Source organism: Diadema setosum, chromosome 1 (genome assembly GCF_964275005.1).
Source record: "Diadema setosum chromosome 1, eeDiaSeto1, whole genome shotgun sequence".
In the NCBI taxonomy this organism is placed as follows: domain Eukaryota; kingdom Metazoa; phylum Echinodermata; class Echinoidea; order Diadematoida; family Diadematidae; genus Diadema; species Diadema setosum.
In genome coordinates this window covers 51,993,228-52,137,406 of record NC_092685.1, presented here as the reverse complement: position 1 = coordinate 52,137,406, position 144,179 = coordinate 51,993,228, and the positions used below count along the sequence as shown (strand labels likewise).

At 37.8% G+C, this 144,179-nt stretch overlaps 3 protein-coding genes across 3 annotated transcripts in view; 2 read left to right on the top strand and 1 right to left on the bottom strand.

The window, feature by feature from the left end:
• LOC140232144 (protein phosphatase 1 regulatory subunit 21-like) overlaps positions 1–32,093 on the top strand; it is a 121,779-nt gene extending 89,686 nt beyond the window's left edge. The window contains exons 18-19 of the mRNA XM_072312293.1: positions 31,107–31,235; positions 31,983–32,093. Of these exons, the coding sequence (XP_072168394.1) occupies positions 31,107–31,235; positions 31,983–32,009 (156 nt within the window). The 3' untranslated portion in view covers positions 32,010–32,093. The remainder of the gene's footprint in view (positions 1–31,106; positions 31,236–31,982) is intronic.
• An 11,028-nt stretch (positions 32,094–43,121) lies between these two features.
• Positions 43,122–119,443, top strand: LOC140236867 (cytoplasmic dynein 1 heavy chain 1-like). Its single transcript, XM_072316811.1, has 91 exons — positions 43,122–43,432; positions 52,447–52,555; positions 53,061–53,234; positions 53,527–53,782; positions 54,088–54,274; positions 55,532–55,752; positions 56,326–56,546; positions 56,979–57,144; positions 57,581–57,889; positions 58,536–58,622; positions 59,081–59,236; positions 59,733–59,870; positions 60,605–60,739; positions 61,252–61,323; positions 61,878–61,961; positions 62,587–62,766; positions 63,076–63,222; positions 63,733–63,879; positions 64,530–64,670; positions 65,164–65,267; positions 66,948–67,020; positions 67,565–67,675; positions 68,112–68,231; positions 68,551–68,691; positions 69,535–69,633; positions 69,951–70,074; positions 70,684–70,829; positions 71,255–71,365; positions 71,772–71,981; positions 72,633–72,779; positions 73,210–73,376; positions 74,038–74,211; positions 74,716–74,881; positions 75,314–75,499; positions 76,014–76,214; positions 78,239–78,521; positions 78,819–78,919; positions 79,360–79,519; positions 80,734–80,974; positions 81,448–81,631; positions 82,434–82,646; positions 82,849–83,087; positions 83,513–83,669; positions 83,848–84,072; positions 84,475–84,681; positions 85,252–85,419; positions 85,742–85,975; positions 86,410–86,584; positions 87,017–87,170; positions 87,565–87,730; positions 88,314–88,477; positions 89,016–89,202; positions 89,618–89,713; positions 90,085–90,180; positions 90,620–90,781; positions 91,341–91,555; positions 92,107–92,200; positions 92,528–92,719; positions 93,113–93,292; positions 93,802–93,955; positions 94,400–94,595; positions 95,158–95,272; positions 95,744–95,959; positions 96,459–96,698; positions 97,064–97,248; positions 97,745–97,814; positions 97,932–98,078; positions 98,570–98,659; positions 99,061–99,121; positions 99,767–99,854; positions 100,264–100,429; positions 101,322–101,456; positions 101,950–102,044; positions 102,550–102,724; positions 104,518–104,593; positions 105,091–105,251; positions 105,672–105,783; positions 106,226–106,286; positions 106,725–106,848; positions 108,068–108,181; positions 109,034–109,204; positions 111,254–111,355; positions 111,731–111,843; positions 112,389–112,492; positions 112,712–112,887; positions 113,685–113,753; positions 114,299–114,565; positions 115,988–116,098; positions 116,444–116,504; positions 118,515–118,648; positions 119,137–119,443. The coding sequence occupies exons 1-91, from the start codon at positions 43,207–43,209 to the stop codon at positions 119,275–119,277; spliced, it is 13,959 nt and encodes a 4,652-aa protein (XP_072172912.1). The 5' UTR covers positions 43,122–43,206; the 3' UTR covers positions 119,278–119,443.
• A 4,876-nt stretch (positions 119,444–124,319) lies between these two features.
• Positions 124,320–133,071, bottom strand: LOC140232132 (cytochrome P450 3A6-like). The gene is made up of 10 exons (XM_072312282.1): positions 132,980–133,071; positions 131,529–131,645; positions 130,805–130,893; positions 129,962–130,110; positions 129,242–129,372; positions 127,050–127,235; positions 126,553–126,773; positions 126,098–126,235; positions 125,071–125,233; positions 124,320–124,457 (listed from the first exon to the last, which is right to left on the bottom strand). Exons 1-10 carry the CDS (start codon positions 133,067–133,069, stop codon positions 124,383–124,385), a joined length of 1,359 nt encoding a protein of 452 aa, XP_072168383.1. The 5' UTR covers positions 133,070–133,071; the 3' UTR covers positions 124,320–124,382.
• Between the last annotated feature and the right edge of the window lie 11,108 nt (positions 133,072–144,179).

Here is a 144,179-nt window from a genome sequence, read left to right as displayed (position 1 = left end):
TCTTCACCTCGACCAGAACTGTACACACTCTTTAAACGTACAGTACTTATGTGCGGGATTTTCGAGTGCGACGTGCATAAATGTTTGGGACGAACATCTTCGGACATCTTGACTTTTGAGCGAGTGCTACATGTAGCTGACTGGTATTGACCCACAAAGGTACGTGAAAAATGCTGTTAGTTTTCGACCCATTTTATAAACAAATGATGCACAGGATTATTTCGTGGCGTTAGTGAAGGTGCGGCACACTTCACTAACGCACTCTATCCTGTGCATCATTTGTATACTATGTAGAGGACTGTGCTGTTATCCCCTTTGCTATATAGTATATTTGAATGGTACATCAACTACTGAAGAATGACAAGAGGAGGGCTAGTCACATAGTGGGCAAGGCTGAAATCTACATTCTTTGAAGATTATGCGTGGAGCGAGACTTGCTTGGGAATGTTTGATTGATTGATTGAGAGCATAGAACTCTCCTTTATTTTGTTCAACATTTCAACAATAAATGAATCATGAACATGACATGCATCAGGCCTGAGAGGACATCCTTGGGATCAAATAAGCCAGCTATCCTCTACTTTGTTTGCACATTTGTCGCTGTTTACAGTGAATTTGTCTCATGAATTCTTAGATTAACTAAATTGCATGAAATAAAGATATACTGTTCATCTAATCATCTTTGTGCCCTTATTCCCTCTGTCATTTCAAGTTTGAGTTGTCAGAAAATTCTTATTTCCCCCTTAAGTTTCTCACTTTGATTTTGTTTTTAAGGTTATAAAGAGATAAAGGGAACAAAAACTGAGTTTTGTTATTTCATTCATGTCTCTCATTATGCTAAACTGATCTTTTGTTATCATTGTTATCTTAAAGGGCATTTGCAAAGGAAAGACCAAATGTCAATTTTTGCAATTTTCAGTTTTGTGCCTTGGAGGACAAAAACGAATGTGTTCCCTCATGCGTAAAGTTTTGCTCTATTTTGACCTAGGTTGATAGCCAATTTAATTATATATAATCAAATATGGTATATAATACCATGTTTGAAAAAGTCTTTACCTTCTTTCTTTCTTTCTTTCTTTTTTTTTTTTTTTTTTTTTTTTTTTTTTTTTTTGCTAAGTGTATAATGCATGTATGTGTGTGTGAATGGTGGCGGGCAAAGTATGACACATTAAAGCTGGGGAATTAACCCCAAAGAGATTTTTACAGGTCTTGGAAATAATGATATTTCTTGAAATTTCTCAGGACATAAAATTCTTTAGTCATGGAGGATTTGAAGTATATAACCTGGCATCATAGATACCTTTTGAGAGTCTTACAAAGGACTTCTTCTGAGACAGTGTGACATTAGTGATGTTTCATGCAAAGAAAAAAAAAAATGAAGCTGAAAATCACATAAATGATATCAGAGCTGTATGACCATGATGGTTCTTCCAAGTTGTTCATTATAAGCCATACAAAAGGACTAAGAAAATCCTAAATATACTGTAACTTCCCAAGTACTGGTACCATACTTCCTCAAATTATTCTGCTTTGCTCTTTGTATGGTAGAATATGTAATGATTATGTCAATGACAGTGAAATCAGCATTATATGGAGGAGATTTGTCATTCCATTAATGAACATGAAGAAAAGTCCTGAATTTTATTGTGAATGGTTATTTTTTCAAGTAGCCTATACACTTACCCAGGTACATATATTGTACTGTGGTAACCAACAAAAACAACGAAACCAATCATTCCTGACACTGCTCACACTGAAAGTCAATTTATATACAGTATATTATAACTAGTTAATGTGCAACGAGTCTTATTACAAACAAATAGGGCCTATATCATCTGTTTGTCAAACTGAATTGGAGTTGGGTTAAAAATACCTAACCTGTCCAAATGTTATATACTGTCCTTGCTCCTAGACTTCAATACAATAGATAATCATATTACATTTTCTGATGGTTTCACAAAACTCTACTAGGGTTGTGATTACTGGTGTAGATGATTTCAAAAGGGAATTGATTGTCAGTCTCAGGTTATCAGTCTCAGGTTGTCACCATGACATGAATTTTTATCTACTGAACACTAATCCAGTAATGACACAATGTGTAGTCTTTGAAGACTGCTAAAGTCATTATTGACATAGTCCTTTAACAATGATGCCCCTTATTCAGTCTGAATCTGTTTCTATACCACTGAAGCCATTATCCCCACTTAAATCCAGCTTCTGTCCTTCCTTTCCTTCTTAGTCCCACCAACTTCTGCCCTTAGCAGCACTTTCCTCCTTCCAACAACCTCTGTGTCTACTCCCAGGATAAATCGTACTGACAACAGACTATGGCCATTAGACATTTAAGTGGGCATAAAGCCCTATGCCTTGGCTGAGTGTTATTTTAAAATCAAAGTGATTGTTATCCCAAGTTGGGTACTTCATCGATCTAAATAGCTTGGTGTCTCACAGGAAGAGAAGGATAAGAGAGATCCTGGATTGAGACACGTGGATGGCTACTCAAATCCAGGTTAATGTGCAACCAGCCACTCAAACCATGCCCTAGTTTCCACTCTTGATAGCTACCAACATTAATTTGCCCCTCCTCGAAGCAGGAAATCTGTTCCTACCCTATTCGGTACAGTAGAATAATCCGATTCTCCATGCAACATTGCATAAAAGCAAGGAGGAACTGGGATAGTCAATTGTAATGAAAGGGGTCATTGTGAAGAGGGCAGAACTGGGTCAACAGGCAACCCATTATCCCTATTATGTCAGTACTTGTCTTGACATTTACCAGCAATGAATGTTTGGATACCATTACAATTTAATTGCTTTAACAGCTTCCTGCAATGTTCAGACCACAGCTGCCATTAAAAGTAATGGAAGGCTCTTATTTCAAATAAGGGAAAAATTAGTGTCAGTGAACCTTCATTTTCAAACTCCCTGATTTAAAAATGGAATGTTCCTGTCTAGTCATTTTTATGATCCAAGAAGTGGTTTAGCACATGAATGACATGGCATTATTTCCTGTCCCTGTGAAATGGCTCTAACCCTAATCACTCAGAGCTACAAAATGACTGCAACATTGACACAAACAACTGCTCAGTAGGTCAACAAATTAGATTCGGTTCAACATTGAGTACCTTTTTTTTTCCTTCACTCAAAGCCACTTTATTTGTAGTTTTCTCTCTCCATGAAACTGGACTCCATTCCATGTTTATAAGTTGAATGTCATTATGGAAGTAATATTAATCACAATACAAAAGTTAATTTGTCATTTAGAATTAGGCACAAAATTTCATGGAAGTGGTTGAAATTATGTTTTGACTTCTTTTATTAAACAGCAATATCATTCACATCCCCAAATGATACTGGTATTGACATTGACTATGTTAGTGCCATGTAGAACTGACTGTCACATAGATTTCTGCATGAAACATTGTAATAATATTTTTCATCTGTAATCAAGTAATTACAACTCCAACATTTGTGAAATTGCAATTCTGTAGTCATTACAGTAATTTTATGCCAAGGGGAATATATCGTCGGTGGGGCGACAAGACCTCGTATCTACAAAATGTCAAATGTTCAGGAGAGCCAAAAACATGGTGGCTAAAGCACTATACCGAATGGGATAGCCTTTCCTTTGACATGCCGTGGTGGCTTCATTTTTTAAGTAAGACAGTTGGGATTTGGACAGGACATCACTTACCCAATTATTTGACCATTAATCCAAAAAAATCATTTTCACCAAAATTGCAGATACAAGGTCTTGTCACCCCAGCGACGATATCTTCCTGTTAAATTCACTGCGAATGAGGTTACTCCTCTGACAATCATTGTGCACGTCATTGAGGTGCTTCAAAGGCGACGACATCATCACTTCAATCTTGAATTATTGTATCCCCCGAACAGAGTTTGCTTGTTCCATCTTTATACATGAAAAGGTAAATTTAACAGGGTCTGCTTGTTTGTGCAACGCTGGCCTTGTTTCTTGACCGATTTTTTTTTTTCAAATTTGGTATGTACAGTTGTAAATGTATCATAGTCAAATCTATACACCTATACCTATTGATAATGTTGCCCTCACTGTTCCACCTTTTACAGGGTCAAAGGTCACCCTGATCATGTCAAAACTTGCAAAAGTGCTTATTTATACAATAACTTGATTGTTAGTCAATGGATTTTATTCAGACTTGCTAAGGAGGTGTATGGGTGGTCATTCTACATGAAGGACACAACAGTTTGTGGTGACGGCGCCCTCAGTGTTCCGACGTAGATGCCATGTCACATTTCTTGTGTGCGCTCTGTCAGCCACATTTCTTATCAGATTTTCTTCAAATTTGGCAAAAAGGTGCATTATAGTGAAATGAAGATGCCTATTGTTTTTGGTGGTGGCGCCCTTGCTTGTTCCATCTTTATACATCATGTATGAAACGGTAAATTTAAAGGACAAGTTCACCTTCATTGACATAAGGATTGAGAGAATGCAGCAATATTAGTAGAACACATCAGTGAAAGTTTGAGGAAAATTGGACAATCGATGCAAAAGTTATGAATTTTTAAAACTTTTGTGTTGGAACCACTGGATGAGGAGACTACTAAGGCTCATGATGTCATATGGGTACAATAGTATAAAGAAAATGTATAGAAAATTCAACATATTTTCACTTTTTTTCGCATATTAAAGAGCACTTGACTTGCCTCTTTCTAAAGGCAATGGGAATAATATTACCCATAACATATGTCAGTAATGAGTCAAGGGAATGTGTATTTTTTTCAAAAGATGAAATTTTGTGAAATTCTCTTTATATTTTCCTTATATTGTTGTATGTATGTGACATCATACACTGCAGTAGTCTTCTCATACAGCAGTGACTGCACAAAAACTTCAAAAATTCATAACTTTTGAACGGATTGTCCGATTTTCCTCAAACTTCCAATGATGTGTTCTACTAATATTGCTACATTCTCTCAATCCTTATGTTAATGAAGGTGAACTCATCCTTTAACAGGGTCTGCTTGTGTGTGCAATGCTGGCCTTGTTTCTTGACCGATTTTTTTTTTCAAATTTGGTATGTAAATGTTCATAGTCAAATTTATACACCTATACCTATTGATAATGCTGCCCTCACTGTTCCACCTTTTACAGGGTCAAAGGTCACCCTGATCATGTCAAAATTTTCAAAAATGCTTTTTATGCGGTAACTTGATTGTTACTCATTGGATTTTACTCAGACTTGCTATTATAAGGAGGTGTATGGGTGGTCATTCTTCATGAAGGACACAACAGTTTGTGTTGACAGCGCCCCGAGTGTTCCGACTTGGATGCCATGTCACATTTCTTGTATATGCTCTATAAGCCACATGATTTTATTGAAACTTGCTATGGAGGTTTGTGGGGGTTATTCTAGGTAACAAAAGTTTCCATTGACAGCGCCCTCATCGTTCCGACTTTTAAGGATGCCGTGTCATATTTTTTTTATGTGCTATACTACATGTAACCTCATTTATCATGGTATTTTATTCAGACTTGCTAAGGATCAGTGAACGGATGGTCATTCTACATAACCATGTGTAGGACACAACAGTTTGTGGTGGTGGTGCCCTCGGTGCTCCAGCTTGGATTCCAGTCACATTTCTTATGCATGCTCTATCAGCCACATTTCTTGTCAGATTTTATTCGAACTTGCTTTTGAGGTTCATGGGGAGTTATTGTAGGTAACAAAAGTTTTCATTGCCAGCGCTCTCATTGTTCAAACTTTTATAGGATGACATGTCATATTCCTTGTATGTGCTATATACCAGCCTCATTTCTCGTCGGATTTTATTGTATCCTGCGACAGTTGCCATATTATACAACATTCTGGCCTAAAAAGTAATCCAGATGGGGTATGGGAGATGGCTTCGGGGGATACATGTGCTCAAACGGGTCTCCTGTGCGAGTGCTCTAGTTTCTGATGTCTCTGTTCTTTAAAATCCATGACATTTCTGAAATCTGTACATTTCTTAATTTGTAAATAATTTTGTTTTATCAGTTTCTGTGATTTACCATGTTTAACTTAACTTGAATATGAAGTGGAGGTCCCTCTTAACTGAGCCTTCATCTTACAAGAAACACAGCATAAAGACATATTGTATACAACAGGCTGTGTCACACTCACACATACGCACTTACGTGTATCTTTTTCTTCGAGTCGAAAGGGAAGTTGCCCTGGCATTTAATAAAACAGTTTTGTTTGAATTGGATTTCTTTTATGAATTGATGTTAGGAGGAAAGGCAATGGATGATGCAATTAGAAACAAGAGGTCAAATGATAGCAAGTTTGTCATTTCATTGCCATGGTTACAAAGAATGCTAGATGCCATCACTATCATGTCATGCAGTTCTGACTTTTGAGTCATTTTGTCTCTTTTTTTGACGGATTGCTGCACAATTATGATAGATCAGGAATTCTTTCTTTAGGAATGATATGACTAAGTTTATACAGCACCCTTACAAATGTACCTGCTTTATATAACATGTGTCTCTTGCAGAATTATAGTTACAGGCAATATGAGCACTAATGCAATTGAAAATATTATATTACATTACATGAATAAGGATTACATTTTGACTCTTTTTGTTTTTGTTTTAGTTTTTGTGATGCTGCTATTATACCCTCACTGTAAGATGTAGTTTGATTAGATTTAGTCTAAAAGATACTTAGGATTCAGCAACATCACACAGATGTGTCTCATTTCTTGTGTGTGCTCTACTGGCCACATTTCTTCACAGATTTTGATCAAATTTTCTATGGAGGTGTATCACAAGAAAACCTAACCACCTATCATTTTGAATGATGCCAGTGCTGAAAATTCCCTCTGGTACACCATTTTAGAAATAGGAGCGCAAACATAATGTGCAGACTTTTTATGACTTTTTACATGATTTCAGTTGTTTCATTGGCATTAGTTTGATTCAGATTACTAAACTGGTAATGTAAGCAGAAACATGTTTTCTGTAAAACCATTTCCAAGCCAGGCTTGTAAATATTGTCATTTGTAGAAATGGAAATCAGAATGTGTTATTTTTCATACCTTCAAAACAAGAGTATATATGACATTAAAGTACAACCCTACAAATCTTCAAGTTGAATCCAGCAACGGATAAGTCAAAATTGAATTGAACTCAAGTTGAATTGAGTAGCAGCATTTTGAATGTCATAACTCAATCAACATGCTTGTAATAATAGCTGTCTAGGTCACATGAACATCAATGTACAAATGTTTATGACTTTGCCCTCAGAAGATATTAAAGGCATAGTTTACCTTTTACAGATAAAACAAAACCCAGCATTAGCACTGCAAAATAGTTCTAAAATGTGAGTTAGGGATAGAAACAACCAATGTAAAACTTTGAACCAGTATACAAAACTTGAACAATAGTTATATTAAAAAAAAAAAAATGCTTCCAGACTAAACCGTCTACAGTTATGGTTTGATGACAAAAATATAAATATCTCCTTATATTTTAGGCTTTACTTTAAAAAGCTATATGGTAAGATGTTTTGTGATACAACTAACATACACATATGCATAAAAAGTGATATCTTGAATATTTTTTCAATCACTGCTCCCAAAAGTAAACAGGACCTTTAAGTGTATCTGTTAAAAAGAATGTGTACTAATATAATAACAGTGGTATGTATCAGAAGTAGAACCATGGGGGGGGGGGGGGACACTTTCATGTTCAAACATTGCAGTTAATGACATTGCATCCACATAAACCAGGACTTTTTTCATGAAGGCATTAGTCATGTGACCAAGATCACGTTTTCTACGTAGCTACCAATAGCATGAGAGCTTCAATGGCTTCCTAAATCTTGATTGATTACAAGGAATGTATCTAGTTGTAGTACCAGTACTTTTGTGACTTTGAACTTATTGTCACTGATCTGCTGTCATTGTGTCACTATACATTCTCTGCTGGAAATTCTGACGAGCTGCAATTGTCATAGGTTTTTACATACAGTCAAACCTGTCTTCAAAGGCCAATCAAATGAAATATGACCATCATAAGCCACACTCTCATTCAGGAGTTATAGTTTTTTGCATCGCAATACGAAAATCAATCAATTCTGATTGCCATCGCTCACACACGACAAAAAAAAAAAAAACCCAAACAAACAAAGGTCACTCGTCTGCAAACGAAGCATTTTGATTCTTTCAACTGAGCATGCCTATATACAGTGAAACCCCATTATAACGAGGTCCGTGGGACCGGCGACATTACCTCGTTATAACCGGTACCTCGTTATACCCGTACGCATCAAAAACAAAGAAAAACATAAGCACGACGTCATATACCCACAGTTGTACATTATATGTTCTTGAGAAGTAGGCCTATATTATATTCGGATTCTTTCTACACCTATCTCTTCCTCTTGTGTTGAACCATTCTGAGAGAATGATACTTTTTTTTTTGTGAAATACAGATTAAAAATGACAATGAACAATTAAAATCAGATTGTATAAAATGTGTAGGTTTTTCTAAACACCAGCGAAAATAGAGTAACATACATGCGTTGTTTACCGCGTTTGCGAGGTATTTTTACGCCATTGGTGCCCAGCGGGAATGCGATGATTTCATGAATCATTTCGGCTATAATCTTATACAATGTATGATCGTTGTGCCCGAAGGGATTAAAAATGCGTTCTTTATTTTCTTTCGAAAATCTCTTCACGTTTTGAACGTCCATTCATGAAAAATATGCGACATGAGCAGGATTGAATTTGGAAGGTTGTGATCCTTTTTTACACAAATCTGTACCTCGTAGACCATTCTGAAAGAAAGACAAATCTTCATTGTGAAATGCAGTGTTAAAATTGTGATAATGAACAAACTCAGATCTATTCGAAATGTGAATTGCTTTTTCTTTTTTCTGAACACCAATTAAGTAGGGTAACATGCGTAATTCAACTGTTTTACGCTACTGTCACCCGGCGAGATCGTGATGATTTCATAATGACATACATGCATTGTTTACTGTAACTTGCGAGGCATTTTACGCTGTTGGTTTCTAGCGGGAATGCGATGATTTCATGAATCATTTCGGCTGTAATCCTATACAATGTATGATCGTTGCGACCGAAGGGATTAAAAATGCATTCTTTGTTTTCTTCTTAAAATCTCTTCGCGTTTTGTACATCTGTTCTTGAAAAATATGCGACAGGATTGAATATGAAAGGTAGTGATCCTTTTTACGCAAATCTGTACCTCGTATATAGACCATTTTGAAAGAAAGACAAATCTTCATTGTGAAATGCAGTATTAAAATTGTGATAATGAACAAAGTCAGATCTCTTAAACTGTTAAATGCTTATGTTTCTTTTTCTGAACACCGATTAGGTAGGTTAACATGCGTTATTCAACTATTTTTACGCTACTGTCACCCGGCGAGATCGTGATGATTTCATACATGTGTTGTTTACCGTAACTTGCGAGGTATTTTACACTGTTGGTGCCCAGCGGAAATGTGATGATTTCATGAATAATATTATTTCAGCTGTAATCTTTTACAATGTATGGTCGTTGCAACCGAAGGGATTAAAAATGCGTTCTTTATTTTCTTCCGAAAATCTTTTCGCGTTTTGTACATCTGTTCTTGAAAAATATGCGACAGGATTGAATTTGGAAGGTAGTGATCCTTTTTTGCGCATTCTGAAAGAAAGACAAATCTTCATTGTGAAATGCATCGTGAAAATTGTGATAATGAACAAACTCAGATCTATTCAAGCTGTTAAATGTGTTTCTTTTTCTGAACACCATTTAAGTAGGTTAACATGCGTTATTTAACTATTTTTACGCTACTGTCACCCGGCGAGATCGCGATGATTTCGTTAATTATTCCGGCTTTAATCATATACACTCATATTTACATAAGTATTTTGTTTAATGATATTGAACAAACCCAGAGCTATTCAAACTATTAAATGCGTTTGTTTCTTTTTTCTGAACACTGATGCAATTAAGTAGATTAACATGTGTTATTCAGCTATTTTTACGCTACTGTCACCCGGCGGGATCATGATGATTTAATTAATTATTTCGGCTTTAATCATACACACTCATAATTGCTAACCAGCAAAAGAATTGGAAGTCAGAACTGAAAATGGAAATTATATAATGATGAGTTGTACATGCATTCTCGCCACGAGTGTAGATACATGAAAAGTTTTTGAATGCGTTATAATTTTTTTTTCTTGTTGCGCTGTGGTCTGACCTATTATCACGCAAGCGTATCTCGCGAAAAAGAAAATCGAACGATTATGTTCAATAACTTAGTAGGAACATCAGTAGGTATTCCTGTGTCATCATTGCGTGGTTTAGAAGAAAACGTGGAAGGAACGGTTCTCTGCAGAATGGGAAAAAGACAAATAATGTGAATTTGGTTTTCAATGTTTCGTTTGTCGCGTGTTTGAAAGCGGCAAGTCAAGATATGAAACCTCGAATTGCTTATGTTTTTCTTTATCATGATGCACCGAAATTGTCCTCGTTATAACTGGAATCTTGTTATAACCGAACTTGTTGTAACCGATTCGTTCTGCCGTAGGTTTACACGCAAACGAAAACGGGACCGACGCGATCACCTCATTATAAACGGTTCCTCGTTATAACCGAACTCGTTATAACGGGGTTTCACTGTAATGACCATGCCTATATAATGACCACAGCATGACTCTGGGCACCCCAGTATATGGTGTGTTGCATTGTGAAAATAGAAGAATTGGTTATTTCTTTGAGTGCTTTTCACAGCTGTCACACAGGGCAAATTATCACGAGGGTTTAAAACAAATCAAGATGATAGATTTTTGCATCAAGATGTGCATCACAAACAGTTACAACATTTTTTTTTTTCTGTCCACATGTGAGAAATAATGGTTTTTGCATTGTGTAGCAAAAATCAATTTTCACAAACCATCAATGTAGGGGATGTGAACAAAACTGTAGGCATATGGCTTGGCTGGTTTTTACTTGACTTGGTTCTCCAGAAACAGTCCGCCTTCTAGAGCTGAGCTTTCTAAATATTGAGAGTTGTTGCACAACCTGTGTACAGCATTGACTGCTGGGTAGAGGTAGAGAGACGGACAGCGAGAGGGATCGATAGGAAGAACAGAATGAATGAGAGATGGAAAGGAAGTGGATGCATGTTTTCTGTTTTCGGAGAACAACTGACAGGCTCAATATAGTGTATGATGTTTTAAACATTTCAAATAAGTGAGTGACACAGCTTGGTACACAGAGTGAATAGAGAGCACAGTTTGAGGAGAAGGCAGATTCGGCTTGTTAATGCAAGCTGCCTGGCCTGGCTCACCCAGTTTAGGTGAACTTTGAGATACATTATTGAACCTCGCGGCATCGTTGTTTGTACATGAGCACCTCAGATGGCCCAGTTCCTGCAACCTATGTCGAAAGTTGGCCTGCTTTCTCTTCTCCCGCTGCCCCTTCATACCGTAGTAATAAAGTTGTCTGCCCGAGATCAATTTATTTGTCATCTAGATATATTCCACCCTGTGCTCTCCCACCCTGTCAGAGCTGTGACTTTCTGGCCCTTATAATGCCACCACGTATATATTATCAGTGCATGAAGGTAATAAGTGGAGAGATGATTTGATCGGTTCAGATGGATACATCAGGATGGATTGCTGGCTGCATTGCAGCTGGTTGTACATGATAGCTAGCTTACTCTAGGGATGCTCCTTGAGGCTTGAAGCTCTCAGGTTTTATGCCAACATCGTCTACTGATTAGACACCGTGTCTCATCTTCAGTTTGCAAGGGTACTCTTTGGCCAATATTTTGTCTGTTCCATGAATTTCATATAGATTATATGCATGGTTATTATTTTTGTGTTCCTGGCATGACTGCATGTTCTTGTCTATCTTGTTTCAAAGAGCTAGATGCCAATCATGACCCTGTCAACTGCTGTTTCAGATTTATGGGATGAAGTATCTCAAATATTTCTTATCTCTGATGAGGGTAATTGTTAAGCCATGCATTTTAAAGGGTGTGTACAGTTCTGGTCGAGGTGAGAATTTAGCTTTTAACGTTCTGCAAGATATTCAGAAACCACTCTATGAGATGTCAAAGAGCATGCAATTCTAAAGGGTATCAAAAGTTTACTTGATGAAAATCGGTTTTGAAATGGCTGAGATATCCAAAAACAAGGTGAAACAAAGAGATCCTAATAAAGTTGTGGCCTGTCGCCTTTTATTATTATCACTTTTTTGGATATCTCGGCCATTTCAAAACCAATTTTCATCAAATAAATGTTGAATCCTTCTTAAAATTACATGCTCTTTCAAATTTCATAAGAGGTTTCTCATTATCTCACTTAAAAACGTTCAAAACATGAATCCCTTACCTCAATCAGTACTGTACAGTCCCTTTAATCAAATTACGTTACTGCAGAATTACTAGAATTTTCATTAAAAATAATCCCTTAGGGTGAAGTCTGTCACTTGTGGTTTCAAAAGGTAACATCATTTAATCAGCATACCCCGATATTAAAGGGACTGTACAGTACTGGTTGAGGTGGGGATTCATGTTTTGAACATTCCTAAGTGAGATAATGAAAAGCCTCCTATGAAATATGAAAGAGCATGTGATTTTAAGAAGGATTCAATGTTTATTTGATGAAAATTGGTTTTCAAATGGCTGAGATATCCAAAAAAGTGATAATAATAAAAGGCGACAGGCCACGCCTTTTATTAGGATCTCTTTGTTTCACCTTGTTTTTGGATATCTCAGCCATTTCAAAACCGATTTTCATCAAATATACTTTGATACCCGTTAGAATTGCATGCTCTTTGACATTTCATAGAGTGGATTTTGAATATCTCGCAAAACGTTAAAAGCTAAATCCTCACCTCGACCAGAACTGTACACACCCTTTAAGCATATATGTGTTTATTGATTACCTAGGATCACATGAAATTTATCTTGTGTGGTGTATGTGATGTATTTCCAAGTGATTTTAGATTCATGTTTTATTTCATGTAGATTTTTTTTTCTCCCACTGTTTAATTGCTCACATCTTTTAAGAGTTATAATTCATGTTTGTCTCATGATGTAAAGTGACAAATAGTAGATTTCAAGAGGGAACATAGCTGTTGGATACAGACATGTTTAGAAATCAATATGAATTGTTTCAAACATTGCCTGAACCATGTATGTGAAAGTGTTTGATTGATGATGGTTGAGGAACCAATCGTTTGTAAACAAAGAGACTTGATTCCCTCACTCTGACAGGCTGTCACATGAAGCAACAACTCAGCCAATGTTCTTGTACATATCATCTCTCTATCATCTCTCCTACACCAACCAGCGTCTCACAGGAGAGATGTTCATCCATCCATCGTGCTAGAAGTGATTGTAAAGCGATTCTGACTGTGTGTAATATTCAACGGTGGGGACGAGAGGAGTGGCAGACCGTTTGACATACATTATGAAAATGAGCGACCTGTCACATATCCGCGGAAATCGGTGTAATTTGGTGAAAATCGTTTGCCGATAGGTTGGGTAGAGTGGAGAGAAGTAGGGCTGAGGTCAGAAGACTGGGAATGAGGTCAGATGGGGCTAGGGTGAGGCGATGTGCTGTCAACGCATCACGCACCAGCTACATGATGGGTTCAGTCACAGGTTACAATGGCCACATTGAATTGGGCTAGGGGTTCCACTCTGCCTCCGAAGTCAAGTAAGGGTCAGTCCGACCAGTTTTTCTTGCTTACTCTCTCACTTATCAAATCAGCCTCATCCTTTTTCGCTCCGTGTCGTGCAGAGGAAAATAAGAAAATTATATCTATGCTGCTTGTTGTGAAGTTCACGTTTTTCCTTCTTGTTCTCATTCTTCCATCACTACACAGTAGAGGTGCTGATTATTCGGGCAATATTCAGCAAGTACCCCCCAATGAATTACTGCCTCAAGTTTCATTGTGTGCTTCTATTCCCAACTGTACACCGTGTTTTCTATCAGGGCTCGCATACCCCTTAGAATAGCAAAGGGGTAGAATAGCAGAGAGGGGATAGGGCTAGAATAACAACCTGCATATAATGCTCAAGTGAGTATGACAGGTTTTTTGTGCAATTGTGAATGGTATTCTGAAGCAGTGTGTGCTGTGTTTAGCTCTATGGGATTGAACCTTTGGCCCAGCGAGGTGTTTTGTAGAGAGAAGAAAGGTGCTATCACACACACATTCGTGACCAGATTCTAAATTCAGACTAAGAGGGATATATCAGGTCACAAGTAGGGGCAATATTTTGTTTTACTCTTTTCACCTCCAGAGTGAAGGTAGCCCCTCCACTCTCTCAGCCTGGTACAGTGAAAGCTGATAATCAAGGTGCTGTGGGTTTCCATGAGGCAGTGTGGATCGATGACAGCAGTACTGTCAGCCAAGCTCTCTGTGAATACAACCTGTGTTTGTCCAGACCCTACATCTGTATTTGTCTCTTCAGACTCGTGAGGGTCCTGTGCTGTATTACTAAAGAGAACTCTCTCTCTCTTTTGAGGATGGAAAGTAGGCATCCAGGCTTGATTACATGCACCCTCCAAAAGGCTGCCTACCCCCTGGGTGTAATGAAGTGGTCCATCCACAATTGACTGATCAAGATACCTTGGGTACTTCCCCCTGGACGATGAGCCCAGGGGATAGTGTGTTGAAAAATAACATTCTCTGCACACTACCTCATAATGTCTGCAGGGAAGTAAACAGAAAAAGTAGGTCTGAGGTTCACAGGCCTCAGCATGTGTGAGGCAAATGTGCAGAGCTATGCCAAGTCCCACATTTTCCCTGTGTGCACACAGACACACAAACGCACACATATTACCACGTGCCCACGCACTTAATCCATGCACACTTAACACATTGATAGTGTGTCATAACTTTTGTAGATCTCTACAGGACATGTACATGTGTCAACTTAAAATTGTATGGCTGCAAGTTAACCCACAAAAATAGAAATCCAATAAAATGACAGATCCCCCTCCCCACAAACCCTGGTCACAAAGCCCCTCAGAGTAGTGTGACAACACACTTTCCCTGTTCTCACAATGGAATAGGAGAGATATATTGCAGCATCTGCACAGAGCCGATCATAGTCAGAATATTCCATTGAGAGGGTAAGGGGAGACATGTTACCAGTGATGACCATGAAGAGACAAACAGGCATCAATATGAGAAATCCACTCCAGCGACCTTGCCCTTTAGAATTAGTTTTTATCAACACTTTCCCTGTCTGTTGACATAATAAGCCCCAATAAAACTTGCCACAAATTTTTGTTTGTGAGTAAAAAAGAACAACAGACATTTCAAATTAGTTTTATCAACTGAACAGTGGACATCCAAAAATGTGTTTCATGATTGATAAATTGATACCCCCAAAATCCTATATAGAAATCTTACCTAGTCATTTAATTTCTGTCCCCTAAAAGAGTTTGATATCATAGTGATGATAATAATATTATAATTTTGTATTTTGCAATTCAACTAAAAAATAGCTTCTCAAAATGCTTTACATACACAAATGTCCATACAAAATAACAACTGAAATGAAAACCATATAACATAATGTCAAAGTTCTAGGATACTGATGAAAGCTTAATGAAATAAGTGAGATTTCATTTTTTGTTGTTGTAATAGTTCAGGATTTGCTTGCGATCTGAGTGACATGGGGAGGGAGTTCCAAAGGACTGGACATGCATAAGCAAAGTTCTTTCACCATATCTTTTGGTCCTTGGGTTAATGGAAGCAGGTACTGAGAGGCAAATCAGGCAGTAGTAGAAGAGGTCTTGAATAGATTTACGCTGTATTTGGCAGTGTACTGTAAAACATGATATATTCCTGACATGAAATTTTCACGAATCGGAGCCGACGACCTTTCTCGCCGCATGAAATTTTTGCGAATTGCCACTGGCATTCAATGCATATAGTGTAGACAAGAACTTTCGTGTGCATTTTAATTTATCAAATCTTGGCACTTGCGAAATTTGCGAAATTAGCGAAATTAAAATGCACGCAAATATTCCTTGTTTTACGATAACAGATTTATCACATTGCAAGTTATTGACCAGGAGTGATTTCTACATGGGTTGCCTATGGTTTCCAGCAAGACTACTAGATTCATGAAAGTCAATTTAATTAAAAGACAAAAGAATTTCAAGAACTAAGTGTGATATATATCAAATAACTGGCTTCTACATTCTTGGGAAAGAAGGAACATGCTCATACATTAATATTTGTTGTTTAATCATGACTTTATTCAAGTTTAAGGAAGTGTTGGAATGACATGTATACAACAACAACAAAAAAACCCAGGTCCACTGTTTCATTCAAAACGAATGGCAAGTTAAGATACGTACATTTGGTACAAAAAATAATATTGAAGTTTACATTACCGCAACACAAAATATACATATCAGTCACACACAAACTGTCAAATATCAGTCAATCAATCAAATATCAATACATATATTATTTCTGCGTTACAATAACAACCGTGGTGTAATTATCTTCCCCAATATTAATACAATAATCCTTATTAAAAAATGATGATGAAATAATACAAACATACTTGTAGAAGGGTTATTTGCAGCGTTCTTTCTACTTACCTATTGTCACATCAGCACAATTTACCATTGCACATATTACCACTACTGTAAAATATGAAATTTTCACAGTGTGAAAACTTTCGCACATTTGGGCAACCAGAAGTTAGCATGAAAGTAAAAGCATGCAAATATTTTTTCTTGTGATATGTAACACTGTCTGATGTTAGTCATTATGCAGAATTACAAATGTCAAATTCATTACACCCTGCTGTGCATGAAAAATTACACATGCAAAATTATCCACTTTTATAGTATCCTAGTCCTTTATACCTAGGATGCACACGTTATCCTAAATGATGTTAATTGTTTTTTTATGCCTCCGCCACAAAGTGGTGCCGGAGGCATTATGTTTTCGGGTTGTCCGTCCGTCCTTCCGTCCGTCCTTCCGCCCTTCCTTCCGTCCTTCCGTCCGTCCGTAATGAATTTTGTGGACAGCATAACTAAAAACCTTTTGAGGTATCCTAATAAAACTTGGCATGTATGTATATTAGGGGGTGAAGTTGTGCCTATCAACTTTTGGGTGCACATGCTCAAGGTCAAAGGTCAAGGTCAAAAACATAAAATTTCACTATTTCCACATTATCTATGCAATGCCTAAAGATATTTCCTTGAAACTTAGTGTATACATGCATTACCCAATTAAGATTCTCTGGTGAAAGTTTGGGGTCATGAGGTCAAAGGTCAAAAGGTCAAGTAAAAATATTAAAACTTCACTTTTTTCTCCGTACCTTGGAAATTGTTCAAGGTATCTTCATGGAACAAGGTATATATACATGTACTGACTGGCAGTGATTATCTAGACAATTTAGGGTTCATGGGGTCAAAGTTCAGGGGTCAAAGGTCAAGGGCAACACATCAAAATTTTACTTTTTCCCTCATGTTTATGCAATGCCAGCAGGATTATTTTTTTTTTTTTTTTACACTTGGTGTATTCATGTACATTGTATAACCTAATAGAGATTCTCTGGAAAGTTCTTTTTTTCTTTCTTTTTCTTTGCCTCAAAGGTCATATCTCGGAAGTGGCTCAAGTTATCTTCAAGTTGAAACTTACTACATATTTATGCATGTTCTGCCTGACAGTGATTATCTTATGAATTTTAGGGTCAAAGGCCAGATTAAAATGGTAACAATTTACTATTCTATACAGAAATTGCACTTTTTCTCCATACCTTGAAAATTACTCAATGCATAAACGTATGAATGGGTCAAAGTCAAGTTAAAGTCCTTAAAATCCCCAAATACATGCTCTCCTATTCATCCAATTAAACCTAGGTCAAGGAAGGTGAACATTCAACACATTTGTGACAAACTTGTCATTTTAATATTTTGCCAATTTTGTGAAAATGTAATCACACATTGTCCATATGTATTATCTAGACCTATTAGGAGAAGCATGCATTATGGCGGAGGCATACCAGTCGCCATAGCGACATTTCTAGTTGCTATTATTATTAGCATTATCATTATTATTATTATCATTATTATTATTATTGTTATTGTTATCATTATTATTATTATTATCATTATCATTATTATTATTATTATTATTATTATTGTTATTGTTATTATTATCATTATTTTCATTGTTATTATCATTATTATTATTATCATTATTATTATTATTATTGTTGTTAGTATCATTGTTGTTAGTATTGTCATCATCATCATCATCATCATCATCATCATAATTATCATAACAGTCATTCAAATGATTTGATTGGCAAGAAGAAAAATAAATGAGAATTTGCAAGTTTTCTTATATCTTTTGACATGACATCTTGTTCTTTTGAGAGTGTTAAAGGCGCATAGTCCCGGTAGCGTAAAGGGTGCTGTTGATGATACTACTGATCACCGTTAGCAGTGATACGAAGATTACCGAAGTTGAGCTGTCATCAAGAGTAAAGTGTGTAGGTGTTGCTAAGTAACGTTGCCTTTGTTGTCTTCTCTGCGCATCGCGCAGTCTGTAGTAATGCCAGGGTGCGTGCATATGTGCTTCTTATTATGACATCACAAAAGAAGTTTGCTAAAGCTGTCATCCTCCTCAGCCGAATCAGGAGCCGAACTGTGATCGGACCACTGACTACAGTGGATCGGACTTCTTCGGACTCGGGGAAGTGGGTCACAGCGTAAGCGCTGAAGAGGAGTCGATAGTGTAGGTCTCTATAGGAAACTTGCGCCGTGCGCCCACATACACATTCTACTAAACCACGGGGACCATGTGTCTTTAAATATATGTTGCTAAGGTACTGGTTTGAGTGTATAATATATAGCACTCACTTCTGACCTCTCACAAACTTTGCCATAGTTCATCAGGAGATATCATTTTTGTAGCAGAATGAGATATTTCAAATTTTAGTTCAAACAACCAAGACTTTGAGCAGTCAAAGTCAGTTTTCCGTGGCTTTCGTCTCTGTGCTAAAAGTATCTCACACTAATTTAAAAACAGAAATGATGAATACATTTTACAGCAATAACCTTCTACAGCATGACCATGAATGCAATATCTTGATGTGCAGACTTCATGCATCGTAGATCTAAGCTGCAGCAGGGAATCATTTTCCCTGATATTGCATCGCAATTCGATATTCATTCTATGTACCACTGCTACAAACACTTTCTTTCCTGTAGCAGTTTTCTTCCATACAGATGGACATGATATCATTTGAAATGTTATTCATCAGTTGAAATTACATTAATTAAATTACATTAATCAAATTTGAGTTGGAAAATTATTCCCTGTACAATCAATCAATGTCTGTCCCTTTTCCCACAATGGTTTACAAATGAAGGTAAAATCTTCAAAATAATCTCATTATTAGTGTGGTATGTTAGTCCTTCCATTGTAACATGTTCAGTTTTTGTAGATGTCAAATCGGTTATGAGAACATCGTTAATGAAAAAGTTCTTTATTGCTACTGTGTTATTGCATTGGTACACCACTACTGGCTGAACTGTCCATAGACACTTATGGCAATAAATAAAGTGAAGTAGAATGTGATATTAGAACCATTTAAGGCTTTCTGCCTCAGACTCCCTTATTAGAAGCCCTGGAGCCTTCCCCTCCCACTGCCCATATTCAGCAATAATCACTGACATGACTGGCTACGTGACTATCATGTTAACAGTCCATAGTTCACTTTGTCCCTCACTATGGTTACTGCACTCTGTGCACCCCCAACAAAAAGAATGAAATAATCCAATCTGCAGAGTGCATAGATAGAGTGCTTCTCGATAATCTGGGAAGTAGGGAGAAACTATTTATAAATGGGAATGGCTCACACAAACACTTGCTTTATTTCCCTCCGCCCATCTATATTTGACACGTAGTTCAAATATTATGGTTCAGTTATTTTGCCATGGGAGGATTTTGGCATTTGGAAGAACATGCTGGTAACTGGAGGCTAGAATTACCTGCTGTGAACAATATCAATGACTTGTAAACAAGCTAGATTGAAAGCATAGGTGTAATAATGACTCATAAACTATGACAAGAAAATGACTGATTGCCATTAGAACCCAAACGTCTACAAGTAAACAAGTTAGCTCACTACATCAATGTCACGATCATGTCTGTATCATTTTCTCTGCCTATTTCTTCTTCATTCTTCTCTCCCCATCTCTCTCTCTCTCTCTCTGTATTTTCTTCTTTTCTCTATTTTCCTTTGTTGTCCTTTTTTCACCACTTTTTCTTCATTTTTCTTTTCCTCTCCATAGCTCGTACTGAAACCACTGAAGGAGAGAGTGGAAATGAGATGGGGGGGTGGGGCTATTTGATCGTTTTTGTGGCTATTAATTGATGCCATTTTCAATCCTTGATCAAAATGAATCACTATGTCATCATCTACAAAGCAATATGTTTATCAGATTTAGATTTTTTAACTAGATCTTTAGATTTTACATTTTAAAAGTAGGTTTTTTAAATTACATCTGATCATGTGATGAACACAATGTATCTCGTACTGAGTAATGTTTGTCTGTTATGCAAGATACTGATTGTGATAGATTTTTTTTTTTGTCAGATTACTCTGATACTGAGTGTAAATATGTTGTTTGTTGAAAATCTATTCCATGTTTTCCCAAATGTCCCAGACTGTACGACCAACATGCAGTGTATTTGAGTCATGTTGAAAGAGCTCATAATGTGGTATTTAACTTGCAGTGAGTGAGTGAGCCCCACTATTAATTCCATCAGCCATATTTGGTTGTGTGTGTGCACCCTTTTGGGCATCTCTGTACATCCACTCATCACCATCATCACTCTGGCTGTACCTGCTGAGAGAACTCCTCTCCTTTCTCCCTCACTAAAGGACAAGTACTCCCCTAGCTATGACCTTCACCTTTCTGCCCTCTTTGTGCAAACTAGTCCCTCGCTACACTAGATGCTTCCCATCCCCTGTGACATAATGGTACAGTCCATGGTCTGTGCTGCATGTAATGTACAAACGACTTCAAATAAGACATAACCATTCTTTGACCGCGGGGGTAGCTGCACCCATCCAGCACTCTTGACGGGGTGTCTATTATCCAATTTTGCCATGCAGGGAGTGCTTTCACCCATGAGGCAAGGGGAGATTACATTTGCATAGTTCAATTGCCCTGAAATCACTAGTCTGCTGAATTTTCTTGGGTCTGCATCAATAGCGCAGCGTTCCAATCCTGCTCTCTGAAAGTATGAGGTATACCTGCTTCCGTGGCTGATCACAATGTCATTGTATTTTTACAATAATGCAGCTTGGGAGTATAGAGTGCATTTATTTCAGTTTTCTGTGAAAACTCTTAGAGTTTGGTATTTTAAACAAGAAATTTCCCTCTTCAAGTGCAAGCCTCTTGCTGTGAAAAGTTCAAGTTGTACATTAAATGTTCTTTCGGGGAAGGTCAAAGAACCTCCTTGAACATATAATGCTTGCCAAGATTTAGATTTTACCTTTTACCAAGCATTCGGTCTCTGGCTGGTGAATGAAATTATACAGGTGGGAATCAAAGTCTCATTTTGTTTTCAAATTAACGCCTGTTCTTTTCTTATCTTTTCAATATAGTCGTATAAAACAAGAAATTCATACCATAAATTTGAGTGGAGATATTTTTCCTATAGATTCTTTTCTCATGCATTGATGTAGTGAGCATAGTCATTCATCCCATCACTAATTTTCATTCATATCTTATTCATATCATTCATATACATGTATGAATACTGTATACGCCAATTTTTTCGCGTACAGATATTTTCGTGAATCACGGTATCAGTGGCATTTTCGCGTGTTGTTAAATTCGCGATTTTGTCATCAATTTGTCATCAATAAGGTATGACGGGGTAATATTTTCGCGTGTCTTTAATTTTGCGATCAGCCCAAAGCTCACGAAATTCGCGAAAATAAAACCCTTGCGAAAATAACAGCGTATACAGTATGACTATGTATAATGTTACTTTCCTGTACATGTACTTGTACTAGGCTCGTTCACACAAATCTCAAAATTAAAAGATTTTAAAAATCATCTTAGCATGCTTTCACTGTGGAATTCACATGAAGACTCAAATTCATGTTACACATTAATTATGATTCAAGTGAAGGAAATTAAATGTATTTTATATTTCTTTAGGTAGCATGTTCCCATTTAATCATATGATAGATTCTTGCTGAGGTTCCTAATATTTCAGGGAAAAAATCCACCAGTCAGTTTATTCCGTGAATCAGATAGAGAATCTGGCTGCTGATGTAGGATAGAATGAGAGGTTACTAGGGGAACACATTGCTTCCAGGAAATGGCTGACTTTGTGTAGGCTGTAGCCATGAACACATCACATACACGTCTACTCTGTCACACTAAAATGACCCTGGTGGACTCTTTCTTGAGCTCAGCCTGAACCCACGACCCACTTTTCATCTTTCCAACATCACTTTTGACCCAGCTCTTGGTAACCTCACAGACACAGCGGCAATCTACTCACGCCAACCCCACCCCCTGTCTCCAAATTCCCAGAGCAGCACAGGGAAACTAGAGACAGGGTCAAGTGCAAAGTCTCACCTCAGGTTTATTTTTGTCTTGGGTATTGGGCTGGGAATGTGGAAGTGGTCCAGCCAGCAGTGCCCCCAGGGTAGAGAGTGAGGGAGTGGGGATGACAAGACTGTAGCTGCTGCTGTGATGTCCAGATTTCATCACAGGAAACATTGCTATGCAGGCATCAAATCCTAATTCGACTAGAGTTGGTGATGGTTGTGGTTGTTGTTAGGTGATCCGAGTATCCTCTCGGATCACCTTCTGTATCTGTACTGATTCTTTATTCTTCTTCTTTGTTTGTTTCTTTATTTCTCCCCAAAAGTTGTGCAGAGGTTAGCTCAGAAAGTCCCCTGCCTATCAATTTCAAAATTATACCATGTATGCATCATGTCCTAAAGACAACAAATCTAATGCATCATTGTGATCAGTTGACCGTGACGTCACTATGACGTCATTATATGAAAACACATTCTCTATCATATCTCATTACTGGAATGCAATTTTTCAATGAAATTTACGTCACATATATTTCAAGTTATGTGCATTCTACTCATATTCTCAAAATCCATCTCTACCCTTAAAACGTGCGCGTACGCGCGCGTTGAAATATTTGTATACTCCAATCGAGCTCAAAACTTTTTTGCACACGTTTCAGACCATTTAGAGCATTTTTTGAAAAATTGAAAAAATTGGACGGACGCGTACGCGCGCGCACATATGTGCACGCACAGCTCATATGCAATAGAAATTTCCCGTTTTTTCACTTCGATCGGATACCTGAAAAGTCAAGGAATATTTCTACCAAGTTTCAAGTCAATCCGACTCAATATGACGTCATAAGGGCCCGTCAAAGTTGAAATTCCGCGCGCGCGTCAATGGCGATATACAGTGCAACTATGCCAAAAAACCGCCAATTTTGAATCCGATTTTACTCGTCAGGATGGACGGTGACCCCCTATTTTCTTTACATATTCTGAAAGCTGATGAGTTGTACATGTCATTTCATGGGTTGGCGATGCTGAAAAATGATTAAAAGATATCAAATATCTTAATAAAGTAAAAAAAGTAAATTTTCAAAATGACGTCATCAAAATTCAAGTTCACTCGAGCGTATTTCACTTATCCTTTGCCGATTTTCACACAAATTTCAGTATGTTGTAGCTTATTAAATGCTCTTTCATTAATATAATAACAGCATTTTGATTGGATGACGGCATCACCTCGTAAAAATGGATTGAAAGTAATCTTGTCAAATTTGACCAGTTTACGTGTTATCTCTATGGGAGTGCAGTTTTTCTGGAAATTGAAATTGACATGACTATCTTTCTCCAGCACTAGCTCACTTATGCTTCGGTAAATTTCTTCCAAATTTTAATATGTTGTAGCTGAGACTTTGGGCTATCGTAAGTGTGCCCTTCGTTTTTTCATACGACGTCGGCATCACGTCCAAAAACTTGGTTGAAATTCAAGCTTATCTTCGATGTATTGAAATATTTCTTTCTTTCTGCAACTTTCTTTGCAATAACTCAAGAAAGACAGCCCCTATCACCACCATATTTTGCACATGTTTAGTTCATGTTACGTACATTATTTCATGAAATAACAACTACTTGATCGGACACCATCTTGGGTATGTAAATTAGGGTCAAAGGTCATAAATATTTCATCCTGTATCTTAGTAAATACATGTCCTATCTTTCCCATATTTTGCACACGTAAAGACCATGTTACAAGAATCATTTCACAAAATAACGACTTTTTGCTCAGATGCCATCTTGTCTGTGCAAAGTGGGGTGAAAGGTCATATGTACTTCTTCCTGTATCTTCGTTATTACGTGTTATCTCTATGGGAGGGAATTTTTCTAGATATGAAAATTGACATGATTGTCTTTATCGACGACTAGCTCACTTACCCTTCGGTGAATTTCTCCCAGATTTTAATATGTTGTAGCTGAGACTTTGCGCTATCGTTATGTGCCCTTTGTGTTTTCATACAATGTTGGAATCACGTGAAAAATCTTGGTTAAAATTAAAGCTTATCTTCGATGTATTCAGATATTTCTTTCTTTCTGCAACTTTTCTGGCAATAACTCAAGAAAAACACACCCTATCACCCCCATATTTTGCACATGTTTAGTTTATGTCACGTACATTATTTCATGCAATAACAACTACTTGATTGGACAATATCTTGGGTATGTAAATAAGGGTCAAAGGTCACAAATGTTGCATTTTGTATCTTGGTGAATACCTGTCCTATCTTTGCCATATTTTGCACACGTATATAGACGATGTCGCAGGAATCATTTCACAAAATAACCACTTTTTCCTCAGATGCCATCTTGGGAGTGTAAAGATGGGTCAAGGGTCATATGTATTTGTTGCTGTATCTTCGTTATTCAGTGTATACAGAATTTGGTACCAAAGATGGCAGATATGACTCCCTTTTCTAAATGAGAATCCAAACATCACACGGCCAATGTCTCTAAACACAGACGAAACTTGTATGGTCATGCCTATTGCGATCAGGACTCGAATCATTGATTAAAAAAAAATCGGATCACCTTAATTTGTCAGTAATGACAAATTACAATCTCTAGTTGTTGTTTTTGTTCTTCTTCTTCTTCTTCTTCTTCTTCTTCTTCTTCCTCTTCTTTTTGTTGCTGTTGCTGCTGTTGTTGTTGTTGGGGGTGTCTATGCCTAAGAGTAAGAAAATTATACCAGGGTAATACTGTAATGGTGACAATTTCAAACAGGTTTCTGATTGATTTATCTTAAATAATCAGACCAGCTCAATAATTTGAAGTACATGCATCTGTATATGAGTTGTTCAATTCCAAACTTAGTGAAAGCAGAACACAAAGGGTGTATCATAATGCAATAGTCAGGGGGTCTGAATCATTGAGACTAATATTGTCTTGAGATCCATCCTATCTTGAGGCATCTTGAGGTTTCTTGAAGCATCTTGAGGTTGAGGTATTGAGAGGGGTAACAGATAAACCACTTGCCTCTCATCACTTGCTATTTTTGGTGGAAAAGTCATCACAGTTCAAGTTTGATCACTGCTGTGATTCATTTTGGTGTAAAGAGAAATGAAGAGAGCAATCTGCCATTTTACTGAGGAGCCAAACTGCCCAGATCAGAGACACTTACTACCAGTATTGGATGCACTCTCCTACCTCAGATATTGGCTCCGATAATGGTTGCCACCCACCCGGGTACAGTCAAAAGTCCACTTTGCCCTGTCAAATATTAAACCAAGAATATTGATAATGAAATCACCAGCTCTTCTTCAATTCTACATGATATTGCCTTTTCCAATATTTCAGACTGAAAGTAATAAACTAGTTCGTTGACACAGTATAGGCTCAACACCAGGCTTTCCTAAGGCTAAAAATGGGACACCTTCCCAGTCAAATTCAGTTCGTGACACACAAGAGTCACCTTTCTATTGGCATTCTATGTTATTGGAATCCTCACTCGGGGATATTTTCTTTAAATCACAGAGTTTACTCAAGCTATTTCAATCTAATCCAAATTTGAACCGGAGGGAGTGATCCTGACTCTATTTCCATGACCTGTACTTGTATTTGTAATACCTTTCAACCAAATTTCCTCCCCACCTTTTCACAGCAGGGGGTTCCTGAAGCAAACTGCTGTTTCGTATATTGGCTATGAAGTGTAAAGTGGTAACCTTCCACTCACCTATCAGACATTTAGACCACGTTCACATTGGTCCCTGCGACGCGGGGACAGCCACAAGAGATCTTATCTTTTGTACGACTGACCGTTCATACTGGTATCTCATCTGTCCCCGAGCTGTGGGGACATTTTGGGGCTTGGAACGAGCTCAGCCACTTGAAACCAGGCATAGCGCATGCGCACATTTGATGACCACAGCTGGACGCTATCAATTGCGCCCCAAAGTCACTCTCCCTTCCAAATCTTGTCCCCGTACCCGACTTGCTTCGCGGGGACGAGGGGACAAGTCCCATAGCGAGCGTTCACATTGTGGTTTTCAAGGAGAAAGTCCCACGGCACGGGACTTTCCCCGCGTTGCGGGGACCAATGTGAATGCGGGGAGTGATGCAGGGAGTTGTGATGAAGTGAAATTGTGTCATATCTGTAATACATTAACAATCTTGCCAAATAGGCTGCATTGATATCAAACAAATTTACAAGAGAGCTCAAAATGTGAATACATGTGTATGCATAGATGTATTCACATTGGAATATGTGGTATTAAATGCCACGGTAATTTGTCAGCATCATTCTCAGTGAAATAATACAGTGTTAGATACTGTAGTGATTCATTCAGTATCTTTCTAATTCATGAAGTACTGTGGTATTTCTGGTATTAAAGCATTATGTGCACATCTCTCATGCAAAAAGACACAAAGTGTGTCAATTCTTGAGAGAAATACACCACTGGATGATTGGTTGTATTTTGTGACATGATTCACACAAAGTTTAAATATCACAATTTCAACAATGCATTCAGCAGTGTATATGTATTCACATTATAAAATACTGTGGTATTTCACCATCAAAGTGAACACACCTCTTGTTACAATCAATTCTGTGCAGGGGTGTCACCAACATGGAAATGATTAATGTAAGTCGGTGTTCCTGATGTTTTCAAAAAATATTTAAAATCAAGAGATATAGTGAAAACACCATTAGGAATTTTTGCCTACAGCTGTTTGAACAGTAATCCCATTTGATTGACTCTGAGAGAAATTTATTCTTTTGCACTTCAAGCACATTTTGAATTCATGCAGCCCAACCTATGGAAGATCTGTGTTTATCATCCTGTAGTTAGTTATCATTATATCTCTTCAGCTCTCACATCTTCCCATGCTAAAATTCTATTGTAACCTTCGTGCCTTAAAGCCCTTAGCGACACTGTGATTCAAACTGTCCAGAGCCTTAAGGCTAATGTTTGGAAAACCAGATTCCTGTTTTGCTTATACAGAGTCCAATATACCGGCTAAAATAACAGGTCTTCATTGTTACTCAAAGTGAACTAAAATATGTACAACCTTTAATTCATACTTATCAACCAATGCCTGCTACAGTGATCTCTCAAGCAGTATACCTAGGTAATTGAATACTTGTGGTGAAAATCTCCAGTGAACAGCATGTGTAGTATTTACCACAGTATCCCTATCACCACTTCCTCTTCCCCCAGCCCCTTTCCATTTTCATGTCTGCTGCAAAAGGTGGCTTGGCTTAGGAAAGCAGGCACGACTCATCAGCCGGCGGGCGGTTTAATTGAAGTGTGAGCTGTAGGACTTTGTGGCTTAAGTTTCACCCCCAGTCACCCAGGGCTGCCCTTACATTGGCCTCTATTTGCCCTGTATGTACCCTCCCTCTTCACCTCCTTACACCTTGTGTCACCTCCTCCTTCACTCCCTGCCCTCTGCTTGCCCTGTCTGACTGCCAGAAGAGTTCATTTACAGTAACCTGAACTTTAGCAAACTTGCCTACATCACACCTAGTATGTCCATGGTCCACCTAGCTAAACTGACACTTGACCAACCATCTGTGTCTAGTCATTCTATCGTCCTCTACTTATTACATAGTCTTCCCAAGGAAACCTTTGCTGCTTTTCATCACACATGTAATTTCCTTATTGATCAATTTAGATGTGCCTTTGAATGTCAGAAAGGAGTGTTCCTTTTCCCAGCCTTTCCTAACCTCAGGACTTATAAGTGTATCCAAATAGCTCAACAATGATGTCTTTCTTTTTAATGTGTTAGTGTGTGAATGTGTGATATTCAACCAAAAAGAAAGCAATGGCTACATCATCCACAAGTATTTCAGCAATCACATATGAACAGCTGATCTCTAGCATTCCTTTACTGGTAGTTATTTGTATGTGCATTTCACACACTGTGTGTATACATGCAGAATGATTGAACTTTTCATTAACATCTATACAGTGTATCTGCAAAAATATTGAATTAGTACTTATGTCTTTGGTAGTGATGAATGTGGAGCAGTATTTTTAGTTTCTCCAGTGAGATAAAAAGTCTTAGTAGACAGACTAAGTGAACCTAGATAGATCTGTGTTTCCATGTCATTGTGAAGTTTGATATCATCCTGGTGCTGTGATATGGCTTCCTTTTTCCTCCAGCATAAAATTTGCCAGTTTTGATATCATGATAAACAGATGAAACACTGCCATCCTGCTGGCAGGAATGGATATCATTACAGGCTATTAAGACCTGGCTTGCTGGTTGTTTGCTCATATTTTATCAGATCCCTTCCAACTAAAAATAATATGACTGTTTTATGATACCAGCAGTCTGAAGGGCATGATAGCTGCTACCCAATGGCCCCAAGTCAGCAATATAAGGGTAGTAGTGCTCAGTCTAATGTCAGTTTTCTTCTGATATGACATGAAATGATGTGTTACTGTACAATTCAATCACTACCTTTTTGTCACAAGCTATGAAGCATTTAACTGTATAAGTTCCGAGTTTTTCCCATAATGAAGTGAATCCTGTATTTGTCCTGTAATATGTAGTCAGAGGAGAAAAACCTATTTAGTCTGGCTTTATAGATGTTCTCTTTCTCTCTGAAAACATCAGTTTTCATGAAAATAGGGCAAGCTAATGCTTGGACAGTGATTCATTTATCATGTGAATGTTTTCTCAAGGATACCTCCTTGATACAGTTTAAGTTTACATCTGATATGAGATTTATTCTTTGTTTGTAAAGGTTGCAGCATTGAAGAGCAGCTATTAGTGCTATGTTTAGAATGACCAGAGTAAATTAATTGCAAGGATATCTTACTGATGGTTACTTGAAGTGACACAACAAGATTGAAATATTTTGACATTTATATATTACAGTCTTACCCTGATTTCCTTTCAAATCATAATTTGCTAGAGTGTCCATACTGTATTTTCAAACATTGCAGGAGCTCTTACAATCATAATGCTGTCCATTTTAGTTTTATACTTGATGAAAATGCCATGGGTTTTAACATGTTTGCAAGCTTTGTATTATATTCATTTGAGTGCAGAGAATACATATCTTTGAATTCATCTGGAAGGTCCTGTTTACCTTTGGGAGCAGTGATTTAAAAAATGTTCAAGATATTACATTTGATGCATATGTGTAGGTCTGTTGTGTCACAAAACATCCTACCATGTAAAATTTTTGCAATAAAGCCTAAAATACAGTCAAACCTGTCTATAGCGGCCACACAAGGGATAAGGAAAAAGTGGCCGTTATAGACAGGTGGCCGCTATAGACAGGTGATCCAACTTTGTGTGCATTGCCTACATGTACATGTATGTGTGTACGTATGCACACGTGTGTATCATGCATAGAACAATGCTGGTGTTTATGAAATTGTCGCACAGTATAGTATACATGTAGCATGTGCACAGTCATGAAGAAAGCTTAACACTAGTGCATTATTGTGACTGAATAAGTGATGAATGCAGCGGTAGTGATCACTGAACGCTGCCCGGGAATGACTGGCACGGCTAAAAAGCAGAAAAACACGCTGAATTATCGGCTCGGCTACGGCTCCATCGGGTTTTTGGCCGCTATAGACAGGTTAAAATCTACCGCGGGAAACAAAATTTGTGGCCGCTGGTCGCGTTAGACAGGTGGCTGCTATACACAGGGTCTTTAACATGGCTTTTCTCTCGGGGGGATTTTTCAGTGGCCGCTGTAGACAGGTGGCCGCTATAGAGAGGTGGCCGCTAAGGCAGGTTTGACTGTATAAGGAGATATTAGTATTTTTCTCAATAAACCATAACTGTAGACGGTTTACTCTGAAAACATTTTTATCATAACTGTTGTTTACATTTTGTGTATTTAACAATACAATCATATGGATTCAAATTTTTACAGTGTTTGTTTCTCTCCCTAACTCACATTTTAGAACTAGTTTGAGGCACGAAAGCTGGGTTTTTGTTTCATCTGCAAATGGTAGATTATGCCTTTAAATGTGTTGGAGACTAGTCCCAAGTATACTCGGACAGGTGTCTATGGGAAATGTGTGCTAGAGCAAAATCAGCTTATTTTCAACAGGTTAATATGCTTGTTTTCTGGCTTTCAAAGACCACAAGGCAAAACAAGAATATCACGGCTACTGGAGCTCAAATATGCTGCTAGAGAGGAAATGATATTTTACAGGAATTCAAAAAGTAGATGTGCACTTTATGTGCAGGGACAGATATATTCAAAACTTCAAAATGTACATGACAATTGAGATTTTGTTGCAAATATTTGTGTATCATACTTGGAGATCAAATGACATTCAGGTTATAGAATCAAAGGATGGCACCCATCACTGTAAATTCCTGGGATGTATGCATGCTGTCTTGTCTTGTCATGTAGTACTCTATGAATTCAGTTTCTTGACAGTTCATGATTCTTGCTATTATTGTGTATATAGCTATCACCTGTAATTCAATTTTAAGGATTAGAACCATCTCTGTTGTTACCATTTGCAGGATGAACTGCAGACGACTACAAAGAACTATGAGAGTCAGCTGAGTATGATGAGTGATCACCTGTGTAGCATGAATGAAAAACTCACCTCACAGAAAGATGAGATCGATTCCCTCAAACTCTCCATGAAGGTAAGTTGACAAAATCTGAATTAAGGGTGAGAATTAATAGTATCTCTGACATGGTGATGATAATGATGATGACGGTGGTGATGACGGTGGTGATGACGGTGGTGATGACGGTGATAGTGATGATGATGATGATGATGGTGGTGATGGTGATGATGATAATGATGACGGTGATGATGATGATGATGGTGATAGTGATGATGGTAGTGCAGATGTTGATGGTGTCAGTGGTGACTATGATGGTGGTGATAGTGATGATAGTGGTGATGGTGGTAGTGGTGATGATTATAGTTATGGTGATAAAAGAGGAAGTGGAATAAGAGTGAGAAAGATGGAAATGATTGTAATAACTGTAATGATGATAAAATATTCTATCAATAATGATAAGCATAGCAGTGATGGTGGGGTGGTAGTAATGATGATTGCAATGAAAACTGGAATCTTATTTTTTTTTCTATTATGATAACCGTACTTGATATGACACGATGTAGGGTGTAATTGTTTTTGCTAGTTCGAGGTTATGTGATGGTATTTGAATGTAAGAAGACTGTGGGGAAATGGAAAGTGTTGCAGGGAGATTGATTTTGGTAATAAAGGGCATATTTGATGCCAGTGATCATTCAGTGACATGTAGATGGATTACCTAGGCTGATCGTTCTTCATTTCAAATATACAATTGTGACTTTGTAACCTTTTAATAGACATTTGATGCATGTTTTTGATTTTCCTTTTTCTTTTCTTTTGCTGCAGCAAACCAAGAAAGGGAGAGGAAAGTGAAACAAGCTTTAGTCTCATCCAGACTTCTTCATACATAAATATCCAGCACACTGAAGGACAGCCAGCTCAGTGAATGATGGGAAGAAAGAAATACATCTCATGCAGTCTTTGTTATCTTTCAGCCATCTTGATACCCAACCTTGGTATACAGCCCAAGGGGGAAAGCCATTTATGAAGCTATAATGAGGCTTACAAGTTGATCATGGAAAGCACAACAGTTACTCCTGTTTTTGCACAAGTATGAGATGAACAGAAAATGAGTAAACATATGTTTGTGAAGTCATAATTTTGCCACTTTGAAACCAGGGTAAATACAGGAAGGCAAGAGCTTGTGTGTTAAGATCCAATTGGCCGAAGTGTGTTATACATGGAGTTAGTAAGTATGAAGTTAAGGTATCATGTCAGAAATGTTGGCAATTTCAGGAACAGCCATCAGTTTTAAATGCCCATCTTTGCAAATGACAATGTCAATCAATGAAGGACAGGCAACTTGTTGAAGATACTGGTAGATGTAAACTTTGAAGTGATAAGCCTCAGTAACTTCTCTATAGGATGATTTGATGAGGAGCTGTAAAAAATGTAGTTGCCTATGAAGCATCATTTCATGCAAATAGACTTCACTAATATTCTCTTTACATGGTTTGTTTGCGGATGTGTGCTGCCCTTTCCTGTGCTATCAGGGATCAGAATTATATACAAAGAATGGTAACTGTGCCTATTGGATTTACATTGGCTGTTATGTCTGAATTGTGTATGTAACTGCAATGGTGTAGTGTGTTGAATCTTGACAAAGATGTGATTACTCCTATTAAAGCCATACTTATCTTTCAACTCCAGACTTGATTTGCTTATTTAATTCTTGACACCCATTACATTTAAAATTGCCACAGCACATATTCCCTTTCGCCAATTACTTTGAGTCAGATGTTTACATTCATGTGTTGAATATGAGCGTCCTGAAGTCTTAATCATGTCATCTTGTGGCCAGTGTTTACTGCAGCAGAATTTCAGTTGTTTTATGCCATCTGCCATTTTATTTTGTCTTCCATGTTTGCAGATATGTATTTCTATCCTTTGTGTCATTGGCTTAGCAAAGAACAAACAATTTGTCATCATATGCCAGTTCATTAGTGACCATGTTACTACACCAAAATGCAGAGTGAATTTGAGCCAGTGCAATTTTCCTCAAATGGTATTAGATACTGTATGATGGCTAGACAGATACACAAACAAATGGAGAAGTACTGTGCTTTCTTGTTTCTGGGACATGTGAAAATATACTTTTAAAAAATTATCATATATATATTAATATGTTGCTCCATATTTCTCTATATTTCTTTAAAAACAGCAACAACTGGTGCCCTTTTTACTATGATATAGGGGGCCTAATAGTCACTTACTCTGAGTGTGACTACTACATATCAAAAGCCTGTCAGAATGTAAGACATTGAATATTAACATTGTGGTTTGACATGTAGTACTGTACTATCACATAATCATCAAACTCTGTTTTGCAGTTTTGCTGATCAACGTGCAAAATTATAGGAGAACTGATTTTAGTGTTTGTTCATGTGATACATCTTTTGTCATGTGAATGATGTTTGCCAATAGTAAGACCCGTTGGAGTTTTACTGGTGTAAGTATGATAGTGGGATGTGAACCTTAATTGTATGCTGTTTTGCAAGACAATTTTTATAGCTGCATTTCTTACTCAAATCAATGTTTGCTGTGTCTGGGACTGTTTTGATTTGTCATCTTGGCATTTACTACAGGTTCAAGCAATGTAAGTTCATAATTTAATATAGTAAACAGAATATTACAGTTCAGTAGTTAGCTTGTGCTTCCTTTTTGACAGTGTTTTTCTGTCTTGTACAAACCTACCTAAGGTAAACCATAGCATGATGACTCATGGGAAGGATGTCTAGTCTGTACATTGATTGTGCATTGAATAAAAGATCTACTATGAAATACTGCAAGAGTGGAAATATTTGCGGTGTTGAAATTTTTTGCGGTACCAGAAATTAGAACAAAAATAAAAGCACACAAATATTTTTGCTTGCTGTATGTTTCTGTATGTTTCCCTAGTTAATGTCTTGATTCTGCAGAATTAAAAATAAGCAAAACATCTTACCCAGCAAAGTGTGAAAAATCACTTAAGCGAAAATATTCACTTTTACAGTAGTACATTTTGTAAAGAGTTCACTTTTAGAATAAATATTGGAGATCATTTCAAAACTTCAAATGACATAAAAAGCAAGGTTCCTTTCTTGTTAGTGTAACAGAAATAATACATTTCCCATTATCAATCTTCACTCAGCTTTCTTTTACATTTTGTACCTTTTAATGTCAATGTCATGCCTTACAGTAAATTTTAGATTTCTCAATGCAAGTAATAGTACCTTAAACAGGCAACTATGATGCCCAGAAATTGTCTCTGTTCTTTCAAAATTAGTGGAGTAAGCTTCTACAAGGGAAACATGCATCTGGTTTGGTCAGTGCTAGCCAAAGTAAGATTTATACATACAAATGTAAGTTAACAAGCTTATGAACTTGTGAAATAGACTGTCAAAGCAATTATGACTTGTGAAGTTCTTCATAGGAGCCAATGTAGAAAAAAAAAATCAGTGTCAGTGTTTGTGATATTCAACAAAAAGTATCACAAAAAAAAGCAATCCATATTGTCTATTGAAATGAAACTGTGCTTTGGATCAGAAATGAAATAAGTTACAATTAATTCACAATTAATTCTTGAGTATACTTTGACTTAGGCTGATGGAAAACAAGTGTTGAAAGGAAACAATATTTTTGTAGGTTTAGCTCATGTCAGAGATTTTATTCAGGTTCTGAGAGAGATTTTGATGCAACATTTGTGATGTAGTTCAATTATCGTAGATTATCATTCTCATCAGATCTGTGTAGTACAAGTAGTCATTGAAACTAACACATTTTCTCTATGTCTATTCTATTTCCTGCTTTATTTTGACTCTGCTAACCTTTCGGTGCATATGTGCATTGTAATTGTGGTTCTCCTCTACATGTGAGTCTATTTGTACAATTCTACGATAGTGTTCTGAACAGGTGTAATGCATCTGAAATGAATGTCTTGCCCAAGGTGGCTACAGGTACACCTCTATGTAGCAAAGCTGAATTATTACGGAATGTTTTAATGGCATTTCTACAAACTCATGAGCATGAATTCCATCCCTTTGTGAGATGTTTTGCTATTTTGCAAAACAATCCAACAATTCTTGCAAGATGTGCAAGTTCTCGAGTCACAGATTAAAAGTGATGTCTTTTCACTCTTTTCTCATGAATATGCGCAATCACTTTCCTTGCTTTTGGGTGGGTAACTTAGAACATGCCATTGCCAGCAAGTTTGATAAAGAGTAAGTTTAGCTGTATGCATAACTCCTTTCCATGGAAAGTTATGAATCAATTTATTTTATGATGTATTTATGTGCTATCTATACCTCATCTACCAAATCTACCAGTGGTACTTTTTAAGGTTGGTATTTCCCATGAACATGTTGTGATGAAATTTGGAAATGGGAGTTATTGTACATGGACAGATTCCAAGATTAGATATTTTGAAATTTGTCTATCACAAATCAAAAGTGCCAAATGACATGTGACACACTGTACTCATATTACACACTTCAAAATCACTTGAACATATGTGTCAACTTTGCTTGATTTAAACAACCTTTTATGTCAAAAAGACTACTTTCTTCTTTCAAAGTATTTCAGTAGCTCATATTCCTTGCAACTTTTTGTTTTTCTTGCTCCTTAGGTTTTAGGGGAACAGTTCTATAACAGTAGATATCTCTTGCATATGTAAAATACAGTCAACCTCGCATAAGTCGACATAATCGGGACTGAGCAAAACACGTCGACTTACGCGAAAGTCGACTTACACGTAAGTCGACATACACGTAAGTCGACATTTTGTCGACTTATAAATGAAAACTAATTTCCCCTGTACAGAGTAAGATTTGGATCACGATGCGGATCGCTTTCCAAATCTTACTCCTTTTGCCGCCAAAACATGCCTACTGACATTAGCAACAATAATGTTTTAGTTCATGCATAAATCTTGTGCGGATTAGGAAGGACAACGCACAATTCCCAAATCTCTAGAGAGATTTTGAGAGAGCGGGATCGGAAAGCTGGGCCAGTTTCTAGACACTATTACGTTTTTAACTTGATTTGAAAAATCAAACGCAAATTCCTAAAATTGCATGCAACTTTGCGGATTTAAATTCAAGTGCGTTGCTGCAGAGATATGCGTGTGAATTCATATGATTCTGTCGACATGATTTTTCAGTGCTGAGTTGAAATATGTATGATTTTCCTTCCCTAAGTCGCCATATTTGTTTTACTTTAATATCTAATGCCATAGAGGGTTGCGTGATGTGATTTGATGGACTTGCATTTGATTTTCAGAGTTGCGTTTAATTTTCAATTTTGCGCACGAAATAAAAAATAATGGAAGTCTTTTTTTTTTTAAACGCACTTCCGTAGATTTTTAGTGATGCATTAAAACGCAGTTTCTAATTTCGTACGTCTTGTCTGCAACACTCTTGCGTTTCGATACAGCGTTTCGTGTGATTTGATGGACTTACATTTGGTTTTTTAGAGTTGCGTTTTAACGCAGTTGAATTTTAGTTTCCTACAATTTTCTAGTTTTGTACGACTATCAAACGCAAGTCTTTTCAGCGTTCCTTGTGATTTGATGGACTTGCATTTGATTTTTAGAGTTGCGTTTTAACGCAATTGAGTTTCAGGTTTGTACAATTATTTTCTAGTTTCATATGATCATCAAACGCAAGTCTTCAGCAACGCAATTGCGTTTAAATGCAAAGTTGCGTGTGATTTGATACACCTGCATTTGATATGACGTTTGCACAGTAAGTTGCATCACGCTGACCTGCACCAAACGATGCATACAGACACAAACACTCGTACTACGTGTAGTACTCCAGTGTAAATGAGTGTATACCCTTTCTATTCAGGTGTACAAGACAATTATGGATGCATGGCGCGAACGCTACCGCACCGTACACTAGCGCATTATGTATAGCGAGAAGAAATGTTGCGAATTGGAGCGGGAAAACAATTCTTTTTCAGAGAACTGCGATAAGAATTTGAGCGAAAAATTATGTCGACTTAGACGAGGAAATTAACACGTAATTCAGCTCAGTTGGCACTGAAAATCATGTCGACTTACTCGAGTTGTCGACTTATGAATGTCGACTAATACGAGGAAATTTTCAAGGAATAACAAAGGCAAAAATCGGGACTTTTCTCTTGTGTCGACTTAAGCGAGTTGTCAACTTATGCGATGTCGACTTAAGCGAGGTTTACTGTAGTTACAAGTAATAACTGACATTGCAAGGTAAACTTCTCTAAACACCAAGGTACTCAGTAGTTATTTGTGATTTACTTCACCGAGGAATTAAGAAGCTCATGTTCGTCAATATTAGAAAACATGAACATAAGATTAATTCAGGGATGGCACTCTACAAATACTTCTATATATGTGTACATAAATTTGGGTAGTCATTTGTTCATGTTGGCATTATTTCAGCGTACTTGCTTACTTGTGACACAAAATATTACCTGCTGCATTACATAGCACATTAAGTTTTCCCATGTGTTCCCATATTATTTAGGATACATTTCATCTAGTTGATATATCCTCATTTGTATTTTCAGTATCTTGACTATTTTTGCATCCTGTGATAGTATCTTGTGACTTCTGTTCAGTTAACAACTGATATTTTATATTCTGCCCTTTACTATAGCTTCATCTATATATATGCACATGTTCTGTATGGGATTTTTCTTTCAATCTAGCCTGTAGATAAAGATATTTTTTTTCATTTTTTAGTAATTTGCTAATGTTGTATATATTACACCATGTATACATAATGATATGGATTATGACACCAATATCTGAAAACTGTGCAGTTATGAAGCTAATGTGTAATAAAAATGATTATATGATACCTTGTTCGATCTTGTTTGTCTTCAGTCAGTACAGTCTTATGTGTCATAAGTCATATTGAAATACAAAGAGTGAAAGGTCACTGTAAGAACTGTAAGGAAAAGAGGTTTCAAAGAGAGTAATATCTTGTTTTTCAGTGAAAACAAAGCAGCAGTTCTGGAAAAAAAAAATATGTATATATATAAAATCATACACATAATAATAATATGTATATGTATATATATATATATATATATATATATATATATATATATAAGTAACAAAACTGGAACAACACTTGAGAAAGGGCGGCGAGACGCTCGAAAATTTGTGTGCAGAAATAAACCGTTGGTGATACAGCATGAACTTTGTTCCAGTTTTGTTACTTATCTTTTTATCTTGCCAACACGTGGATTACCTAATCAACATATAAACTCATACACATAATTATATAATTGCAGTGCAAGAGGAGGAAGCCTTCAGTGATCCTTCTCGTGCTCTACATATTACACAATTTGAACTTGAACTTGAATATGTATATATATATGTATATATATATATATATATATATATATATAGAGAGAGAGAGAGAGAGAGAGAGAGAGAGAGAGAGAGAGAGAGATTGAGACTATATATATATATATATATACATATATATACACACATATATATACACACACACACATACGTACATACATACACCAAGGTATATATATATGTGACAACAGATGAACGCCATTTTCAAGACTTTTTAAGTCGGGTCGTCATGAAATAGATGAAAATTAAATCTTTTCGATTACACATTACATAACGAGAAATATTTTTGAAGATATCAAAATGAGCACATTTTAATCATTTTCTTTGTTCTTCAAAGTTTTCCAAATAAATGTACTCATACATGTCTGGAAACATTGTGTTCTGAAGGCTAGGTATTTAGTGTAATGCATTTCCACCTGCAAAGTTGTTCAGAATTTAATTTCTGCCATATGTTTCATTCGTGTACTAAATTTCGAAACATACAATGAAAATCTGGCTTTATATTACTCTTTTTGAAGTATATATATATATATATATATATATATATATATATATATATGATATTATATAATGTGTGTGTGCTTGTGTGTTAATATACTGTTATAACATAAAGAGAGATTGAGACTTTACAGATCAAGAGAGATGAGAGAATGACAACTCTTCTGCATTTCTCCAAGTCATATTTATATTTCTACATCACTTTTTTGTACTAGGCAGCTTTCTTTCACAATCCTGCAACTATTGACTAATACATCCATGTAATTTATCATCTGAATATCCATCTATACAATTTTTTAACATTTTGCCTTCTATGCTATTACCTTTTCTCCCTCCCCCAACCCCATCTTCTTCTCTCACATTCTCCCTCCTTGAATCTCTTTTGCCATTCACTTTATTCTTGGCTGCCTTCCCCTACATGTTTTTCATTCAATTTCCTCTGTCTCAACGTTGATGAGAGATATGTCAAAAGATGGCGCTATTCCTCAAAGTAACTCTGTTTGGAGTGAATCCTCATACGTCAAGCAGGGAGGTGAGTCTCACCACCCGACATCCTACAATTGGCTCACAATCCTGGTTTATCAATGGAATTCAATTTCTTCATGTTCATAACATTTTAAAGAGTGATAAAGAAGTGATTATGAAGAGAGAAAGACAGAGGGGAAGAAAGATTAACAGGAGAATACCATATGTATTGGCTAGAAACTCTTAGAAAATGTTTATGGTCCACTTCAATTCAGTTCTGAACTTTGGCATTCAGTGATCTGCAATTTCATGTTTGGAGTCAAACATCAGTACATATAGATATTTTTCTTTGTTTTACAAGAATAGTGAAGTGAAGTACATTGTACTTCTTCATGAAGAATACTATTTTAGTCATTCAATCATGCAAGTGACCAACAGCATATATGCCCGATAATAAGTAAGAGTATATTGTAATTATATACATGTTTAGTTGGGGAAATATCACCATTTTTAGCTTTGAAAAAATGTTAATCAAGATTAGATGTCAGGTCAATTATCTGTTGTTTTTGTTTCAAGTTCAGCTGTTCAAAATCTGTGCAATAAACAATAATTATTTTGTTTGCTGTTCTTATGCTTACAAGGTTTATTAGGGCACCTAGAAAACAAGTGAAGAGTTTGTTCGCAAAAACCGATAAGTCCATATTTGCCAAATGGAGATGTTTGCGATTAAAGGTCAAGAAAAATAAAGAGAATAATAAGAAATTTTTTGCTTCTTTTGACCATAACTTCAAAAATATACCTTTGTATGTAGTGACCAATATATCATTTAAAAGGTATTATTTTGTACTTTATGAAAGAGACCATACTTCAAAATTTTTAGAAATGGACATCGGTTTTTGCGAACAAACTCTTCAAGTCATGATGAGCCATGTCAGTAATCATATTCAAAAGATTTTCAGTAGATGAATTACTCCTAGAGTATTGTTCAATGCATTAGAAATCGAAAGACTGTGCAACCATACGAAAAATAAGACATGCCACACAGAAACAAATGTCAGGGAAGTCAGTTTGGAACACTGTCTGTTTTTCCCCCACATCTTTTTAGAGACTGGTATTATTACTTTCATCAAAACATAAGTTTGATCTTTTAGATAAGGAACCTCCTCAGTTTCTTTAGGATAAGTACAAATGAAGAGTTTGTTCGCAAAAACCGATCATATTTGCCAAAAAGAGATATTTGCGATTAAAGGTCAAGAAAAATAAAGAGAATAATAAGAAAATGTTTGCTTCTTTTGACCGTAATTTCAAAAATGAACCTTTATATGTAGTGACCAATATATCATTTAAAAAGTATTATTTTGTACTTTATGACAGAGACCGTACTTCAAAATCTTCAAAAATGGACTTATCGGTTTTTGCGAACAAACTCTTCAAATTCTGTCTCTAATAACTTTTTAGTACCCTTATTAATGAATTATCATACTTCTATTCAGCAAAAGAAATCAGGAATGATATAACAGTAAAATATTGATATAAGTGATGGAATACCATATTTTCTTCATTCCCCAGGAATGTCAGTAAGAATTCATCTCCAACATTGCCTTCAATAATAATATGTCTTTAAAAAATTATTGAATTTGATTTCTTAGTCGATCATTTATAACTATCATCATTGTACTTCCTTTTCCAATTAAGAGCATGATGTATTGATTTTGAAAGATTGTAGTTGAAGTGATAATGCAAATGTTTGGCAGCACACTGATTGCAAAAAAAAATGAATAAATAAATGCCCAGTAGATAAATGAATAAATAAACCTGCACACAAACTGTCGCAAAGGAATTGCCAAATAACTGTGAAACCCTGCATACCCATCAAGCATATTCTATTCATGATTGCTGCAAATATAAAAAGAAATCAATGATAAAGCTGACATTCTTTAAAAACACACACACTTTCTTTTAGGGTTCTAAAGTACATCCTTGTGTATCTCATGAGTTGAAATGGAGAAAATGTCAGATACAAGAATTATTGGTCTAGAATAACTGCAAAAGTAGGGCTACTGTTTTTACTGTGCTTTACTATTGACTCAGAGATACAAGGATTATCCCTCTAAAATATATTAAGCCTGAATATCAACATTATTGATCAGAAAAAAAAAAGTTTGAAGACCTACCATGATACCGATCCATACTGGAAGCAAGATAATATTTAATCTATGAAAGGACAATTTCTAATCATCTAATCATAAGGCTTTGCATGAGTACAGTCAAACTTGCCACCTACCATAATAATTTGGCCACTTAACATTTGCACATCCAACTCAGTCGATGGCGTGCCAACTTTGCATATTCTGCTCAAATGCACAAACCCACCCAAACCGATCGATAAATTGCCAAATGCCGCAATACAGTGAAAGTGTTTCTCGCACTTTCGTTAATCTCACTTATAGCTTGCATTTTATGTTGAGATTGACTAACAGGCAGCATTCCCTACAGAATTTGCATGTAAATTCTAAGTTTCTGTCACTGTTTTGCGTGCAAAGTCATGCCTTTACAGTAGTTTAGCTCCAAGTCAATTGAAAGAAAACCAATCATGGATTTGTCATACAATTTACATCAAAGCAAAGCTTGGCATTTTCTCTACAACTTTTCTCACTATTATGTCCACCTTAACAGAAATCTATAGAAGTGACATAGATTTGAAAAACAGAATGTTTTCTCTCTGCATGACAACGTTGATGGCTCATAATAATGTGGCACACAGGGGTTTCCATCATGGCACATAAAGAGTAAAAAAAAAAAAAAGAATCACCCAAGAAAGAAGCCATACTCAACTCTGTCAATAGGTCTGGCATAGTTGCCACCTGTCAGTAATGGCCATAGTTTTTTTTAATTGATTTATTGATTGATGGACTGATTGATTGATTGATTGATTGATTGATTGATTGATTGATTGACTGATTGATTGATTCATTCATTCATTTTTGTCTCTCTTGCATGGCTGCTATAGAGACGTTTGACTATATTTTGTTATTTGGGGGCCAAGAAAGTTTGTTCAACATTTTTTTTTTTTTTTGTACATCCAAGTCTAAACAAATCAATTTTCCATTTTATTATAATAAAAATATGATCCAAAGAATGATATCTCAGTGTTTATGATTGAATAGGATCTTGTTGTAATATTGTTTTCTTGATTTTGTTTTCATGTTTGCAGCACATACTTTAAGTAATTTCTCAATTTTTCTTTCTATTGATGATTAGTATCTTGCAGATCAATAGAAGCAAAGGCAGTGTAAAACTAATCATTTACAGGTAACAAGGGATCATTATAAATCAATTGGAATACATTTGTACTTGTCGGATTCAAATATTATAGGCCTACTGTGAGAGTATCAAATTTATCGATTGAAATACGATTGTAGAAATCGATATCAAGAGAGGGCGCTGTGACCGCTTTTTTTTTTTTCTTCTTCTTTTTTTTTTTTTCCACACATGCACACCCGGTGAGACCCGTGTATTGCGATGGAGTGCATGCAGAGTGTGTATGGAGTGTAAGTGACGTGTATACCGGTACGGTAGTGTGCACAAAAACAGCTTCAGTGTGCCTTTCGGCCTTTCCACAATATTGAGAGGCTCAGGAAGGGAAAACTGGGACAATTCTTAGTGAAAATCTGATGTTTTAGCATCAAATACAGGTGATGCTTCGGCATCATGGCTGACAACAGTGACACAGAAAGTCAGAGCACTCAGGCTGTCGCTGATGTGGCAGTTCTGATTGACTATTTGCGTAAAATCGTCCCTTTGCTGCTGGAAGATGGCGAGCCTTCCCCAGCATTGGACAACGCCCTAGCAGACAGAGTGCACAAGGAATACATGAAGAAGTTCTTGTCTGATGTTCAAACACAGAGTCTGCTCGTGGCAAGAAGTGTAACCAAAGGTAAGCCTGTGCCATCCAAACCGACGGTAAATCCACACTTCATGTTAATAATGAACTCTAAGGAGAATAAACCTGTATAAACAGAGCAGAGAGAAAGTCGCTTTGCCTTTGAATGGACTGGTTCGGTTGTGCAAAACCAACAATGAGGAATCAAACTGAAGTGAAATAATGAAGTGAATCCTTGTGTTTTCACTGGTTTTGTGAGATAGGGCCTAATGTTACTGAATGAATGATTGAAGAGAATTTCACTCTTACATTACAATTACAGTATATACCAAAAGAAACTTTGCGTTAAATTTACGTGTAACGCAAGCGCCGATCGGTACTGCGTTAATCTTTCTGCGTTACAAAATTAACGATCACGGTGCGTGAATGATCGTTACAGATCGTTACTGTGCGTTACAGATCGTTACTGTGCGTTAATTTTTAGATCTTGCGTTAGCGGACTTGTCATGTGGACTGGCAAGAAATCTCGGAAATTGCGAGACTCGGAGATGCCTCGGTTAAGTAACTGTCGTTCGTAATATTTACTACGGACAATTTCCTGCCGGCGGAAGGCATTTAAATAGCGATATCAAATACCGAAAAGATTTTGTAGTTGAGCAGAACTCCCCTGGCAATGTCGTATTTTCATGGTAGTCAAATTTGTACTCATGGGCGCAGTCAATGGAATCGGGCAAGCAAAAATTTCGAAGCCACATTTTTACCCACCTAGACAACATATTACATCGAACATTGAACCCATGTCAAATCACGCATACGCAAGCCCAAAACCAAGGAGCTATTGTGTAATAGCTCCTTGCTAAAACTAACGCCAACTGTCTAACGTTAGCGATGTCACGATTTCAACAACGGTCAGACACTTACTCAATTCTGGAAGGTGCAAAAGTCCATTTAAATTCCAATACACAACGTGTGTCTCGCCGAATAACTGGTGGTAGTGTGTGGTGACAAAGCCGAGTATTTCGGCAGTAAAAGTAGCTGCAGCAGAAGAAAATGTCTACCACTTTCTGCTCGCATTATTACACTGCCAGCAGGTGAGTCAAGTGGTCACATGAAAGTTTACCCAGAAACATGAAAAATCCCACGATGCCAAGGTGCCAGAGTGGGGAATGGGGAGGGGTGGAGAGTGAGGGAGACCAATCAACAGAAGAAACCGCGCGTACTGGCGCATTCTCGGAGGTCATGAACAGTCTGGGGGCTTGGAGATGAACAGAGAAGGAATGTTTAATTAAAGATAGCTCAAGTCGAAGACCCAGGATTACAAACGTTGATTCTTTTTTTGCCTTCACGTTTAGAAATGGTTGCACTCCTTAAAAAGAAGAAAAAAAATAAAAAACTCTCCTGCGATTTTTAAAACGTCAAACTTACCATGAAAGTGTTACTACGTGTAATACAATAGTTAATACTATACCTATTGCTTTAATCATACAATGTATCTGTATAACACAAATTTGACTACCAATGGCAATAAAAGATACTTGTATTTGTTTTGTGCGGAGATTTTTTTGTCTTTATAACGACTAGTTCCTATGAAATTTCTAATGTCTTTACGGCAGCATCAACAGCCTAAAATAAATTACTGAGAGATTTATAGATTATGAAATTTTTGGCAACCATCCATTTGAACGTCAGGCATGAAAAGCTCCTGATATTCAGCAAAAACAACTCAACAGATCAGAGACAAAGTTCCTTCAAATTTTTGAGAAGTAGCACGCAGATTTGCTGGGCGTGGTAGGGTCCATGCTTTGAGATCGTCACAGTCGTGTTGTCACCAGGGAGGTGGAGTGTCTCTCTTCCACCTCCCTGTTGTCACGGAGTATCGGGAAGATCTCACAAACTCCAGGATCACCCCTCCCTGCCAACTCCATGTTGCTCCCAGGGAGGCGGGAAGAGTCTCTTCCCACCTCCCTGTTGCTCCCCAACGTGCATTGTGAATGCGTGGCGTTTCTTGTCACCGTCAGTACCCGAGGCTGCTTTGTATTTGTCTTGGAATATTGATTCTTCTTGTCATGACATGAGTGTAGTAATCGTTTTGCATGGCTATGTAAAAAAATTGTGATACAACGTGTACTCAACTCGTCTTTGTGATTTTTTTTCTTCAGTCCAAAAGGAAGACAAAATAGTATCATGACGTTTGCAATTGTTCGAAAGGTCTGCTTTTGATAACTCACAGACTACTCAGTAATCACCCTTGTTTTCCCGCTCCCAGGCCCTCCAATTTTATTGAGCAATCCACACGCGCGCGCAAATTCCTTTGCCATGTGGTTTTGCCAGCCAGCTGTCGGAATGTGCTTCGAAGTTACATTTCAGCCTGGCCTGGCTGGCATGAATGGGTGTCGAGTTTCAATCAATACCTACTGTTGTCTTATTCTTGTATTTGAACATGTCGTTTCACCTGACAACACACGGAGATCGGGAAGGTGTAGGGCTAGGGAAGAGGTTTTTGTTGTGTGTTGCAACCTAATCCGGGCAATTAACCCCAGACGGCAATTACCCCCTCCCCGTTAAATACTGGTTAGGTTAGAGTAAAGATTAGGGTTAGGTTTAGGGTGAGGAGTTTGGGTTATGGTTAGGATTAGGGCCAGGGGAAGGGTCCGGGGTAATTGCCCAGGAAGAAAAGAGGGACGCGCTTTTGTTCTTGGTCAAATCGATTTTCCTAGGTGATGCTGTGGAGCTAGAAAGGAACAAAAAAAGCAATTATGATGTCTGGCGTACTTCCGGGACGTCTTATTTTTCTTGCACTCTGAAATTTCCTATTGTTTGGCGTTATCAATGTCGTTAATTGTTGTATAGTTACCCTCTTTCGCATTATATACCTAAAGTCCATAGAACATTCATACGCATTAAGATCACACTCGAAAAGCTATACTGGTGTATAGTTTGAACACAGCAAAATTAAATAACGAATATCCCGCAGATTTTCCAAAATTATGCGTCATGTGGGTACATTCATTTTCTTTTCTTTTCTTTTTTTTTTTTTTTTCATTTGTCTTCTTGTCGATGTGGGGGTAGATTCAGGATATACTTTTCCTTTTCCCCTTTTGGCCCGGTGCGATTACTTCTGGTGCTGACATTCTTTCTGCTCGTCTTCCGATTATACTGTTGTTGTAAATAAATGCGCATGGAGTCCCAGCTGTATCGAAAAAAAAAAAAAAAAAAAGCTATCTAAAGTTGACCTTCAAGTACAAGTAAAATCTAAATCAATTTAATGGTACGGGTTCGCGGTTTCAATCCCCTCGAAGCCCGATATTTGCCTTTCAGCAAGACACTTTATCCACAAAAGGCCAGGGCTCCACACTAACTTTTATTTTGGTGGCCCGATCGGGCCACCAAAATGATTGATTTTTATTTTGTGGTGGCTCGAAAAGAGAAACAAACAAGCAAAACTACCGGTCCTACTGAACAGAAAAATAAATATCAAGTATTACTGAAGTGATACAGGTACCCACGTCTAAAATAAATGAATAGAAAATTTAGTCATCTTAAACCGTTATTCTGAGTGCTACGATTTCGTAAATAGGCTTATAGATTATCATAAAAGTTGATGCCTATTAAAGTGGTCAAAATTTACGTTTGAAATGAGAAAGTGGGAGCATTTGCAGACATTGTAAACATCCGACATTTGTTTTAGCATCGTAAAGAGCCAAAAATTACCGTTATTTATTTCTGATGGAAATTCAAGCAATCATCCAACATTTACAAGTATTTTAACACCTTCCGGAGCCGAATGTTACCGTTAATCATTTTCAAATGTAAAAAAAAAAAGAAACCGACATTCATTCTAGCATCTTACGGACCTGAATATCATCCTTATTCATTTCCGAACGTGAAAGCAAACATCCGCTCTTTATTTTATCATCTATGAGCCGATTGATATCGTTAATCATTTCCAAACGTACAAGCAACAATCTGTTACTTATTTATTGTACGGATATATACGGTTATATCTGTTACTTATATATCGTACGGAGCAGAATATTACCGTTATTCATCTCCAAATTCAAAAGCAAACACCCGACATTTATTTTATGATCGAAAGAGCCGAATGTCACTGCTGTCCACTTTCGAAAGTGAAATGAATCATCTGACATATTTCAGCATCGTAACGGAGCCGAATGTAATACTGTTTTTCACATTCAAACGTCAAAGCAGACATCCGACATTTACTTTAACATCAAACGCAACTGAATGTTATTGTTATTCATTTCGAAATGTTAAAAAATAGCAAATATCTGATATTTATTTTAGCATCTTAATTATGGAGCAGAATGTTACTGCTTTTCACTTCCGAACGTTCAAGCAATCATCTGACATTTATTTTGGCATCTTCCGAACCCGAATGTTATTGAGCACTATTTACTTTGGAACGTAAAAGCGAACATTCGGCATTTCATCGTCGTACGGAGCTGAATATCATTGTTATTCATTTCCGAACGTCAAAGGGATCATTCGACATATATTTTAGTATCTTCCGGAGCTGAATGTTATTGCCATTTACTTTCGAACATAAAAGTAAACATCAGACATTTATTTATCATCGGACAGAGTTGAATACTATTGTTATTCATTTCCGAACGTCAAAGCAAACATTAACTTCACCATGAAACGCAGTTAAATGTTACTGTCATTAATTTCGAAATTTAAAAGCAAACATCCGACAGTTATTTAGCATCGTATGGAGCAAAATATTACTGTTATTCACTTCCGAACGTAAAAACAATTATCTGACATTTATTTCAGCATCTTCTGGAGCCGAATGTTGTTGCTATTCACTTTCGAAAGTAAAAGCAAATATCCAACATTTATATCATCGTTGTACGAAGTTGATTATTATTGTTATTCATTTCCGAACGCCAAAGGGATAATTCGACATTTACTTTAGCATCTTCCGGAGCTGAATATTATTGTTATTTACTTTCGAACGTAAAAGTAAATTTCCGGTATTTATTTCATCATCGTGCGGAGTTGAATATCATTATCATTTATATTCGACCGTCAAAGCAAACATTCGATATTTATTTCAGCATCTTCCGGAGCCGTATTTTATCCTTATTCATTTCCGAACGCAAAATCAAATTTCTAACATTAATTTCAGCACCGTACGGAGCAGAATCTTACCATTATTCATTTCCAAAAGTATAAGCAAACATCCGACATTTATTTTTGTATAATACGGAGTCGAATATTACCGTTATTCATTTCCAAAATTAAGAGCAAACATCTGACATTAATATATATTCTAGCAGCTTACGGAGCCGATAGTTACCGCTGTTCATTTTCAAAACTAAAGGCAAACATCCGGCTTTTTTGGTGGCCCGGCGTGCGTTTTTGGTGACGCCGGTCGCAAATTAACAATTCGCGAAATCGTGATTCGATTCGCGAAAAGACTCCGCTATAAAATCGCTACACTCGGCGGGGGCTACATCATCCTTTCACCAGGTCTCGTTACAAAACCAAAATCTCGCGTGAGTTCTTGCGTTACCTATCGTTAATTCTAACGAAACATCGTTAATTTGCGTGAGTGATCGTTACTCATCGTTACTACAAACGTTAATTTTCCCGATCGTTACTTTGCGTTACTAACGATTCAGGTGAAAGCGCTTGCGTTAATGAAACGTTAATGTTGATTAACGCAAAGTTTATTTTGGTATATACTGTACATAGCTTGATTAGATACTGTTCCCTCACAGACCGCTATCAACGTTGAGTGATGTTCCAGATGGAGCTTTTCAACCGTGATACCGTGAAACCGTGAAATTTATTGAGTAGTATTTCTAGACCTAGGCCTATTAGATATGAAAATGAAGTTTTAAAATCATTTTATTGTCTAAATATATGGCATCAGTTTAGAATGCATGAAGTTTTACATACACTGTACATGTTATGTGGTATTCAGAGTGTGTTTAATAATGTTATCGCCTGGTTACTGTACGAGCTGAAATTTTCGCGGTGGTTTTATTTTCGCGAATTTCGCGAATCGCCTTTGAACCGCGAAAATAACAACACGCGAAAATAATAACGCGCAAATAGTTACGTTCAGTTAGACCATCGCAACCGCGAAATTAACAACACGCGCAAATGTCCTCCAAGTAGCAATTCGCGAAAATATCTGTACGCGAAAATTTCAGCTCGTACAGTATTCTGTTTTTGTGATATTTGTGCGACATTCCCTTGCTACATTGTAGGTACACTGTACGTCACCCAAGCACTAGATGGCGCTCTCGCGCATGAGCACCAAATATGCACTACGTCTTTGGGGTAACATCCCCAGTATTCGGTCACTTAAGCTTTTTTGCAATATTTTTCAAACTAAAATAATACATACATAGAATTCTACATCATATCTACAGCAATGTATGTGAAATATATCAAGTTTCTTTAATCTCAATTATCATTTTGTTAAATATCACACAGAATTTCACAAAATCCCAAAATATATCACCTTGAAAATTCCCCAGTATAAGGTCACCGAGACCAGTATTCGGTCACGCGATATGCGCGTTCAAAGTCAATGCGTGTTCAAGGCAGCTGAAAAATGGGCGCGTGCGCTACCTTGTTGGCGCAAAATTGCATCGGGGACGTTGCGGCGCCCGTTGGTGACCGAATACTGGGGAATCGCCACTTGCATTCAACCCTTGTACATTGAGACACTGTATCGGCACGTACGGATATTTTGTTTTTCTGTTGTTTTTGACGATACCATCACACCTTGCGATACATCAAATTTGTCTTGAAAAAGTCCAGAAAATGATCTGAAAGTACCAATTTTGGTGAAAATTTCGGTCAAAACTCGTTTAGAAATGTATTTTTCCATATATGAAGACATGGGGAGATGCACATACAATGTATGAGCATGTTTTTCGGGAAGTCTAGTGTTCTAGGAAGCTTACTATTTGAAAATTATAGCGGCCGTTTGCAGCCAAAATTTTTTTACACACAGGCTGAAGACCACCTTACAAGCTTTCATTCATGAAATAGGCCCAAAATCAACGATCGATCGTGCTTGCGAGATTTTTCCACGCGTGCTCCCCATTACATTGTAACTAACGCACTAACCTTGCTAATCAGAGCACGCCATAACTTCAGCGCAAGTGGTAAATTCCTTCTGTGTGCGGTAAAGGGAATGCAAAAACATATTCTTTAAATCTGACTTTACACCAAAATTTCTGCAAAATTATAGCTTTTTTCGTGATTTTGAGAGTAAATATGGTTGATCATTTGATGTACAGTACTCGACTGATATTATTTTTTTAGCGACATTTGTCAAGTACAGTGTAAGTCTTGTACTTTTTATGGTGCTTCATAATTTCAACCACATCAAATTTAGGTTCACCCCTTTTCAGTACATTGAAAGCACAAACCTGCTGAACCACAGACTTGTTGGGATCAATATAATGTGATGTAATGGATAGGTCTGCCAAGTCATGGATCACATGACCGGCTGTAATCTTGGTGCTGAGACTAAACCTGTAAGGGAGACCCAATTACTGACTTCCTGAATACTGTGTAGAAATCCTTGGTGTGTGTGTTCTGAGTCATTGCTAGACCTTTTCATCCAGGTTAGGATTGTACCAAGCTGTACAGTGTATGTTGTCAGATTCATACATGTTGCATATGGCGGGGTTTACATTTCAGCTGATTTAAAATATCTGTGGTTATTGTGTATTTGACTGATACTTTCTTTGTACGCTTACTATCATGCACCACTACACCTTTGACTCTCTGTGGAATCTAGTGTTATTTTTGCACTTCGATTTGAATGAAAAGAAATACAAATTCTATTTTTTTTTTTAAACTCAGATATAAAAAACAGTTGGATTTAATTTGTGGTGTGATTATCTAGCATACATGTGTAACCTGTTTCACAACACCTCTACAGCAGTATACATATACTGGTACATGTAGTTCATGAAATCATGAGACATAGGTCATGCTGAATATTTTCAGGTGTTTTTCTGATGCTCCCATTTTGTTTAATTGTTAAAGAGGAAATCCACTCCAGAATTTTATCAATTTCATAAGAAAAAGAAACAAAATTGCAGAGCAGTGCGAAATTGATCAAAATCGAATAAGAAATATGGAAGTGATTGTGAAATTTTGATTTTTTTTTTCCCTGAAAACAATTCTAGACCAGTCATTATGAATATTTAAAACAGCAAGTTGATGATGTCATGCTCTCACAATTTCTTATTCATTTCATGTACAGAAATGACATTAATCTTGTATTTAAGCTTTGCATGAAACTTGCCTCAAAATCACCCAAATTTGAAAAAATAACTCTGATATATTTTGGTACAGGAATATGCTTTGACCTGTCAAAGCTAAAAATGAAATTCTTTCCAAAAATCATTGTGAGGACATGACAACATCATCTCACAACATCATCTCACAACATCATCTCACATCATTTGAACATCTGTAAGGCCTGATCAAAAATGTTTTCTGAATAAATGTGAAATTTCAAAATGTCATATCCTTATTTCTTATCCAAGTTTTGTAATTTTGGGAACATTATGTAAGGATTTTTGTTTTCTTTCCTTTAGAGTTTATATATTTTTGACTTGAATAAAATCTGCAAGACAATGTACAATTGTACATCTGTATGTAAGCTGCCTGTAGTAACAAAATAAAAAGTAGTTTGAGAAACAATCTTCAGTGATCTAAGTTGTCTACTTCTTTGATTACAACATAATCAACAATGTATTTTGTTATTAAATGAGCAAATAAAAAGAAAGACAATGTGAAAGAAATGTTTTTGTCACATTACAAAATATACTGTATGTTAGCAAGTACTAGCATGGATCTGATTATGAGATTATTTGTAATTAGTTTGCATTGAGAAAGCATTCATACATCAACAATTTTGTCAGAAGTTTTTCTGGAAGCAGTTTTCCTGTATAAAAGTTTTAATGCAACAGATGTCTTTGTTCACAAACACAAAACAACCTATTTAGAAAGACGATATAAATGCCAAAAACATTTGTGCTATGTTCTATGTTGTAATATGACAGATGAAGAAGAGGAAGAGAACCCTGACTCTCCTGATGCCTCGGGTGAGGAACAAGAGGTCACCTACACCATCAGCATTGAGGTCCAGTTCTTCAACAGTAGGATGGCCAGGTAAGGTGTCCTGACTCTTTAGCACTCTTCACATCTCACTGTCTGTGGCTCTCCAGATTGATGAGTGACGCCAGGGCAGTGTGGGATTTTACACTGACGGGATTTGTTGTATGTGTATTGAGAAGGAATGTCAAGTTCATGAAAAGCATGAGATGTGTATTGTAAATGTTCCATTGACATTTGTGCGTCCAAGGTAGTTTCTGCTGACAAGATAGTTTATAATATAATAGAGTTAAGGGGTAAATGAGTTCACTTGTACATATGAAATTTGTAGCCGGGTTGGAATGCTGCCAAGGGAGTGGCGTAGGTGCTTAGGCAGACTTGAGGCCAGTGATCAAATGAACATATTTGCTGGAATTTGAACACTAGATTGTGATGCTTTAGAAGAAACATGTACTGCAATAATGATGATAACGATAATGATCATAATCATGATTTCAGTCATCATTGTCATATTACTGAGAGTGGTATTTTAAAGACTCACTTTCATCCTTTCCCCTTCCAGTCTGGTGTTCCTGAAGCGAGGTCTCATTGTTGATGGTGACAAGTCTATTTCCAGCCAGCTGAGAGTCATCAATCTGAGTGAGGGTTCACCCTTTGAGACTCTCCATGCCTATGTCAGCAGTGCTGTGGCTCCCTACTTCAAGTCCTATGTCAGGGCGTCGGGCAAAGTGGACAGGTATATGGAGAAACACAAAATGACAACATTGTGGAATATGGCAAATGTGTACCTGCTAGTCACTCCTTTATTGAAAGATTTTTCCCAGTGTGTTCTGGATTAGAGCAATAATTACACTTAAAGTGCACACATAATTGCATGTTTCCACTCTTCACCATTTGGTTGTTCCATTATCATCATAGTATAAATGCAAAGTTCTTGCAAGTAGCCAAATTATCTTTACACTTTGTATTGAAGTATGCTATACGGACCTCTTCATTTAAGTTCTTCTAACATTGTATATTTTTAAAAGGGATGGTGACAAGATGGCACCCTCTGTAGAGAAGAAGATTGCAGAGCTAGAGATGGGATTGCTCCACCTCCAGCAGAACATTGACATCCCAGATGTGACACTCCCCATCAACCAGGTCGTCTCCACCATGATCCGCAAGTGTGGAGAGGAGGGGCGCAAACCCAAGGTCATTGACTTTGCAGACAAAGCAGAGGATTCCACCTTCCTCAATACACTGCAACATGGCGTCAACCGCTGGATTAGGGAGATCCAGAAGGTGAGAAATTGATATGGAAGGTTTCCTCCCCCCACTCTGTTGTTGGTCATTCATTACTGCTGTTCTTAAATGTTTGTATGAATACATTATATGTATATTCAATGGTTATCTTATTCTAACCAAATACAGCTTATGATTATAGTGAAATAGAAATAAAAGAGAAAGAGAGGCAGACAGACAGATTAATGAATACACACACACACACACACACACACACACACACACTGGGCAGGAGTTGTGCTGTATTTGAAAACTCAGTTGATGTCTAATAGTTGCTTACTTTTTTTTTCTCCACCCCTGTAAAGGTCACCAAGCTAGACCGTGACCCTGCCTCAGGCACAGCCCTACAGGAAATCAGCTTTTGGCTGAACCTGGAGAGGGCACTGCACAAGATTCAAGAGAAGCGAGAGAGCCCTGAGGTGGCCTTGACCCTTGACATCTTGAAGCATGGCAAGCGTTTCCATGCCACCGTCAGCTTTGACACTGATACAGGTGAGGGAAAGTGATGGGTTGCATCTCTAGTTTATTGATTCAATATTTGAAGTGTTTACATTTTTATGTGGGAGAAAGCAAGCATGACTCAACACCATGAAATACATTAAAGTATGCCTCCAAAGCAAAAATCTTGTTATCAATATATGTTTTTGATGTTCCCTTATCTGATGTAGAAAATAGATAGAAAAAAAATCACTTTTAACAACGGTAATTTTGATTTGTCTAGTTGTCCCCGCCGAACGAGTTTGAGCAGGGGACTATGAAACAGGCTCCGTACGTGTGTGTGTCTGTGTGTCCGTCCGTCCGTCCGTCCGTGTGTCCGTCCGTCCGTGTGTCCGTGTGTGCGTCCGTGTGTGATCAAAATGTTCAAAATGCTACTCCTTCGCCATTTCTAACCCGATTTTGATTCTGTTTGCTTTATATGATAGCACTACATGGGAGCTTTGAAACTTCTATACAGAATTTCAGTTGTGACCTTTGACCTTGACCTTTGACCTATATTGTACATTTTGCTTCAAAATGCTACTCCTTCGCCATTTCTAACCCGATTTTGATTCCGTTTGCCTTATATGATGGCACTAGGTGAGGGCTTCAAAACTTCTACACAGAATTTTGACCTTTGACTTCTTTGACCTTTGACCTTGATTTTTGACCTATATTGTACATTGCCTACAAAATGCTACTCCCTCGCCATTTCTAACCCGATTTCGATTCCGTTTGCTTTATGTGATGGCACTAGGTGAGGGCTTCAAAACTTCTACACAGAATTTTGACCTTTGACTTCTTTGACCTTTGACCTTGATTTTTTTACCTATATTGTACATTGGCTACAAAATGCTACTCCTTCGCCATTTCTAACCCGATTTCGATTCCGTTTGCTTTATGTGATGGCACTAGGTGAGGGCTTCAAAACTTCTTCATAGAATTTTGACCTTTGACCTCTTTGACCTTTGACCTTCATCTTTTTACCTTTATTGTACATTTTGCTACTGAATGCTACTTCCGGCGGGGACATATATTACGCACCGCGTAATTTCTACTTTTCCTTGTTTTCTTTTTAAGTAATAGTGTTTCTGTTTAATGTAGTCAATTTGAATGATCTCTGTAAAGGCATGCAAATTTTAGTTATTACATAGAGGAGAAAGATATTACCACACATTGTTGTGAGAAACTTTTGGATGTTTTCAATTATGATGACTGGTATTAGGATCCAATGAAACATGAGAAGTAACATGCTACTTGTTGTCTTTCCAGGTTTGAAACAAGCACTAGGTACAGTAGCCAACTACAGCCCCTTGATGAAAGACTTCCCCCTCAACGACCTCCTCTCTGCAACTGAGCTGGACCGCATCCGACAAGCACTGGTAGCCATCTTCTTACATCTCCGTAAGATCAGGAACACCAAGTATCCAATCCAGAGGGCCCTCAGACTGGTTGAGGCTATCTCTCGGGATCTCAGCTCTCAGCTACTCAAGGTTTGTCCTTTAAACTTATGTTTCTTGTGCTTACATAATGCAGGGTAAAATATTCTTGATTTTTTTTTTTTTTTTTGTAAAGTCACTGTAAAAGCAGAATTGTTTGCACAAGTATTTTTTTGTACTCGACCAGGTAAAATGAAATTTGAGTGTTTCTAATTTCACAGAATGAGAGATATCAATTAAAATACAATAAGCACTAGATTTGCATGCCTTTTCTTTTTGCTTTAGCCTCGAGTTGTGTTAAATGTGTGAAAAAATGTCCACTCTTATAGTTGTGTTTTAGTGTCTAGTGCGTACTTTTAAGAGGTAGATGATATGGTATTAATAATGAATATGCTCTTTCAGTTTTCAGTGTGTGTAAAGGATGAAAGGTAAATTTTCTGTTACATTTAGCTATGATTTGAAGGCTTATATTTGGAAGATTATCTTATCAGAGCTTTTGACCTGTCATATAGTTATGAAAATGTTTTGTGGGTTTATACAGATAATGGAGAAATAGGATTGACAGCAGCTGTGAAAGGCAAATTGATTTCATCTGTGGTATCCTCTACCCTTTTTATTTGCGTACAGGTTCTTGGAACACGCCGGCTGATGCACATCAGCCATGAGGAATTTGAGAAGGTGATGGCTGCCTGCTTTGATGTCTTCGGCACATGGGACGATGAGTATGAGAAGCTGCAGAGTCTCCTGAGGGACATCGTCAAGAAGAAGAGAGAGGAGAGTTTGAAGATGGTGTGGAGAGTCAACCCTGCTCACAAGAAACTTCAGAACAGACTGGAACAGATGAGAAAGTGAGTTGATCTGAGGAGAGATAGATAGATAGATAGATGTAAGAGATTGATAGAGAGAGGAGACCATGAAGTTGATTTGAAGCAAGCTCTAACCTCAAGAAGTTACAGCATAGACCTGAACAGAGAGATAGACTGTGTGCGATTTAAAACACATCATGGCCAGTGGGCGTTGAAGGGAGAAAATATTTAAAAATTTTGTGACCGATGACTGCCACTGTTGCACCAACTAGCATGGATATGCAAGTCATATATAATGAATTTAAGCTGTGGTGAATATTCGTCCTAATTCTAGTCATCATTTTCCACTTGCCCTAGCTTAAGCAAACAGTATCAGTTACAATGCAGCAGTATGAGGTCTGCATGTGTAGGTGTGTAAGGTACATCTTGTCAACTTCGAAGCATGTCTGAATTCCTCTTTTTGATTTCCACCAGATTCCGTCGTCAGCATGAGCAGCTGAGGGCAGTGATTGTGCGAGTGCTCCGTCCTGCCGTCACCACACAAGTGCCCAGCAGTCCTGGGGCCACACCCAGTGAGGAACCCTCTCAAGCAAAGCTCAATGAGCTCATGATGGATGCTGCTGATGCCAATGCTATTGAGGTGAGTTGTCTTTGCTTGCCTGTCTCTTTGTCCAGCTAAGGTATGTGTGAAATGTTTGTTATATGAGTGAGAAAAAATCTCATTCAATCTAAAATTTATTTATTGTTTAAAGCACATGACCTGTTTGCTCATGAATGTAACAAACTTGTTTTTATCCATGTCTCTAGAAATGATAAGTATTTGCATGTATAGAATGTAATAACGATCTTGAAGTACATGTATGATGACAAATTGATGTAATTGATCTAATAGAAATCTGGCATATTCAAACGCATGCTGGAATAGCAATCTGATTATCATGAAAAAAATATATTTAATTGTTTTAATGTTAGAGGTTTGTCAATATGTAATGAGAATAATGTTAGAATTCAAGTGAAACTGGTTTGGCTAAGTCCACGAGTGTGGCAACTGGATTGTTTATGTATCCTGTGTGTAGGAAGTCAACCTTGCCTATGAGAATGTGAAGGAAGTGGATGGGATGGATGTTAGCAAGGAAGGAGGCGAAGCTTGGGAAGCGGCCATGAAGCGCTACGACGAACGCATCGACCGCGTGGAGACCAGGATCACGGCACGCCTTCGTGACCAGCTGGGAACAGCCAAGAACGCCAATGAGATGTTCCGAATCTTCTCTCGCTTCAATGCCCTCTTTGTTCGTCCCCACATCAGAGGAGCCATCAGGGAGTATCAGACACAGCTCATTCAGCGAGTCAAGGATGACATCGAATCTCTGCATGACAAGTTCAAGGTATTTACTGGACTCGTTATCTTTCTTTTATTCCATAACACACAATCTTGTAGGGTCGTAAATCTGAGTTGTGGAAGATTGTGAATGACCTGCTGTTGATTGAACCATAAACGAGTGTGTAATACCCCCATACCATGTACAAGTTATGGCTAGCCAGTGACGTCTTGTTTAAAGTGACGTAAGTACTCTTCACTGTTGTCATCTTGCCATTACCAGTTGCTCATTAGATATTTGCCTTGTCGTTTAATACAGAATAAGTTCAATACATTAATGATAAATAGTCATTCTGTAAATGCAGTTTACACTTTTCCTCATATTTGATGTCCCTTATTATTATTATTATTATTATTATTATTATTATTATTATTATTATTATTATTATTATTATTATTGTTATTGTTATTATTATTATAATTATAATTATTATTATTATTATTACCATTATTATTATTATTATTATTATTATTATTATTATTATTATTATTATTATTATTATTATTATTATTATTATTATTATTATTATTATCATTATTATCATCATCATCATCATCATCATCATCATCGTTATTAGAAGTAGTGTTATTACTATTAGTATTTGTATTGAGGATTGATATCCATTTTGTCATTTTACTCTCTCGCTCTATAGGTGCAGTATCCACAGAGTAAAGCCTGCAAGATGAGCAAAGTACGTGATCTGCCACCAGTCTCTGGATCCATCATCTGGGCAAGACAGGTGAGCAGTCAGACCTTGTGTACAAACTTGTGCAGCTGTGTTATGTATGTTGACTTTGGCCAGTTGTATCTCAAGGGTTTGGCAACAAAAAACTTAACACATGCAATAAAACAGATCTACTCTTGTTTGTTTGTTCTTATTGGCTATGAAATTGCAGTTGAATGAATCAGTAAATTTAAAAAGATAAATATTATGTTCACTTTTGATACTCTAGTGTAGAGATCAAGTGATACTGAATGGAATCAATGTAATTTCAGGGTTGTTCATTTTGACTTATGAAATGTGGCAGCTTAAATGTGGTCTCTTACCACCATCTAGTGATTCACTTAGTATATTTAGATGACAAGATCAGTGAATGTCTGGCCATCTTAAAGTGAAGTTGTGATATCAAGGATATTATGGAAATGAGAAAATGAGCATATGATGATCATATTATGAATGATGTAATTCCCATGTAGATTGACCGCCAGCTGTCAGCCTACATGCACCGAGTGGAGGATGTGTTGGGTAAGAGCTGGGAGAACCATGTCGAGGGTCAGAAGCTGAAGGCTGATGGAGACAGCTTTAGAGCCAAACTAGACACCCAGGAGCTCTTTGATGACTGGTCTAGGAAGGTTTGTAAGAAGCCAACTCTTTTGTTGTGTGATGTACATGTACTCTGTGACAACTCGTTCACTCTGATGTTGTAGCCATCAATACAAGTCCATTCAAAAGTTTCTATGTCCAACTGCCAGATCAGAGATCATCAGTGGCTATAACAACTTGTGCAAGGAGTTTTGGCACAATATTAGCTGCATCTTTTTAAACCATAATATAGTTGATATGTACAGGGAACACCCCAAAAGAATTTGAATGATAGTTTATGATACAATTCAGACAGTAAGGTTCTGTGACATGTAACAAATATTCTTTGTTATGATTTACTGCAGAGGAACGTCCTGTTGATACATTTTAAATGAAACTTTGTCCACTTGAGGTATGGGGAAGAACTAGTAATGGACAATGTAGACTCTCTAGTCACGCCACTATTCAGTAGGAGTTTCTCTGAAATTTATTAAGATATCACACACAGTTTATGTGTTATTGTAAATGATGTGTTTTCTCCCTCAGGTCCAGATGCGCCAGCTTGGTGTGTCCGGTCGAATCTTCACCATTGAAAGCACCCGAGCTAGGACCACTGCCAAGACTGGCAGCTCTCTCAAACTGAAGGTCAACTTCCTACCAGACATCATCACTCTCTCCAAGGAGGTAAGCCACCACTTAGGGTAGCTGACTTAACTTTTCTTACACCAGGGGTGATGGATAAAAGTCTGCATGGACACATTATTCATTAACCTGAAAAAAAAAATGAAAAAAAAAAACACCCTACCCCCCCCCCCAAAAAAAAAAAAGAAAAAAAGAAAAAAAGGTGTGGTCTTTAGCAAATGAGATTTTTAGCACATGTAATCAATAGACTGCAGTGCACATAATCATTAAAATCCACACTTTGACTTTGACTATTTGACTTTTAGTGGCATACTGTGGTATATGTCATTTTGTTTTGTTGTTTATTAATAATAATATAAAAAAAATGTAACTGACTTCATTTGGACTAGTCCCTTATGTACGTAAGCATTGGATTATGAAAAATATGTGATGTAACCTATCAACTTGTTTTCAATGTGTTGAAACACTGGTTGAGTAAGAAATGTTATAAAGTTCTGAAAATGATTCAGCTATCTATTTCAAATGAAATGTAGTAAATCCATACATTTTATCCATTTGCAAATATCAGTGGTTAGTAATTTGCTTGGATCCTCAATGTAAAATTACACAAATGATTAGGAACTGATTCTTTACTCTAAAGTCATTTACCTGTTGAGGACTAATCCTAAGTATACTCAGGTAGGTGTCTACAGGAAACACAAGTTACAGCAAAATCAGCTAGTCTCAACAACTTTCTGTAGAGAATGAGATTGCCTGTATGTTTGCTGTGTTTGTAGGTGCGGAATCTGAAGTGGTTAGGATTCCGAGTCCCTCTGGCCATCATCAACAAGGCACACCAGGCCAACCAGCTCTACCCGTTTGCCATCTCACTCATCGAGAGTGTCCGCACCAACGAGCGTACCAATGAGAAGGTAAGATCCACTTCCCACTCTCAGCGTAGATTGAGACCCACTACCTGTTCTGAATTTGGAGTGTCTGGTTTGGAATTGATGGATAGAAAAGCTTCATGGGGTTGCCCCACAGTGCAGAATTCATCCATAATTCATGAACTCATTAAGTATGTTCTTTGAGCTTTCAAGTATTCGAATTTCAGTGTCCTATTTGTGTGAAATTCCCTTCAATAGTTTGAAAACTTACATCTCACAAACTTTGTCATAACTTTAGAAACCTTTGTTAAGAAGATCAACAGAAATAATGATTTGAGCAATGATAGCAGCATTTCTCCAATTGACATTTTATATTAGATACTATATTATCATTTCTCATGAAATTTAGTAGTATTTTTTCTTCATTTCCAGACTGTTGGAGTTTTCTAAAGAAAAGTTTTAAGTTTCCTTGTATGTTTTCCCTTGAAAACTTGCATTATCCACAAGGTTTTCATGTGTGGAAGTTACCTCTATGTCTATGTGTGTTTATTGTGAAGGTTGAGGAGAGATCTTCCATCACACTCCTGGTGGCTGGTCTCAAGAAAGATGTCCAGAGTCTCATCTCAGAGGTAAGAACAAACATTGAACTTTGGACTGGCTGTGAGCATGAGTGACAGAGAGATATAGTTATTTTATAGTGATAAGCTGCATTGGTAATTGATACAAGATGGTAAACCTAATAGTAGTCCACTTTGGCATTTACTTGTGATATTTTGGCTGTATTTAACCAGTGTATTCACAGCATTGCACTAAGAGAAGTGTGCAGGATACTCCCAGCTAGCAATGAAAACTTTAAACCGTCCTGTAATTTTGTTTTGAATATGTCTGTTTATTTTTTGAAGCATTATCCAAATGCATTGAGTTGAAAAAGTGATTTTTATATAGTAATGACATAGCAACATGAATCAATTTGTCCTCATTTGAATCAAAGTGAGCTGAGTGTTGGTCAAGCCACTCACAATTCATGACCAGTGAAAAGGGCTACCTCTTCTGTATCTTTTTATAATACCAATTTGTAATGTTCTGTTTGCAACAGATAATATACTAGGATTGATGTAAGCTGTCATGATAGAAACATTATTTAACTGATGATATTTTCTTTGTGTGCTGTGTGCTCTTCCAGGGAGCCCACTTGGCATGGGAGTCCTACAAACTGGACAACTATGTACAGAAGCTGGCAGAGGCTGTCTTCAACTACCAAGAGAAGGTGAGAATCTCTCGCAGGCTGTCTTTCTTCTTGGGATAAACTTGAAACATGCCTCTTGACTTACACAGGTTTAGCTTGCAAACATCACTACGGAGCACACAAACATTGAAAGCAGACTAAATGAATCATTATCTCCATGAATCTCATTGGTCACAACCACCACTGTCATGTGTCTGTATAGCAGTGGTATGCTGTGTCTGCTCAAGCCTCCATGTAGACCACAGTGTGAGGAACAGAAGTGAAATTATGTTTTCAGATTAGACTGTCTTAATCAGAATCTGAAGCATAAAGGTTGTGTGTTCCTTTTAGTTGGAAATAGCAGGTCTTGACTGCAGGTATTAGATGGACGATTTAAAGGTTGAGAAAGCGCTTTTTGTGACTTGATGCCCTCTGATCTTGAACTTGAATGGATATGTAGAGAAAAGTCTAGTTTAAATTTCTTCTTGTAATATCTATCAAGTCAAATTACCTTTTGATATTTTGTATTTGATCCCTCCTCACCCTATGTGATTACCAAGTTAATGATGCATTTTTACCCATGACGTTCATTGAGGCCATGCCTAAAAATGTTGTCTGTCCAGTGAAGGAGTAGTAATGGTTGCATCTCTTGTATGTTGGCTGACAGGTGGATGACCTGTTGGTGGTGGAGGAGAAGATTGATGGAGAGGTGCGTTCTCTGGACACCTGCCACTACTCCACACAGGTGTTAGCAGAGATCCTCAGCCGCATCCAGAAGGCTGTGGATGACCTCAGCCTTCACTCCTACTCCAACCTGCCTCAATGGGTGGCCAAGCTAGATCTTGAGGTGAGTCTGTAAAAGTTTAGAGAGAGAATGCCTTTATTCTTCAACAAAATCAATGTTAGTTGTAGCTCAAACATGGGCAAAGAGAGCATTAGACCATTAGACTTGTGTATGTCTTGATGAAATGTCGAAAAGTATTTCCGTTATCAGACCAGTTTGTCGAAAGTTGTCTTGAATTTGATGTAAATAAGACTGACATTATGAAAATGGGAAAGCACCAGATATTGTAATTGCCACAGTGAGGCTTATGGAATGATACCCAAGAAGCATAGTGTATTATTAATTCATAATTTTGTCTTGCCCATTCCAAAGGTTGAGAAACGACTGGCCAGACGTCTCCAAGCAGGAATCCAGGCTTGGACCAAGTGTCTGTTGGGAGAAGACCGCCAGACCATGGAGGACAGCATGGACACTGATGGTCCAGCAAAGGTCAAGCCTGGAGGAGAGCCCAAGATCACTGTAAGAAATCTTTCACAGTCTCACCAACATTTTGTCTTTTGTAGGAAGTGATACAGTGAATAACACAACAGTGTGTATTGTCCAGTTGTTCTTTGCCATTACCTGTATAATTTCTTGTCTGTGTATGTAGAAGTGTCCATTGAGAATTTGATATGTCACATAATGTGTGTCTCAGAAAGAATAAAATGTCTCTAACAAAAAAAAGGACAATGTTGCATTATAATGATATCACAATGTATTATGTAACATCTATGAAAGCAGAATATGAGGTTTTTCTTTGTGTGATAATCCTTCAAGCATTCTTTCTAGAAATGAGATGAAGAAAGAAAGAGAAGGGGTAAAAAGAACATGTAGCTTGTTTTCACTACAGATAAATGCCTTCTCTAAGCCTTGTTCCTAAATTTGATGTCACATGATGATATCATACTGTAAAGTTTCCATTGTAACTGTCATAGAGATGTGGTAATGCTAAAATCTGACTGGGTTTCTAATCTTTCCGTCTCTCATCAGGGTCTGATCCATGAGATCCGCATCACCAACCAAGTCATGTACCTGTCTCCCCCCGTGGAAGAGGCTCGCTACCAGCTGATGCAGCAGCTCTTTGCTTGGGAAGGCATCATCATCAACCAGCGCAGACTAGAGAGCTCACGTTACCAGGTACCGAGTATCCTTGACATTCTCATCTCGCATCCAAATAGCTGCATCTCTCTCTGTAACACTATAACTTATGCTTTTGGCTACCAGTTTTGTTTTTGTTTTTGTTTTCTTTTTAAGTTATTGTGTGAAGTCATGTGTACTTTCAGATTGGATCTCAAATTTATCATTTTCTTGAGACACCTCCCCCCATCCCACCCCCCTTGCCAAAAAAAAAAAGAAAAGAAAAGAAAAGAGAAGGAACAAAAATTTTACCTTATGCATTGTCCTAGAAAAAGACTATGAGGTTCGACAATGTTTTACTGACATTTTCTCCTGTAGCCATGCTGATCTTCATTGAAGACATTATATTACAAAACCATCTCATAATGCCCATGAAGGCCTCATGTTAGTAAATCATCTCAGCATTTTCATACTTCCATTTCAATATCAAGTTATGATTTGATATCAACATGACTCTCTGTGCTGACTAGTTATGTATCTTGTTGCATCGTAGCATTTGTTTCAGAATTACTTGCAATCCTGCTCTGTTTTGGTGTAAGGTCTTCAAATTTTGATTAAAGATCAGTTTCCACCATTGTTTTTCACTCATGAAAGATTTGCTGTAAAGCTGTTTGTCCTGACTAGTTTGTTGTGCTATCTTGCTTACCCAGGTGGGTGTGGAGCAGCACGAGTCCAACAAGGCCCAGATTTACCGAAACCTGCTGTGCAAACTGCCTGATGGACCCAAGATCCTGGAGGAAGCCTATGGTGCCATTGAGAAGATCTTGAAGCAGGTCCAGGACTATGTCAAGGTAGGAATCACATTCAGCATTGACACTAAACAATGGGTGATGGGGTTATCCTGCAATAGATTTGGCAGCCTTATCTGATCAGAATTTTGTAGTCAACCAAGCAAGCTGGAAGAAGCAAGCTCCAGTTATGAGAAAGAGAAACTTGAGTTCTATGCGTTTTAATAGAGTGAGATACTCAGCAAATGCATCCCAGTAATGCTTACGCTTATTCTTAGGAAATAACCATTATATGATGAAGCATGCAGTGATAATATCTTTAAAAAATGGTGCAATATGAATTGTTCTTATATTTACAGTCAGAGGAACCACAAGTAGTTGAAAATGATGGAATTAACATGGATTTAAAGAAGAAAGAACTTGTATTAACACAATTTTTGGAGTCACTAATTCAGCTTGGATATGTCATGTTGTATTTGAATCTGTTACTGAGTGTGTGATGAGATGCTATGTGTCAGATATTAAAGGCTGTTTCTATCATTCATTCACTGTATAGGAATGGCTCCAGTTCCAGTCCCTGTGGGACATGCAGCCACACAATGTCTATGATAGAGTGGGTGAGGACATGAACAAGTGGATGATGCTTCTGCAGCAGATCAGGTCAGTCCCTTTAACCTTGCACCTTTGACCCTCTTGTATGCTTTATTCTGAAACTAAACAGCAGGTTTGAGTTATTATATACATCATTCACATGGTGATCTGTGATCCTCTGCAACAAAAGTTGTGTGTTTTTTGTTTTTTTTTGACACTACATCTGATCCCATCTATGGAACCATATGTGCATGGACTATTCAGTGTTGTGGCTGTTTTTTTATGTCTCTGCCACGAAGTGGTGCCGGAGGCATTATGTTTTCAGGTTGTCCGTCCGTCCGTACGTCCGTCCGCATTCGTTTACGCGATAACTTGAGTAATATTGACTGGAATTTTACCAAACTTGGTCCGAGTATAAAGTATGATGGGGCAATTACTTGATTAGGTTTTGGGTGAAATCGGCGAAAGGTCAAAGGTCAAGGTCAAACCATGAAATTGTATCTGTTTACGCGATAACTCAAGACTGGATCAAGCAAATTTCACCAAACTTTGTCCAAGGATTATGTATGGTGGGACAATTACTTGTTTAATTTTTGAGTGAAATCGGATAGAGGTCAAAGGTCAAAGATCAAGGTCAAATCCTAAAATTTATCTTTTTATGTGATAACCCAAAACTGGATGAAGCAGCTTTCACCAAACTTGGTCCAAGGATGATGTATGATACGGCAATTAGTTGAGTAGAATTTAGAGACATTGGCAAAAGGTCAAAGGTCAAAAGGTCAAGGTCAAATGCTAAAAATGTTGCTATTTCCCCATATCCATGCAATGCCCAAAGGTATTTTCTTGAAACTTAGTGTAGACATGTACTACTGTGTAAAGATTATCCAGAGAGAGTTTCATGTCATAAGGTCAAAGGTCAAAAGGTCAAAGATTAGGTGAAAATGTTACAATTTCACTTTTCTCACAAATGGTTCAATGTATCTTCATGGAACTTGGTACATAAACATGTACTGACTGGCAGGGATTATCTAGGGAATTTAGGGGTCATGGGTCAATAGTCAGGGGGTCAAAGGTCAAGGTCAACTCGCCAAAATTTTACTATTTCCCTCATATACTAGTATATGCAATGCTTGCATTATTATTTTTTTAACTTAATATACATGTATTACCTAATGGAGATTCTCTTGGAAATTTCCTGCCAGAAGGTCATAGGTCAAAGGTTAAGGGTCAAGGACAGGTTTAAATGCAAAAAAAAAAATCTATTTTATACTGTAATTACACTCTTTCTCTATACATGTACCTTGAACATTACTCAATGCATAAACTTATAAAAGGGTCAGTCAAAAGTCAAGTAAAAATCCTCCATTCCCCAAATACATGTACCTGCACTCTTTAATACACAATTATAGCAAACATAGTTCAAGGAAAGTGAACATTCAAGGTATTTCTGACAAACCTGTCATTTCAATATTTTGCCAGTTATGTGAAACTGTTACCTCACATTGTGAAGACATTATACTATACACCTATTGGGAGAATCATGCATTATGGCGGAGGCATCAGTCGGCACAGCGACATTTCTAGTTGTTGTTTTTTTTTGGGGGGGGTGCATGTAATGCTTACTTTACATGTAGAGAAAAAAGAATGAACTGCAGCAACTTCTAGAATGTATTTTCATTTCTTGTTATAAATGAAGGTAAATTTATTACACCATGTATTGTATTTTGTTGATATCGCTGCATCAAACAGGCAATCAAGAACCACCTTTGACAATGCTGACACAAGGAAGGAGTTTGGACCCATTGTTGTGGAGTATGGCAAGGTAAGGAATAAATTATTTTCTTTTTCCCTTTTGACAAACCAAAAGTTTAAGGTGTAAGTGCATTGCAGACTATGAACCACTTCTCAGGAGAATAAGTAAAACTGATTTTGCTACATAGAGGCAAACAACACATACAGAAAATGGTTTGCCATGATTGTAATACTTCAGAAGTTGTAGAAAAATGAGTAAAGAAAATGGGATTCCATCATGCAACTTCAGAAGTTGTGCAACATTTTGATCTGAACAGATTTACAGAAGATTACACATGCAATAATTGCATTATTAAAGTTGCTTTATGCCCCTTTATGTTACCTTTCACAAAGACCATTCCACAGCTGATGGTTTATCTTTATGGATAAACGTGGAAGTCAAAAATTCTAAGGAGCATTTTGGTTCACCTTAGTTATCTTAAGTAGTAGACTGACAAAGAGTATAGTAGCATGTCAAACAACATCCAGCTCATGTTAGAAAGTAAATAAGATATCTAGCACTTGTAAAGGTGGTGTAGAAACATGATGCATTGCTGATTTATTTACCTCTCTAGGTCCAGTCCAAGGTGAACATGAAGTATGACTCTTGGCACAAGGAGATCCTCAGCAAGTTTGGCAACCTCCTCGGAGGAGAGATGACAGAGTTCCACAGTGCCCTCTCCAAGGTAACCATTCCTTATCTTCACCATCTTCCTTTTGCGTTAAAAAAAAAGTGCGCTCATCCCAACAATGGTTTATTAAAGATTATTCATCATGTGGAGAATGCTTGTTCATAAACAGTGTACACCTTGTACATATACAACTTGTAATACAATGAATGGAAAACATTTCCTTTGCTAGATTGTTGGCTGATCTACCTAGTATGATATAGTATTGGTGTGCAAAAATGCTACAAGGAAGACAATCATCAGTTCTTGAAGAGTAGGTCTCTCTCTTATGAGAAGCAGGATGATATATATCCCCCCCCCCCCCCTCCTCCGTTATCTTCTGAGTGAAGAAAAAAAAATGATTGATTGGAACAGAAGCCACTATTACTCCAGCAGATTTAGTCTGAGAAACTCTCCGGTATTTTTTTTTTTTTTTCATTTTATTTCTGAATAGTCTCGCACTGACCTGGAGCAGCATTCTGTGGACACAGCCAGCACATCGGATGCAGTCAGCTTCATCACGTACGTCCAGAACCTCAAGCGCAAGTACCGTGCTTGGGAGAAGCAGGTGGATGTAAGTATAATGTCAGACTTACTTCTCACACACTCTTTGAATGATCTTGCATATTTTGTCTCTAAAAATCATTTAAAAGAATTTGACATTATAAAAACAAGAAGATAATTATATTTCTTTTCATGGTGACCAGATACAGCTGAGCAATATCTTTTATGAAACAATCTTTAACACACACATTGTTTAGTAATGCACCATTTTTTTTCTTCTATTAATTGTGATCAAGTGAATGATATACTCCCTCTTGCATTAGTCTGTAACTTTTGTACATTAGAAGATTGACTGTTGACTCGTATGCTTGATGTCTGTCTGGACCTAGATGTACCGATCTGGGCAGAAACTGCTGGAGCGTCACCGCTACCAGTTTCCATCCAGCTGGCTGTATGTAGACAACATTGAGGGAGAATGGGGTGCCTACAACGAGATCATGAAGCGCAAGGAAGCTGCCATCCAGACTCAGGTACAATGAGACAATCTCTGGTGTCACTTTCGCTATCATTGCTGCTGTCACAAAACTTGATACAATTTGTGGGCTGTTGGAACTTTCATTGTGATAAAACAGAACTTCGGTATGGAAATTGGATTAAACTGTTTGCACTGGAGTACGAGTTAGAAATCATAATTGAGTAAGCTATGAAAGTGATGGTATCAAACATGTAATAAAGCACATACTCTTCACACTTGCCACGACATTGTTAACCTAACCAATAATTCATAACTTTTTACAATGATTGAAGAAAAGAGAATAGTATTACAGCTTTTGGAAATGAGTCTATGGAGTGGGTTTAAATGCTTGTAGTAGAACATTTAGTCAAATCTAAATGAGGACCAAAACTAACAAAACTGAAACAAATGAAAAATCTTTGAACTATGCCTGGTTCTCCATTTTACCAGCTGTGAAGTCAGTGATACAAACTGTGTGTAATATATTCTTAGTTTGCCTCTTTGGATGCAGTGCATGTATCAATATTCTGGCAGAGAGATGTATGTTGCTGTACTGGAATGGTTGAATAATTATGTTTTATTGTCCGTTTTATGTGAAAGTATACCCTCCACTAGCATTTTATATGAGGTACATGTACATTACCTGATGTGAAAGGCATTCATATGCAAAAAAAAAAGTAATAAAGCATTACAAATGAGAGTAATATTCATGGCAATATCAAAGACTTGACTGATAAGTTACATTAACAATATCATGCATAGAAGGATTACACACATTTCTCAAAAGTGGAGAGGGGCAGATTGAATGAATGTAACCAATTCACCTAGTCATGATTTGTGTTATTTCTGTCCTGCACAGATCGCTAGCCTCCAGATGAAGATTGTGTCTGAGGACCGGACAGTTGAGGCTAGGACCACTGAGCTCCTTGCTGAGTGGGACAAGGGAAAACCAATCCAGGTGAGCTATGATGAACAACATTTGTACATCAACTGCACATTTCACACTAAACAGATAGATTGTTGTACAAATTAATTGTGGAAATGCAGACCTGCTGAGCTTTGACATGGAGTTTGAAACCTGATAATTTTCACTGATGAATAAAAAGGCAAAATCTTGTGTATGTCCAATGTTTGATGTAAGCTCTCTTTAAAAGTTAGTATACTGAATTGCATACTGCTGCTTTTGAACCTTGTCATCTCATTTCAAATGTCATAGTATCTTTACAGTGTGAAGGGAGTTAATCTAGCATCATGGATGTCATTTGTCATTGACAGGGAGACTTGAGGCCAGACACTGCCACCAATGCTCTCTTCATCTTTGAAGGCAAGTTCACCCGTCTCAAGGAGGACAGGGACAATGTGGCCAAGGCTAAGGAGGCCCTGGAGCTGCAGGAGCTGGGTAAGTAGAGACAAGAGTGTCTCACAGGCTCCAATATGCTTCATTCTACCTCTTTAACCATTGAGTACACAGATGGTTAGTAATTTGATAACCACATGAAAGTTACAGTAAAAACTTTAAGTCAGACTTGCATGAAATGATAATGTTAAACATACCTACAATGAGCTGAATACTAACAAAGGAAGGACAATTGCTATCATATGATTAAAGGGAGTTAAAAAAATACATTACCAAGTAAAAGCTTAACACAAGTTAATGAAATTTTTAATGATGGTGGGATGGAGCTGAGGCAAATCTTGCCAACTGCAGCTTTATTCATATCCATCATCACAAGTCATATTAAACAAATTTATTGATGATTTCAGAACAGTAAGTAGATGGCAGAATGTTATGTTACTGTGAATTTCTGGTGTACTGAAAACGTTCTCTTTAATATCTCCAGAGACAGAATAAAATGTAAAAAATCACAACTTAAGTGAAACTTCTTTGATAGTGAGGTGTTCTATGATGTCATGCTATGCAGTGTTAGTTGATGAATTACCCTTTTCTACATCCTACTGTGGGTGTGGTTTAGTACCTAATGTCTGATGTCCATCTCACATATGACAGGGACGGTGAGTGCCAGTGAGGAGCGAGTCCAAGTAGCCCTGGAGGAGCTACAGGACCTGAAGGGGGTGTGGTCTGAGCTGCAGAAGATCTGGGAACAGATTGATGAGCTCAAGGAGAAACCATGGCTCTCCGTGGCACCCCGCAAGGTATCCATTATTTCTGGCCATCGTTTGAGTCTCTGCTTTTACACATCACTGAAATCCTTTACAGCATGCTTTTTAGAATTACTGTTAGATGACTGTGCTCATAGTTTTGTTACAAAGTACCACATTTCTTAAATTGATGAAATGTAAGCTGTTATGAGAAGCTATTATGTAAATGAAAACTTAATTCACTATTGCAGTTTCTCAACATGCTTTCTAGTAAACCAAAAAAAAAAAAAAAATTCTTGTGTTGAGTTTTCTATTGGAACTGATAACTGGCGACAACAAAAAAGCTGTGTTTTTAACATCATGGAAATGATTACTATGATCCTGTATGTTTTTTACCATATTAAATGCTATAAAATGGAAAAAAGTTATGTTTTTCATAGAGAAGTTATTTATTTGCACTGTTCTGATTAAAACTCCAGCTTCGTCAGAGCATTGACAGCCTGACCAACGGTCTGAAGAGTCTCCCTGCCAGACTCCGACAGTACTCTTCATATGAACACGTCCAGAAGGTTCTCAAGGGATATGCCAAGGTAAGTGGGACTCTGAAAGATAAAAAAAACCTGACATAGTATTAGAGTTAGGGTGTATTAGTGACATATGTCGGTGATTGTCATGAGAATATGTCTTGATTGCAGAAAAACTATTTTTAGCTGTCAAAAGTTTCATTGGAATTAATTGCTACTTTGATCAAAACCGTCAAACCGTAAGGCATTACTTATGATATTAAATGACATAAATTGCAGGGCTAGACAATAGTGACGGCAAATGAGTTTATTATATTTGTTTTTCAGGCAGCTGTGTGATTTACAAAGAGAACACTTCTCAAGCATGACAAGTTTCTAATATGTTGTTCTTCTTGTATGTATTAAATGTGTGTTTATTTGACTGAGGGTATGTGTTAATAGATGCACACTAAACCATCTCGTTGTATGACAGGTGAACATGCTGGTGACTGAGCTGAAGTCAGAGGCCCTGAAGGAGCGTCATTGGAAGCAACTGATGAGGAAGCTGAGAGTTAACTGGGTGCTGACAGAACTCACTCTAGGCCAGGTCTGGGATGTGGACCTCCAGCGCAATGAGTCCATAGTCAGAGATATCATCATGGTGGCCCAGGGAGAGATGGCTCTGGAGGAGTTCTTGAAGCAGGTCAGGGCAAGATGACTCTCAGGATTCAAAGAAAAAAAAAACATTCTGCAGTTATGAAAAGTGACTAATGTAGACATTCTGTGATGGGATATCCCAAGTATGCTAATTGAATCAGTTTTAACGCTGCTCAAAATAGTGCACCACGGATGAGTTGCTAACATACAGGATTATGGTCATGATTGATTGATACAGTATATGGAAGTGGATTCTAAAACTACACGTTTCAAACTTCTGTGTTTGTGTAATATTGTAACATACTTTGTATCTTTCTTTTTAATTGTAACCTTTCCATCATGATGTGTACTTTCTCCAGCTGTAGTTTAAATACCAGTGTGCTCTACAATTTGTATATGAAGCCTCAAGCACACAGTACAAGTTTTCTTTTTTAGTGGTACATGGTGGTCAATTGTATGGAGTTTGATGAGAAGTTTTTGTTGGCAGAATGCACTTCAATCACTTCTCATTTCTACAAGCTGTATATGCATCCAAGCATGTTGGATGTTGTGTAAGGGTTTCTTGTTGGCTGTGATAAAAGTTTTGGTAGAAATGGAATTGATTCCGCCCCATTGTCTTTTGGTAGCGTGTGAATAATTTTGTTTGAGACCTCCATGATTCTAAATGTAAATGATTTATGTCTGTGTTCTGTGTCAGGTGCGAGAGTCATGGCAGAGCTATGAGCTAGATCTCATCAACTTCCAGAACAAGTGTCGCATCATCCGTGGCTGGGATGACCTCTTTGACAAGGCAAAGGAGCATATCAACAGTGTGGCTGCCATGAAGCTCTCACCATACTACAAGGTACAGATACTATTATGCACCTGGCTTGTCATCTTGAGCAAAAAAAAAAATGTGATCTAATTTTTGGTATATCAAATGTCATGTTTATTATTCTTTGGTATAATGATACCATAAAAGAAAGTGAATATCATGGAATTACCATTTCTGCTTAAGTGACTCAAATTGATGTGATGATGTATGCAGAAAAACAGACAATACATTTTGATCTTTTCCCAATTTATATGATAGGGAGCCTGTGGGTCAAGGAAGTATTTCTGTGTAACCCATCTTGATGCTTGTTGTGCAAGCAATGGATATAAGAGTAGGCATTTAAGCCAATGTTGTGGTGGTAGCAGTTGAACTCATTTTGTTATCAGTGTAAAGTGATAAAGACTGTGGAATGATGTTACTAGAAAATGACTTGTGAAATCTTTGCTGCTGTGATGTGCAGGTGTTCGAGGAAGAAGCACTGACATGGGAGGAGAAGCTGAATCGCATCAATGCCCTCTTCGATGTCTGGATCGACGTCCAGCGCCGATGGGTCTACCTGGAGGGCATCTTCTCAGGATCTGCAGACATCAAGCATCTCCTACCGGTAGAGACCCAGAGGTTCTCCAGGTATAGAGACCCTTTTGTCTATCATTATATACTTATTAGATACATGTACATTCTTCCACAATCTGTGTACCGTTATACCTCGCATGTAACATAACTCTTCTAGTTTCAGCAGGTGCCCCTTGCAGATTATTTATCACCTGTTAGTCTTGTGAAGATATTTTATCTTTTCGTGAAAAATATTGGGATGAGAATAAAAAGAATGTTACTTCACTAACTCTCTACAAATTTAGAACTTATCTTTGTGAAGGAACCTGGAAGCATAAAATTTAAATGCAGAATAGCAGATTTATTTGTACTCCAGTAAATCTCGATGACACGCAGTATGGTTTCTGTGAAGGGTACTTTGAAATATGAAGAAGTAACTGTTTTGAAATTCAATGAGGTGTGGAACTTATAACCCATAGGAAAAAATTTGTAGATAAAAGAAGATATGTAAATGGTAAGCGGAGATTTAAATTTGTCATCACAATGATATAGAGGGAAAAACAATGCACCCTAGAAGTAAGGTCAGCAGTAATTTGATGTAATACACATGGTTTGTGCAAGGGTTATGTAAAGGCTGTATACATCATTCATTTTCTAAGGTGAGTGCATTCATGTGTAAGATCTGGTCTCTTGATGAGTAAGATCTGGTCTCTTGATTGTCTCTTCATTCACACAGCATCAGCACGGAGTTCTTGGCACTGATGAAGAAGGTTGCCAAGGCACCCTTGGTCCTTGATGTGGTCAACATCCCTGGTGTCCAGCGCTCCTTGGAGAGGCTGGCAGACCTCCTGGGCAAGATCCAGAAGGCTCTTGGAGAATACCTGGAGAGAGAGAGGGCCTCTTTCCCACGGTGAGTCACATTGGTGCATACCGACAATATGATAAACCTCACATGCTAATCAAAATCTGGCAAATTGCACCTTGCATATTTTTGTCTTCCGTGTTTGTTTTGTGTGGGGTTTTTAGTGAGACCAGGGGAGGGGAGATATTAAATGGAAAATGGCACAAAGAGACAGGGTGAAATCAGTGATGCTGCAGGTGGAAGCATACTTTAGGTTGTCTTCCTAAAAGAAAAAGTAAGAGTTTGTATGATTTTCTGTTGTGCTAGTTCTTGTAGAATTGTTTAAGTTTGCATTAATACTGTAGGGTAAACACTTGTTTGTTGTGTATTTATCAATGAAGAAAGATTAAATTTTTAAAATTTCTTGGATGTATCTCTTTTTTTGAAGTTTGTAATGCTATACCTGTCAATGAATTTGTTTAGATTTACAGACTGAGGTAAGTGGAGATTTCTCTTACAGTACATTAAAAAAAAATATTCAAACCTTGTATTTGTATGTGTGTGTGTTCCCAGATTCTACTTTGTTGGAGATGAGGATCTGCTGGAGATCATTGGCAACAGCAAGAATGTTGAGAAACTCCAGAAGCATTTCAAGAAGATGTTTGCTGGAGTGGCTACCCTCATCCTGAGTGAAGATGCTACTCTGGTCCTTGGGTTGGCTTCCAGGGAGGGAGAGGAGGTCAGTCTTATGTCATATAGACACCTGTTCATTGAAGAGAGAGGAGTGGTAGTAGTCGTACTGTATGATTGATAAGATCACACTTCTTTCATGATGATTCTATGTACATGGGTTACATACCAAGTATCTAACACCAAGTAGTCAAGAAGATGGACAGGTTTCCATCTCCTTGACCTAATCACATTGATAAAGTTGATAACCGTGCCTCAGCATGAGATATTAAATCTCTGGTATTGAACATGAGATGCCTTCGCTGAAAGTATTTTCGGTGATGATGTGAATGATATTAGTGACTCTGACCATGATGCTAGTAATAGAATTAATGAAAAGAACTCTACGAAGACCTAGGTACATGAACGTACAGGAAAGTGGGTAGAAAGTGTGTTGTACTTTACAACTGACAATCTTGAAACCATTCTTGTCTTCACACAGGTTGTGTTCAAGACCCCAGTGTCCATCAAAGAGCACCCAAAGATCAATGAGTGGCTAACCTTGGTTGAGAATGAGATGCGTGTTACCCTGGCCAAGAGCCTGGCTACAGCTGTGGCCAGTGTCAGCCAATTCAAGGAGGGGGACATTGAGCCAGAGAAGTACTTCAACTGGGTTGACCAGTACCAGGTAAAGCATTTTCACCCTGGTTGGATGTTAATGTTACAACATATTTTGACCTTCCATATCACTGTATCCTTGCTGAGTAAAACATGCAACCCTGCTCAAGGTCGAATATGTCAGCCAATCTCTCAGCAGCCAAGTATAAGGTTTTATGTATCAAAGACATTGATGTGTATGGGATTTTTTTTTTTTCAAAGTGTGGTAGGTTTTAATTCTTTTTGTCAAGTTTAGCCTTAAATTTTTTGTTGAAACCAACCCAGGGGAACTTTAATACATTAGTGATTTAGTTCATTGCATTGAGCATGTTACATTTGTAGGTCATTTGCTATAAAATGGCTATAAGATGCATTGAAGAAATCAATGTAAGTGACAACTGATAATTCATTCTGTAATGGCTACTGATACTCCATAGTAAATCTCTTGTTGCTTGAGGCAGGCATACTGTCTTTAGTCTTTAAGGTTATTTCCTGTTAGTCCTACCAGACTTTTATACACCATTTTGCACATGTCCTTCTGTTAGGCACAACTGCTAGTCCTGTCAGCCCAGATCTCGTGGTCTGAAAGCACAGACAAGGCCCTGAGTACTGTGGAGAAGAGTGGCGGAGGAGACATGAAGCCAGTGGAGGCAGTGTTGGAGAATGTGCTCAAGACTCTACAGGTGCTGGCTGACTCTGTCTTACAGGAACAACCCCCTGTCAGGAGGAAGAAGCTAGAACACATGGTAAGGACTGGGCCTTGAGGAGCATTGGAGATCATATTTAGATGCCTTTTGCCTTGTATCATTTTTACACACTGTACTAAAGCCCCTTTTACACTTTCACGGATTGCTTCACGGATGACCACGGATCGTCATCCGTGGTGTTCCGGCATGCAAAATATTGATTTTCCTATCAATGCCGGTGTGAATACGATCCCAACTGGGTGTCTACAAGGATAAGTATGGAGTCTACACGGCCAAGTACGGTGCCTACACGGACAGACAAGGAATGAACGCGGACCACAGCAGAAACGATACGGCGCTAACACGGATATCAAGGATTGAGCATGGATGCAATTGGGTGCCTTCGCGGTCTTCACACGGATATCCCCAAAATTTTGACAGATGACATTTCCTTTTGCTTTTGATACTTAATCATTCTTGGGTGACATGCTTCCAGAGCTAAGTACAGTAAAACAAGCACACCAGAAAATTTACAGCAGCCTACATACGCCTCTGCTTGCCAACATCATAAAGACAATTTTTTTTTTTTGGTCACGCTTGTTGCAAACTCTCATTTTACGGAAACATCATGACATAAACAAAGCGAAATAAAACAAAACAAATCAAATACACACACACACACACACACACACACACACTAACACACACAAAGACCAGCGTGGAGATGTGTGTGGGTCACTGAAGCTTCTCCTGCGACCACTTTATACATGAACAGGATGGGGGGTATGGCTGTACTGATTTTGGAAGATGTGAGCACATTTCATGGACTTTATGAACTTGTATTGGCAAAATTTTTCATCCCGGATGGAGCCGATGCTAAGGCCAAAAAAAAAAAATTGTTACATTGGCGTAACTCGCCCGACCCTAAAAATTCCGCCGACGCCATGTTTTTTTATTAGGTTTTTTTGCTATCGATATCAAATATCTTGTTGATTGCGATCGCGATCGCACAAACCCGGAAGTGGAAACGGCTCTGGGGATATCGGATGTACGAGGGAGAGATCTAGCGCCTCGCATAAGCCTTCCTTGATCAGTACGTCATCTGTTTCCAACACGGACACGTACTCTAACAAGATTTATTACTTCAGTGTATACGTAGCATTCAGACTGCGATGTATTGTGCACAGTTTTGCCATAGGTTTCTTGTGTGGAGAACTTACACGAATCTGTATATGTGGGACTGTAATAGAGATCGCCGCGTGCGATGAAAAGATCGTACATATGGGTCAATTTGCATCTATCTTATCTAAGTCAAAATAGTAAAATATGAAGTGAAAACATTCAGGATAGGGATTTCAACATCTTTAAATTCTGTGAAGGGGTATAATTCCAGTAATATCGGCCTCATAAATGATTTGTAGAATAGATGAACACAGCACATTCGGTGCAGCAGTTGTAACTGTTTACTGAGCTGAGCACGAGTTTTACACGTAAAATGCAGGTAGCAAAAAAAAAAAAAAAAATCCGCCCGACCGACCCTATTTGAAAATCTCATGTTACGCCAATGCAACAATTTTTTTTTTTTTGGCCTAATACGGATGTCTTGATGCCTTTACGGATTGTCCCGGAATGAGTATGGAGGCAACACAGAGTAACCGGTGCCTACAAGGAAGGAATACGGAGGCAACATGGAGTAGACGGTGCCAACAAGGAAGAGTTTGTATTGATTTTCTTCCGTGATGTCCGGGATGAAAAATTAAGCAAGCTTAATTTTTTTCCGCGGACATGCCGGATGATCAAGGATAATGCCGGATGACTTCACGGAGTCAACACGGTCCTGCCGGAAACAGTACGGATGATCCCGGATCGACGATCCATGGTCATCCATGATGCGATCCGTGAAAGTGTAAAAGGGGCTTTAGACGCACAAGAACAGTTCACAAGCAAAGGTTTTTGAGCATTGTAGGATGTATTTTCATGTGCTTCTCATTCAGTACGTCTAATTGCTACACATTGGTTTCAAGTTTTGTTTCTAGTTATTATCAGCATCAGAATTGAACATGACATGACTGTTGTTTCCCCAGATCACTGAGCTGGTCCACCAACGTGATGTGACCAGAGAGTTGGTCCGCTGTAAGGTGAAGTCTCCAAGTGACTTCAAGTGGCTCTCTCAGATGCGATTCTACTTTGACCCCAAACACTCCGATGTGCTCCAGATGCTTAGCATCCAGATGGCCAATGCCCGCTTCAACTATGGCTTTGAGTACCTCGGTGTGCAGGACAAGCTAGTCCAGACACCACTGACTGACCGCTGCTACCTGACCATGACTCAGGCTCTAGAGGGCAGGCTTGGAGGATCCCCATTTGGTATGCTGTCCTTTTGGGCCAGTTCATGCAATATATGTACACAACCTCTTTGTAATATCATTTATGATATTGATTTGGTTAACAGAGCTACAGCTTATAATGAATGTATCTGTATGAAGTCTGAATAGAACTACACATAACTGCACATGACTCTAACAAGTGATTATGTTGCTCTAAAATCTTCATATATTGGTTCACACGATTCAAACTACATTGTTTTTTCTTGTGGTTCAGGTGATTTTCCATTATGTTTATGACTAATATGATAGAATTGAATGTTCCCATTTCATCATCTAGGTCCTGCTGGTACAGGCAAGACAGAATCGGTCAAGGCTCTTGGACATCAGCTGGGTCGATTTGTCCTCGTCTTCAACTGTGATGAGCACTTTGACTTCCAGGCAAGAATCACACTGAAAATCAGTCATACAAAGTTTTGTTCTGTAATTCCAGACACCAGGCACAGTGACATCAAGTGCTTTGGTGTGATTTCTTTTTGACGTAAAAAGTGTTTTCATGAAATATGATGAAAGTGCATATTAAACTCTCTATCTGTAAACTTTATGGCTTGTAAAGTAGACTAAATTTTCTACAGTCTTTATTGCATAGTCGTACTAACAATAACCAAGAACAGAGTAATGCTGAAGATTGGCTTAAAGTACAGAACGTGCTGTCAAGTGTGTATGCATTCACAAAGCAGAGAGAACTAGAGTTTAGCAATGAAGAGCACCATGTAATGTCTTTGCAGGCTGTTTCTCTTCAGTGACTAGGAAGACTCACATTGAGGATTATTCTTTGAATTGCTGTATTAACTATCTGTCTGTTTGTTTGTTTTGATCAGGCCATGGGGCGTATCTTCGTGGGTCTGTGCCAGGTGGGAGCCTGGGGATGTTTTGATGAGTTCAACCGTCTGGAAGAGAGGATGTTGTCTGCTGTCTCACAACAGATCCAAACCATCCAAGAAGCTCTCAAGGAGCAGTTTACCAACGAGGCCAAGAAAGGTGTGCAAATCACTCAATTAGTTTCACAGTTTTTCTTCCTGTCTGTATGCTAGGTACCTGTATGCGCATGTGCGTGTTGTTGCTTGCGAGCATGGCTCATTCCAGAGATGTACATTGTACATACAGACTTCAGGCATCCAAGTGTCCTTGATTGCTGAGTGGATCCAATAGGCTGCATGTCAAGTTGAGAACAAAAACAAGTGAAATTTATTTCAAAGGAGTTTTTCTTTTCCAAATTCATGAAATTCTTTTCGTCGAGATGTTTTCATTGCAACTGATTGACAAATTGCCCTACATCGACGTCGATGTAGGGCAATTTGTCAATCAGTTGCAATGAAAACATCTCGACGAAAAGAATTTCATGAATTTGAATAACAAAGCAGTACCCGCTGCATGCTATAAGGATTAGAACCAACACTTGCTGTCGGGCGAAAGCTCGGTGGTCTAGTGGAGATGACGCCTGTCCGGTGATCAGGAGGTCGTAGGTTCGAATCCAGCTCGAGTATGTACGCCCATGATTTTTTATCATGGCTACTACTAAAACACTGATCAATTCAGTGCTTATTTACGTCGATGTAGGGCAATTTGTCAATCAGTTGCAGAGTTTTTCTTTGTTGGGGTATTGGTACTCCTTAGTATCAGTGCACAGGTTAGAATGTGAGTGAATTAGGTCAGTAGTCTCTTGTACAGGATGTTAAAGTCTTTGTCATGGCAGGTTTATATTTGAAGGGTTTCACAAAATGTGTGCAATGTCTATGTTCTTGGAATATCTAAATGATAGTGGTATGGTTTACTATCAAATGACAACCTATGTTACTGGACATGTGTCTCCTTGTATAACAGAGCAATGCAAACAAGAGACAGACTTATCAGATAAAGTGTCCCTCATCAGACATCATACGTACAGCTGTAAGTTGTAGATGACCAGAGATCTATGTGGTGTGATGGGGAGGTGAGGGCTATGATGAAGAGTCTGCCTGGTTTAATTGACAAAGTGTTCTGGATTGAAAACTTAAGTACAATTTGCACACTCGAATATATATAACATCACATTTTTAAATTTCATGTCAGTTGGAAAAATGGAGCTTCGGTGTTGGTAATTTCCACGATGTATCATTCACTTTACATATACATTCCAAATGACCTATTGAAATACCCATCGTTGCATGTTAACACTGGAACGTTTGTGAACATTCATGTCTGTTTGTGTCCAGGAGAACAAATTCTTGTTGAGCTGGTGGGTAAACAGGTGCGTGTCAACCCTGACATGGCCATTTTCATCACCATGAACCCGGGCTACGCTGGCCGCTCCAACCTCCCAGACAACCTGAAGAAGCTCTTCCGTAACCTGGCCATGACCAAGCCTGACCGTCAGATGATTGCTGAAGTCATGCTCTACTCCCAGGGATTCAGGACAGCTGAGAAACTCGCCTCCAAGGTGGTGCCTTTCTTCAAGTGAGTACTAATCCTGCTTCGATATCAGTAATCAATTTTATTTGGCATTCTTTAAAGCTGTGGGTATTAGGGTCTGTCTGTGATCAGATGATGTGAAGGCATGTTTGTGTTGCAAAGACAACAAAAAAATGTGCATATCATAAAAAACCATAAGCTTACGGAGTTCTTCTGGCAAGGATATTACATCGCAGTACCATTTATAGAATGAGAAACAAGTCTTTCATCTCTTGTGTGTATGAAGCACTTTACATTGTTTTTAGACATGTTCAAACAGAAATTTTAAATGGATGTATATTGTCTTAGGCATGAATGTTTATTGATTGCCAGTATTCAGTTTTGTTATGTATTGTCTTGAATTATTGTAAAAATGTTCATCTTATAGTTTTGCATGGAGCATTATGTGCTCTGACATCAAATTGATGCTCAAAGAAAGACCTAACCCTTGACCTCTCTCTTTGACTATGACACTGCAGACTGTGTGATGAACAGCTCTCCAACCAGTCTCACTACGGCTTTGGGCTCCGAGCTCTCAAGAGTGTGCTGGTTACCACGGGCAACGTGAAACGAGACCACATCCTTCGAGTCAAGGAGGAGAAGGCAGAGAAGGGAGAGACTGTTGATGAAGCCTCTATCGCTGAAAACCTGCCGGAGCAAGAGGTGTGAATGCAGGCTTTCTGCCATCTTGTAGATACCGGTTGTCCCCCCCAAAAAAATTACAACGGGATCCTCCGCAATGATAACTTTAAAAAAAGTGAATCAATCCAAATACAATTTCAGGGTATGAAACTATAACTTATTACCCACATCTTGCAGAAAGCCCCATCCAATTTGCTTCAGTGGTCAAAGAGAAATGAGGAGTTTTGTAGAGCATGTCAGGAATCCCTTCCCTCCAAGATCTGTCCATTGTGTTCACACATTATGCAGTTCCAAGAGCATCCAAGTTCTAAACTTGGAAGAATCAGATCCATGATATGCTTTACAATGATCCACATTTCTCTGTGATCACTTAGCCAAATTGAATGGGGTTTTCTGCACAACATGTTAAGATGTTATATTTTAAGACCCTGAAGTAGCATTTAGACAGATTAATCATATTTTAAGTTATCAATGCAAAAATCGATTGTTATTTTATTTATTTTTTTTATTATTATTTTTTTTTTTTTGGGGGGGGGGGGACATACTGTACATATAACAACAGGAAAGACTTAATGATAATCTCAACATTCTTATGCAGAACCCAAATGGCTCCAAGGCTTCCTTATGAGATAGTGAACTTTAGGAGGAAATTTATTCTTTGAAACAAACATCTCTAGACACAAGAAGAACGATAAGCACATCATGAACCAAATAGATAACACTTTTGTGAAATCTCTCATTATGGTGACCAAAAAAAAAAAAAAAAGTTGCACTGGCTGTGTCATATCCAATACTGATCATATGTTTGATATTGTTTCTGTAGATTCTGATCCAGAGTATCTGTGAGACCATGGTACCCAAGCTGGTAGCAGAGGACATCCCACTACTCTACAGCCTCCTGTCTGATGTCTTCCCTGGTATCCGCTACACCCAGGCACAGATGAAGCCACTTCGTCGGGAGCTGGCCAAGGTGTGTGAGGAGATGCACCTCACCTATGGAGAGGGAGACGAGATTGGTGCCTCCTGGGTGGACAAGGTAAGATTCTTCATGGATGTATCTCTCTTGCATTCACACAGAAAGGAACTGCACTCCTCTGGTATGCAAGTTTAAAAAAGATCAATGGAATTCTTTCGAATTCATTAGTCATTCTGTTCTTACTTTTTCAGAATCCTTTTCCGATAGTGATACAAAGTATTAGTATTTATTATTCACTAGTTTTGTTACATTTTAATCCCAGGTCCTTCAGCTGTACCAGATTTCCAACCTAAACCATGGTTTGATGATGGTTGGTCCCAGTGGAAGTGGGAAGAGCACAGCATGGCGATCACTTCTCAAAGCCTTGGAACGTCTGGAGGGTGTGGAAGGCGTGGCACATGTCATCGACCCCAAGGCCATGTCCAAAGAAGATCTCTATGGATTCCTAGACCCCAACACTAGGGAGTGGACTGATGGTCTCTTCACTCACATCCTCAGAAAGTAAGAAATATGTTTTTCTCTGCATCATCGACTTTCCCATCACATTTCCCTCTCCAAGACATTTAATACATATTTAAATCAAAAAGTGTGTTCATCAAAGAAAAAGTCTAATCATGGTCCAGATTATGCTTTTACCTAAAATTGTGTTAACTGTGAGATACTGCTGTAGTAACATCTTTTGATGGCAAATTAAATTGGTACCTGCTCAAAACAAACAACAAAACATGCTCTCTATTCACATGAATACTAATTACGCAATTTATTTTTCTCCTTTTGTACCTACCTGAAGAAGTGCATAAATTTTAAATTGTAGCTAATGTAGGATTTTATGTTTAAGTCAAATTATTCTCAAATATGTGCTCTGATTATAAAGTATTATGTCTCTCGATCAGAGCATTAAATCTGCTTTCATTCATCTCTCTCAGGATCATTGACAACGTGCGAGGAGAGATTAACAAGCGTCAGTGGATTATCTTTGATGGTGATGTGGACCCAGAGTGGGTGGAGAACCTCAACAGTGTGCTGGATGAAAACAAACTCCTCACCCTACCAAATGGAGAACGTCTTGGTATCCCACCTAATGTAAGCACTTCTTTGCATTCTTATGAACCATAACGTCATGAAATTTCAGATCTTAAGCCCAAGTGAAAATTTCGTGAGCTAGATTGCAGTGTTTTTGGTGCAGCATGATTTTGTTCACCAGAGTTCAGTCAAGAAGTAGAAAGTTTTCAGTTTTAATACTCCCGATCTTATTCAATAGGTGCGCATCATGTTTGAAGTGGAGGACCTTCGCTATGCTACCATGGCAACGGTCAGTCGATGCGGCATGGTGTGGTTCAGTGAGGATGTACTGAGCACTGAGCTGATCTTTGAGAACTTCTTGACTCGGCTGAGGAATGTGCCCCTGGAGGAAGGAGAAGATGCCATCATGAAGAAGTCCAAGGATGCAGGAGAGAAGGAGGATGTCCTCTCTCCAGTCATGCAGGTTTGTTCTCACTTCTCCTTTTTACCTCCACCAAGGAAGGAGGTTATTTTTTCATTGGCTTTGGTTTGTTTGTTTGTTTGCAAAAAAAAAAAAAATGTCAAAAAGCTGTGAATGGATTTGAATGAAACTTACAGAAAAAGTCGATAATAACACAAGGAACAGAGCAGGAATAGAAAAGGTTTGCTGTGTGTTCCCATTATGTTGTACCCTCTTGTATCTTGTAGATACTTGACCTTAGTTGCCTTTTCTTATAACATCTTACATTACCCTATGACTGTTCAGTATGGACAAGATTAAAGCTCATTGTTGTATCCATTAGTGATGAGTTCTTGGATGAGTGTACTTTTCACATGATTTGAGATGTATATGGTGTGAAGACTGAGTGTAAATCCTTCTTCGTAGGTCCAAGTGGATTCTGCTAACGTACTTGGGCCTCACTTTGCTTCTGATGGAATCGCTATGCGCTGTCTAGAGTATGCAGCCAAACAAGATCAGCACATCATGGACTTCACTCGTATCCGAGCACTCAACTCTCTTTTCTCCATGCTTCATCAGTGTGTGCGTAACATCATCCAGTACAACCATACACACAGTGACTTCCCCATGCAGGTAATGCTATGATTACAGTTCCATATGTGACTCTGATCCACCTGATACAACGTATATTGAGATCAATGATGTATAAAAGAACATTTAGTTTGCCATCCGTGGATTCTTTACACAGTTACACTTTGTCTAAAATTCAGCCTATTCCTGTTCAGAAAATGATTTGTCTCCTACCAATCTTTTATTCCCAGAAACTCTCAGTGCTGCTCCAAGTCAATAAAATATACTTAATGTTTTAAAAAAAAAGTTATTGTCCTTGTGTGATATACAGGGTGAACTTGAAATGAAACAATATGCTTACCACAAGGTGTGTTTATTTCATTTCTTTGAATCAAGGCTTTTGCCTTTGTATGTTTCTGAGTTTTGTTAAGAGTTTCTTGGAAGGTTTTGTTAACAGGTTAATTTTCCATAAATATTTGAATGTTTTCAGCAGTGCATTCATATACTAAATTCATACTAACACAAAGTATAGGATGAAGTTTTGATGAAATAAATTGAGTGAACCAGAGTTGAAAATTGAACTAGTTACAAATACGCTGTTATCACTTTGTGATTTGTGCCTCCCACTAACAGCAAGACCAGCTGGAGAAGTATGTAGCACGCTACCTGATCCACGCCTTGCTCTGGTCCTTCACTGGAGACAGTAAGATGAAAGCTCGTTGTGACTTTGGAGACTTTATCCGTGGTATCACCACTATCCCACTTCCAGCCCAGCAGACCATCCCTATCATTGACTTTGAGGCAAGTATTTTAGTCAGATGTCCCTACTCAGAGAAAACATTGGGATTTTCACATAGTGATTGGAATGAACATGAATACATTCAACAGACAACATGCATTGAAGCATACTACCAACTCTTGCATAATACTCCTACACTCTCATATGTATTTGTTGTGTGTCACAGGAATGAATATTGCTTTGTAATTGAGGTGGATGTATTACACTTCCCCAGTGACATTCTGTATATGTGTCCATAGTTATGCTTGTTCTCCCACCTTTGTCTTCTTATGTCCTCATATCCATCCATCCTAATGACTATTGATTGATGTTTATTTGTTACAGGTGTCCATCACAGGTGAGTGGGTACCCTGGCAGTCCAAGGTGCCCCAGATTGAGGTTGAGACTCACAAGGTAGCCGCCCCTGATGTGGTAGTACCAACCCTTGACACTGTACGCCATGAAGCCCTGCTCTACACATGGCTAGCAGAACACAGACCCATGGTGCTGTGTGGACCACCTGGCAGTGGAAAGACCATGACCCTGTTTAGCGCCCTCAGGGCCCTGCCGGACATGGAAGTAAGAACATGCTTTGTCTATAGTTTATTTCGAAGGTATAAAACAGTTAAAGATATGGAGTATTTCCAATCCAGTGTATTTGTATATTCGTGTGGGGGAGGAAGGCAGGAATATGAAAGCCAGTGTGGAGTGATGTAGGAGTGTTCATGATTAATTATAGGTTAAGTTTATGTACATGAATTTGACCCATTTCAGAGAAATGCTATATGGTGGATGCAAGCTGTATGCATTTGATATCTTTTACGTATTTCAAGTGATATGGGGGTATGTAAGTAAGCTCGAACATGAGTATGAGGATTATGATATGGCTAGTAGGATGTGTACAATAAATCCTGATACTGCTATTGATATAAATTAATGCATCAGGGCTGGTAGAATATCAAATCTACTTGCTTGATTTTCATTAATTTACCATTTATTTCCCTCTTTGTCAGGTTGTTGGCTTGAACTTCTCCAGTGCCACAACCCCTGAGCTGATGCTGAAAACCTTTGATCATTACTGTGAGTACCGACGCACCCCCAACGGCGTGGTCCTGGCCCCCATCCAGCTGGGCAAGTGGATTGTGGTATTCTGTGATGAAATCAACCTCCCTGACATGGACAAGTATGGTAAGTACTTAATCTACTAGTGTATTATCTGCTCTACCTATGTGTGACAAAGCATGTCTTTCACGTCTAGTTTGACCTCATTTGATTAAAACTTCTTGTATCTCTCTTCACTAATGATTATCAACTTCAGAGGTTTATTTAGTACCAGAGTATATAATAACCTTATGACCACTATTCAATTTTCAAGATCACGGTATTTGTTTTGTTAACAATGCAGATAATATCTGTCACCAAGAGCTACATTTTGGAGCATCCCTACTTTTCCTGTTTTCGATATTGTGTTTTCATACCTATTTAGATAGGAAATCAAGTCATCTGTACTGACAACATAACTTGATTATTTGATGGAATAGTTGAGAAGATGAACAGTTGAAAGATTGATAGATGTAAAAAACATAAAATGTTTGTTTGCGTTGTTGTTATGGCATCTAGGCACCCAGCGAGTGATCTCGTTCCTGCGTCAGATGTTAGAACACGGTGGATTCTACCGAACCTCTGACCAGGCCTGGGTCAAGTTTGAGCGTATCCAGTTTGTAGGAGCCTGCAACCCTCCCACAGACCCTGGCAGGAAACCCCTCTCTCACAGGTGGGTTCCACACTGTGTGGAAAGATTCAGCTCCCTGATCGCTACACTACCTCATTTGTCACATAGGACATGTAATCATTATCATATTGTCATAAATATGCTCAATTCTTCATGCGCATCCTGTAATATCTTAAATGATATTAGATGCTTAAAAAGACTTTGACCATGACTATACTCTAGATAAATCTATTCTTCAATTTGCATATTTAAGGTATACTAATTGTTCTGTTGTTCACTGAGGATTTGTCAGTTTGACATCCAAAACATCCTAAAACTAGTACAGTTGTAGCTTTAAGTTGATTAGACCACGTTAAGGATTGTTGATTTTGTATGTTCCTTTAAATTCTAAATGCATTACGTAATGGGATTTGAATGTTTCATCTATGTCTGCTAGGTTCCTCCGCCACGTTCCTGTGGTGTATGTGGACTACCCAGGTCCCGCCTCCCTCACCCAGATCTATGGAACCTTCAACCGTGCCCTGCTGCGCCTCATCCCCAGCCTGAGGACCTATGCCGAGCCACTCACCAACGCCATGGTGGAGTTCTACACTGTCTCACAGGTAGGATCATACCATTAGTATCGACTTATCCTTCATTGTAATGATGATTTCCAAAGAGGATAAAGATGATGGTGTTGATGATGCAATTTGAAATGATGACATAATGGGGATGAGATGCTGAAGATGATGATGTTGATGGTGATCATGATTGCACATTTGTGGTAATAGTGCTGAAGATGATAATGAGGAGATCTCACTTTGATGTTGTGAAGTTTTGATGGACAAATAAATTTTGTTCAAGCTTCCCACACTGGATAACATTCATTTGTACTTCGCAAAACAAAATGAGCATGATGTGAAAATTATGGCTATGGGTACAGACTCCTCATTATGATAGTCACTCATACATAGTTCATTGGAATATTTGACCTTGGATCATACGTTTATGCTTAAGTGATACATTTTTGTCAGGGGACATAGTGATGTCTTATTCTACTCTTGTTAGAGTGTATGAATTTTGCTCTAAAAATATACGAGTACAAGGATATGTTTTGAGTTTGTAAAAAGGATAGCTGTGTGAAAAGGATAGCCTTGTATGTTTCCTCTTTCTAATTTTGTGATGCATTTACCTTGCCAATCTCAGGAACGCTTCACCCAAGACATGCAGCCCCATTACATCTACAGTCCTCGTGAAATGACCCGCTGGGTGCGTGGCATCGTTGAAGCATTGCGCCCTCTAGAGTCTCTGTCTGTAGAAGGTCTTGTGCGTATCTGGGCTCACGAGGCTCTGCGACTCTTCCAAGACAGGTCAGTGTTAGGACTGAATAATGCAAATAGTAGTGTCTTTTCCAAAAATGATGGAATAATGCTAATAGTGGTGTCTACTCCAAGAAGTATGTCGTTTGTTGAATATATTGCCAACTGTGGATGACAGCAGTAGAAATATTCTTGAAAGTAGTACAATGTAACCACTTTGTGTCCCAAAGAAACAATTGCAGTGTTGAGGTACACTCTTTTGTATTGCATTTGGACCACTTTGCACTTGCTCTCTCTGAGCTTCTTTACATGTCTGGGATTTTCAGAGTGTACATTGTATAAATATGGGCAATTTAATTTTCTGCTGAAATAGTCCTCAACTTTTGAGTGTTTCTTACAGTGTTAGAATGGGTATGTCTCTTCCTAGATTCGGGTGAAAATATGAGCTATCTTACATGTTCCATAAGTATGTGACAAAGATGAAAGAATACATTTTTTCTGGGTTACCTGACCTTGACTTTTACTCAAATAGGTACAGACAGAATAGATCCGTATTTACATGTCGTGTAATGTCTGTTGCCATCTGTAGGCTTGTGGAGGATGAGGAAAGACTGTGGACTGGAGAGAAAGTGGATGCCGTCGCCATGAAACACTTCCCAAACATCAACAAGAAGGAGGCCCTCGGTAGACCAATCTTGTTCAGTAACTGGCTGTCCAAGGACTACATCCCTGTTGACCAAGAGGAGCTGAGAGACTACGTCAAGGCTCGCCTCAAGGTATCTCCATCTCAAGATAAAATTTATTCACTGAAGCACAGTTGCACTTATTGAATGTCAAATATTGAAAGTACCTTTAATCATCATAAATGTACCATCTTGATTTCAAGTTGATATGTGACCTATATGCAAGTTTGTCACAGAAAAATCACACCGGGACAACATTACTGGAGATGCCCTCTCTGAGAATGTCTGGCTCCAAGATATCAAAGTCGGCTTCTGATGTTACATTGTTCCAATTTTATCCTTGCCATATATGTGTATTGCAGTAACATTCAATAGAATGCAAACCCTGCTGAAAAAGAGATACCAGCTGATGCTTTAGTGTCTTCACCTTGTGATGCAAGAGGCATCATTCCAGAATAGAGGTAAAACTTATATTGACACTTCACCACCACCATCCCTCTGTGTACAGGTGTTCTACGAGGAGGAGTTGGACGTACCTCTGGTTCTCTTCAATGAAGTTCTGGATCATGTGCTGAGAATTGACAGAATCTTCAGACAGCCACAGGTATGCCAGCCATTAACTTGATTTCCTCGTTGCACTGATGATATCTCAACACTGAGGACCTTATGTCACCCATGAATGAATTGCAGTCAAGGGGATGATGGTATCAACATAACAAATAATTTTATCAAATTACAAAAGAATGAAACCAGCACTTATGGATCTTTTGCATTTTTCATAGTTGATTGAATGTACGTCAAGACTGTTGAGAATAAAGTGCATAATGTATGACTGGATATTTGCATTGCAATGGGCATCAAAATCAGTTAACTCTGACTTGAATCCTTTGGTGAGAGGTTGTCAATTTTTAATATGCTTTAGCAATGCCATGGTCTATGAAATAATTGCTGACATACATGTATTTTGGTTGGTAGGGTCACTTGCTGCTGATTGGAGTGAGTGGAGCAGGAAAGACGACTCTGTCTCGCTTTGTGGCCTGGATGAATGGTCTCAGCATCGTTCAAGTCAAGGTGAGTAATGATACCTTTTCTTGACACGTAATGATTTGTTACTATTTCTAAAAAACACAGAGACATAACCTAAATCAAAGCATACCCATGCTGTGTTATAGCTTATAACACCGGCAAAGTTATAACTGATATACAGTCTATGAACGCTGTGCCACTTTAATGTGAAATGTCAAGAAATATTTAGAATATAGTAATTTTTACAAGCTGCCACATTAGGGTGTTATCCGTATTGGTTTTTGTGCCATGAAATGTGGGAAATTGCTGCAAATTGTCATTTACGATCCTGTTTAATTGAAAGACACTCAAATATCTAAAGGTGTAGTGCATTTTTGATGGCTTTGTATCAGGTATACAGAGATTTGCAATTGGTGTCTTACAATGTATAACATGCCAGCAGTGATGAGCCATGGGTTTTTGCATGTGTACTCTTGTGTTATAGGTTCACAACAAGTACACCGCTGCTGACTTTGATGAAGATCTGCGCATTGTCCTTCGTCGATCGGGATGCAAGGATGAGAAGATCTGTTTCATCATGGATGAATCCAACGTCTTGGATTCCAGCTTCCTGGAGAGAATGAACACTCTGCTGGCCAATGGAGAGGTAAGTACATGTCTGGTTATCAGAGAGAGGTGGTCCAAGGAATCATGACAGCATTTGGCAAATACTGTGTGAAATATAGAAGCTGTATTATTGCACAGAGTGTCTATAACAGTAACAATCTACAACACAATACAATTCATATGTGATCCACTCTTCCCATAAGGCTCAGAGCGCTTACAAAAGTACAGAAATGAAAAATGTACAAACACACTTAATGATTATAAATAATAAATGAAATTTTTTTTTTTTTAGTAATCTTGTCAGTGAAAAACATTCATCATGAAGTAAAGCATGATACTGAGAGATTATTTCCTGGTAAATGTACTAGATAAAAACTCATACGAAAAGCAATGGTTCTAGCAATTCTCACTCAGATGGTTCATCTGACATGAAAATGCATGGTCACTAGTAAATACTTTATTAGAAAAGAAAACAACTACAGTTCTTCATTGAAAACAGTTAAAGCTATGAAGGGTCTGTGGAGTAAATAAAGCCCTGTGGAGAACAGTGTATCCCTAGAAGGAGAGGATGATGTTACCTGTCACTTCTTCATCTTCAGGTTCCTGGTCTGTTTGAGGGAGATGAATACACCACCCTGATGACCCAGTGTAAGGAGGGCGCCCAGCGGATGGGTCACATGTTAGACTCCAGCGAGGAGCTCTACAAGTGGTTCACTGGCCAAGTCATGCACAACCTTCATGTTGTCTTCACCATGAACCCTTCATCAGAGGGCCTCAAGGACAGGGCTGCCACCTCACCTGCCCTCTTCAACAGGTAAAGACCACACCCCGTGGCCTCTCCCAGACATTCACACTGACAGGCAGCTAACACAGTTTGCAATCATGGAATATTGCCCAGCATGGACAGATAATGTTCATGGTTCAGGAGGGAGAATTATGTGGAGTGCAGCTGCAGAAAGTTCATTGGTGAAAGTGTTGTTTAGTTTTATATTTGTTTATCAAGCTAAGCATTTATTTAATTTTCAATATGGAGCTAGCATTTCTTATCATTCTGCAGACTGAAGTTCTTCACATTGCATGGAATACTTCAATATTCAGGTGTTGACATTTTGTGCTTTTACCCCAAATGTGACAGGTATTCATGTTATCTCCACTGTGTGCTTTGGAGCGTGTGACAAGGCTAACACAATTGCACGATTTTGATAACTTGATCTTTTTTATGCATCTTTACTGGGACTGATGCATTTCAGTGACAGAGCGTACAGGAACAGTTTACGAACTTGTAAAGAAGCCCAAGACTTTTTTACATTTTTCCATTGAATGTGAGTCACACTGTATGTTTCCTTCATTTGTCTGCCTGCCAAGGTGTGTGCTGAACTGGTTTGGAGACTGGACCACCCACGCCCTCTTCCAAGTTGGCAAAGAGTTCACCAACAAGGTGGATCTGGACAAGTCAGACGTAAGTCTAGTCTGTCTGTATGAGGCCTAAAGCACAGCCATAGACACATGCACATGCTATGACACAATATCAGTTTTATGCCAAATATGGTTGTAGTTCTACATGACACATCAGTGTTGTTAGTCCCAAATAATTGATCTTTTTAGGAAAAGAAGTCTTTCTTTAGAAATCAGTCTTTTGGTAAAGTTTATTGTTTTTCATTAATTCTGTGGTATAAAAAGGCTTTGGTCTCTATCTCTTTGTTTTAATTGAAGACAACACTTATCCTTCGCATGAATGATTATGGTCCTCATCTTTCCCTGTCTATTATGTGTACCATCTCCCCAGTACGTGCCACCAGACTACATGCCAGAGGCCTACGAGGGGCTGGCTCAGAACCCCACCCACAGGGATGCCATCATCAACGCCTTTGTCTACGTCCACCTGACCTTGCACCAGGCCAACCAGAGGCTGCAGAAGAGAGGTGGACGTGTCATGGCCATCACACCTCGCCACTACTTGGACTTCATCAACCACTATGTAAGAAATCAGTGCCTCTCAGACTAGTTATGATTGTGTGCAAAGATTTCTGTTGTGTTCCATTAGTTTATAATAGATTTCAATGCAAAGTACTTGATTCATACAGAAGGGAGCTATTAAGCGTGGGTGATTATCAAATTGTCTTAAAAGTTTCTTGTCTGTGGTTTTTGTTTCAGTTACAGGTGGGTTTGTGTGAATTAAGTGAATAAAGAAATGCATTGTATACAATTACAAATTACATTTGAACCTGAATAAATGTGCAATTATCAATTTGGCCATCAGTAGTGATACACTACTAGTACAAGTAGGCACAGTTTTTTTTATGCCATCAGAGGATGTAGAGAGTGAGATTTGAGATACAAACTTTCCTCTTTCCTCCCTTGATGTCCGCAGGTCAAGCTGTACAATGAGAAACGATCTGATCTAGAGGAACAACAGCTCCATCTTAATGTTGGTCTCCAGAAGATCAAGGAGACAGTGGAGCAGGTTGAGGAGCTTCAGAAGAGTCTTGCCCTCAAGAGTCAGGAGCTGGAGGCTAAGAATGCTGCGGCCAATGCCAAGCTCAAACAGATGGTGAGAGCTCCTTATCTTCTCAATATTCTCTTGAGCTACAGGAGACTGTCAGAAGAAACAAAATACATCAACATTATCTAATCAAAATTACTAAGATATTGAACAAACTATATGAGTTAAGTGAAAATTAGTTATCAGAGCTTGTGAAATGATTGTTCAGTGTTTTTGAGGATTCGGATCATATAGACCAGGGATTTGAGTTGGTAGATATGATCACGAATGACATCAATACTTGTATGTCTCACTAGTCATATTTGAGGTACTACCACTTGAAAGTGCATCAAACCATCTTTTCCCACAGGCAGCCTCCTTACCAAATTAACTGAATGCTAAAGTGCACACTTTGATAAATCTGTCTGCATTGTTGAGGGACCATTTTGTCTAGCTCTATGGGCCTAAAGAGAAGTGGGCAAGGCATTCATTTCGTCAGTGATTGTCGTAGCAAAAGACGTCATGATGAGGTCAGTAGGGTCATTGGTCATGTGACTGTGTAACGTGCTGCTTTGTAGGTGAAAGACCAGCAGGAGGCTGAGCAGAAGAAAGTGACCAGTCAAGAGATCCAGGCCGCTCTGGCCACTCAGACCAAGGAGATCGCTGAGAAGAGGAAAGACGTCATGGCTGACCTCTCCAAGGTGGAACCTGCCGTCAAAGACGCCCAGCAAGGTCTGGTGATAATTGGAGATTTAGATGCCATTTTCTAATATTTTGTTTCATTGTAGTGGGTGCAGAGGGGAACTAATCTATCTTTCTGAATATCACATTGTTTTTATCAATGAAATGTTTTTATCATGTTTCGAACTTGTTTCCATGATTCCATTCAATGAATAGCAGTAGTTTATGGTACTTTCAACCCCTTTGTGAGTTTTGCCTGAGGAGACAAAACTAAAGAAAAGAGCTAATGACTGATACAAACCAAGAAAACAATTCATCTTGTTATTCATTAGTTTTCATCACTGTTTTCCTTTCTAAAATCATAACAGGTATATCTGTAATGGGTTTATCGAGCAAAGGAAATGAAATCTTATCTTATGTTGTGTCGCTAGTTCTGTATAGGTACACCAGTGATATGTGAGTCTATGTGTTCTGTATTTTCCCTGATGGCTACAGCTGTGAAAGGTATCAAGAAACAGAACCTGGTGGAGATCAGGTCCATGGCCAACCCACCACCACTGGTCAAGCTTGCCCTTGAGTCCATCTGTATGCTGCTGGGAGAGAATACTACAGACTGGAAGACCATCAGACAGATCATCATCAGAGATAACTTCATCAGCACCATCGTCAACTTTGTCACAGAGAACATCACGTGAGTGGATTTCTATTGCTAACGTACAGTGTGGTGGTTTTATTGGTAGAAGAAACAACCATGACAGTTACAAGATGATCACAAGTCTTTGAGAGTTTACAGGGACAAGGATCCACAATCTGAGATTCAGCAAAGATGATTGCCATTGAGTCAACTAAATGTTGAAAGGATTGATTAGAGAGTAAAATTAATGACAAACAGCAAAAAATTTCTCTTTATAAAGATGGAGTGAAGCGAGTGATTTGATCATCATTTTTTCAGTTAATCAGTTTAGGCTGTCTGTAGCTGGTATGAAATATTTCTCTCCTTCCTTCCTTTCCCCTCATCTTAAAAAAAAAATTGCTCTTTCAGACACATGGAAGCTAGGAATAAGAAAATTCCTCAAAGGATGTGTTGCAAGGACAATGATGTAATATTTTAAGAGGAAAAAAAAAATAACAGTAACTCATCACGACATTTATTTGATAACAAAACTGCTTCAATGAAACTTGGAAAATGAGCCAAGAGAATTGGCAGTGTGACTTGATTGCAATGTGTTTTCCATGCTTTGTTGACACTACAGTGATGACATTCGTAGCAAGATGCAGAAGTATCTGGGCAACCCTGACTACAACTTTGAGAAAATCAATCGTGCCAGTTTGGCCTGTGGTCCCCTGGTCAAATGGGCAATCGCTCAGGTGAGGAATCAAATGGTCTATCATTCTAACTGACATTAACTCACATTCACCTTAACACACACACACACACACACACACACACACACACACACACACACACACACACAAATGATGATATAGCAGACTCCCTACAGAAGAGCCAGTGTGTGCTGTCATGTGATATAGTTCATTTGTATAAAAACCTGTGATGTTTTTGACTGTATGTACATGATAAATGATTGCATTAACAATCTTTTGATGTAATAAGTGACATTTTGTATTCTTGATGTATGTAGCCTTCCTTTTAATCTGTGATGACTGATGTTTTCTAATCATTTTTGCTGGAGTCTGTTCCTCAGGGTCAATGCAATAAGAAATTAATGTAGAATGGTAGATAAGAGGTCCTACTATGTGTGCTAAACTTCTTGGCTCACTGCAGTTTAATCACTGCTGTATTTTATTTGTTGATTCATTCATCCATCCATTCATCAGATCCTGTACGCTGAGATGCTGAAGAGAGTGGAGCCACTGCGTAATGAACTGGGTCGCCTAGAGGATGAAGCTAATGGTAACAAACTGAAGCAGGAGGAGGTGAACAAACTGATTAACCAGCTGGAACGTAGCATCTCTCACTACAAGGAGGAGTATGCACAGCTCATCAGCCAGGCTCAGGCCATCAAGTCTGACCTGGAGTCTGTGCAGATCAAGGTAGGAGGGTGGAAGGGTATAATGGTGGTGGTGATGATGATGATGGTGGTGATGGTGATAACATAACAATGATGATAATGATAGCAATGCTCATGGTGGTAATCATTGTGATTATTTGTGATTTCTGTGGATTTTTCTGTATGTAGCCTTAATTTGGTAAAGTACATGTATACCACATGATTTGAAAGCTTACCATAAAGTTTAGGATTGCATTCATTAGAAATGGTTGACGGAGAAAAATTCATGGAGAAACCTTATTAGAGAAAGGCTTCAAAGTTTCTGAGGTAAATCCATTGAGGAACGAATCTTATAAATGAAAATGATACATGAGATTGAACTCATGTGATGATGATGATGATGAAGTCTTGTATAGCGCCGGTATCCACCAAGTCAGGCGCTCATGGCGTGTACTCTAGTTGTGCTTTGATGAAAAAAGATGTACAGAAAACATTTGTGTCACAGACGCTTATTTCTCATTGACTTCATGTTCTTTACCAAGGTTGACCGTAGCACAGCCCTGCTGCGTAGTCTGTCCATTGAGCGAGACCGTTGGGAGGCGGGCAGTGAGTCCTTCAAGATGCAGATGTCCACCATCCTAGGCGATGTCCTGCTTTCCTCTGCCTTCATGGCCTACGCTGGCTACTTTGACCAGATGATGAGACAGAACCTCTTCAACAGCTGGGCGGGGCACCTCCAGAAGGCTCGCATCAAGTTCAGACATGACATCGCTCGCACAGAGGTACATTTTACAATCATTGATTAATATCATATATCACCAAAATTTATCTGACATGAAATTGTTAAATTTTCATGCCCATCAATGTCATTCAGAATAGCTCTACCTGTTGAAACAGAAACAGTACAAACTGGTATTTTAGCTGAGTGTTTGACTAGGAAAAGGCAGTACCAACTTTTGAGAGAAACATTTGTTGGTTCCAATGTGATTCTTGTACATGCAGCCATAGCTTGATACAATAGTGGTATTCGTAAGCATACAATGTTTGTCTTAGGAGCCCACGTTGACAAAGTATTTTGATGTAAAATACAATAATATTGATATTGAGATACAACTCCACTTCTGATTCTTTCCTGCCTGACCTTCAGTACCTATCCAATGCCGATGAGCGTCTGCGCTGGCAGGCTAGTGCCCTGCCTTCCGATGACCTGTGTACAGAGAATGCCATCATGCTGAAGAGGTACAACAGGTATCCACTGATCATTGACCCCTCAGGCCAGGCCACAGAGTTCATCATGAATGAATACAGGGAGAAGAAGATCACCAAGACCAGGTGAGTTGGATTACAGCTTTCTCTTACATTCCTTATGGATACAATTACTGTAGTTCAGAGGTTTTATTGCATCAGGAGACTGGAGGATCGAATATTTGATGTACAATTAAACTTTACATTGTACTTCAATTCATGTATGCTCTACTTGAAAGCCAAATATAGTATGGTTACTGCACACTGATTTGAACAAGTAGTACTGAATTTAGAAAGAATGAGTTAAATTTGGTCACTGTTAATGGCACCTGATGATTTATGTCAAAAGCTTCATGAATTCAGGTTCAGTGTACCATGGTAGTGATGGTGTGGTAGACTAGTATCAGATGGAGCTGAAATTGTAAAATGGTCTGTATTGTGTTTATTGTTTAATGTGCTGTTGTCAAGAAAAAAACTAATGAATTTGACAATTCTTGATATTTATTTTGAACATATAAGATAGTAAGATGTAATGATTTCTCACAGTTGATGCAATATTTTTATGCTTGTCATCCTAACCCAGCTTCTTGGATGATGCATTCCGCAAGAACCTCGAGAGCTCCCTCCGCTTTGGAAACCCATTGCTTGTGCAGGTGAGTAGAGACAAAATACAAGTGTATGTATACGTAAGAACTGAAACCATCATGAAATGTATGCCTAGCATGATAATTGCAAGAATGTTAGTAACAATGATATACTTACCATTTCAGGATGTGGAGAACTACGATCCCATCTTGAACCCAGTGTTGAACCGTGAGGTGCGTCGTACTGGTGGTCGAGTTCTCATCAGTCTGGGTGACCAGGACATCGATCTCTCACCATCCTTCATGATCTTCCTCTCGACCAGGGACCCAACGGTAAGACAGTCTTACTATCATCACCTACCTTGGTCGGGGCAGGGCACAAATTATTTTGGATACCCAAACTAAATCAGCATACTACATTATGCTGCATCATAACTCTGCTCTTACATATTTACAGAGGTCGTGATAAATACAGATTTGTTTCTATATATATTGTTTACAATTCTATATGTTACTTTGTAATTGTAATAGCCCATATTTAATTTGATTAGGTAATTCTGAGTGACATTTCTCTGTTATGCTACATTCGGTAAATAAGATAACAATATGAAAAATTAATGTCACTTTTCTTGATAGCAACAAAGATGATATAAGCCGGGGCTTGTATTGTGATCATGTGAATATATATTTTTTACCCTGTTGACGGGCTGATTTCGCTACAACACACATTTTCCATAGACACTTGCCCGAGTATACTCGCGACTCATCTTCAATGGGTTAAATGACTTAATATTCTGTTTCCCCATCTTTGTCTGTGTGTACAGGTTGAGTTCCCACCAGACATCTGTTCTCGTGTGACGTTTGTGAACTTCACCGTCACCAGGAGTAGTCTTCAGAGCCAGTGTCTCAATGAGGTAAGTCCTATCCTTTGTACCTTGCACAGTCAAAGATCATAATCACAGAAATCTTGTGAGAGGATAAGGAGTGTAAGGAAAGCCATCACAATGTTTGAAGTGAGCACTCCAAAAGAGCAGAGATCCAGGTATTAAGTATCTTGTCTTGGAGGATGAATGTTATATAGCTCTGATGATGCTATATAGCTCACATTATTAACTCCATGTGTGCTTATTGCATGTTAATGGTCATGATCCCTCCAAGGATTCACCATCACATTTTTCTTCAGAAATCTAGTCATAAAGTCTTGCTCAACATACTCTGATTTAATCTAATTATTGACATGTGAGTGTTATGAAATGGGTATGTGGTCAGACATGACAGTGTCTTCACCAGACTGTTTGACCATCACTGACCATAGGTGCTGAAGGCTGAGCGTCCAGACGTCGATGAGAAGAGATCTGACCTCCTCAAGCTGCAAGGTCAGTAGCTTACTAACAGGATTACTGCCTGTTTGTATCATCTTAAGATTAAGTGAATTTATCTTTTGATTACTGTGAGAAACTGTATGGAACTCTTTCCTAAAAAGACACACTCTAGTGACTGGACAGTAAACATACTTAAATTATACATAGATATCATACAGTGTGTTTCGTGATTCATTTCCTTAAAAGTGTTTAAATGCTGAGAAACGTTGGTGTGTTACAAACAAATACTTGCCTCACTTGATTATAAACTTGTTGTTGAACTGATCTATTTAAGATTTAGCACCAGACACACAGTAATGCCTTGGAGATATATCCTTGTGTGGGTGGATGTTTTGATTGCAGTGCTTCTGTCAAGAAGAATTGGTTGAACAGGGGGTGTTTCATCAATTTAGTCAGCGCTGACAAGTTGTCGGTCGCTTGACAATTTCAGCAAAATCCTTGGTTTTGATTGGCTGAGATGCTCTGTTCACTGACTGTTAACTATGGTTATTGTCAGAGACTAACAGCTTGTCAGTGCTGACAACTTTCATGAAATGGTACCCAGGTATAATGATTCAGTCTCTGCAGGTGAGTTGGTGTTTGTTCTGCTTTCAATACCATCTAAAGATGTCATTGCCAAATGTTTGATTTGACCTGTAGGTGAGTTCCATCTTCGCCTCCGCCATCTGGAGAAGTCTCTCTTGCAGGCCTTGAATGATGCCAAGGGTAGGATCCTAGACTCAGACAGGTGAGGAGACCTCCTTTGTACTCACATTCTTTTGCCAAGTATGAATTTATTTGTGATGTTTAATACTTTGGAACAATTAAAACAGATCAAGAGCCAAAAGATTGATTTAACCTTTGTTTGTTTGTTATTAGCATTATTTTTTAGTTTTTGATGACAGTGTTTCTATATTTTCCAGAAATGAAAGAAAAAAGGAGAGCATCTTGAGCTTCAGATTTGATGTGTTCAGACACTCTTGAGCCACTTATGCAACTTTCTATTCCATTTCATTGTAAAGTTCTTTGAATACAAATGATCAGCATTTCCTGATTATCCCTGATTTCATGATTATTGTGATGTTAGCTATAAGATGATATTGTGAAGTGGTGTGCACAAGAGTAAACCTGTGTGGTGTGTGCTTCTCTTCCTACAGCATTATCACCACCCTAGAGACACTGAAGAAGGAGGCAGCGGAGGTGACAAGGAAAGTAGAGGAGACAGATGAAATCATGGCTGAGGTGGAGACAGTCTCTCAGCAGTACCTCTCCCTGGCCCAGTCCTGTAGCTCCATCTACTTCACCCTGGAGGCACTCAACCTGGTTAGATTTCATCAACTCTCACATTGCATTCTTTTTACTATAATTATTATTATTCATTCTGCATTTCAGACATGTGTGGGTAAACACAAAATACATTTGATTCAGCATAACAAAGATAAGATAGATTAGAACACAGAGACAATACACAAATCAGAGAGAGAGAGAGAGAGAAAAACAAAACAAAACAAAACTAGATTGTGACATAAAAATCAGGGCTGCCAGGGTCAGGAAAAGGTAAACTTTATTACCATGACCCGCAGGTCTTCTATCCCACACCCTATCAACTATGTCAAAATCTGTACATAAAATAACACATACATTGTATCGGTCACAGTGAATTAAACATGCAGTCATACAGGAAATCTCTTTGTCTCTGCCTTGTCCTTGTTCTTATTAGTATGCCCTTAACAAGTACCACTGTCACACACAATATTGTTGAACATGCTAGATTCATAGTGATAATAGGAAAGGCAAGAAGAGGGATTAAGCTTATGTAACAGAGGATCTTTAAATCGTGTTTTGTTGATAACTATAACCTATTTAATGTTACGCATTGTCATTCAATATTATTGAATCATTCATCACTCATAGACTATGACTTTAAAAAGAATGACTTAGACATGATGATTATACTAACAAAGTAGAGTTTATGCCTTTCTGCTTCTGAAATGATGAAAGAACCCTTTGATATCCACTCTTCATTATTTGCCTCCTTTCCTAAATGATGGTTTGAGATAGTTCATTGTATGTGTGCTCACTACTGTTGGCTTATTGCAATGTAATAAGATCAAATCAACTTGATATTGAAGAGATGATTGAGTTTACATCATGTTTCTACATGGGTAAAATAATTATACCTTTTTCTCCTTTTAACCTTTGACCCTGACCACAGGTTCACTTCCTGTACCAGTACTCTCTGCAATTCTTCCTGGAGATCTTCCAGACAGTGCTGTATGACAACCCTCGTCTCGTTGGGGTCACTGAGTACTCCGCTAGACTCTCCATCATCATCAAGGATCTCTTCCAGGTCAGACTGGACACCTGCCAGCCAGCAGTCAGAGATTTTAACTCATTGAGGATGAGCTGATATTGCTATAAAACACATTTTCCATAGACATCCTGCACTGAATATACACGGGGGCTAGTCTCCAATGGGTGCAGTTATCTTTCCATAACTACTCTCCACTTGTTCAAGTTTTAATGAACACTGCATGTAAAACTCACTGGGATCCTTTATAATGATTACATTGTCTCAAAGGTGAATGAATTTAAAGTTGACTTATATCTGGAAACTGAGGCTGCAAGGTAAGGAATAAGGTTAGGGAATAGATGTTGATGCTTCTGAAGGTCAGAAATAACCATGCTGCATAAAGTCATGGCATTTCTAATGATGGTGTATCTGATGCAGTTAGGTCAATAAGAATTTAAAAAGGAAAGATCTATGTGAAAAATTTACTCATTTTTGGTGACAGCTGACTATTAAAAATCTCATGTTATGTCACATTTTCTCTGTGACACAGATTTCCTACAATCGTGTAGCCAGGGGAATGCTTCACCAGGATCACATCATCTTTGCTGTGCTGCTGGCACGCATTCACATCCGCGGTATGCAGAGGTAGGTTCCCTTGTCATCAGTGTGATCAAATCCTATACCAGGACAAACCAGTGAGGACTTCAATGAGACATCATTTTCATTTTATATCCTTCAAAGATATTTCCATAGCACTTACTGTTATTGAAGGAGATAGTTTGAGAATTTAAATGAGTTACACATGTAAAATAACTGAAATTAACATCACTTGTGATATGCAAATTTATGTTGTTTGAGACCAACTGTGTTTCAGTCTGTCTGTAATACAACTCAGCAACATATAGTATGGAGTTACGCCTAGATAGATTGAAAAACAAAAAGAACACAAAAAGTACGTGTAAAAAATTCTTACCAGAGTTCAAGAGTTTCAAGATGTGAATCCATACTGCAATGATTACTGTGTGTAGAAGCTGGAATATATTGATGGCAAATGCCACTCAGATTGTGTATTTAATTAGTGTTAAGCATATAATGTATATACGTTGTTATGGTAAATATGCATAACTGTCGCCCTCTGTTGTTTTGCCAGTGAGAGGGACTTCAGCCAGGAGTTTGAGCACTTCCTACGAGGAGCTGATCAGACCATTCGTTCCAGCCCCCAGCCTAGGATTGCTGGTCTCAGCAATGAACAGTCTGATGCCATGTTGAGACTGGCTAAGCTGCAAGCCTTTGAGGGTCTACCAGATTTTGTCTCTTCCAGCAATGTGAGTGGTTTAGATTCAATCTTCAATATGGTTTTATATTCAATCAGCTTGTTAGGTTTATGTGTTTCTTGCATACCCTTGTCATCTAGTCTTTTTTTTAAATTTCTTTTTAAACCTGAAAACGGCAAAAAAAGGTGCTAACCCACTTGAAATTTGAAGAGAATAGACTTTTTCTGTGTGTATGTAGTGTCTTGAGTACCCCCTTATAGAACACTTATGGAAATTTATGACTTTTCTTGTTGATAGCACATGCAATTATAATCTTCTCTGAGAATGGTTGAAAAGAGGTGTACATGGCATGACAAAACACAAAATGCCTTTACATTCATTTTTACATTTGCACATATTTCTTCTGTTTATGACTGGTTTGTCTTTGATTTCATTCAGTTTTGATCTCTTTTACTTCTGATTGTCACTTGATGTGTTCCCCTTTCACTTTGATTTCACAACTCTTATCACTCACAGCCGTCAAACATGTTTGGTGAATGTAGTTATGCGGTCAGTTGTTACTACACTCTCTTATTTGTAATTCTGGTGCCATTTCTGCAGAGGAATTAGAGGGAATAGTGGTCTGTAGTATTTTGTAGTGTAACTAGCAAGGTACTTTTTAAAAACCTGAACAATGCAATTACCATCATAATCATTGTAATTATCATCATCGACTCCATCTTTATATGATATTCATCATTGCAGTCACTATGTAGTATCTAGTGCTTAATGCATGCATAGTTGAATGTGAATTTGTAGACAACGTTCAGAGGAAGTGAATTCTGCATTGTGAGAATTTAGATTAAGCTAGATTGCTATTGTTTAGGATATTAAGGCACTCTTTTATCTGGATAATGATATTGTGATAGATTGTATTGGTGCATGAGAGAGTATGTTAGAAGAGTGGAGGCATGAGTAGCTTAAAGCGCGGACTTAGTCCTGGTGGTAGCAGTGGTGCTCATTGTAGATGGTTGTTGAGAAACACTTTGCTCTATTGATTCATCATAGCTGTAAATCATATATGTCCAGAATGTGATAGGATAGAATTGAATTCACAAACTTTTTGTGAGACAGAGAGATTTAAGGTGGTCAGGAAAAGCTCCATATTTGTAGATTAGCTGCTGTAGTGGTAGATGTGGGTGGCAGAAAAGAAAGCTTCTCTCTGCGTATAGTAACGGGCTTGTCAATATTGCTCAGCCAAATATTGTGGATTGCCTGAGAATGTGTGTTGAGGTGATGAAATTTGAGTGTATTTGTTTGAGAAACATTAGCACAAAATTTCCTCTCTCATGTAATGTATGCTGCATTTTTCCTGTGATACTTTTGCTTTGATACGATTTTGCTTTCTCAAGAGTATACAGGTCATGTATTTATGGAGGGAGTTACTGTCAAGGAATCAGGTGCTGTGGAAGAGACACTGTCAGTTTTGTGTCTGGGAGCTTTGTTTTTTGTTTGTTATCTAAGCAAGATGGCATGCATTAGTCATGACTTTTTCAACAAGAATTGTATTTTGTTACTTCTTATTTGTAAGATTTGAACAAGAATCAGACACAATGAAGATAATAAATTCGGTTCATATATTGAGTATTTTAGTACAGCAGTTTGTAAAGTTTGAAAAAAAAAGAACATATTTTTTTCTTGCTGTTGTATCAGGAAAGTAGCTTTAGTGGCAGAGAGTCTTCTTTTAAAATGAATGATAAAATTGTTGGCCAGAAATCATTTTCAGCTTTCGTTTACTCTAAATAACTCTCAGGAATTTGCAGTCCTTTGTTCACAATTGGTAAATTTGTGTACCATGTTTACAGGACTTCTCCAAGTGGATGAACTCTCAGAACCCAGAGTACCATGTGCCACACTGCTGGAAGGAGCCATCTCCACTGAGTGAGTTATCACCATGGCAACCTCTCCATAAAGACCACTTCTCCATAAGGACCAACCTCCATAAAGATCACCCCTCAATAAAGGCCAAGCAATAAAACATGTTTAGCTACCCCTCCATCCAGCTCTGTAGGCATTGCAGTACAGTTTAGTCAAAATGATATGTGATTGATGACATTTGAATCGACAATTATTCTTCCAAATTAGTATTATTAGATTAGATTCATTCCAACACAGGTTATGTCAAGAGAAGGCTTCAGATTTGAATTTATTTCTTGAAATCACTCATGAATTATTGTGAGTTTAGAATAGTCTTCATTATTTGTAGTGCTGTAGTAATTTCAGTGCATGCTTGTGTTTGAACACCCGAACTTGAAATATGAACTAAGCAATTTGTTATTGATGTGGTCAGTACTTTGTGTTGCTTCAAATAATAAATTTGAATATCATTGCAAGGTATCATTTGACTGAAACAAGTCTCAATCTGGTCAATGTTGCAGCTGGTATTGGCAAAGCACTGCACCAAATGCTCCTAGTCCAAGCCTTCCGGCCAGACCGTCTGCTAGCCTCCACACAGCTCTTTGTTACTGCAGTCTTTGGGGAACAGTTCCTGCATGCAGCTGCTATGGAGCTAGACCTGGCCCATGTTGTAGAGTCTGAGGTAGGTGCACTTCTGCTTTCTAAAAACAGGATTGTGTTCACTAACAATAGGCTTTGTTACTTGTGTGACATACTGGGACAAATAATTTTGCTTACGTTTTGTTGATAAGAAGGTGATGTTTGGGTGACAGAGCAGGATTGTATCCATTCCATCTTGAATTCTGAAAAGGTTTTCTTTACAGAGGAAATATTAAGTCGTGGCAGAAGATGTATTATAGATAGTGTAGGATGTTGTGTTAGGAAAGAATAGTGAAGAGTTTTGTACTCAATTTAGTAACTCTTTTTGCATATTTTGTTTATGGCAGTATGTTTTCATTGCATGATATTTACGGGGGTTGTGTTTAGGGTAAGGTTGTACAGTGCACTCCTGTTAAAACAAACAAGGTTATAACAAAATTTTGGATATACTTCCATCCTGCAGCTAAAGAGTAACACACCAGTCCTGATGTGCTCTGTGACGGGATACGATGCCAGCTGGCGTGTGGATGACATGGCTGCTGAACTCAACAAGACCATCACATCCATTGCTATCGGTAAGACACGTTGTTGTCCTTAGCATTGCAGGAATTAGAGTCATGCCAGAACACTTTGTGAGTTTCACTAGAGGAGGGGGAAGTATAGAAAGCTTATGTTCATGAAAAGGTCTCTATCTTTTACTGCAGAGATAAGATACAACACCATTAAAGTTTTATAAATGGACTTATGTTGTCATTCATGAGTAGATATTTTGAAAATTGTTTTTGTTACTGTGCAACAAACAAATCACCCAAAAAAAGACAGTTTCCTAGATGTACAGCCCTGAAGTAAATGCAGCACATTAGTGGAAATCTAGGTAATATTAAATTACTGTCATCAGCTAGAAGTCTCTGTTGTGTGTCACATATTATGTGTTTCTGTAGTGTGATTGAATTAAAATTGTGTCTATCATGTCTACAAAGTGTAAGTCTGTGAATATTTCTGTGTATCATACTCCAGGATCTGCTGAAGGTTTCAGTCAGGCAGAGAAAGTCATCAATTCTTCAACCAAGACTGGGAAGTGAGTTCATATGATTTTTTATTTCAATACTGATTTCACTCTGAATTTGTTGTTGATTTATCATTATTCTTATTATGTTAATTTAGTTTAGTTAAATTTTTGTATTCATTTATTTGTTTATTTATTTTTTTTTTTTGGGGGGGGGGGGTGGGGGGAGGGCTTTACCTGATTGAATGAACTGCACCTCAATCATCCAGATTTGATGTCCATGATGATAGGAATGTTGCCAATGATGTAGATACTAATAATGAAAGAGTTGATCTGGATACTTTAATGATGATGACACAATGAAATGAGTACTAATGAGGCATTGATCAGCACAGTGTCCAGCGATGACTGATAATGCGGTGACTGTTAAATAGCGATGTCGTTTTCATTTTGAGTGACATTAACGTACTGTAATCCTCACATATATTCTCTTCCCATGACTTGTATCAGGTGGGTGATGTTGAAGAATGTCCACCTTGCTCCTCAGTGGTTGGTACAGCTAGAGAAGAAGCTTCACAGCTTGTCTCCTCATCCTAGCTTCCGTCTCTTCCTCACCATGGAGATCAATCCCAAGGTGAGACGCTCCTCTACTCACTCCTCCATCCAAACCTGCTTCATCTTACAGAGATGCCAGCTTTTTTTGAGAATTTTATGTTGTTTTTTGCTAAAGATACTGCAAGTTTTATGGGAAATACTATTTTCCCCAAATTATGTTACTACTGGGTACCAATTATGTTTGATCTAAGAAAGGTTTAAATTATTGTCTTGCCACCAAAAATGTGCCTTTTCAGCCGTGAAAGTACTGCACTGCTGTTTAGAGGGCTGCCATCCCTGATCTTATAGATTTCATTTGTAAACTCTGTTGATGTTGCAGGAGATGCCTGAATGTTATCAGTGCAGTTGTTGAAGTTATTTTTTCTCTTGTCATTATTATAATTTTTATGGTTACTGATATAATTAGAAAAGCACTCTGAGAGCGCAGACCTCCGCCAAGCATGCAGCCCATTTCCACCCGCACTGATCTTGTTCTTCCACAGAGATCAGTGATTTCCACCCATACGTACTGCATTGTGTGCTGAAAGCCGCCAGATTTCCCAATATAGAAGCCTTTGTTACGTCATAAACCCTCAGCTGCACAGCGCGCCTCGCCCTAGCAGAGACTAGAGCACGCGCTTTAGTGCGCGCATGCAAACCTCAAATACGCGCAGCCTGAACTCCCAAGTTCGTTGACCCTACCTGCCAAAATATCAAAAATCCTTAATAAATTCCCCCAAAATTCTCGGATCACTACCAAAAGTTAATCGTTTGTTACTTGTGTCATTTTCAACCTTTCCTGTAAGTTTCATTCCAATCCGTTAAATACTTTTTGAGTTATTTCGCACACGGACAAATGAACGAACTAACTAACAAGCAAACCAACGGTAACAAAAACATAACCTCCCCCCTTGGCGGAGGTAATTATGAGTGACTATATTGGCTCCATTTACGACTTAATATGATAAATCCCAGAGAAGAAAGGCTTCTCTAAAGTTGTGTGCTGATAACATGCTTCTACTTGCCATTTTGAAGCTTACTTATTGCAAACATCCTATACATGGTTTTGAATATCTGTCAAAATGTTCAGTATGAAACAAGTGATATGAAGTATAGGACAGTGATAGCATGCAGCTACTGGAATTCAGTCACCATGGTCATTTTTCATGCAGTGTACTTTCTGTTGAAAAATGTTCTGAGTCATGTTAATGGAAATTTCAAGATAATGACTGTTTGGTTTTATTGTTTGTACTCTCTAGGTGCCAGTGAATCTGCTACGTGCTGGACGTATCTTTGTCTTTGAGCCACCTCCTGGAGTGAAGGCTAACCTGCTGAGGACCTTCAGCACTGTACCTGTCTCCAGAATGAACAAGGTGAGTCCACCCAGTAAAAACTGTCCAGTGTACTGTGAGTACAGTCCCCTAGTTTACAAGGTTGATATGTGTCTGCCAAGGAAAAACTAGTACAATTCCAGTGTACACAGGCATACACTGTTCATAACTTTTACATGTGTTTGTCGTCAATATTGGTCTGCACAATAAAGACTGTCTAGCTCACAGTTTCTTTAGTCTTCTGTGCCCCTGAAAAAGTCAAGTTCACCTGATTAAGTGTCTTGTATACCACTGATATTGTCCACACATTGTGTCTAGTTAGAAACTCTTGTTAGAAGAGAATGGATCTTAACCCTGGATCAAGTTCTTAAGCTGAACAAGCTTCATTTGTGTAGAAAGAACTTACTTTAGTGTCATCATTGTGGAGTAAGCAGATATACACAAAGGTAATGAAGAAACTTACCTTGTTAGCAATTAATGTTTATCCATTTATATGTATGGTACCATCAATGTATATGATATATGTGTATGTATCTGCATGAGCAATGACATAATGCAGGAACCAATAAAATCAAATCAAATCAAATCAAATATTCATCTTCTGTATTAGTACCCTTTTCCATTATAAAAGAAAGACAACCAATGTGAGAATTATGTAAAAAGCAGCAGCTTTAATATGACAAGTAGACAGAGTACTCCCCCCCCCCCCCCCAGACTACTTCTCATCAAATCATTGCTTAGCTGAGAAATGTCAGTGAACGTCTAAATTAAGCTTACTATATGACTATTAACCACAATATCATACTCCAACTCAGGAAAAGTAATACATGGTAACATCTTGATGGTATGCCATTATTATAACCCGGTGATATGCAAACTTTGTTTAACCCCCAGGCTCCCAGTGAAAGAGCTCGTCTCTACTTCTTGCTGGCTTGGCTCCATGCCATCATCCAGGAACGTCTGGTCTACAGCCCTTTGGGCTGGGCCAAGAAGTATGAGTTCAGTGAGTCTGACCTACGCTGTGGGTGTGACACAGTAGACATCTGGATCGACACTGTGGCAAAGGTACGTGAAATAGAGTGCAGTTCACTTTCTTGGTTGGTAGTTGGATGGATGGATGGGTAGATGGATTAGATCACAGTAAAAAAAAAAAGAAATTAAAAGAATTAGTAAATGTGAAATGGGGGCACAATTCAGTATATCATATAGGAAGGAATGAATGTTGAATATCAAATGGTGTGTTTGCTTGAGTAGAATTTATATACGTGCGTGATACGTGACTAATGCTATTTACACACACAACCGACCGTATTCTACGTGTACTTCCTGTTTTCTCGACTTGAATTACAACTTTAATATGATTTGAAATTTCTCCATTCTTAAGAAATTGCTGTTAATACGACTATTGGTTGTTGCTGCGAAGCTGCCATGTGTTGTTCGCACGACAATAAATGAAAAAAATCTGCAGAAATAGGACCCTTACTGGCATGCGAGACGTGACGTGGCCGCGTGGGTGAAGTTTGCGGGTGACTCCACAGCGCAGTACGTGCACGCGCGACTTTCTAGTAGTGGTAGTAGCACTAGGTAGTAGGCCTAGTGCCTACGTACATTCTACATGTACGTACAATACTGTACTTATTTGGAAGAAGTTGCTTCGGAGACAGGATAAGTTCGAGATCACTGTTCGTTCCCGATTGTGTTCGCGACATTTCGACAGAGAACAAATAAAAAAAAAAGATGGGCATTCTATGACGATGTCCAGGTGGGTGAATATTTTCCAGCATATTTTCAGCGTATGCAGAGATGACTGATCTGTGATGTGCACATCGATCGCATGATCAAGCAGTACATGTACGCTGTACCAGTATGTGTCAGCTTATGCGCTGCGTGCAGTGCTAGTGGTGCATGCGAATGCAAGGCCGGCCGCCGGCAGGGACTCGACTACAGTGTACGAGTATGACAGGCCTGGCCACTCGCTGGCTCAGGCGGTACAGCCGCCTACTGAACTAGTATCCGTGGTCGGCGCGGCGCTATAGGTAAGGTTTACGTACGCGCACGCTAGCGTTGTGCAAATTATGCTCTGCGCCGGAAGTGCCCTTGCTACCAAGTGCACTAAATCTTGACGAAAAAGCTACATCTGGGTACTTTTTACGTCATTGGCGATAGCGAGAATTGCAATCAAACTTCGAGGGAAGAGGGGTCATACAAAGTTTCACATTTTACCATATGTGAAGGTCACCTCAAGGTCAAAGCTCACAGGCAGGGGTCAATGAACTTTAGGGCCCAATGTTAAGTTTTTATGGCGTGTTTTTATCATGGGTCATAACTTTTGATCCATAACTACATTTGCATCCAAACTTGGATGGTACATGTAGATATCCCTTAGGGAGTGGATGAGCCCAATGTTAAGTTTTTAATGGCGCGTTTCTATTATGGGTCATAACTTTTGATCCATAGGTCCGTTTGTGACTAAACTTGGATGGTAGATGTCCCTTGGGGAGTGGATGATTACCACAAGGTCAAAGGTCACAAGCAGGGGTCAACAAACTTTTAGAGCCCAATGTTACGTTTTTATGGCGCGTTTCTATTATGGGTCATAACTTTTGATCCATAACTCCATTTGTGACTAAACTTGGATGGTAGATGTCCCTTGGGGAGTGGATGGTCACCACAAAGTCAAAGGTCACAGGCAGGGGTCAACGAACTGTAAGGGCCCAATGTTTAGTTTTTATGGCACGTTTCTTTTTTGCCATGAATTTTTACCCTTGTATATCTCTTTTTTTATCTGTTAAATCTCTTTTTTTCATATGTTATATCCCATTCGCGTACAATTTCGTGTATGTGAATGGGCAAGACACATTATGGCACTTGCCTTGTGTGTTTATACAACTAATAGCAACCAATTGTTTACAATGCCAATAGTTCCTTTACAGTGTAGTCCAAAGAGGACAGATGATGATGATGAAACAACATTTATATAGTGCTATTTATCAGTAGAAACATTCAAAGGTGCCAGTGGACAGTGATTGCTAGTCACTAGTCATGAAGCATCATGGCAAATTCTCGAGATGAGACTCGTATGTTAAGTGTGTTATTTTGTTGCCATGTGTGTAGGGTCGCTCCAACCTGCCACCAGACAAGGTGCCATGGGATGCTATGAAGACTCTCCTCTCACAGTGCATCTATGGAGGACGCATCGACAATGACTTTGACCAGGTAACAATCAGAGACTTGTCCTCTTATTAGGATTTCTTGACAGATTTTTGTGAAGATATGACCTTTATTGACTTATTTGTGTTTCATTGATCAATTACAGATCTGACATTGTAGACCTGATGCACTTTTAGTAGAAAAATTTCATGTTAATTGTTTCCATGGTGATGTAATGACTAATTTGAGACCAAAGTGTGGAAATAAGCATGATCAACTGCAGCACAACTTGATTTGGCACGTCAGTGTAATTATTTGAAGTAATTGATACTTTGAAGGATCGTCACTCGTGGTAGGGGAAAGAAGTGGGCTGTAATGGCCTTGGAGATAATAATCAATGCTCTCACAATGCTTTCTTGTCTCCCTACCCAACCCTGTTAGCGCCTGCTGTCTGCCTTTGTTGAGAAGCTTTTCACTGTGAAGAGCTTTGACTCTGACTTCCCTCTCATCCATGACGCTGAAGGAAAGACCATCAACATGCCTGAAGGAATCCGGTAAGTATTCCTTCTTTAGGTATTGATGTCTTCGTAAATGTTGCTTAATTTGGAATGGAAATCTGAAGAAGCTAAAGTATTGTAGAAACCTGCATAATTTCTAAACATTACTGTGATTAGAAATACAGTTGTAATCTTGTGAAGAATATGAGGAAATATCTAAAAAGTTCTCTTTTGACTCATATTTTTGTTATAAGAAATCACATATCAGTCAGCAAGTTTTAGTCTGTCCTGCATTGCATGGTAATGATGTCTAAAGGGACAGTTTATTTCCAGCTTGGACTGCATTTATCAGGGTTCAGTATGTTTGATAGCAAGGAGAAATTACCAAATGCTGTATTTATCACATTCTGTGTAAACTCTTACTTGTTAGTGCTTTAATCTTAGGGTGGCATCATGTAAAGTAAAAGTTAAAAGGGAGCCTGTATGTTAGGAAGTATATTTGTGTTTATGAGTTCCTTTAGTTATCAAAGTGTAATGTGGTGGCAGCATGTATGATGAAATAAATATTGATATTTGCCTGTTTTTCATGTTGTGTCCCTCAGACGTGAGCAGTTTGTGCAATGGGTGGAGGCCTTGCCTGACAACCAGACCCCATCCTGGCTTGGACTCCCCAACAATGCTGAGAAAGTCCTCCTGACCACACAAGGTAGCACCATACCCATATGTGATGGTGATGATGATGATGATGATGATGATGATGATGATGATGATGATGGAACTGATTAGTAATTATGACACTGATTATGATTATGATGATGATGATGGTGATAGAGATGAAGTCATAACAATGGATATCATTATAATGATTAATGGCAATAAGATGAAATGATGGAGCCTGACAGAATGTTTATCTGACTTCTCCCAGGAACCAGTATGATCAGCAAGCTACTCAAGATGCAAACATTGGAAGATGAAGAAGACTTCATGCAGGGTAACACTCAGGAGGAGAAACGTAAACGTCACTCCTCCTCTGATGGTAGACCAGCCTGGATGCGCACCCTTCACTCCTCGGCTGCTAACTGGCTTGCTCTCATACCCAAGGTGAGTACCACTGCCATTTCACATAATTCATTGGGACCGTATGGGATCAGACCTACTATTGAAGACTGCCAAATTATCAACAGTTGCTTGAATACAACACACATATCTTTTTAAAAATTATAAATAAAAAAAAAAAATTGTTCTGGAGTATTGAATCATGCAGCTTTTCCATGTGACAAGGAATGTTTGAAATATGAATGATGAATGTTCCTGGTAAGCTATCGGTCGTACTATATTCAGGACTACCTGTCGGTTAGGAAGGATGAAAAATAGCAAAGTCCATTTGAGTGATATCAATCAAAGGAGCTGATATCAATTTCTTGCCATCATTAATAGTGATGACGTGCATTACAGACAAACAAAAAACTCACAACTTGTCACCATTTATGGCTCTCTGAGCATGATTAGTCGCTAAGTTTCCATTTTTGAGGATGGGAATTGAGATGAAATGGACGTGGGAAAAAGTTGATTTTAAGAAGTGAGAACTGTCACCCCACAAATATGATTATTTCGAGTTTTGTATGGAAGATGCATTATTGATCAAATATTGTACGTAGACCTAGAAGCAACTTTATGCATTTTACACATGGTACTTAATCCGTCAAAGACTAGTCCCAAGTACACTTGGATAGGTGTCTATGGGAAATAGTTATAACAAAATCAGCCTGTCCTCAACAGGTTAATAGACAGCACTTAATTGTTATTATTTTTGCACACCAATGTCATGATGGGAGCCTGTGAGCCGAATCCATGAAGTTTTTATTATACACCTGTGATTGTTGTTGTTTTTTTCCTAGAAACTGACGCTGCTGAAACGCACAGCTGACAACATCAAGGATCCTCTCTTCAGGTTCTTTGAGAGAGAGGTGAGTTTTTTTGTTTTTCTGTCAAGATATGATCACATTGATCAAATACTTATCAGCTGTGTGACTGTAGATGATGCTCTGATAAACTTGGTAGGCCCTTTGTTGATGAGTTGTGCAATATTGTTAGTTTATGCACCTGTGTGTTGTTCAATAAACAAATGAAAGCTCAAGTGTGTAGAGGAACAAAAAGAAGTCCCAACATTTGCCCATGTGGGTCAAGACAGTGTGCAGTTCCATTGAAAAATGAACATGTGATGAATTGCTTGACTGCTATGGAATCATGCATGAAATGTTTATATCTATCTAGTCACAAGAATAGTTTGAACTTGTATATTTTGGCGGCTGAGAATGATAAGGGTGTTATGTTGCCACTAAAGCCATAGTGTTGACGCACCTTAATGCCTGTACCATTCTCAGCCGACAATTTGCTCAAGTTGACAAACTTTACTTAGCAAAAAAAAAAAGAAAGAAGAGATAACATTGAGTTCTCATTGGGTTTGTAATGTAGTGAATTTGATATGTGATTTGTCATGTATGACTGACAGGTGAACCATGGCAACCAGTTGCTGAAAGACGTACGCAATGATCTCAATGACGTACTGGCCGTCTGTATAGGCAAGAAGAAACAGACCAACAATGACCGTGCCCTTCTCAGCACACTGGCCAAAGGCATGCTGCCCAAACGATGGAACCGCTACACTGTCCCAGCTGGTCTCACTGTCATCCAGTGGGTGTCTGACTTCAGTGAACGCATCAACCAGCTACAGAAGATCTCCACGGCAACCACATCAGGTGGTGCCAAGGAGCTCAAGGTAGGGTGCAGTTGACATGAAATATACTGGAACAAGAGTTTTCTGTGAAAAATGTCGTGGACAGGGTTATCAGAAAGACTTTTGTAATACTGTATGTGGTGCAATGTGTCTACTCCCTCATGACTTTTATGAAATGTCTCTCAGGGGGAAAAATATTACCAAGAAGTGTCTCTTTGGCAGAGATTTGCTAGATAAAATTGTGAGGTAGGATGATGGTGAGTAGGGTTGAATAGGACAAGGGGGAGATCTCAAACCCTACAAACAGGCAGCAGAAGTTGCATTGAATCTCAACAAGATCTGTCACCAAATACAGATTGTCGGTTGGTATGATTTTAGAATATCATTGTGTAAATCGCATAGTTTTAAATCTTGTAGTCAGCTGCACCATAACCCTTCCTAAACTATTTTTTTTTTTTAAATTCTGTAGATCTAGCCTACTTTGTGCAGAATAAGTGGTAACGTGGATGCCATTAGCAACATGACAAAGTTAGATTAACTAATGATGTTCATTGAGTTCCAGGTTTGCCATAATTCGTCGCCGGTCACACGAACCGACGAATCACTCGATTTTGGGTCAAATTTTCGATTTTGAGATTTTCAGTCATTTCGATAGTAGATATTCCATACTACATATTCTGAAATTCTCAGTGTGTAATTCGGTGTAATTTTTACGTAGTTATCACTTTTGTAGAAGTATGTAATTCCATTTGTGAAAATTATTTGTTTTTCCCATAGACGCGTGTGTTAAAACAATCGGGCGATTCGACGGTTCGGTGACCGCGCGTACAAGTACGCGCGTACGCGCGGTCACCGAACCTACGAATCAGTGCGCATTGACTTGCGTGTAATTTTTGAGATTCAACAGTTCATTGACCATGCGCACAGTGCGCGTACTGTGTAATACATGCGTTGACAATGACAACGCTCAATGTACATGTATATATGGACACACATGGAAAATGACAACGTTCTTTGCAGACCGAAAATACATGCATGCAGCTCTTTGACGATTTTCCGCTTATTTGTTAACAATACAATTCGATAAAATCTTCACAAGTTAGAGCAAGAATTGAAGTCTGATGTACGACAAAAATAATTGGAAATTATAGACATGAAAGTGTAGCCATCATAAGTCAAAAATGGGTTAACTTCAAACGCGATTTTCTCGAATTGTCATTCTTACGCAAACCTGAGGGATTCGTCGGTTCGTGTGACCGGCGACGAATTGTTTCATCTCAAATTTTATGGCCAAACTTCATTGTTGCATCTGTGTCTTCCTTGTGCAACAGCTCTAGCCAGTTGTATGGTAAAAGCTGTAGTTGACATTGCTGTGCTTTTGATATTGTCAAGCCTGTCATCATTCTTATGGTCATTGTATTATGTACTGGTAGTCACTTTGAACCTTCTTTGATATGTGTCCAGAACCAGGAGGTGTGGCTTGGAGGACTGTTTACTACTGAGGCTTACATCACAGCTACCAGGCAGTATGTGGCTCAGGTTAACAGCTGGCCATTGGAAGAACTCTATCTAGAGGTAAGTCAGTACGATACTCAAAGATAGACAGACAAAGGGATGGATGGATAGATGAATGGATGGATTGATAGATGCCTATATGCACTCTGGATAAGACAGAAGACAGATACATTAAAAAAAAAAAAAGATTATGTACAAATTCACATATAATTTCACTCGTGATGTTGGTCATGTTGTGTGTCTTTTGATTAAAATTATAATCCAAAGAGTGTTATCAATCTCTTTGTAGCCCAGCTGACCACTTATATTACATAGAACCATGAATATCTGTGTGAAGATTTGACCTGTGTGTGTGTGTCTCAGATTTTGTTGAGTTATAAACATAAATCCATGTTTATTTTTCAGGTGACTGTGTCTGATCCAGGTTGTGACTTGAAGCTTGATGACTGCAGCTTTGCTGTGTCAGGTATGATGCGTTTCCCTCTGAAACATTCTCACAAAGTCATTGTGACCCTTATTTGATGAATGTACAATATTGTACCTCCGCTTTATTATACCCCCGCCACACTTAGTGTGAAGGGGGTATATAGGAATCACCGTGATGTTGGTTGGGCGGTCGGTCGGTCTGTTGCAAAATCTTGCGTCGCGAACTCCTTCGACAGTTTTGAAGCAATTTAAATGAAACTTAGGGTAAATGATGATAAGACATGTTTTTTGTGTTTATCGGACAATGCGTTGCCGTGGTAACCACAATTTTACTAAAACCTTGTGGAGGGAACTACTTCCATAGTATTTAAGCAATCAATTTCAAAATTGGTGTCTATGATGATCTACAGGTGTAGTTATGCAAGACACTCTTTGTGTTTGTACTTGACAAAGCATTGCCATGGTAACCGCATGTTTTCTTCGAAATCCTGTGGAGTGAACAACTTCCACAGTTTTGAAGCAATTGAAATCAAATTTGGTAGGCATTATGGCCTTGAGGCATAGATGTGGAACACATAATTTTTGTGATTGTCAGACAAAGCGTTGCCATGGTAACCATAATTTTACCAAAACTTTGTGGATTGAATAACTTCCACATCATTCAAGCAATTAAGGTCCAATTTAGTATGTATAATGATCGGGAAGTGTAGTTATGGAAGACACCAATGTGTTAATATAAGAAAAGTGTGTTGCCATGGTAACCACTCATTTTTGTATCAAATTGAACCATTTAATCTATGAAGGTGAAATTTGGTGTGTATGATGGTCTTTAAGTGTAGTTTTGCAAAATGTCGTATTTGTATCGGACAATGTGTTGCCATGGTAACCGCATGTTTTTGTTTTTTTAATCCTGTGGAGTGAACTTCTTCCACAGTTTTCAAGCAATTGAAACCAAATTTGGTAGGCATTATGGCCCTGAGGTATAGATGTGGAACACATAATTTTTGTGTTTGTCACACAAACCGTTGCCATGGTAACCACAATTTTACCAAAACCTTGCTGATTGAATAACTTTTCCATCATTCAAGCAATTTAAGTCAAATTCAGTATGTATCATGATCTAGAAGTGTAGTTTTACAAGACACCAATGTGTTCATAGAAGAAAAATGTGTCGCCATGGTAACCACTCATTTTTGTATCAAATTGAACCATTTAATCTATGAAGGTCAAATTTGGTGTGTATGATGGTCTTTAAGTGTAGTGATGCTGGGGGAAAGCATGTTTCTATTTGCTGTAAGTTTAATACTCAGTGTCAACTCTTTAATTGTACAGTAAACTAAAATTATTCTGTTTCCAATTCGACAAGTACACAAACTTGGTATTAACGTCATTGCCCTCATGACATCACATACTATAAAGCAACACTAGGGGCGGGGGTATTAATCACCTTCAGTGATAATTCTAGTAATTAACATAGATATAATGGTTCAAGTCGGAGTTTACTCTTTTATCTAGTTAACCGTGATATTTTGTAGTTTCCAAAGACATGTGATGTGACCTTTTAGGTCATCAAAGCCATAGGTTAAATATGCTGAATTTTCCCTGGAATGCTGGAGGTATCTTCTTGTGTTCTAAACAAGAATTTAAAGAAATCTATCAAGTCTTACTATGCAAATCTTAGGCATGTCTGGATTGATATCTTAACCCTTTGTTTGCTACGAGTGCCATTTGTGACAGAAATCATAGCATCGTACACACTGTCCAAAGTCCCTGCCACAGTTGGGTTTAAAGCTGTGTTATATCTTACTGTGTAGGGCCCATGTGTACATGTAAACGTTCCTTGTGTGTGGATTTGGTTATAGAAGTACAAAATTGGATATGCACAGCAAGTGAATTCCTCAGAGAAGATTTAGAGAGAGATTGAATAAAGGTTTAACTTTTCAAAATATTTCAGAAGTCAACTCATAAGTCTTTTAGATAGCAGAAAAGGAATGATATTGTTGTAGGGAGAAGAGTCTCAACCTTTATCTGACTGTTTTCTCCATACCAGGTCTGAAGCTACAGGGAGCTGTGTGCAAACAAAACAAGCTCCAGCTAAGCTCTACCATCTCTTCTGACCTGCCCCAAACCAGCCTTCGATGGGCCCACATGGATGATGGCAAACTCCCAGACCAGACGGGAAAAGTGAGTGCACATCTCTCATTTGTATAAAAGGGGATGGCTAGTAACTGATCAGTGGGAATCAGTGGGAATGCTGGGGGATGATTGTTCCAATTCTTGTGGGATTCATTTAAGAGTACATTATATATCTATTGTGTGAAAATTATGTGCTTCAGAATGGTCTCGTATTCAAGTAATGTGCAGTTCACTGTTTCCAGGTTAGCATGCCTGTAAAGTGACAGAACGATTGTTAACGATCGCCCGACTGCACATGTAGATTAACCATTTATATCATCTTCTCGCTATGTTGCATCTATCTATATCTCACCTGTCCCCCTCCCCCCCTTCCCCCCCCCCCCCCCCCCCCCCCCCGGTCCATTTTATCTGTCACTTGTTAGATCTATAAACAATGCCTTTTCTTTTCTCTCTCTTGCCCTTGTGTAGCAGTCAGTTATGTGTTTCTTTCTCAGTTTGGTAACCCATATTTTCTTCCCTCATAACATATGGTTCAGGTCAAGCTTCCAGTGTATTTGAACCAGACCCGTGGTGAGCTGCTCTTCACCGTTGACATGACGATGGCCAGTGATGTCACCAATGACCTCACCTTCTATGAGAGAGGTGTGGCTCTGCTCTGTTCTGGTCTCTCAGCCTAAGAAGGGTGAAAAAACTTTTCAGCACACTTTATTTCCCCATTTAAATGTCAGTTAAGAAACATGGAATGATTGTACTATAACCATCAATTTAATAGGTAATTCTTTTCAAGCGTAGTGAGAAGCTAATGTAGGCAAGTAACATTTATTTAGATGATTGCAATTTAGATTTTGGATGAATGATGTCATTAAAGGCACAATGCCTGTTGTTTTCAGACTCTCATTATTGAATGAAAAATCTGTGCTGTCGGAAGTCAGCTAAAAATGGTGAGTTTTATTCTCCATTGTGAAATGTGAAAGTCTATAATCAATAGAAAGTGAATTTATCCTTTACCTTCATCCATACTATTGCTGAGTTATTGAGTTGAGAATTTTGAGTTATCCTTATCAATGTTTCATGTGTTATTCAGGCATGGTGGAGGAATCATTGTGAAACTGTTGCAGTGTTAATTACATATCACCGTGTTCAGAGGATTTGAAGTTTAGAATGAAATTCATACAGTGTGTAACTGGCTTGATCATATAACATTAGTGTAAATCACTGCTTTTCCTTTCCTCTTGATTTCATGTTCACAATAATGTACCTGCAGAAGTTGATTATTGCGATCCTGTATGAAATGTAGGCAGACTTAATGAATAGATGAAGATTAACTTGATGATTGACACTAGTATTTCAGTTGCCATGGTAGGGCGGTGAGTGATGCTATCAAACAAGCACTGACTAGTTTTAGTGTGTGTGTGATGTGTTATTGAAGTTTTACTATTGAGTTTTAAAGCATGCATGATGGTATCAGAATTACAACTGACTTAGATGCCAGTACGGAGCAATTTTAGACTGGCCTAGTGATCCAAGATCAGAGGCTTTGTGAATGCTGTCCGTATCAAACATGAAACCATATTCATGTAGAAGCATAATAGAGCATCAAGGTATGCTTATTTTAGTCATGTTCCTGAATTATTCAGTCAATCTTCACTGAGAATTTGACATGGATATAAATCCCATGCTCACTCATATCAGGCATTATAATGCTGTTAAAGAGCTACAGCTCTGTTTATGTGTGGTAGCAAGAGCAAACATTTATGTGGAGCTGCAGAACACAAAAGGTATATCAAGCAGTGAACAGTAGATAAATGGCTCTTTTGTTAGCATCATTGTGGAATGCTATTGACATTAAGTGAACTTATTGTGAATGTCATTCGCTGTGGTTAAAGACATCTTGGCGTATCTGTATTTAACATACAATGCACATTCATTTAGTCATAAAAGCTTTAATCTCTTTATTAGTATACGCATGAGGCAGATAAATCTTGTTTGCAGTGAAAACGGTAAGCCACTTTATATGGCATTTTTGTAAAAAGCCTGTGGTTCATTACCTGTAAATGTTCCATGTGAAATATACCAACAGGATTCTAGATTGACTGTTTGCATGTTAAAGAACAGCTAGAATGGGATTGTGTCAGTGATGGTTGAATGATCATGACATGTTGTACATGAACCTCCAATGAATGATATTTCAATGAATTACAATACATTATGAACAATTTACTTTCGGAGAATATTATCATTATTGTTTATATTATGATATGGACTTTAGTTCCTATCCATTGCTCACACTCACAAACACACACACATTAAAAAAAGCCCATAATTTCACCATCAACAAACTGTTCAAAGCTCAACACAAACTTTTTGCTTTGGTTTCCTGACAATGAAATTTAGTGGCCAGATTGGGTCACCAAAACACATCTTCAAAAAGTGATGGCCCAACATCTGTTTCTGGTGGCCCAGAGCCACTGCAAATGTTGAGCCTTGTTGCTATTTTTTAGTGTTCTTTGTCAGGAATCACTGTTGGAATGATCATGGGAAAGTCATAGTTCTGAGACATGTTTATGACTAATTTAGTCATTTTAAAAGTGAAGCTCAAAACTTCACAATATTGTATCTATGAAATTATGAGTGAACAAGAATTACCAAGAGACATCCCAGCTGGAGATTGTCCTCATAAAGCATGTGCTAGCAGCCCTGTGAGGTTATAATATGTAGGCAAGTAAGTCAGTATCATTACATTCACGATTTCAATTTTGCTGCAAGCATGGTGATTTTTCATCTAGTGCATAATCAGAATATTGATAATAATATGAACAATTTATAAAGCACCTGTCAATGTTTCTGTGCCCATAACAGTTAACAAGAGAAAGAAACATACAAATTAAGTATGGGTACAAATAATCCATGAATTACACAATCATTGGTATTGTTCTTCGAATCAGTGAAACTTGAGTTTCTTTTTGAAAATGTCAATGGAGGAAGAGTAGTGAATATGAGTAGGGAGGTTGCTCCAGAGAGTGCATGCATCTTTCTTTGCTGTGTAGTCAATAAATCACTTCTGCTAATCAACATCTGATGTACATGTGACTTTCTTGGTTCTTATGGCATTCAGTGTCTTTTAGATTCTTTTTTATAATATGCATCCTTCCCACCCCCAATAAATAAACTATCCAGGTCAGATTGATGTAAGAAATGCATGTATTCCAAGTTAAGATGGGATGCGAGTGCACGGACCACAACAGTAAACATGATGATGATGATAGTAATACAATGTAGTTGTAGTAGTAGTAGTAGTAGCAGTAGTAGTAATGATAATGATAATGATAATGATAATAATAATACAAATGTGTTGCTAATATATTATTATCAATATTATATTATTATTATTATTATTATTATTATTATTATTATTATTATTATTATTATTATTATTATTATTATTATTATTATTATTATTATTATTATTATTATTATTATTATTATTATTATTATTATTATTATTATTATTATTATTATTATTATTATTATTATTATTATTATTATTATCATCATCATCATTAATATTGTTGTTATATTAACTGGGTTTGATGTTTAATGTTCTAGTGTGTGTATATGAACTGTTAATGGTGTCATACCAAAACTTCCCTGATTTGGTTACATGTACATGGTGTTATTCATTTTAGACTCAGATCTGAAAGCCATGTAGCATAAGGTGATGGCGCGCAACATGTACTATACTTACATATACAATGCAAAATACAGACATCACATGAACAACACGTACTTGCCAGTACACATACGTTCAAATATACATACACATATCAATGTCATAACGAAGAAGAATCACACGAATGGATTTGATTTCAGATTTATTTCCAATATTTCAGATGGTTACTATTGCTATGTATCAAATTCTCGAAATGCAGATTTTTTCATAAAACTACAGATGTATCATCCTTTATACGCTTTGCAGCATGAAGAATGAACTTGTACGGGTTTTGATATTTCAAAAGATAAAAATATGCAATAATGAAACTCCCTATTCCTTTGTACTATACATTAGTTGAACATTTCATACCAATTTGAACACGCTGGTTTGTATATTTTGCGGAAAAGAAAAATACATATTCTGCACTGATAATGACAGCTGAAGTCTGCTTCAGAAAAACTTGAGAAGTAATGCACTATGTGATTTATCAAGTCTGCCCATATGATGACCTTTTTTTTTTTTGGACATACATAGGGCCTACTTGTACCCAGTGCTGCTAAATTTGCTTTCATCATTCATTTCATTCTTAGCATTATATTTCACAAGAAGAATGCAATCACATAGCTTACAGCACCGTTGACTAATGGCATGAATGATTGTGTTCATTAAGATACAGTTTTGTCTCCTTATCTGTGATGAGACTGCAGTGAGGAATATTGAGAAATTAAAATGCAAATTACTTTGAATAAATGGAGACGACGTTGATGAGGACTTTACAGTATGGTGATTTCTACTACCACCATCCAAGAAAGAAATTGGATTTAATGTGAGAACTGTTTCTATCACTTAGAAACTCACAAGAATCATATTGTCCCATCCCAGGTCATAGTAAAAAGACTGCAGTATTTTCAGGTACAGAGTCATATACAGTGGAGCGTTTATGAGGCCAACTGTACTTATTATTAGTACCAAGAGATTAATGTTGAACTGACTAAAATCTTAGCATGAGTAATTGACATTCAAGTACAGAACCACAGGTATGTAAACACACTCCACCATCACTATCTGATAATATGCATACGTCTTTATACATGTATATCAAACTTGTCTATAGCTAGGACTACGCAATGTTCAGAATATTCTCACTTATCTCATAAAGTTGAATAATGAAATGAATGCTACCGCCATATATGGCAAATGACATCACACACAGTAAGGTTTTCAGTCATGCTGATACTAAGATCCAGAAGAATGTGTCCCTGTAATCTATATCTTAGTATTGCAGACTACATACGGCAATCTCTGCTATATTACTCCACAAACTGGTCATTAAGGCCTAATAGTTGATTTCAGATCATGTTGACACTTTGAAAAGTTGGACGAGCAGAAGCTAAGATATCAAACTCAGTTTTTTAAAGATAACACAGTTTTAAAATTTTCAGCCTGATCATCCCATCATGTAGTTTATTGCTCATCATTCATGTCTGCAACTTTTTGATGAACGCGAAGCAGAAAATACTTTGAGAATACGACAAGCAGATGTCAGTGTGACTGGGATGAAAAAGCTCTTGTAGACTCTTCAATAAAATGAAATTTTTCTTATATACACTGCCAGTCATATTCAATTACTCTTGAAATAACATTACTTAATGGAATGAAAGATTTCAATTTTGGTTTCTTTGTTTATTCCCATAAGAGATAATTTATACACTGCAGCATGTAAACCTTATACAACAGAATGATTTGTGAGAGCAGGTGGTCTTGCTGCCAAACGTCTGTAAGGCACGTTTTGTCACTGTTACAAACGTGAAGTACAAATACGTTTTGTAAGATCACAATCCAGAAACATTCTTGGAAATCTACATGTTGGTGCAGATACTTTATAAAATATCATCCTAACGCATTCAGAATATATCCAGTGTACATTGCGCCCAAGTTGGTATTTATAAAGAGTAGAGTATTATGATAAAACCACACTGTCTTCTTAGATCATGATGAATCAGAGAAATGTGACATGGTGTCCTTGAGACATCCTTGATGACAGCTAGACATCAAACAGTGACTCTGCATCTATGTCCTCTCTACCACAGACAGAACAATTCCTTCTTCTGGTTTAATGTTCCTTGTACCAAACTTGAGAGGCACCTGTGAAGATGATATACAAATGAGTAAACTGTAAGAACTAACTTAAGTCAGATGACAATGCATCACAAAATAAGCAAAGCATGATATCATCAGCAATTGATCAGCTGTCAGTGTACCTAAAACTTATAATATAATTCTATCCGTGTTTCCATAGCCTGTATAGTTCAATAAAGTACAGTGAAAGAATGACCGTCAAATTTTTCCAACTAAATAAGGAAAATAAAAAGAGAATTTCACAAACTTTACTTTTTGAATGAAGTGCACATTTCTTCGACTTGCTACTGACTTATGTTATGGGTAATATTATTCCCCCTGCCTTCTGAAAGAGAGAAGTCAAGTGTTCTTTTGTTATGCGAAAAAAATGGAAATATGTTGAATTTTCTTTATTCTTTCTTTATATCGTTGTACCCATGTGACATCACAAGCTATTGTAGTCTTTTCATCCAGCCGTGACTGAGCAGAAACTTCAAAAATTCATAACTTTTCAACGGATTGTCCGATTTTGCTCAAACTCTCACTGATGTGTTCTACTATTATTGCTGCATTCACTCAACCCACATGTCTATGAAGGTGAACTTGTCCTTTAAAGATTGAATGTGAAAGATTTAGGTACCTTGCTGTTGGGGCTTGTTTGAAAGCGATACTTTTGGAGGACTCTAGCCACAGCCATCTTGATTTCCATGAGAGCAAACCGCATCCCGACGCAGTTACGAGGACCAGCACCAAATGGCATCCAAGCAAACGGGTGACGCCCCTCACGGTTCTCTTTTGTGTACCTTGGAGATGTGAATCAATATGAAATAACTATGACATTTTGAAGATGTGTCATGGCAGAATCTATTGCATCTTGCACTCACACAATGGCCCACCAATGATGTATCCTTTAAAATATATTTCATGAGTTCATGAATATAATGTTTCAATTAGGATTCTAAAATTGAAGACAATTCCTAACCTTTCTGGATCAAGATCTCAGGGTTTGTTCTGTTCTCAGTGTCACAGTGGATGGAATATGGTGAAAAAAAAAAAACCCAACTACTCTATGAAATGGTGAGATCCTTACCTGTCTGGATCAAAGACCAAAAGGTTTGGCCGATACACTGGGCTATGCTAGCTGGATTGATTACACAGAAATTATCTTTATTTACTACCTTGAGACTGTGAGATCTTACCTATCTGGACCAATGGCAAAATGGTTTGGCAAATACTCTTGGATAGGGCCTACAGTTGTACGTTGGATGGATGAGATGCAGAGGTGATCTTTAGTTTACCTTTGGGAGCAGTGATTTAAAAATTTTCAAGATATCACATTTGATGCATATGTGTTGGTCTGTTGTATTACAAAACACCCTACCATATAGAACTTTCTCAATAAAGCCTAAAATATAAGGGAATATCACTATTTTTCTCATTAAACCACAACTGTAGACAGTTTAGTCTGAAAACATTTTCATTATAAATATTGTTCAAATTTTGCGTATTCAAATATATACTTCACATCGATTATATGGATTCAAATTTTTACAGTGGTTGTTTCTATCCCTAACTCACATTTTAGAACTATTTTGAAGCACTAATGCTGGGTATTTGTTTCATCTGCAAATGGTAAATTATGTCTTCAAAAGGTTGTGAGATCTTACCTTAGTGGATTAAAGACCTCAGGGTTTGGCCAGTACTCTGGGTCATGGTGAATGGCATGGATAGGGAAGAAGATCTGGACACCCTTAGGGAAAGTGACACCATTCAGAGTATATGTCTCGTTGCATACTCTGTCTGTTCTGCAAAGATAAAATACAGCCACAACAAACATTAAGTGACATTATACTAATTTTTTTTTTCTTTGTAGACCTAGTAACAGCAGTACTTTCTACCTGAACAACCCACAAGGTAGATGCCCTGAATGCTAAAAAGTTGCTATATAATATGAATACACTGTAGAGAGGACAAACACAATCAAACTATGCCAAATGCTTGGCATCCTGCTCCACGTCATGTGATCACATCACGTGACCATTAAATGTGATTGCACACTCCTATTAGGAAATTTTCAAGTGAAGAGCTTTGACTTAAAATTTGCCTGTTACAAAACACTTACAGAGCAGCAGGTGGGTACATGCGCAGTGTCTCACAAACCACTCCATCAAGGTAGGTCATCTTGGCAATGGAGCTGTAGTTCACAGAGTCCCTGTCTGGGGTCACTTCATCCACTTCCTGGATGAGTTTGTCCTGAACCTCAGGGTTGGTGGCCAGAGAGTAGGCTATGAAGCCCAGAGTGATGTTTGTAGTCTCATAGCCAGCAATAAAGAACAGCAAGGTCTGCAGCATGGAGTACAAAACATGACACAACTATGAAATACCAACTAAATAAAATCTTAGAATATATCAAACATAACAAACCAACCGTGTTTGAAACCCGTCTCATTTGTATTTATCAGTGAAATAATCTGCACATATAAAACATCATTTTATGGCTATGTGACATATTTTCTTCACATTTTTCTCACAAGCCCTAGTTACTAAAACTTCTACAGTATTAGATTTGTGAAGACAATGTTGCAGCTGTGCATGGTAAAATTCAGAAACATTACAAACCTGTGCAACTATTTCCTCTTTTGTCAACTTCAAATCCTTGTTTCTCCTGGACTCAAAGAACTCTATGTTGTGATGTTCATCCAAGTGATTATGAACATCCTCCTCCACCTTCTTTCCTTCCGTCACTTTTTCACTTTCCCCAGACCGGTGAGCATTCAGTATAAGCTGAAGGAAGTCTTTTCTTTCCTGTATAAGAAAAAGTGACATCTCGAAAACATCACTTGACATTTCCCCTTCACTCAACCACATCACTATCACTGACATCTCCTCCCCTCCCAAACACACACATACACAATGAATAAAGACCATAAAGCTGTTGCCACAAATCATCAATCATTACCAACAAATATGATGGTGGTTATCTTATAATAATAATAATAATAATAATAATAATAATAATAATAATAATAACAATAATAATAATAATAATAATAATAATAATAATAATAATAATAATAATAATAATAATAATAATAATAATAATAATAATAATAATAATAATGATAATAATAATATGTCAATTTATAGAGCGCAAAACCTATAGACATAATCTTCTGCTCTGCATAAGCTTCTGATGTGCTTGATAATAATGAACAATTAAATGAAAAGATGTGTTTTGAGTCGTGATTTAAAAACTGCTACAGTTGGGGATTTCCGGACTTGTAATGGTAGATCATTCCAGAGTTTGGGAGCTGCACAGACAAATGCTCTGTCTCCCAGTGTTACTTTTGTTTTACTTGTTGGAATTGTAAAAGAAGAGTGTCCTTAGAACTGCGCAAATTGTGAGTGTGTCTATGAGATTTGAATACTAATAATTCGGATATGTACCTGGGGGCTTGACCGATGAGTGACTTATATACAATCAACAAAATCTTAAACAATATTCGTTTACGAATTGGAAGCCAGTGTAAGTCTTTTGCACCAATGAAACATAATTCCAGCAAATGGTTGGTTCATTCAGTCTCTACTGAGTTTTGCTGGCAGGGTATGATATACATGGCATTTAGCAATCATTGTTGACTTTTCTTTTTCAAAATCTGTGGCTGCAGATATGTTGCCAGTGACTGTAAGTTGCAGTATTAGGTACAGGTACAAATGATTGCTCAAAGCTTACAAATATTTCATCATTCTCTATCTAGATCCAGAAAAATACTTTACGATTCTCCTTCCATTATCTAAATTCCGTAAAAAGATGTATCATGTTTGACTTCAAGCTTGTGGTTATGAAATGACGCAGACAGGTCTATATTCACAAGACTATCACCTGTTTAGTACTAGTAAACTGCAATCAATACCTGCACTTTGGTGGAGTACAAGGAAAATTCTACCACTATTTCCTTTTCCTCTAGAACCAGACATATTCCAAAGGAAGTCGGGTAATGTACACGTATATCCCAAGGTGCAGCTATAATTGTTTCAATTAGACGATCATTTCTGGCTACAGAAGAAGAATCGTGAAGATCCAGGAAGATCTTCTCAGTGTTTTTCACCTTTTGCCTCACCCAGTTTCAGCCTCCTCTTGTTGTTGTTATTTTAAAGATCGAAAGAAGAGAGAGAGAGAGAGAAATGGGGCCCTATACAAATAATTTGCCCCAGACAACACTTATAACATAAAACAAACATTATAGATGTTAAAGAGATATAAACAAGAATATTAAATGCATACCAAGTCTCCTCGAGGGAGTTCATATCGTCTCCAGGGGGGAGCTCATATTGTCTCCACAAAGGAGCTCATAAAGTCTCCACGAGGGAGCTCATATTGTCTCCATAAAGGAGCTCATTAGGAGCCTCCTCTTGTGAGAAAGAAAAGAGGATGGTTGACGGCAAAGCTTGTGGTTCCCCTCACGATCTGTACCTCACATACTTCACATACTTCACATACTTCCTGAGAAATGGATCTTGTTCCTTGGCATACGTTGGCATAGGATCGAAATCTGAACATGTTCCGGCAAGCTAATATCATTCCATCAAAGTGTTTGGTTTCTAACTAACCTCACTTCTAGCTAATATCATTCCATCAAAGTGTTTGGTGTCTAACTAACCTCACTTCTAGCTAATATCATTCCATCAAAGTGTTTGGTTTCTAACTAACCTCACTTCTAGCTAATATCATTCCATCAAAGTGTTTGGTGTCTAACTAACCTCACTTCTAGCTAATATCTTTCCATCAAAGTGTTTGGTTTCTAACTAACCTCACTTCTAGGATCAGCTTCTCTAATCGCCATTGCTTTGTCAACCACGTTAGAGAAGAAGTTGATGACACCCATTTGGAACATTCCAATATGAAAATAATTCATGAGATGAGCAACAGGTGGTAGAACGCCTAGAGAGAGAGAAAAAAAAAGTCATTTCAGTCTCTTCATCATATTTTTAACTCTTTTTCTTATTCACGTGCACGTCAAGATTTTCAAACTTGACAACTGAATATCTAATCAACTGTAAACAGTCCCTTACTGCCAATAAAGAAAAAATACTTTTATTAGAATCAAAGAGAATTGCACATCTGTTCACTTATACAGAGTCAAATTTTATACACATACTACAGTCACATTATCGAATATAAAGTATCGAACTTTTAAAGAGATATTATAGCTTAAGTTAAGAAGGGGATTTAGATTTCAAGTTTCTGCAGTATAGAAACCGCTTTTGAAAGCTTAAACTGCATACGATTCTAACATGAATTCAAAGTTTATATGATGAAAATTAATTTTGAAATGGCCAAGATATCAAACTACAAAGTGAAACACAGAGGTTGTAATAAAAGGTGGTCATACTTTTTATTATAACCAATTTGTTTTTTGATATCTCAGCCATTTTGAATCAATTCAATAAACATATTTTTTTTTTAAACTCATCAAAGATCTCTACTTCTTTTGGCAACAACTCCTTAGAAAATGAGAATTTGACCTTACCTGCAATTATGAGTCTTGGATTGATGATACTTCCATTCAAGATTGTCTTGGCGTTGGCAACAAATGGGTCGTTGGGATTATTCTGGGAATCTATCTCCAAGCCAAATGCACATCGAGCAATACCGTCCATAGTGAAGGCCTCAAAAACACTGAAAGGGCAAAACAAAAACCAAAACACTTAAATATATATATATATATATATATATATATATATATATATATATATATATATATGATATACATATATATATATATATGTATATGTATATATATATATGTATATATATATGTATATGTATATATATATATGTATATATATATGTATATATATATATATGTATGTATATGTAATATACATATACATATGTAAATGTATATATATATGTGTATATATATATATTATATATATTATGTGATATATGTATATTTCACGACTCAAAACACATCTTTTCATTTAACTATTCATTATCATCAAGCACATCAGAAGCTTATGCAGAGCAGAAGAATATTATGTCTATAGTTTCGTGCCTTGTATCGATATATTATATATATATTATTTACTACTATGATTTATTTGACTGTTAACACGATAACGTTACACAATTTCTTTTCTTTATATGTACACATTCAATTATCGTATGTTAATATATTAGTATACCAATCAGTATATTTCATATGTTTACTCACAGTTACTCTAAAGATATTATCTTATTAGAATGGCAATACACTAGAGAAATTCAAATTCTAGTTGCTTGTGCTTTACTATAAGACTAGCACAGAAGCACGTGAAAATTGAAAGGGTGGCATATAAGAATTAATTGGTTGATATGTTTGAGCACACACCTGTTGACATTAACTTCATTGTCTTTCTGCTGCCTGGCTCCTATGTTCTTCACCAGATAGTCACAACACTCATTTATCAGACCAGACATCTGTGCAAAGAATCAGAATATCTCCTCCTTCATTTCAATATTCAATGGGGGTGAAACATTGTTGACATTACCGTCTGAAAGATTTCAAACAAAGGATCAAAATTCAAAGTACGACAACATAGCAAGAACATTTTAGCAGATCATCTCATATTCCCTGTTGTTTGGAAATTATGCTATCTGTCCTCTGTTTATAAAGCAAACTAGGTTATAAGATTAGAAATAATGGTCGAATTTACAAGATTGCTACAAGTTTTGAGCTCTTTAGGATGAACAGCAACTTAAAAGTCACAAATTTCATAGCATTTCTTGAACTTTTCAAAAATTCTCACAGATCAGTTGCCATTCTGTCACTTTATTAAATATTCTTCACAACATTCTCATTAAACTAGTTTGTGCCAATGAGTCAAATGTATACAAATTTCACACACAAACCTATGGATATGGATTTAGTGTGGCACGCAGAAGGTTAAATCAATTTTCCAGTAAGTAAAAAGTGTCAACAAGAGACATAAGATGGCATTAATAATAGAAATGCTCCCATCAAAACTGGAGGCAACCACACGAGGTGAAAAACGGTAATTCTACTAAATAAATCAATAGTTGAATTCAACAACTTTACTGTGTGACTGTTTTACCTTCTTCATTTTGGCAGCACTAAAAGTTGGAGTGATGATGTTCCTCACATCTTTCCAGTGCTGGTCTTGCAGCATCGACAAACCTTTATCAAGTGGACGATTCTTGAGAACAAACATCTAAAGCACAGAAAACAAAAACAAATGCAAAATTACATTAATATGAATATACTGAAATCAGCACTGATATAGTGCAAAACATATCTAAAAATTGTCACATCTCTTTATGTTAATGTATGCACTTAATAAGTTGGATTACACAAGTCACCATAATAGATTGCACTGATGTCAAGTGACACCGAGGTTTGTCATGTCTCCATGGTAACACATCAGGTCTTAATTAGAATTTTATTCCAACCTGAAAACATTATACACAACACTAGCTGAAGGTTATGACATTTGATCGTAGCATCTCAGTTTGCATGAAATGACAACCACAAAAAAGCAGTAATAATTGAATGTCATGCAAATAATTTTTTAAAATAAAATATTCCTTTTGTGTGCTTTCTTTTATTCATGGTGCAAGTGTCTTTTACTTATTTTGCTATACGACAAGAATCATTAATAAATCATCTGCATGAAATATGATGACGGTGCTCGCAATGGGATGGTGTCTTAGACACGTTTTGTCATTGTATGCTAAACAGACCATTATTCATTTTGTTATCCTCCACTTAATTTGCAAATTAGCAAGAGCAACTGCCTGCAGATTAACTTGACTTTCCCACTAATGTTGTTGTACACAATAGAAGAGTGCATGAAAACTAAATCATGCCTTGTTATCATACCAAAGTCATACAATGTGTTGCTTGAAGGTTTGCATGGTGAAGTAAATGAGGGAGAAAGGTTTGCGGTGACACTTCAATTCTCCCCTTTCTAGGCTCTTCTGCTAAACAACGATCCGGTTAAGGACTACATTATACCAGGGAGGTGGAAGTCTCTCTTCCACCTCCCTGATTATACACATGGTGTCACCGTAAACCTTTCTCCCTCAAAGTCATACAAATTCTTGCTACAATTTGATCTCTTGATCTGTACACAAATAAACGTTTTCCCCCTATGAGTGAGTCATCCAAATCAGTCCCTGGGGAGAAATCCTGGGATTACCTCTTTCTCTACAAGTTACCATATTTGAGAAATGGCATACATTGGCCTCTGTGGACTGATGGCAAAGCGTCAATGTGTCCGGCTTCAACAAATCTGAGAATCCCGACAATAACTGACAAATTGCCAAACTCATGTCAGGAAATATTGTTACTGCGGGAAACATGCATGACAACTCCCAGATTTCATTTGATACACACAGAGGTAACGGGACTAGGAAGAGACAGCATTTCAAATCAATGAGCGCTGTGTAACAAGGAAATACAGTAATAGCCACATTACCTGAATCATCATTTTAAATATCATGACAAAATTGAAAGTGAATTCCAATAAAATGTCTACATACTCACCTCATGGTTGGTGAAGTTACTGAAACTCTTCACGCCTATTTCTCGTACCATCTCTGGGTCACTGACCACATAGATTGGTTTGTTGAACATAAAGACTCTGTAGAAATCAATACAATTAAGTATGGACAATGTGAGGATTTGGAGGGGGAAAACACACACAAAAAAGCAAACTTAACAACTCATTTGCTCCATGCTTGTAATCACAACGGATTTCATTCACAGTATACAAGATATGCAGCAAGTTTATGCATGATTGATCATTATCTTGTAACTGGGAGGAAAAAATCCATACATTTGAGTGTGAAATGGACACTTTTTATTTTTTATTTTTTATGTTTTTTTGGAGGGGGTCAATTTTGTACCCACTGCTATACTTTACCCACAAAGAAATGAATAATGTGACAATATTTACAATACAAATACTTTATAGACAACTACAACTGACAATGACACAAACAAACCTGCACAGCTGCGAGAATTTACTGAAACTATCCTAAACTTTGAAATGAAATTATGATAGACCAATACATTATCAGGCCTACATGCATGTTTTTGAAAAATTCACCAAATATACTTGCTTTTAAATATTTTACCAGCATCTTTATCATCACTATGAATATATTTTAAGAGTTCCATCGCTATTAGCAAGAAAATATTTTGCTTTGTGTATCATTCCAAGGTTTCACAGAGCTTTTTGTTTTTGTTCTTGTTGTTTCAGTCAGAAGTGCTAAACCAGTATATATTGTATATAGATATGTGAGTTGGTATTAGATACTCACCCATACACCTTGCCATACTTCTTTGTGAATTCTGGAAAGCAATAATGCATTCCCTGCAGGAAATAACAAATGAAGAAACCTGAAAACAAGTAGGCCTACATGGTACATTGAATTCAAATGACTACATTCTCTTTCTATACATGTAATTCACTCCTTAAGGAAATGATTATTCAAACTGAAAACAACAAGACCAAGTGAGCAGAAATTAAAACAAAAATTAATACTATTATTTTTTATTATTTTGTATGAAGAAGGAAATTTCCATCCAACAGTTTGTAGCCACAAGTCATACCAAGTAGAATACTGTGATTGTACTGATTCTCGTGTTAAAGCCCGTCCCAGGGGGATCGAGGGGTGGTCGTATATAGCACTGAAGGAAGGGAAAACTGACACGTCCAGTCACGATGGATGCAGGGATAAAAATGTGTATCTTTATTTCGGTACAGATCATACCGAGTTTCAATGATCATATTAATTGCAATCAAAATAATTATCAAGCACTTCTTCTCATCAGCACACTATGTGAATGGCACGTGCCAGTTGCTGACGCGAATACCTAATTCTTCATCAGTGTTCTTGATAATCTACCTCATTCAATATGTGACCGTGCACCTCAAAACGAACATAAAGTCGCACACACTGATTTTGCGTGAGGACTGAAAATAAGTGAAATGGGTCAACCTAGCCGAACTTGACTTTTTCATATTTTCTGAAAGAGCGGGTCTTCTTTTACATTATGCCCCAATTTGGTATCATAAAACGGTCAGGAAAGTGTGTTTTTTAGCAGTTTATCTCAAACATTTTTGGTAGAATAGTGTGATTAGGTGTGTCTTTAGAATCCCTTTTTCATTTCTGAAAAACCTTGTCCACACTCTTCACTTTCAACTCTAATAACTTTTGGAAGGATAATGCTACTGCTTTGAAAGTTGGCATTAATCATGGACAGAATGAGTTAATGAGGCATGCTTAATTTCAGTTTAATCTGATAATCTCTTCATTGTTGTTACTCTGGTGGTTTACTTCCTGTTTTTTTGTCCCATTCATCGCACAGCCAGCACGGTTTGGTAAAGATTAAGTGCTTGAATAGACACTGTACTTCCGAGCCTCTTTTCTCAGTTCACACCTTTCCTGAGTTTGTGCTTTCTTTCCAATATCTAGATAGGTTAGGAGAGTCCATTTGATTTGAGTTATGCACCATTTTAAAGCTTAAAGTCTGCTCTTTCAGAATATGGTCTTAACTAAAAATTCATGTCTGGCGACTTTTTGTTTGTTTTGATGTGCAGGGTCACATATGATACTTGATTCATACCTCGCAGAGTCTATAATATCAAAGGTTAATCATAACACTTGCTATTTGAAATCAATCTTAATATTCCTTTGTACTGATTTCTAATAACTAACCGTCAAATTCTTAATTCTTATAACTTAACTTCAAATTCTTAATTCTTATAACTTAACTTCAAATTCTTAATTCTTAATTCTTATAACTTAAACTTCAAATTCTTAATTCTTAATTCTTATAACTTAAGCTTCAAATTCTTAATTCTTAATTCTTATAACTTAACTTCAACCTGGATCCTGTAAAATACAAACCATCTAACCAAATAAAACACAACTACATATGACTCAATCAATCTCTATTTGTGTCACTGAATTGAAACATACATTAAATGGATGTTGATCAAATATCAAACTTGAATATAGCATACATTCATTTCTTTGGCAAGTACGTAAAGACATAATGAAAACTGATACTTTTGCATGCAGCAAAACAAATCTAACTTCTTTAGTTTTTCTTTGTTTCTCAAAAAGTCAGGTTTCTATAAACACACCGTCCAGAGAGCTAGTGGTCAGAGCTCTGGCCGACAAGGTGTGGAGGTTGCTGTGGCTCATCCAAACTGTGTTCACACTGACCCTCCGTCTCTACCTCTATTCTATACACTGCTATTTGTCACCGTTTCTATACTTTTGCAATGATACCATACTGCTCCAATAGCATCATAAAAAGTATCCATGTATTCACAATTTGTACACTAGTTCAGGCATTTGGGTTTTCCATTTAGAAATGAAATAAATAACAGCTACTCTGCAATCATTCCCAAGACAGCCTAAAGGTCAATGGACTCTGGTGCGGTGCACCACCTAGCAGAGTGTTAACACTGACTGCTCCACTCATCCTTCTACACTGGAGGGCACAGCCTATGGTTTGTTCACACTCACACTACCAATACTTAATCCAAAACTAAATCAGCTCAAGTAGTAATTATACATTTTTCGTAACGAAAGCGGTTGAATCACTACAGAAATATAATAATGACCCAAGCACTCATATTCATATAATCCCTAGCACATCATAATCAAGCAGTCATATACGGCATTAAACAATAATAAATAACTATTCAATAACTTCACTGAGAACACCATTTGTGATCTAAACTCCTCTTTTACTGAATGAGGAACCATGCAATTCACCTCCAAGCAATAAATGTCATAGAATTCGCCAAATTTACCAGTCAGAAAGAATGATTTAGAATAATTGAACGGAAGTAGAAGTAAGATTTCCTACTTGAAGGAAGGGAAAAATGACACGTCTAGTCACGATGGATGCAGGGATAAAAGTGTGGAGCTCAAAACCACATCCATCGAGAAGAGATGAAGTCATTTTTCTTAGAATTTGAAGTGACTGGGTAAACTCCACTTTGATTTCGGGGGTGGGTGAAATAAACTTGTGAGGGTATATTTCTTTATTCATACCAATATCTAGAAACTTCCAAAAAAATAGGGGGGCCTGTTTTCTGTACTCTTGTGGGTCTCACATCCATATAAAGGGATGGTACAGTTGTGGTTGAGATTTGGCTTAGGGTTTACAACACTTTTTGTTGATAAGTATTTTATTTTGTGCTAATGAGAAATTTCTTATGAAATAAGAAAAAGCATATCATATGATATAATTCTGAGAGAAATTCAAAGATTATTTGATGAAGAATGGTTCAGAATGTATTGACTGAGATATTCAAAACAAAGCGATCCTAATAAAAGTTGGGACCCAGCTTTAATGAGGTTCGCTTTGTTTTACTCTGTTTTTGGATATCTCAGCCATTTCAAAACTCTTTTTCAGCAAATACTTTGACATTCCCATTAAAATTGTGTACCGTTAGACATTTCATATAGCAGTTTCTAAGTATCTCGCAAAATCTTAAAAGCTGAATCCTCACCTCAACCAATAATATACCATCCCCTTAAGTTGCTATGGCATACAAAGTTCAGTCTGCTGTCCACCACGAGGACTCATGACTACTTTAATATTGACTCATGTCTAATCAACTGCCTCTGCTCACTTACAGATCTGTAGTAAAACTTCCAGTTTTGCTGACAGAAACTTTTGCGGCCCATTTCATGAAAAAGGATCGCAGTCTAGATTTGCAAGTTAATTGCAGTTACCATGATAACGACCTCCAGGCTCACAGCTGAATTAATATTGCCGATTTAGTTGCTGCCTCATATCTGTTCTTTGATGAGTAAAAAAAAAGTAAAGTTGAGTATGAAGTGGAGTGAAGCCTTGCTGATTAATAACGAGGTCTTGCCAAGAAACCAGTCTGTATGACCTGACCTGACCCTACCCTTGCAATGTCCAGAAAATTCCCCAGGAATGGCACAGTTGGTGGACTGGGTATTCCTTTTCTTTTGAAGTAGGAGCGGTACCACCAATCTCGTCTGGAAATCAAAACATACAAAGAATATCATTGTATACACTGAGAGTATAGGACGGTTGGATTCTCTTCCCACCTCCCTGCTCAGACTTTGAAGTAGTACATGTCTCATCCAACCATTTAAAGGGTTGCAAATGAAACAAAAAACCCAGTATAAGTGTATAGTTCTAAAATATAAGTTAGGGATAGACACAACCACTGTAAAAAAAAAATGAATCCGTATAATCCATGTTAAGTATTGTGAAATACACAAAATGTGAACAATATTTATAATTAAGATTTTTCCAGACTTAACTGTCTACAGTCTACAGTTGTGGTTTATCTAGAAAATACTGCTATCTCCTTATATTTTAGGCTTTATTGTGAAAATTGTATACGGTAGGATGTTTTGTGATACAACAGACCTACACATATGCACAAAATGTGATATCCTGATTTTTTCTTAAGTCACTATAGCTGCTCCCAAAGGTAAACAGTACCTTTAATGCATAAATGTATACATTTAATGTTCATTGAATGACCTATTGAATTGTCTGACTCTTGTGCCAGCTTGATACTCAAACATCCTACACTATTCTAATTTTGTTGCCCACATCAACTTTAAGCTTGCTTTGTGCTACTACAAGGTCAAAAAGACTCATACTTACAAAGGGTGAGGCCCAAAAAAAAAAAAAAAAAACTCTTCAAGGAACACATAATCTCTTTTCAGTAGATATTCAACTACTTCAGTGTTGTGATTATGTAATATGTGGCATATAATTGTGTGTGAAATATAACAGGATGTAAAAGTTACATGTATATAGACTTAACATCCCACCAAAATTATGATAGGGAAAGATGGTGGCACTGAACAGACCTACGTTAAAGGTGATGCTAATCATTTATTCTGGTGGTCAGAACTTAGCAGCATCTATCCCATCCTCTAACAAGTGTTTGCATTCTTTGCCACTCTCAAATTCACATAGACTTTGTACAGGGCTTTAATAGTTTGTGCTGAGAGTTAGGTTTTATTGAAAGATAGTGTGCCTTCACAGATTGTGTATTGGATTGCTTCATGGGTTCATTGTCACCTTATCACTGTGGGGCTGATGGCAAGTTATGAAAAACATGAAATCAGTGATTATATACAAGCAATGTCAATAATATCAAGCATACTCAGTAAGCAACAACAACTCAAACATCCAAAGTTTCACCGCTGACTGGACAATAGATAATGAAACATTTGTGTTTTACAGTCTAGAAATATCACATGCACAAATATATTTATCTATAGATCTCCCCGCCCTCTCTCTCTCTCTCTCTAATATATATACAGTGTATATATATTTGCTTTATGTGTTATGGTGATAGATGAAAAAAGAAGGGTACATTAATTTACCTGTACTTCAAACTTTAAACAATGTTAGTATAATGCATGTACATCCTGTATTTCCTTTGAATATTCATTCAATTTGACAAATTGCCTGTATAAAATAATATATATGTGCATTGAAAGTGACTATATCTTTGCTAACACTGCCTAAAGGGAGCATAGTTAATGCAAAATACCTCTCAAAACAAATCGTATAAACATGCAAAATAAAACGTGATGACAAATAAAACAAACTTTCTGTGTGACAACTTAATTCTTCCGCTTTTGCGTGCAACTAACCTATTACTCCAATTTGATCATGTATTAAAGTCTTTTATGAATTTTCTCCTTTTATCTTATTTCCTGTCTGTTGCACATTAAAGTCAGAGGGGTGCTGTGTCTGTTGGACATTAAAGTCAGAGGGGTGCTGTGTCTGTTGCACATTAAAGTCCAAGGGGTGCTGTGTCTGTTGCACATTAAAGTCAAAGGGGTGCTGTGTCTGTTGCACATTAAAGTTCAAGGGGTGCTGTGTCTGTTGCACATTAAAGTCAAAGGGGTGCTGTGTCTGTTGCACATTAAAGTCCAAGGGGTGCTGTGTCTGTTGCACATTAAAGTCCAAGGGGTGCTGTGTCTGTTGCACATTAAAGTTCAAGGGGTGCTGTGTCTGTTGCACATTAAAGTCCAAGGGGTGCTGTGTCTGTTGCACATTAAAGTCCAAGGGGTGCTGTGTCTGTTGCACATTAAAGTCCAAGGGGTGCTGTGTCTGTTGCACATTAAAGTCCAAGGGGTGCTGTGTCTGTTGCACATTAAAGTCCAAGGGGTGCTGTGTCTGTTGCACATTAAAGTCCAAGGAGTGCTGTGTCTGTTGCACATTAAAGTCAAAGGGGTGCTGTGTCTGTTGCACATTAAAGTCAAAGGGGTGCTGTGTCTGTTGCACATTAAAGTAAAAGGGGTGCTGCTGCTGCTGCTGCATAAGGAACGGATAATTCTTTCAGTCTATTCATGCTGTTTTATGTCGGCACATCAAGGAGGATAGATGATTAGGATTATTTTCTTCGCCTTGTTACCATGGTGACTGTCAAGGACGTACTTTAAAGCATTTCATATCTTGTTTTAGAGAAGAAGTCATATCTTGATAACATGTGACATCACTTGATAATTTGGAGAATGGGAAACTATTTCTTCTCTTAAATCTTATATAATTTTATCAAGCATATAAATGTGTTAAGCTGACGATCAGCTTACAAACAAGACCGCCTGTTGCTTTGTAACACATTGTGTTTTAACACAAAACTACTAGCTGCCTTTGAGCTTTTCTTTTTAGAAAAGTGGTTGCTTATGTGGTGTTTGTGGGGGGGGGGGGGGATAGGGTGGGTTCATCACATCTAACATTCTGACAAAATTAAACTTCCAAACATGATCATCTTGCAGTTCCATCTGAACGAGTCACTGAGTATGAAGGCAGAATAACTTTTTCTATGATACCACATTATTTTACAACACATCTAGAAATACCCACACTGTATGTACTGTGGAGTTTAAATGATGGTATCCAGATATCCCCTGCACCTTTATAGTATTGTCTAGCTACATCACACGTTGTTGTAGTGTTAATGTATACGCGCTTTTTCTAATACTTAAGTAGAGGACTAACACCGCCAGCGCAGCGATTTCCCAGGTACACGCAAATAACAATGTATCGCCACATCATGCAGATAAAAAAGAGCATTCGGATCAACGATATCTCGTCCCATTGAGGATATCAAATCTATAGTTCCCCTAACCCCGTCGCGGGGCGCTGTAACACAGTAACGGTACGTATTTGTCCGTATGGGGTCGCTGCTGCGGTTATAAACACTAAACAAAAAGTAAGTTCCCCCTAAAACAAACATCAATATTTTATGAATCAGGAACCTTTGAGGAAATCTGAATACAGGATCATGTAGCTGTAGTTCTCGGCTACCTTTCATGTGAAATTCAGTGGATATCACTCGGTCACGCTTGAGTGAGCATTACTTAAAGTAAAAATGGTCACTTTTTGAAGTTCACAAGCCCAATTTTGCAACTTTGATTTGGTGATATCGGAACAAATTCCAATTTTTCAGGATAAAAAGGCATGCAACGTATAATTTATGTGCATCTAATCGTACCATGTGACTTGTGCACAAAATTTCACGGTTGAGTGAGCACGGGGTGAAAATTACCAAAATGGCCGATTTGACATGTTTCTCGTGGTAATTTCTATCAATTGAGATTGAATTCGTGTGTTGAACAGTTTTTACACACAATTCACGTAATTTCACGGTTGAATGAGCACATTAAAAACAAAGAAAAATAACAATTTAAATTGTGCAGGCAGAATTGCGATAATTTTGCGCACTGAAATCAATTGTTTTAAGGGTTTTTTCTATTGTGTTTAATACCACTGCGCATACAGTGATCACTTGACATTTTAATCACGCTTCAATGAGCATGTGGGACTGGAAAACCCTTTTTTTACCCTATATAATAAAAAATATTCATTGTTTTTTATGTTTTAGTTGATATGTAGGGAAATTGCTCTGATTTCAATAAAAGAATAACATTTCGATAAAAAATGACATAGTGACATGCTTCAGTGAGCACATAAGATGAGCAAAGTGTGCAGGTCAAAACCATTTTCGTGGCTGAAATTCCCATAAGAGTTACATTTGGTTGGTTTTGAAGACGTGTTCCAGCGGTGTTAGTGGACAGAGCCTAAAAAGTGAGTGCGGATGCTCCCCAATCTGTGTTATATTGCCATAACGATCGCATAATAGTCAACCAACATTTTAAGCAACTATCATCACCATCACAATCATCAACACCACATGAACAACAAAGGCGTCTACATGTTTCTCACCACAATCAATATCTGTCTCCAGACTCTCGATGCATATGTGCAGCACGGAAGGATATTGATGTTGAACAAAAGTGAAATTTGGTACCATGTCAATGATTAATTGCATTTATTTTCCCTTTGAGTTAATGCATGACTTCATTACTTTACAAAGATCAAGAACTTAATGCCAAAATTAGTATTCAGTTCCGAGAACAAAGGCCCGAAGATTTAATTTGCATAATTTCTCATCTCTGCTCCAATAAGGGGATTTCATCAAACTAAAGGCAGACCAATTTCCCACGAACACTTCAATATTTAATCAAAGGTAGCCATGGATTATAAGGAGGGTTTCCGGCACCATGTACCCTTTGACGTGTAAAATTTTGAAGGAATGCCAAGGATCACTGAGACATTTATATCGGTCCTAAACGCAATAATGACATGTTTTTCAGTTGATTTTAAATGCAGAAGATCAATGCAACACCTCCTGGATGGTTTTAATAAGATAAATCATTGTTTCATAATGTGGTCATTCAACCGGAAAATAAACCACATTGCATGCAAAAGCCATTGTTAGCTTTCAAAAGTATACATTCCTCCTCTTCACATGAACTTACCATGGGAATTATGGCCAAACTGCCAATTTTTCATTATGTATGTTAAAAAAAAGTTTACAGCCTCACGTGCTTATTGAAGCATGACTGAAATGTCAGGTGGTCACTGATATGCGTTTGGGTATTAGCACAATATAAAACAGCATCATACAGTTGATTTCAGTGCGCAAGATTATCGCAATTCTGCCTGCACAATTTAAATTGTTATTTTTCTTTGTTTTTAATGTGCTCATTCAACCGTGAAATTACGTGAATTGTGTGTAAAAACTGTTCAACACACGAATTCAATCTCAATTGATAGAAATTACCACGAGAAACATGTCAAATCGGCCATTTTGGTAATTTTCACCCCGTGCTCACTCAACCGTGAAATTTTGTGCACAAGTCACATGGTACGATTAGATGCACATAAATTATACGTTGCATGCCTTTTTATCCTGGAAAATTGGAATTTGTTCCGATATCACCAAATCAAAGTTGCAAAATTGGGCTTGTGAACTTCAAAAAGTGACCATTTTGACTTTAAGTCATGCTCACTCAAGCGTGACCGAGTGATATCCACTGAATTTCACATGAAAGGTAGCCGAGAACTACAGCTACATGATCCTGTATTCAGATTTCCTCAGAGGTTCCCGATTCATAAATTACACAGGTTTGTTTTAGGGGGAACTTACTTTTTGTTTAGTGTTTAGTTCCCCATGCTATGGGTGTAACTTGTCAAGAAATTGGCTACAGGTAAGCCCCCACTGTGCAATCTACATACTGTAAATGTATCGTCGCGACAATGAATTAGTGAACTAAAGATGCTCTTACCCCAATATTATCACCACCAAGGCAAGTACTAGCGGCCATGACACCGAAAAACCGAAGAGGGAGAGGTACATGATTATGAATTTATTGTATCACAGCTAGAATGAATGCTGTATAGTCGTTTGTAGCCTTCTGTCCTCTGATCAGTGATATATTCACGGCTGGCGCTTCTGAAAAGTTCCACTGTGTACAGACAATACTATACCTGATTGCACCGAGGTTGTGCAAGAAGCGTAAATCCTTCCAGAGCACAACGATAGGCACATACTAATATATTAGTAGTATGTTCTAATAGTGATAATGTTTGATATCACCACTTGAACTTCAAGCGTTTCTCTGCACGATGACTATATATGGAGCGCTGCTCTTCGCTCACGTCGTGTATATACAACCAGAGTAAACAATACGTCATTCCGACCTCGTAGGCGATGCGATCTGAACAGTGCGATTCAAGTATGATAGGGCAAGATCATAAAGGGCATGAAAATGGTATATGAAATCGCCAGTCTTTCTGATTGGATCCAAAGGGGCAGTGGCGGATCTGGGGGGGGGGGGGGGGGGGGGGGGTTCGGGGGTTTAATCCCCCCCCCCCCCCTTGGACTGCCAAGTAATATTTAATGTGCATAGGAAAACGCCATCATAATGTCCAGACTCACTAACTACGTGTCTGGATATAACTGTTTGTTTGTTTGTTTGTTTGTTTGTTTGTTTGTTTGTTTGTTTGTTGTTGTTATTTTTTGTTAATTTTATTTAATCACGGGGTTAAAAGCCCTCAATCAGCCAAGAGGCTGTTTTTCAGAGAGGCCGTGAACAAAAGATTTGACATAAACAGAACAAATCAAAGATACAGAACGAAACAAAACCAAATCAAACATAGAGGTAATACGAATATCAAAAAAAAAGAAAAAACTCAACAAAACAAAGACTAAACATACTCTAAAATCAATATCAATGTAACAAAATACCAAGCAATCACCTGAGGTGATTGTCTTCATTTAGGTGAAAAAACACTTCAATATCAATAATATTATGAGTACCTGTATGAAAATTTACGACTGAATCAAGAGCATTCCTAA

Bases quoted from the DNA above. Each gene is read 5' to 3' on its own strand.
- LOC140232132 (XM_072312282.1), bottom strand. From the start codon at position 133,069: ATGTTCAACAAACCAATCTATGTGGTCAGTGACCCAGAGATGGTACGA. The intron at 129,373-129,961 runs GTAAGGTCAAAT...CTCTCTCTCTAG, and splicing joins TCCAAGACTCATAATTGCAG to GCGTTCTACCACCTGTTGCT. The intron at 126,236-126,552 runs GTAAGTGTTTTG...TTATCTTTGCAG, and splicing joins ATGTACCCACCTGCTGCTCT to AACAGACAGAGTATGCAACG.
- LOC140236867 (XM_072316811.1), top strand. From the start codon at position 43,207: ATGGCTGACAACAGTGACACAGAAAGTCAGAGCACTCAGGCTGTCGCT. The intron at 64,671-65,163 runs GTAGGAATCACA...TTCACTGTATAG, and splicing joins AGGTCCAGGACTATGTCAAG to GAATGGCTCCAGTTCCAGTC. The intron at 94,596-95,157 runs GTGAGTGGATTT...TTGACACTACAG, and splicing joins TTTGTCACAGAGAACATCAC to TGATGACATTCGTAGCAAGA.